General features: G+C 42.2%; 6 protein-coding genes across 9 annotated transcripts in view; 3 read left to right on the top strand and 3 right to left on the bottom strand.

The window, feature by feature from the left end:
• The first annotated feature begins 2,199 nt into the window (after nt 1–2,199).
• cart3 (cocaine- and amphetamine-regulated transcript 3) lies at nt 2,200–3,786 on the top strand. The gene is made up of 3 exons (XM_080760209.1): nt 2,200–2,387; nt 2,548–2,631; nt 3,285–3,786. The coding sequence occupies exons 1-3, from the start codon at nt 2,223–2,225 to the stop codon at nt 3,390–3,392; spliced, it is 357 nt and encodes a 118-aa protein (XP_080616335.1). The 5' UTR covers nt 2,200–2,222; the 3' UTR covers nt 3,393–3,786.
• A 4,870-nt stretch (nt 3,787–8,656) lies between these two features.
• On the bottom strand, nt 8,657–14,655 carry cdkn2aip (CDKN2A interacting protein). The gene is made up of 4 exons (XM_080783705.1): nt 14,375–14,655; nt 13,214–13,466; nt 12,531–12,652; nt 8,657–10,404 (listed from the first exon to the last, which is right to left on the bottom strand). The coding sequence occupies exons 2-4, from the start codon at nt 13,462–13,464 to the stop codon at nt 9,863–9,865; spliced, it is 915 nt and encodes a 304-aa protein (XP_080639831.1). The 5' UTR covers nt 13,465–13,466; nt 14,375–14,655; the 3' UTR covers nt 8,657–9,862.
• A 352-nt stretch (nt 14,656–15,007) lies between these two features.
• On the top strand, nt 15,008–24,194 carry tubgcp4 (tubulin gamma complex component 4). 2 transcript variants are annotated; one of them, XM_080763899.1, is made up of 18 exons: nt 15,008–15,321; nt 16,604–16,732; nt 17,075–17,197; nt 17,573–17,626; nt 17,771–17,827; nt 17,957–18,036; nt 18,422–18,623; nt 18,843–19,008; nt 19,517–19,641; nt 19,733–19,783; nt 20,060–20,165; nt 20,548–20,655; nt 20,912–21,056; nt 21,526–21,703; nt 22,492–22,626; nt 22,718–22,834; nt 23,178–23,317; nt 24,010–24,194. In XM_080763899.1, the coding sequence occupies exons 1-18, from the start codon at nt 15,244–15,246 to the stop codon at nt 24,014–24,016; spliced, it is 2,001 nt and encodes a 666-aa protein (XP_080620025.1). In that variant the 5' UTR covers nt 15,008–15,243; the 3' UTR covers nt 24,017–24,194. The 2 variants fall into 2 exon arrangements, with proteins under 2 accessions (XP_080620025.1, XP_080620026.1); XM_080763900.1 differs by lacking the exon at nt 22,718–22,834.
• A 24-nt stretch (nt 24,195–24,218) lies between these two features.
• On the bottom strand, nt 24,219–56,169 carry tp53bp1 (tumor protein p53 binding protein, 1). 3 transcript variants are annotated; one of them, XM_080763875.1, is made up of 29 exons: nt 55,637–56,169; nt 53,882–53,969; nt 53,722–53,797; nt 53,297–53,364; nt 53,038–53,169; nt 52,839–52,893; nt 52,057–52,223; nt 49,227–49,338; nt 47,144–47,226; nt 46,832–47,019; nt 45,004–46,144; nt 44,554–44,673; nt 43,853–44,023; nt 42,946–43,012; nt 42,198–42,287; nt 39,018–39,128; nt 36,990–37,575; nt 36,529–36,597; nt 36,020–36,175; nt 35,322–35,482; nt 32,676–32,738; nt 30,355–30,758; nt 29,792–29,983; nt 28,642–28,836; nt 27,062–27,253; nt 26,272–26,366; nt 25,820–26,016; nt 24,883–25,019; nt 24,219–24,525 (listed from the first exon to the last, which is right to left on the bottom strand). In XM_080763875.1, exons 1-29 carry the CDS (start codon nt 55,826–55,828, stop codon nt 24,341–24,343), a joined length of 5,493 nt encoding a protein of 1,830 aa, XP_080620001.1. In that variant the 5' UTR covers nt 55,829–56,169; the 3' UTR covers nt 24,219–24,340. The 3 variants fall into 3 exon arrangements, with proteins under 3 accessions (XP_080620001.1, XP_080620002.1, XP_080620003.1); XM_080763876.1 differs by having other exon boundaries at nt 32,676–32,735; XM_080763877.1 differs by lacking the exon at nt 39,018–39,128.
• A 43,932-nt stretch (nt 56,170–100,101) lies between these two features.
• On the top strand, nt 100,102–109,290 carry map1aa (microtubule-associated protein 1Aa; the record flags this gene model as incomplete). The annotated part of the gene is made up of 4 exons (XM_080770374.1): nt 100,102–104,250; nt 104,371–106,921; nt 107,572–107,798; nt 109,135–109,290. The coding sequence occupies exons 1-4, from the start codon at nt 100,117–100,119 to the stop codon at nt 109,288–109,290; spliced, it is 7,068 nt and encodes a 2,355-aa protein (XP_080626500.1). The 5' UTR covers nt 100,102–100,116.
• An 8,490-nt stretch (nt 109,291–117,780) lies between these two features.
• Nucleotides 117,781–121,896, bottom strand: part of LOC308318175 (tryptophan 5-hydroxylase 1-like) — a gene marked incomplete at both ends in the record, with an annotated part of 14,426 nt that continues 10,310 nt past the window's right edge. Inside the window, 6 exons of the mRNA XM_080767606.1 lie at nt 117,781–117,955; nt 118,451–118,584; nt 118,773–118,868; nt 119,175–119,301; nt 120,476–120,611; nt 121,680–121,876. Of these exons, the coding sequence (XP_080623732.1) occupies nt 117,781–117,955; nt 118,451–118,584; nt 118,773–118,868; nt 119,175–119,301; nt 120,476–120,611; nt 121,680–121,876 (865 nt within the window). The remainder of the gene's footprint in view (nt 117,956–118,450; nt 118,585–118,772; nt 118,869–119,174; nt 119,302–120,475; nt 120,612–121,679; nt 121,877–121,896) is intronic.

Here is a 121,896-nt window from a genome sequence, read left to right as displayed (position 1 = left end):
GCTGGGTTGGTGGTACATTAGGAATGCAGAAGAGATGGTTGGGGGGGATTTAAATACTGTAGGTGTGACAAAGGGACACACACAGATGAGACTTCAACAGTAGAAAACAGTTGATTCTGTTATCTGTAATCTGGTATTGACTATGGCGATGTTATTTACATGCATTCTGCCCCGTCCTCCCTTAAACCACTGGATGCAATCTATCACTCTGCCCTCCGGTTTATAACCGGAGATGGGTTTCTCACTCATCACCGGCAGGCACATTACTTTACCCTTACCGGCTTATCCCTCTGCCTTCATATGCCAGGGGTGAGGGGAGTGTTTTGTGTGTATATATATACACACCAGCTGACCAATAAGTAGGCCTACAAACTATATTCACAACTCATAATGTCAAACATGGATGAAATGCAGCCACCAAACATGCACAGCTGAGTCACTGGAGTTTATCCAAGTGTAAAAGAAACAAAATACAAGTATTGTGGAAAACAGCAACCACTGATGGTTGATCCATGGGGGACATTTTGCATGGTATAGTGTCATCCTTGGCCTTCTTCCCAGCATGCACTGTTGCACAGAAACGTAGGTACTTTTTTATTTGATTTGCACTGATATGCAATATCAGTATCAATATGCACATATTTGCAAGATAATCTCACAGACAGACAGACAGACAGACAGACAGAGACTCCCTTTGAATGGTTGTTGCAAATAAATGTAAAAATTGTGAGTTCAAGTCATTAAAATTTGAAGACAGAGAAATGAGTCACACTGTCTTCAGTCCCTGCTGGTATAGAACGTAGAACAGAAGCAGCCAGGCAACCAGTAAACGTCTGGGTTTCCGAGGCTAGGCAACCAGTGGTGGAAAGTAACTACCGGTACATTTACTTAAGTACAATTTTGAGGTATTTGTACTTTACTTGAGTATGTCAAATGTTCAGTACTTTTACATACCCCACTACATCTCAGAGGCTAATATTGTACTTTTACTCGACTACAATTATTTGACAACTTATAGTATAGTTAATAGTTACTTTGTCGATTTTCATTATTATTACAAAAGATCAATTAAGCACTTCGGCCCTACACATTTCGGCTATTTTGAAAATAGCGGATCTACAAGCTTACAATGCTTCTCATCGCAACACATTGTGAGCTTGTAGATCTGCTATTTTCTAAATATTTTATAATGTGTAAACATGAAATGGGCCATTCTGCATAAAACTACTTTCTACTTTTGACATTTTGACAAAGTATATTTTTAATATCAGACTCTTACTTATAACAGTATTAGTACTAGTACTTTTACTTATAAGTAAAACATGTGAGTACCTACTTTTTCCATGCACCAGTGAAGGCAACAGACAACAGTAAAATAATTGAGCGTTGGCCCATGGTCTCAGCCGGCAGGATCACTAGAGAGGCAACTGTCTCAAACACATGATTAAAGGATACAATATACATTGTTTATTTAGAATAGCCTTTAATGCCTCATGATTTATCACCTGGCTTTGGGCAGTGGAAGAAGTCATGGTTGCTTCAGATCATGTAGAATCGCATTAGCTCGTGGTTGGAGGTGCATGCAGATGAGATGAGGCTGTCTGTGTGCCTGTTATTTCAAATGTAAAAGACAAAAATATTGTTAGGTGTAAATTGTAAACACACTATAGGCTATAATTAACGTTATAACATCCATGGTCGTGGTCCAGCATGATTAGCAATAGATTAGTCTATGTCGGCTGCTAAACTATAGGCTATACTTCAGTCAGTATTCCTATTTCAACCCATATACTTAGTTTTCAATTACAACAGGATGATGATGATATTATTATTATTATTATTACAAAACATATAGGCTATACAGAAAATAAATTGCCTGTGTTCAGCCATGAATGTATGTGGCCTCTACAACGGCCAAATACACATTCCATTTACTTTTGTAAAACATCGTGATTTTGTCACTACTGCACTGAAAATGTCGCCTTGTTGCAGCCTATTTTTCAGTGCCAACAAGTTTTGGAAAATTTGCCCAGCAACTTCAGCGCAGCAATGACTCACCCACGACATCTGTTACGCAGGACAACAATCAATGGATAAGGTGGAGCAAGTAGTCAACGAGTAGCGAAGAGCAGTGAATCACATAAAAAGGTGTTTGGAGCGTGTACTCCGAACATTTCTCAGACAGCGGGACTGCAGGAAGGAAGGCGAGGTGCGTCAGAACCATGGACAGCTCCAGAATGTGGGCGACAGTGGTTGTGTGCGCGGTGCTTCTGTCCGTCGTGCTTGGATCAGAGCTTTACGACTCCGAATCAGAACTAGATGTCGACTCCAGAGCCTTGCGAGACTTTTACCCCAAGGATCCAAATCTGACCAATGAAAAGGAGCTGGTAAGATAGTTTTTTCCATGCATGGTACATCGGTGATTAACGCGACATAGTCCAATTTTTCTGATTATTACTGAGCAACAATAACTTTTGTTGTTAGTTCATGCCTGTTACACATATTTGCGAATCAATTATGTATATGTCTCGTTTATCTTTTCAACAGCTTGGAGCTCTCCAAGAAGTTCTTGAAAAGCTGCAGAAAAAACGATTACCACTATGGGAAAAGAAATTCGGGCAAGTTCCTACGGTAAATATTATAGCCCTATTAACTATGAGTCGATGTTATGTTACATTTACAGTAGGCTAACAGCTTTCAAGTTTTTATACTGGGGGGAATTTATTCATTCAATAATAGGCTACTCACTAAAAAGTACAACTAAATGCATGAATGCATATAGGCTACTGTCGTTTTTAACTTTACTGGATATTTACAGTTTTCAGTATAGGCCTACTTCTACTCCACTAAAACAACTTTATTTATTATAGGCTACATTGTAGATTTTATGTGAGCTTGTAGATTTGCTATTTTCAAAAGATTGATTGACGGACTGATTGTTTGAACATTTTATTGACAGAATGGATACAGTTCAAACGAAAGTGCAGGTCAATAAAGAAAAGTCAGCTACGAGGATAAAACCAGAAACACTTGTTTACATCAGGGTCCTGCAATTTCAATTCATCATAAGATGAAAAAATGTTTTGTAAATTTGAAAACTTCTGAAATGGGACATTCCTACTATACTTATAGTGCCAATACGTTTGTATACTTTTACGCAAGTAGGCCTACCTTTTGAATTTGGGAATGAGTATTTCTACATTGCAGTATAGCCTAAAGAAATTGAAAAAAATAATTCACTGTTTAACAAATGTAGCATACATGTGTTGTCATCCTTCTATCAGTGTGACATCGGAGAGCAGTGCGCGATACGGAAGGGCTCGAGGATCGGAAAGAAGTGCGACTGTCCCCGGAGAGCATTCTGTAACTTCTTCCTGCTTAAATGCTTATGAGCTCAACATTATTAACAAGATCTGAATTTGTGGGAGCTGGTGGTTCGAAGGGAAGCGGTGGATACATTAGACAACGGTCATATATTATGTAATATTTATTATATTAATATTTTTTATTATACAACGATAATGCTTTATTGAGAAGCAACAGCTGTGGGGTGGCGCACTTTGAATGACTTTGTCTATGACTTTGTTGATTTGTGTTTTAACTGAATGTTTATGTATAATGACTTGAGTCACAATAAACACTATCACATCTTGTTTCGTAAAGCATTGGAGTGGCTGTGGTAGTTCCTATTAGTCCAAATGTTCCTCTTTAGTTGAAGTTCATTGACATGGTCTCCACTCTGGGTGGAACCAATCGGCCAAATAAAGGGGGGGAACGGGTGGACAGCGCCCTCTGCTGTTTGTTTCCTTTGAACGTGTTGGTCTGATTCTAATTCACCCTTTGTCAAGTCCTGCCGCGGCCGTGGTTGTTCCCGGTTGTGCCCCTCTTCGCACCCATTGGTTGCCTTGCCGTTTCCTGGTTGGACAAAAATCCTCTCTCTCCAACCACTACCATTGAAATAACATGTTTTTCAGTTGCTTCATATTGATATTCTGTGCACTCAATTCTTATTTTAAACTTGGTGTCAGTAAAAAGGAACATCACAGATGCAGCATGGTTGACTGGGCATATCATGTTTGTTTTGAGTTTTATTTCAAAAAAATATGTTTTAGCAAATTCAATAAAGGTGGAGCAGAATATAGTTAATTGGCTATAGCAGTGGTTTTCAACGTTATTGTCTCCACCAGCCCGAAGGCATGGGGAGAGAGTATGTTTTGCACGTCCGTGTATGTGTGTGTGTCTGTGTGTCCGTCCGTCCCTGTACAGCTAATCTCCGGCACCATTAACCCGGTCGATGCCACATTTTGCACACACACTCCCTGGATGCCAACGATGAACCTCTGCCCCAAATTTTCCAGAACGGCCTGTATTGGAAGCGCTCGTTGATGAATCACTCAACAGCCCTGCCGTACCACCTGTTTTGAATTTGCACATAATGCAGGAGGAAGCAGGATGTTGCGTTACTTGGAAAAAAAATCACCTGCAAGGAATTTCCTGACATAAAGTATAGCTCATAACATGTCTATGGTGGATTTTTATGAAACAAACACTTTGCAGATAGAAAGAGCATCATTCAAGCTTTTCGTACAGCTGCAATTTTAGTGAGTTTGACATAATTTGATACAATTAGATAGGACTTTGTCTGTTTAGATGTATGGGCAGTCATTGGCAAATTGCGGCTATAGTTACTTTCCACCCTGCCATTAACTTGTGGAAAGATGACCGCAGTGTGCATATGCATGGTCTATTGAGTATTCAAACATGAGTATTCTGAACATTTCAGGAAATCTCTCAGGAAATCTGTCGCACAAAGTTTAGAAGATAGAGCCATGTTTGAAGTAGCTGTCTGGTGTGGTCATTTCCGGGTATTTTGCCCCGGATAGAGAATTTTTCAGTTCCCACGTTGTTCGCAGCTGTCATATTAGCCAAGAACAGTTGAGATATTCTCCGCTAAATGAAGCTTTATTAAGATTAATTTGTGCGACTGTCACATGAAAACGTTTGAGAACCACTGGGTTATATACAACAACCACAACAACAAATTGCTAATTCACCATATCAAAGCGGTCCTAAATTAATATGCCCTTATTCATGTAGGCCTATATCCAATCAATGTTGTCAATTTGCTCCTATAAATGGGACATCCATCTTTAGAAAAGAAGAGGGATGTTGGGGAAAGTTGGCCCACTTATAACTGGAGTTCTGGCAGAGTGCAATTGAAAACGTGTAATTATTAGACTTTAACAACCGTGGAAACATTTTACCACGTTCCACCTTTCTCAACACAAACTTGAATATACAACAGGTGTCAAAATCATGGATAATTATGTGCTTTGGATTTAATAATTTAAAATGCAGGTTGACTCTCTCTCTCTGTGTATGTGGAGAGAGAGAGAGAGAGAGAGAGAGAGAGAGAGAGAGAGAGAGGGAGACTGGATGGTAAGACTATTATTTGCAATAATAAAAACGTTTGTTAAACACAATAGTTGTATTGTTGTTGTATATAATGTATCCAGTCTGCATGGTCTCCATTTTGATTTAATCTCTGCTCTATCATGTCCCTAATCTTTGATTAATGCACACACACACACACACACACACACACAAAAACAAGCTCAAAACAAACGCCAGCAACCCACTTTCCTTTCTGATGTATTACTGCCACCAAGGAATACTAATACCAATCCAATGCATAGCTGGAAGGGCACGTGCAACAACACCTGCTGCTCTCCACGATACATCAATACTGCTCAGACCATTCCACCAATAATACATTATTGATGTAACTGAAAGCAGTGGTGTAAAAAGTACTAAAATGTTTTACTTAAGCAAAAGTATCAATACTGCAATGCAGAAATACTCCATCACAAATAAAAGTCTTGGCATCAAAATGTACTTAAGGTACAAAAATGTTTACAAATCTTTTGATAATAGCAGATCGCTCACAATGTGTTACATCACAACGCTTTGGGAGCTTGTAGATCAGCTACTTTCAAAGGGCTGAAATGTATATAGGGCTGAAGTGGTTGTAACAATAATCAAAATCTACAAAGTAATTATTAATTATAGGTTTTTAAATAAATGTAGTGGAAATACTCAAGTAAAGTACAAATACCTCAAAATTGTACTTAAGTACAGTACTTAAGTAAATGTACTTAGTTACTTTCCACCACTGACTGTAAGTGACTGCAGTGAGTCACTCGCTCACTGCTCTTATTACAGCAGTTCAACTCTAATTGTGTTTTGGGTCAAGCAAAGTAGTTTTCAAAGTAGCAAATCAATAAAACAGCAATTACAATTCTCTAAAAGACTTTTAGTGCATGATCTGTCACCAATGCCCTTGAGTTATTATTTATATAGTCTATCCATATCAAGTGAGCCAGAGACTGGAACCCCACTACATATTGTATAGAGAGAGAGAGAGAGAGAGAGAGAGAGAGAGAGAGAGATTTATTTTTTCATGTCATTGATATTATGTTGTTATGTTGTTGTTTGTAATATCTGTGATTGTGCTTTGGCAACACTTGTAAAACGTCATGCCAATAAAGCCTGTTGAATTGAAAAAAAAAAAAAAAATTGAATTGAGAGAGAGAGAGAGAGAGAGAGAGAGAGAGAGATGAAGCAGGGACCCCCTATTGTAAACACACAATCCACGTTATGTCTGGCAAAAACCTGCAGGCTAGTTTTGAAGGCTAGGATTGTACTACTGTGCATATCTTTTGTGTTTGGTGGTCATGTGGGTGTCACTGTCTGCATATGGGCATGTGCATGGGTGCTCAAGTGCATGCGCGCGCGTGCGTGTGTGTGTGTGTGTGTGTGTGTGCAATTAGTGTCTGTATGATTAAGAGACATGGACTATAGGGGCATGGAAAATAGAACAAATGAAAACAAATGGAGATCATGTGAAATAAATGAAGATAAATACACTGTCTGGGAGACAAGTGACACCTCGGGTGTCTGAGGATCAAAAGAGTGTGACAGAAAGTGAGACAGATGAGACAGAGAAAGTTCTACATTGTCCATTTGTACACTCAATGCCCAACTGAAATGTGTTCGAACTTCCTCACTCTGAAGGCCTCAGGGCCGAAACGTCCAATGTTTGTTGCTGCTGGTGGAAAACTTGAAATAATAAAACAGGAATCCTATTGGATATAAAGTGAGTGCTGGTATTCTTTTCTGACTTTTAATAATTAAGTGACAAATCCTTGCATAATGTTTAATTACGAAATGTGCGGTCCAGAGGCGAGGCGAAAAGGTTTAAAGAAAGTAAAAACATTACTGATAACTGATTTACAAGCTCATAAGACGTGATGCAAAGCCTTGTGAGCTTGTAGATCTACCGTTTTAATTTTTTTTTCACGACGCTGTTGTATGACCAAGTATAAAAAAGTGGTTGGAAGGGCACGTGCAACAACTATTTTATAAAGAATATTTTAAAAAGCACTGTTATTTGATTCATCGATGAATAATCAACAGTCACAGCTTTACAGTGAGGCCGAAAGGCATCCTGATGTCACAAGACTAGTTGATTCTGAGGAAGGCCAACAGGCCGAAACATCCCTCAAATGACATGACATGACAAAACACAGTGATGATTTAGGCCATGTTATCTGCTATGGTGTTGATCCACTGACAACTGTAGAGTACATTGTGCTTCAATATGTTGACAAGCTTCATGGAGATGCTAATTTTCCTTTCCAGCTCAATTTGGCACCTGCCCTTCAGAGCCAAAACTACTAGTAACTGGTGTACCGACCATGGTATTACTGTGCTTAACGGACCATCAACTGGCCTGACCTGAACCCCACAGAGAATCTAGGTTGTATTGTCAAGAGGAAGGTGTGAGACATAAGACTGAACAATACAAATTATCCCAGATCAAGTATTAACTGCATACATTAATATACTTTTCAGATTGTCGACATTTCTCGCTTAAAGATATTTTTTTGTGGTTTCGTTAAATATTCTAATTCATTGATAGGATTTTTTGATTTTCATGAGCTGTACAACTATGCACAACTAATTGAGAATATATGAAAGTTTCACTTTTTGAATTATATTACGGAAGAAAATGAACTTTTACAAAATATTCTAATTCATTGAGATGGACCTGTATATTCAAAGATTTGAGGCACATTCTCCCGATTTATCAAAAATAGCAGATCTACAAGCTAGTAGCACGTCATTCGGTGCAGCGCTATGAGCTTGTAGATCTGCTATTTTTCAATAGCTAAAGTATAACATGACGCTTAAAACACCAAAAGGGGTTCCCGTCCAGAATGGGTTAACTGCACAAAACAAAACATATTTTCCGTACACTACATTTCGTACTGCAACTCTAATTGTACCAACAATTTAATGAGATGCAATGTTGACCTGCTAATGCCCCATCAACGGTTGACGGTTGTGTGGAATAGGGGGAAAGGTGCCCTTTTTCCCACTGAATTGGCCATATTTCCAAAAGGAATTTACAGTGTGGCAGATATATGCAGACATTGGCGAAATAATTCTCCAAAGACTATTACTTGAGAAGAACAAAAAGTACCTGGTACTCCTTAGTTATACAGTACATACTGCTTACAGTTTATATCATGAGCTTGTCATGAATTTAATTTATTTAAGCAAATTATTATTATTAAAACATCCACTACTTTAAATTATCTTTATTTACGAAAATATATAGAAACAGGACCAAGAATGCAAACATACAATATCAGGATCAGTGTGGCTTTCTTCAAAGCAATAGCTCACTTCACAATCATTCACTTTAGTCATCCCTGAATAACAATAGTCATACACACACAAAACACGTCGCCTATGAACTGTGTTGAAGGGAACAGTCTAAATTAGGATAACCCTACATCTTTGACATTCTATGGAACCAAGCGGTATTTATTCAAAGACGGTCTTTAAAACAAAAGACGGAGGTTGCAGTACTTCTTACTATGTCTAAGGAATTACAAAAAAGGGCATATCTGTGAAGTACACCTCCATGTCACTCTGCAAAGCATATGCTGAATTTAAACACGCAGCTGGGACTTTCAAACTCACTAGAAGATTCCACTGAATTTGAAAGCATGAATTAATAGTTACATCACTTTTGATGGAGGACATACACACCTGTTATTATGATGTATAGGATGATACAGCAGCCCATTTGTCACGAGAACAGGACTTTAATTTAATTTCATATTAATTAAATTACCTGTTGTTAGACTCAAGCTCTAAATGAAATCAGTTGAGAATGGTCTGACGAAAGTAGATAAGATTGAATGAATCCTACAAAATTACCCTTAACATGGCCTAATGGCCAAATCAGAACATTGCACAGCAGAGATTTAAATGAAGCAATAACAGATTTGATGTTACGAATTTATGACGCTCAAAGCAAAGCCATCAGCATGTGGCTCCATCATCTGTGATCACACGGCTAAGAGCCCATTCTGTATCGTTGTCCTAACAAACACACCACCTCTACATGTTGCAATGGGCTAGGGATGAGACGATATGCAAATTACAGGTTACTTACGAGTGGCAAAATTAGTTGCGATTAAGGATATTTTCATGATAATCAAAATGGCACGTTTGTTTACTACTTGAACACCCAGCATCCTATTTTGGGGAGGAACGTTCGCCAAGCTTATAGATTTGTGTAGAGTGAAATAAGAGCGTACCAAATGTTTAAGTGGTACCAAATTCGCAGCTCAACAAAAGCAAATTCCTAGTGTGTGACGGGGGATAATTTCACTTTAAATTAAAATCTCCACGATACGATTATTGTGGGTGATTTTTTAATAATGATAAACAATAATAACGATTATCGTCCCATCCCTACTGAGGTTTCCTTCCCGGGTCCTTGTTGCTACAACGACGCGCCTACCGGATGCTCAACCTGGAAGGGGTAACTGAGAGCCGGGGGAAAGCCCTGAGTCCTTGGCTGCTCGTCCAGTAACATCACGTCCTCCACGTCTTTCCCTTTGAACCGCCGCCTGCAGATCTTTACGATCACCTTCCGCCCCTGGAAAGCCTTCAAGGCTTCCTTGGAGGCCATGGCTCTGGCGGCTGGCTCGTCGCGCCCGTACCCTGTGCCCAGGTAGACAGTCTGACAGCGCAGCTCACACACCTGGCCCTCCTTCTGCGTGCGGCCCGCGGGCAAGTCCGGAATGTCCTTCAGCGGCACGATCACACAGCTGAGACTCTGCTTGAAGGACTCCACGCAGCTGCGGAGGATCTCAAAATGGTCCAGGTTTGGCCCGAAGCCACCGGCCGACACCAGCTTCCAGGCCACGGCCTTGTATAGGCGGTTGAAGAACGGCTGATGCTCGGCCGCGGCCTGCGGGGGCGGTCCTGATTTCAGAATGACTGTCCCGGTAGTCTTTTTTACACAGTGGTCAGTGTCAGCCCCTGTAAATGGCAACGCAATAGGCGGTAAAGTGGGTGTTTCTGCTTTACAGCAAACCATTTAAAGGGAAAGCACATCGAAAATAATTGATGGGTTGTGTTTTTCAACCCTTTTCATATCAAGGTCCATTATTTCTTCAGCATTTGAGCCACGGACCACCAGTTCATGAGACATATCCTCTCAGACCCAAGACTTATTAGAAGATAATTTTTATATTTTGTCCACAATTCCATGCTATATTGATGTGGTACCATTAGGATACGATTTTGTCCACAATACCATGCTATATTGATGTGGTACCATTAGGAGAGTCAGAGTGCCTCATTAATGCCAGTGTATTTTTTTTTTTTAATACCGGTAAATGAATCACTGTGGAGCAGAGCTATGTGCAGACTTCTATCTTTGAAACTGTATCTACCTATTGTCCAGCACCAGTGAGGATGTGCACAACCCACCTGTTTTTAAACCAGCTGGCGGTTCAATCTGTGGCCCTGGACAACCGGGTCTACATATATGCCTATATGGGAACGGGATGCACACGCAGATCCGACCACCAAAGGTCCGACATGCGGAAACAGCAGTCGGAATAGTGGTCGAACAATTGCTGCTCCATGCTTGCGGTTAGGTTTCTGGTTTACGGGCTCAAGTACAGAACAAAGAATGTTTGGTTTCGCCATCTTTGTTGAAGAGTCTGGGAAATTAATGTTTTTTTTGTTTATGTCTGAGTCATAGTGACCAGCCTATATATGGATGTATAAGGTTTGTTTATGGTTATTGTTTATATGTCAGAGGTCTACCGGCCTTTCCATTAGCCAATTTTAGTATAGGATTAAATATGGATCATGAGGAGCTCATGCGTGTGCATAAAACCCCCAGAACCGAGAGCTGAAGTGCAATGGACATGCTGGCCGATCATAGGTACTGCACAGCGTATTATGGCTGGGGCCTGACACATGATCGAGCGAAAATTGTTTCGTCCAATGGGCTCGACTCACGAGCTTGCACACGGGAAAAAAACGCTAGTAAACAATCCCAGCATTTGTTGCGAACGCAGTGAGCACTTACTATGAGACCTAGCAGATCATGTCTGTCCGTGTGTCTGTCCCGCTATCCAAATATGGAGTGTGTTGCATCAGCAATCACTCAGCTCCATATATGGGCACAAAAGGGGCCAGGTACCCCAGCTCCATATATGGGCACAAAAGGGGCCAGTGATTTGTTTGTTGTGGACCTGGCCCCTTTTGTGCCCATATATGGAGCTGAGCGTTCGCTTCCCGCGTTCGCGCGTCTTACTCGTTATTGAGTCGACATAAAAACCACTTCCTTGATCCGGGTCACAGACAAAGAGCAAAGCGAGCCAAGATTGTCTCTACCCCAGGGGGGCAGTGAAGCCAATAGTAGTGTCTGAAGCCAGTTCATATAATGGCCTGTTGTGGTGCTGTCAAAACCCCATAGAGGTCCATGTATTTGGGCCCAACTTCACCTAGACTGTATTACCTTAATAAACATGGTCATGAATACTTTCTGCTTCCAGTCACTAGTTTAAAGTCTAATTTCTCATAATATTCTTTTTGGAAAATGATGGTCCCATTTATTAAATAAATGACCATAAAGTCGAGTATGTTCTGAGGGGCGTGGCTACCTTTACAGTCTATGTTCGGGATCCACTCCCCGCTCGAGTCAAAATAAAAACCAACGAAGAAGAAGGGGGGAAGTCCCGCCTCGTTGTCTGGGCCAGCCAATGGTCAGCTGGGCCCAAACGGATCTAGAAAGATGGCGATTTACAATTCAAGGACTGAAAGGCTTCATCTTACGTCCATATCAGACCCGGAGAACGCTTTGTCCATATTTTTTGTACAGTCTATGCTCTACCCCCTCTTTCACTTGCAATGGCCTCAATTTCCCAGAAGCCCTAGCAGCCCAGAGCATGGGTTGATTTCCGGTTTCGTCATCATAACGTGACGGCCTCGTCATCAGGTCCGCGACAAAGCCGCAGTTTCTTTTTAACTATTAAAATACGGCTAATTAAACACATAAAACAAATAGTGGGTTTAGCGTATTAAGCAGAGTTGATCATTTGATTAAACACTTTAAAGCCCTCAAAGTGTTAAAATTGAAAATCCATTACCAGCCGCAGCACCCCTCTTTCCTTTGGCGATGATTTCATCTCTTGTTGTTCGAACTGGAACATCACAGATAACTATTCCTTCACCCATCTCCTTGATCTTGTCCATTACTGGCATTGGGTATCTGAGGAATTAAGAAAACACCAAACCGCTACTGTACATCCGTCCATACCTGTAATTGGTTTTACACTACACCAGTGGTTTTCAATTTCAACCCTTTTCATATCACGGTTCATTATATGAGATTTATTCTCTCAGACCCAAGATTTAAGAATATTTTGTTATCACTCGATAAGATTTAGTCCACAATTCTATGCTGTATTGATGTGGTACCATAGGAGAGATAACAGGCAAACGATCAAAACGACAATTCTTCATTCTCTAATTGTGCAGAGTCTACACAATTAGAGAATGAAGAATTGTCATTTTCTACACTGTAGACATCTTACATTAAACGTTTTAACTCTTGAGTGTAAAATTTAACTGGTGGACCCTTACGGGACCATTTGGTTTCATTGTACCCTCTCAAGAGTTAAATCTGTATCTCTATCTAGTAAGGGTCCATTTGGTTACCAACTTTCCATCATTTAGCTGGGGACCACCTGGAAGTGACCTCCTCAAGGACCACTGGGTTGAGAACCACTGTACTACATGATTTATTGCATGTTCCGCCAATAAACTGTACCTGCAGCCGAGGAAAATGTGATTGGCCCAAACCATGGACAGAGACAACAATCTGTCAAGATCCGGACTGGGGACCCCTCTCTCCAAGGTGGGGAAAGCTTCCATGTTTCGCAGGATGAACTCTCTCCTGGCACACCACTGCTTGTTGGTTTCACAGATACCCCGGAAAGAGTCCACCCATGGGACCAGTTCAGGGTTCTGACGCAGGAACTCTGTAACGATGTTCTCAACAGCACCGCTCTCCTCCGCCATCACTATAGTCAACACACAAGTGGTGGAAAATGTATTGGATTAAGTAGTAGAAGTAAAAGTATCATTACTGTAATGTAGATCTACTGTTACAATTAAGTAGCAGTAGTACAAAAGGTATTGATACAAACATGTACTTGAAGTACCAACATTAGGAAGTAGCCTACTCATTGTGCAGAATGTCCCATTTCACAACTTGTTTTATCAAAAATATTTTGTGGCCGAAATGTAAATATGGCTTAAGTAAGTTGTTTGGTAACGACCAAAATCAAAATAAAGTTTTCAAATAATTTTAGTGGAGTAAAAGTACATTTGCCTCTGAGATCATGTGAGATGTACTGGAGTAGAAGTAAAAGACTACAGTAAAGTAAAAAATAAAATACCTCACGGTACCACTGCAGTCAACACACGATGATATGAATTATTACAACACTGTATATTATAGCTCTATATAATATGGTATATGTTATCTAGAAATAAAGTTTTGTTTGACATGCGGCCTTCCGTTAGTCTAATAAGTCTATCAACCACTAAAGCTCAAGTCACATTTATATTAAAAAGGGAGATGCGCATATGTTGCGCTATGCTCCAAATGGTTAAACGTGGTATAAAAGTTTTCGCTTTGAACTTTGTTTACACGTTATAGACGCGATACAAGGTTCAAGGTAGACGTTAAAGAGATTTATTGTTTATTTTCAACGCTGTTAGCAAGCATATGGTTTTACCCAGAGAGCCGAACCTTGACAACAAACCAGCACACTTTTAACAAGTTGTCGCCGCTAGCTACACAAACACACTTTGTAACAGCCAAATTAAGTCATAAAAGTATATTATGATTTAGTTCACGATACAAAACACACACATATTGTTATCAATGGTTATGTTGACATAGTTTAGCGTCTGACACACTAACCTTTGCAAGGTATTTCCGTTGCAAACTGTAGCTAGCTAGTAGCTAACGTTAGCTACATGACCCAATGACTGGAGGCTGCCTAGTTGGAACTACACTTCCCAAACACACACGCTAAATGTGGCTAATGGCTATAGCTTCTTCTTCTAGTCCGTACATATAAGTCGGTTCTCAAAATGTAATAAACGACTTTAAATAGAGAATATAACTCTGTTATGTTTATGGTTATATCATTGTTGTTATGTCAGCGACAATAACAACATTCTCTCAACTGATATAGTGAGAGTGAGTCTGAGACTCTGAGTGACCCGGCCCCGCCCGCCCCTCAATGAATTCATTCAGTGTTGCCAGGTTTAATATTTTGCGAGAGAAACAAGCTACCAGGGGCCCGTTTCACAATACGGCACTTTGAACGGGCATAACTCTTGTCTCGTCTGTCTGTCACTATGTTTGGGTATGAACAGCTGCAATACCAATGGGTGACCCAAAGTGGCACTGTTGAGCAGTAACTGCAGCCAGGTGTTGTTGAGCACTTTACAGGAAAAACATGCCCAACGTTACTTGTAATAAACCGACATGGCATCACTTCTGTCTTCGATTGCAGCAGACGTCATCACACTGCGACGATACGCGCGGTTTGTTGTTCTGATTATACAGTTATATATAAGGTTCTGAACTGATCTGATCTATGTATCTGATGGATGAATGAATGTCCAAACCAGATCTATAGCAGTTTGTTGTTGTTCTGATCTGATGTATCTGATGGATATAATGTCCAAACCAGTTCAGTTTGTTGTGGTTCTGAGTGATCTGATGGATGAATGAATGTCCAAACCAGATCTATAGCAGTTTCAGCATAACGGCAATCAACGATGATTCATGAGCTTTTGTTGGCATTAAGCGGATACCCTGGGACTATATTCACATGGAACAAGCGAACAGGCTTACAGGTGACGCACGCACACACTCTCTCTCTCTCTCTCTCTCTCTCTCTCTCTCTCTCACACACACACACACACACACACACACACACACACACACACACACACACAATGTTTTATTTGCTGGAGGGGGGGGGGGGTCCTAGCAAATAAAACATCTGGGAACCTCCAGTACTAGTTGGACTCCTAATGTGCCATTCATAGTGTCATAGTAAATCAGTGTCGGATATACAGAGAACCTAGCCTAAGCTTTAGACTCTCGTAGAGGTATTTTTGAGTGGCGCAACCACTCCCTTACGGAGCTATGTGTGTGTGTGTGTGTGTGTGCGTGGCTGGCTGGCTGGGTGGGTGGCTGGGTATGAGCATGAAAACAGCATGCCCCCCCCCACAGACACACACACACACACACACAGAGAGTTGCACCACTCACTTCACACGGGTGTGAGAACCTGGAGACTTGACATTCAGTAATTGGGTCTTAACTCTTAACCCATTCTGGGCGGGGACCCCTTTTGGGGTAAGATAGTGACTATGGTGTGTAAAAGAAATCTCAAATGTACATACATTTCATATCTGGAATACATTCAATGTGTGTAATGTCACAGCCATTCTAGGGCTAACTTAATAGTATCCCTAACCACATGGGTTTATTGCAAATTTTGCAATATAACTGACACATATCCCTTCTTCTTCCACAGGTATCAATATTACTGACACATATCCCTTCTTCTTCCACAGGTATCAATATTACTGACACGTATCCCTTCTTCTTCCACAGGTATCAATATTACTGACGCGTATCAATATTACTGACACGTATCCCTTCTTCTTCCACACGTATCAATATTACTGACACGTATCAATATTACTGACACGTATCCCTTCTTCCACAGGTATCAATATTACTGACACGTATCAATATTACTGACACATATCCCTTCTTCTTTCACAGGTATCAATATTACTGACACGTATCCCTTCTTCTTCCACAGGTATCAATATTACTGACACGTAGCCCTTCTTCCACAGGTATCAATATTACTGACACGTAGCCCTTCTTCTTCCACAGGTATCAATATTACTGACACGTAGCCCTTCTTCTTCCACAGGTATCAATATTACTGACCCGTAGCCCTTCTTCCACAGGTATCAATATTACTGACCCGTAGCCCTTCTTCCACAGGTATCAATATTACTGACACGTAGCCCTTCTTCCACAGGTATCAATATTACTGACACGTAGCCCTTCCACAGGTATCAATATTACTGACACATAGCCCTTCTTCCACAGGTATCCCAAGAACTGCCCTTTCTTCACCCCAGTGAGACCAATGTACTGAACCGCCTCTGTAAACTGGGAAGCGATTACCTTCGCTTTACAGAGTTCATAGAGCAACACACGGGCCATGTCCACCAACAAGTAAGTAACCCCAGAGTTGGGAGGGAAAAAAAAGTATGACTGTATTTATTTTAAATGTTCCTTTTTTGTTTGAGTGTATAAGCAGTGGCTAATTCACAGAACGAGTACTCTTCTGCAGGCTTTGCATTTCACTGAGTGGATTTCTCTGTGTCTAGATGATGGCCATGAACTGGGAAAAGGGAAATGAAAGAAGTTGACAATTTGCAGTACAGTCAAAAAACAAACAAACAATAACAAGATTGAGAATTAAGATGGATTTAGGTGTCCGTTTTTGATAGGGAATGCAAATAAATGAAATGAAAAGGTGTATTTGCCCCTCAAATTAACTTAACTTTTTTCTAGGAGCATCACACAAACCAGTCTAGTCAGGCTGGACTTAATGGGATTTACCTGCGAGCTTTCTGCACTGGTCTGGATTCCATGCTCCAGCCATACCGACAAGCTCTGCTGGACCTTGAACAGGAGGTAAGATATTTATGACATGGTAACTTGGTGTTTATGGCAGTGGTTTACGAATATTTTCATGTCAAAGAAGGTTCCCCCAAATTGATATGTATTTAGCAGCAGACCCTCATCTTGAAGATATTTTGTGCCAGGGACCTCCATAAGATGAGATTTCTGTCAAATGTTTTGGAAATTATTCAAAATCTTTCAAAAATTAAAAAGTTTAAAGGCTCATCTACAAGCACATTGTGATGCGTTGTGAGGATTGTAGAGTGGCTATTTTTGAATATTTATTTTGGCTATTTTTGAATATCTTTGAATAGTAATCGAATTGAAATTGTAATGCCTATTACATAACATACGATAATCTTACAACAAAACATTGCCTTTTTTCAGTTCCTCTGCGACCCACACCTGACAATATCCCACGTGAATTATGTACTGGATCAGGTAACAAATCTTAATTAATTACTAGTGTTAACTAGTGTTAATTACAAGTGGATACAAAAAAACGGTTGGAAAAACCTCCACTGGGATCTAAAAAGATTTATTGAAACCGATCAATTTGACTAAAACACATTTTATTCTTTGAAGTTCCAGCTGCTCTTTCCCTCTGTGATGGTGGTCGTAGAGACAATCAAATCCCAGAAGGTAAGCATTGTTGAGATGGACTCTTCCCCGAATCCCCGTTCTACACATTTCACTGTTCATTGGTGGGATAAATATTATGTTTTTTGAGGGAAAAGTGCATCTGCTCTTTGTCATGTCTGTCGTAATCAGATCCATGGCTGTCAGATCCTGGAGACGGTGTACAAACACAGTTGTGGAGGCCTTCCCCCTGTGCGCATGGCTTTGGAGAAGTAAGTCACCTTACTGTGGCGGGGGTCTACTTAGCATTAGTTAGTTTCACATTAGAGGTGAAACGATGAATCTATTGGCAATCAATGAATTAATTGAATAATCGGTTTAGTGATGTATCGTGCCGGAATGTCCAATGCACTTGTCCAATGCTGATAGCACTTTTTACTTGCGCAAGCAGAGCGCGCAAGTAATCATTTCGCTTGGTCTCTTCAAAGTGAAGCCAAGTTTTTTTTCAACCGTAAGTCTGTGCCTGGTTTGCTGGGACCAGTTACAACATTACGTCATCGCTGAGAACTGGGACCAGTTCTCAGGTCTAAATGGGTTAAATAATCATTACTTACAGGTAGGCCTACTTTATATACATGTATTGTTTGTCCACTGCAGAGTCCTGGCCGTTTGCCATGGTGTGATGTACAAGCAGCTAGCTGCATGGATGCTGCACGGCCTGCTTCTGGACCAGAGTGAGGAGTTCTTCATCAAGCAGGGTCCCAGTGCAGGAGGCACTGCTAACAACCCAGAGGAGGAGGAGGAGGACCTGGGGATAGGAGGGCTGAGCGGGAAACAGCTCAGGGAACTGCAGGACCTGGTGAGAGAGATCACTGTTGATTTTGTTGACTAAAACCGTGACGGAAAATGGCCGTCGAGTTCGACAACCTTTTTTTTTCCGCAGACAAACTAAATAAAAACCAGGTGGTCCCCAGCTAAATGATGTAGAGTTAGATATTTAACTATTGGGAGTTTAAGAAGAAATCTCAAAAGAAAATCTCATCAAATGGTGGTCCACTATATTATGACTTTTGTGCAGAGGCTGATTGAGGAGGAGAACATGCTGGCTCCCTCCCTGCAGCAGTTCTCCCTGCGAACAGAGATGCTGCCGTCATACATCCCCGTCCGCGTAGCAGAGAAGATCCTTTTTGTGGGAGAGTCCGTCCAGATGTTTGAGAACCACAACCACAGTCCATCCAGAGCTGGTAGGGTCCAAGGCGTTTATTGTCCTGTGATTGCAATACAGCGCTGCACCACTTGTCACTTCAGGAAAAAAGTACATTAAAAAAGTACGTTAAATATGTAAATGAATGTTTAGAAATGTTTGTTAGAGCCAATAATATAATGTATACGCATACACACACATTTCTTTTTTAAACCTATCGCATTCCACGGGGGGAACTTCAGTTTTCACCTTCACCAAGCTGAATGCTGCCCACAGAGGAGCAGTTATGGGTTTAAGCGTCTTGCTCAGCGGCATTTCGACACAATATTTAGAGCTGGAATCGTACCGAAACCTCCAGAGTAATAGGCGGGCACACTAACCATTCAGCTATGGCCGGCCGATATACTGTATGTAGGTACATGCAAATAAATACATCAGTCCCAATAAGTGGTCACAGTAATGCACATCATGTGCCAGATATTTGCTATGATCCGTATTACTATGAGTCAATGTAACAATGCATCTTTCTGTGGTTAACGCTACCCAAGGCTCCATACTGAAGCACCAGGAGGACTTGTTTGCTGCCGAGCTGCACAGACTGAAACAGCAGCCCTTATTCAGCCTGGTGGACTTTGAGAATCTGATTGATGGCATCAGGAGCACCGTGGCAGAGGTGAGAGCATAAGGACTAGTTCTGTTCATTGTCTCCATGTTGGTATGCTCAAACCTAAGCTGTAATAATACTGTAATCCATTAATTTGCAGCATCTGTGGACATTGATGGTGGAGGAGTCAGATCTATTGGGACAGCTAAAGGTTTGAACCAGAGTTCTTATACTGTAGATATTTACTTTGTCACTTGATTTCAGTTTAGTTAGTTTGTTTTACAAGTGCATTAGTTTTAGTAATTGACTAGTTTTGGATTAATTTAAGTTTTAAAATAATTATGAGACATAAATAGCAGCCCCTGTTCAGTCTGGTGGACTTTTTAGTTTTAGTGTTGGTTTGTACTGGAAATATATAGTATTGGGATTGTATAATTTTGTATTTTTTGAATAATTTGTTTAGATTGAACCTCCTTCTTTCTTGCAGATAATTAAGGACTTTTACTTACTGGGTCGTGGCGAACTCTACCAGGTGTTTATTGACCATGCTCAGCACATGCTGAAGACCCCACCGACAGCTGTCACAGAACACGGTAGCCTACATTTAGTCATGCTTTTCCTCATTGGTTCCCACTGAAGATTTGGGTTTGCTTGGGATAAATCAAGCAAATACGTTTTTTCTTTAGCAAACAGATGCCTATAATATTCACACGTTTTGTTCAACAAGATTTTCTCCACAATGGCACAAAGGAACACAATTATTTCAACCACATGAAAAAAAACGTGAGCTTTAATGAGCCAGATAAAAAAAATCTATGGGGTAAAAAAACACTGGCTATCTGATGAGAGAAGATGTGGCCCTAACTAATTTCTAGGTTTCAGGACTGAAACCAAATACATTATCACTGTATTCGTTCACCGGTAACGATGACATTTTGTATGAGAAATGCCTTCACTGCATTTTGTTTTCTACAGATGTAAACGTGGCGTTTCAGCAGGCTGCTCATAAGGTGTTACTGGACGATGACAACCTGCTGCCTCTGCTGCACCTGACTATAGACTACCAAGGCAAAGAGAGTAAAGGTAGGTTAACCTGACTATAGACTCACCAATGCAACTCCTTACACATGTCATTGGGAATAATGGTTGCAAGTAGTTGCATGTTGCATGGCTACCCTTAGGTGGTTAGGGCTTAAATTTGATGTGTTCAGTTCGGTTCTTCCAGGAGCTAAATTGGCAATATTTAACCATGACCCTAAATTATACTTCTTTGCTTGGACGTATGTTAATTTTGGCGACAGACTAGTTGTGGTCACAGTGGTTATGCATGTATTCTCAGAGTCAACGGGCACCAGAGATGGAGCCACGCCTCCACAGGACACGTCCCCCCGTGAGGTCCCTCCTACGGGCTGGGCTGCTCTAGGCTTGGCCTACAAGGTCCAATGGCCTCTCCACATCCTCTTCACTCCTGCTGTTCTGGAGAAGTTAGCATTCACATTCTATTTCATCTCTTTGGACATTGATTTTATATTTATTTTTAAGTAGAGCTCATATAATCCTTTTTATTTTGGATATTGATTTAGTTTTAAAGTCATAGTACTTGTCATGACTGTTTTTACACTTTGTTGCATGCTGAAAATATCTACAAGCTCAACACGTTGCAGCACAACGCATCGTGAGCTTGTAGATCTATTTTCAGAACGCTGAATCTGAGCGTAATCAAACATAAAATGACATGTCTTTTAGTTCTACTGGATCTCTTCTCTACTAGTCCCTCCCTAACATTTTAGTCTAGTTTTTATTTGTAAACGGTATTGTCAATTTATTTAGTCTTAGTTATAGTCATGGTTTGTCAGTGAAATAAAAGTTGGTCGAACATTTATCACCATAGCGTTGGTCAAAGAAATTAACACCACTCTGTTCCATTTGCTTACCTTCTGCTCTCCTGCTCAGGTACAACGTGGTGTTCAGGTATCTGGTCAGTGTGCGGAGGGTGCAGTCAGAGCTGCAGCACTGCTGGGCGCTGCAAATGCAGAGGAAACATCTCAAGTCCAACCAGACGGATGCTGTTAAATGGAGACTGCGCAACCACATGGCTTTCCTGGTGGACAACCTGCAGTACTACTTACAGGTAACCATAGGAGCACACACCGGATATACACACTTGGCGTTGTGAGTGCTGGTGACTTAACAGCCTACATTTGTATCATCAGTAACACAATGTATGTGCAAAGAGATTCTAGATTAGAACAATTCCGTGATTTCTTTTGGATCACCACTAGATGGCGCATCACTCCAAGATGGTGGCAGTGCTTTCTATGTAACACCTCAAGTAAACATGCATGTCCCGCACACAGATGCACCCCGACATTCAGAATGAACATAATTATTAATTTCTGCTTTGATCAGTTCATAAATGAGTAGCATAGAATAAAAAAAAAGTACAGCATGACTTTTTAAGTAACCAGAAGTTATGGCGGAGGCACTGTTTATTACTATGGGACTTTCGTCTCTTGCTCAGAATCTCTTTGGTATGTGCATAGACCCCATTATGGGTAGTCCTGGGCCGTGGAGACCACTTCCTTCTAGTCTGTTGCATTTACACCCTGTGTGATTGGCCAATTAAAAAATATATACATATGTAAACCATTGCATCCAGTCACCCCTCAAACTCAGTCACCAGAGCTTCCCCATATTCCCGTAAGCGTAAGGAGATAATTTTTTATGTTTGCTGTTCAATCTGTGGAGGGGTGGGGGAAACCCCTTTAACAAAAAAAAGGAAATGTAAAAGAGAACAAAAAAGTGAACAGGTCCTACACCCGTTCACTTTTTGTGTAGTTAAGATTGAAAGGGCCTGAAGTGGACCCTTTGAGACCGAAGCACTAACCAGCTCAATATATATTCTTTTGTGTGCCCCAGGTGGATGTGCTGGAGTCTCAGTTCTCTCAACTGCTTCAGCAGATCAATTCCACCAGAGACTTTGAGAGCATCAGACTCGCCCACGATCATTTCCTGAGCAACCTGCTAGCCCAGTCCTTCATTCTGCTGAAGCCGGTTAGTATCACAATCCCATTTCAGATTTAGACAGATCTGATATAGTTTTGCCTCCAAGTAATACATTCAAAATCCTCCTGTCCCGACCCAGGTATTCCATTGTCTAAATGAGATCCTAGAGCTGTGCCACAACTTCTGCTCGCTGGTCAGTCTAAACGTGGCTCCATTAGATGAGAGGGGTACAGCACAACTGGATATCCTGGTGAAGGTGAGGTTGCATTGCTGGTTCACTGGCTATCTTATCCTGATGAAGGCAACACTCTGGTTCTCAAAATAGTCATGTGAAAATCCAATTAAGATATGGTTTACTGCACAATTTAATTTGCCATGAAAAAGATTAGTCAAATGTGTGTGCATGTGTGGAAATTTAACACAGTCACCGGATAGTTACTGACTCATAATGTAAACCTGTTATTGCTGTAATCTCACCAATGCTCTGAAATTATGAATGTGCAATCTTTAATCACATCTCACAATTTAGCATGTCACACCTGACGATTCCACAAATATCTTCTCGAATGCCAACCGTGTACGATGTGTTCACCGTTCAGGGTTTCAGCCGCCAGTCCTTCCTGCTCTTCAAAATCCTGTCTGGTGTTCGCAACCACCAGATCAACTCTGACCTGGCCCAGCTGCTGCTCAGGCTGGACTACAACAAGTACTACACCCAGTCAGGAGGTACTCTGGGCAGGTAGGTGGTACTGTCTGCAACAAGTATTACACCCAGCCAGGAGGTACTCTGGGCAGGTAGGTGGTACTGTCTGCAACAAGTATTACACCCAGCCAGGAGGTACTCTGGGCAGGTAGGTGGTACTGCAACAAGTATTACACACATTCAGGAGGTACTCTGGGCAGGTAGGTGGTACTGCAACAAGTATTACACACATTCAGGAGGTACTCTGGGCAGGTAGGTGGTACTGCAACAAGTATTACACACATTCAGGAGGTACTCTGGGCAGGTAGGTGGTACTGCAACAAGTATTACACACATTCAGGAGGTACTCTGGGCAGGTAGGTGGTACTGCAACAAGTATTACACACATTCAGGAGGTACTCTGGGCAGGTAGGTGGTACTGCAACAAGTATTACACACATTCAGGAGGTACTGCAACAAGTATTACACACATTCAGGAGGTACTCTGGGCAGGTAGGTGGTACTGCAACAAGTATTACACACATTCAGGAGGTACTCTGGGCAGGTAGGTGGTACTGCAACAAGTATTACACACATTCAGGAGGTACTCTGGGCAGGTAGGTGGTACTACAACAAGTATTACACACATTCAGGTGGTGGAATCCACACACCCCGTAGCCAAAAGGAAAGCTCGCTGTACGTTTTAAATGTGCCCAACTGACAAACAATCTACCTTTGCTTCATTTCAGCTTTTAAACACCAGTGGATGAAGAGCTCTAACGTGCTGTAATTCTGTCAGTGGACGTCATCCTATGATATTGTCATCAAGATTTCCTGTAACAGTATAAAAATATGTAATTCCTAAATCAATTCTCATGTATAAAGTGTATATATTCAAGCCTTGCTCTGTGTGTGCCCTTTTCTACAAGACAAAAATAAAATAAACATTGAAATGAGGACAACTGTCACAGTTTTATTCCATAAAAACAAACTTGATAAATTATATACAACAGAAGCATGCAGTAGAACTAATACTGGACATCTAACATAATCCGAAGGCCTTTAGGACGGTGTCAAGATTTATGACAAATGGTCATGGCTATACTGTGGTTTACTTTGATAGCCCTGACGTTCCCCGCAGATCAGACTCTGGATCAGCCACTCTGCAGACAGCAGTGGAAGTTTCTGGGACATCACACTCTTCTGGATGGACGGTGGACAGGCACGATCTGTGATCACCAGGTCAAACTTGCCCGTAGGAATATCTGACAATGGAAGAAACATACAAGATTTTTTACCAACAAATATATATTTGAGTGCAGTGGTTCTCAACATTTTATGGATCAGAACCCACAACCCACCAATTCAGCTTTTGCCTGCTATTCTATTCTGCTAGTCTATTGGATCAATAAAACAAACATACTTTGTATGTATCAGTATTACAATGAAAACTCATTTATCAAGGTTAAGCCTTAGACCCAAGGTCAAATCTAAAAACGCCTTATAATTCCTGTTTGAAAAACCCATTAAAAAAAGTATGTTACTGTGCATTGCAACAACAATCCCCAAAAGGGGTTTCTGTAATTGAAAGCTATAGTTACGTAGTGTAGTGCGTTTCCTACCAGGAGCATCCTTGTCTGCTTGGTAATGTTTCACAGAGGACGCTCCACTCAGGGTAAGCAACTGTGACCATAGCTCCGCTGGCTCCTCGAACACCAACAGGACCCGCAGGGCCTTGAATGGGGTTGCACGGGGATGCCTGTTTAAAAAGAAAAGTTGCACAGTACTAAGAACTTTATAACATTGATAAAGGGTTTAAGTAAGCAGCCATGCCAGCTGATGTAACGTCTCAGTGAACACAAATATCGTCAATTAAGCAATAGAACAGGACTGTCTTATAGTAGATGACATCACAGGTATGAGGTTCAAAGCTATGATATTTAAGTTAATTATATAGGTTATGCTGTACTGTAGGTTCATCGCAAAATACATATTTTGGGGATCCTTTGCACAAAAAGCTTTTGAGAACCACTGACTTAGAAGGCATTTGTATTATCGGCCTCGGGTCTCAAAGGGTTAAGTGGTTGATCATTTTAACGATGTGACATTCAATGACAGTCACACAGGCAGGCAATGCAAGGTGTTTCTGTTTGCTTTCAAATCCGCAGTGGCGCCAATAGCAAATGATTCGCACCGAGCCAATCGTACTGCTCAAACAGACTGCTGTAAAGATCTTAAAAAAGATGATTGAGGCCTGGGCCGTGGCTCAGAGGTCCAGGCACCTTGGCCGGTAGTCAGAATTTGGTCAGAATCTATTGAAAGGATAGCCCCTTGAGATGCAGCATTTCAAGTCTGGCAGTGTGATCCCGACGGCCTTTACTGCATGTCACCCCCCATCTCTCGACCCATTTCCTGTCAGCCTACTGTCTGTCCCTCTATAAAAAATATAAAATAAAGGTGAAAGCCAAACAAAAAAACATAAATAAAAAAAAGATGATTGGAGGAGCATTGCACCATTCTACTATAAAGACCATGAAGATGATTGGAGGATCATCATACCATTCTACTATGCTGTCGTCGGGGCCAACGCCAGCGGGCAGCAGGTAGTTCCTGTAGTTGAGCAGCTTGTTGTCCTTGCAGCAGTCTCGCACCCACATGTGGGACACACAGGGCACGCCGCTGGCCACACACTGCAAGTACTTACTGGTACGACAGTGCTGGTCGGCGATGAGCAGGCTCTGATACGCTGCCTTGCACTGGAAGGGAACGGCGTTGACAGGGATCAGTTCAGTGTCAGAAAAACAATACACATTTTACACCTGAATTTACTTGTCCTCAAACTTGAGCTGATGTAGCAATCATGCCATAGAACACAGAGTGAAGCCTCATTTTATACTACTCAATGATGATTTTTATTTAAAAAAAAAAGTAGTGTTGGATAAATTAATCATGCTAATACACCTGATTTGCATGCCTTAGAATGTAGTCCGGTTCCACACGGCAGCACCTACCTGCTCTTCGTTGAAGTCCGACAGGATGAATCCTCCTCCAGCCTGCAGCTGGGACTCTGTGTAGCCTCTGTGGTATGGAGCGGTCTCCACGTATTCTAGTGAACGATATACAATGTCAGAAGATCAGTGGTATGGAGCCATCTCCACGTATTCTAGTGAAGGATACGTCATAAGTGGAGGAGCTGCACCAGGTGAATGCTAAATGGATCACCGCAGTCCAACGTAGTTTACGCATCCTGCCTGGGTCGCGTCCTCCCAATTCTGAATTTCCATAGACCTTTAGGTTTTTTCTACAGTGTTCCAAAAATGAATGATCCCGGTGGTTTGACTTGTATGGATTAAGAATCAACTGACGGCACGAAAACGCTAACGTTACTTCCGCTGAATTATTAAATGTTTTGCCAGAAACAGACTGGAGTGACCAACGGCGCCACCTCCTGGACAATATCACAGGGACAGTTTATATTTGGATCAAAACGATTCTATGACCCAATATTATTCTCCATAGAGAAAAACCTCCACGACCCAGGGGATGAACGAGTGATATCAGAACTTGGGTACTCTGTATCAAAGAAGCCCCCAGCCTTCAAAACCGCCCTCTTAAATATTGCTTTTCCCAGCCAACTGCACACCCCCATTTTACTATTCCAATGTTTTTATTGATTTGAATCTGTAGACATAAGCTTTTGTTTCGTTTTTCACATAAAGCATCTTTGGGTGGGGTGAGGTGAGGCTATATATTATCATTATAATCACATCAACCCTTCGAGCCAAAGTGTTTCCTTCTTACCTTCGTCATCATCGCTAGTCAGCTTGTTGGACAGCCGGTCACACTCGGAAGACGCGGTCAGCATGAAGGCAAACCCCATGAAAAGAGATGTATTTTGTGGCAGCGGACCGTGGGTCTGTGCCAGCAGGTCAGTGGACTGTCCAGGGATCTCTGGGGCACTATCAGACGTGTTAACCACACCCACACGTTGAGCTGAGGACAGGGAACACACACGTAAGCTAAAGCAGAAAACCTCGAGCAGTAAGAAATCTGGTGGGGATTGAGGGCATTGAGTGAGTCATTTAACATAGTGAGTGGTTCAAAGCCAAGTACACCAGTGTAGAAAAACACCTCCATCATCTTGGCACACGTGGACCAACACCAGAAGAATACTAGTAACTGATTAGTAGTTACCAGGTCAGTAGAAAACGGAACCAGCAGCACAGGATGGACACAAGCATATATATGGAGGTCAAATGTAATGTCAAAATTACATCTATAAAAAAAATTAGTAGTATACCAGTTCATCACACACAAATAAAATGATCAAACCTGGTTACAAACACCTGAATTAAAATGACAAAATGCAAGGTTGGAATATTGTTATAATCTTTTAATATAAATAAACTGATTTGAAGATCTGTTCAAATGTATAATGGAGTTCATGGTAGACCTGTTAAAATGTATGGTGGAGTTCATGGTTAAAACAAGTCCATTCACAATGTTGCATAATAATGGCATGTATGTCACTTTTAGCCAAGTACCGTTTTAAAAGGAGCTTAACATTTAAGATGTAGCAAAATGCACTCATTTGGGGCTGCAGGCATGTGTTCCTACATACCAAAGAGCCGCAACGCATGTCGGGAGAAACGGGTCATTTGCGCATGTCAGACTTTTGGTATGTCGGATAAACGTCTGCACCCCCCCATTTGTCAAACATGGCTGGCATGGGAAAACTTTAAAACAGCTGAAACTTTTTTAAAGAAAATATACACACTGGAAAAGATTTTTAAGATAGAATAAAATAATAAAATCTCATACATCTAAAATCAAGTATATAATTAAAATGCAGCCCGATTAAAAGCCTTCGTTCTAACCAGGCTGGGGTAAACAGTTCAGCTCAGTGTGAAATTAAAAATACAAATAGTGAACTATGCGGGGTACGCCGGTAGTCGACTGGATAGTGCATCGATATTCGATAACATATTTGCACCGTCCCAGGTTGTATACTGGCTGGACAGCTGCAGTTATCTCTCCAGCTGACAGGGTAAGCCAAATTCCAATACCCCAAATCTCGGCCACTCGCTCACTCACACTCAGTCACTCCAGCATGGCGGTCTTACGGTGAAATTGGTGACCTGCTGAAATATGTGACAATCGTGTAGTCAATCACATGTGGTATTTAGGCCCACATGTAACATGATGTCAGTTATGTGAAGTGCACAAGATCGTCACCAATTTCACTGTGACACCGCCATGCTGGAGTGACCAGGAGTTTGGGTATTGAATTTGGCTTCAGTCTACTCTTCGGTCTCTATCCTATCTAAATATAGCAAAAAAAGATCACAGTTTAGGTGAGTCAGTCGGAAGGGAAGGCATACCGGCTCTAGAGCCCGGCCCCCTGCGGCCTCTCTTTGCCGGTGTGGTCCTCCTCCCGTCGTCCTCAGAGCTCATGAGCTTCCTCTTCCCAGAAGGCCCCGGGGTACGGGGGCTGCCCAACGAGTTGGAGCTATGGTTGGGAGTGGACTGGCCTCCTGGGGTTCCTGTACGCCTCCTCTTCCCCTCCACCAGGTTGTCTGGAGAAAAAACAAAAATCACAGCATTATAGGCTGGCACATTCTTAGTCCATTTATACATTTTCTGTTTATTATGGTCTTGAGTGATTTGTAAATATGGTGATAACAATATGCTTTTCATTTGATTAAACAGTGTCTATGGATGTGACCAACTAAAGCAAAGGGCAACTAGAGGTCGCTGTTCACCATATATTTTACAATGGCTGAGAGACTAGTGAGGCACAACAAAGAGTGCCAAAGCCTATTCGGTATTTAAGTCAGACGTCATTTTGTAGTCCTAGTCCGAGTCCAAGTGGCACTAGCTCCCATCCGCTTCTCATTGTAAATAGCAATATCTAAACGTGTGAATCTTTTTACAATAACGTTATTTTTCAGAAAAAAAGCCATTTAGTTAAAATGGGTCTTAATGCTTCAAACTCGAGAATTATTAATGTTCTGTACAAGTGTCCATGACAAATAAAATATATGATGTGGAGAAATCATATAAAAGACATAAATAAAGACTATTATCATTATTATTGAAGTGGTAACAGTCCATTTGATCAGTACAATATTTCGGGGGCATATTGAGAATGTGTGCACTGTGCAGGGTTGAGTATGTTGAATCTAGTTTGCATCAATACGATCTCTAATGGAGGATTTAGTTGACACAATTCAATAAAATGGCAATAGTATTCATTGTGGGGCAGACAGCCTGTCACAGACAGATTTGGAAGACCAGCAGCTTTGTTGTTGCAAGGAAAGTGGTAAAATGAGACTTTAGTGGTTGTTTTAGACTCAGATTTTGTCCGACGGAGGGACACAGTATAACTCTATGGGGACACAAAATCGAGAAACAGTAGGACCCGGAAGTATCTCTGGAGGGGGGCGCTTACGTCACGGCTAAAATACGGCTCGTACTTACCCAGGCTGATGTCAGAAGCCTTGGCCAGGGGAGTGGAGGGCTCGTACTTACCCAGGCTGATGTCAGAAGCCTTGGCCAGGGGAGTGGAGGGCTCGTACGGCCCCAGACTGTGCTGCTCCCTCAGCTTGTTCCCCTGCTCCAAAGACAGGATGATGGTGCTTCTGTTGTGCCACTGTTTGTTCCCCTCCCTCTCCACACAGTAGAACAGCTCGTGGTCCTCCGTCTTGTGGCCCTTCACGGTGCCTACACACAAATCACCAACAATATTCAAGATACACTCAGCGATTCAGTATCTTGGAACGTAAATGATCAACATAACCTTTCATCCTACTCCTCCCGCCCAACACTCCCCGCTGACAGGTGCCGCCCCAGCCCGTAGGAGTACATGCAATGACAATTATCTCCCTGTCTGTCCGGCTTCCCTCCCTCGAACACGGGCCAATTGTGTTCATGTAGACAGCCGACAAAGCCAGTTGGGCAAACCGCACCACGGTGGATTCGAACCCACAACCTCTGTGGTGGTGGGCAGAGACTTTACCACTACGCCACCCAAACCAATTTCAAACCAGACACTAGCCACAAACTCGCCAAATTAAGATTGTGTTGCTCCTCACCTATGCTGAAGTACTCGCCCTCCAGCAAGGCGGTGACCTCCGTCTCCAGGGGAATGGGGTCACACAAGAGGATGTCCTTGCCCAGCACCTCGCACTCGTAGCCATCGTCAAAGCGCAGGCGGAACCTGCCCTCGCCCACGTCTCTGGTGATGCGGCCAGAGTAGAAGTAGTGGTTGGATGACCACTTGGCCACCACGCGCAGCCCCACCAGGCTGCTGCGGCCAGCCGAGCCCCCCTCCTCCGGAGAGGAGCGGAGGGAGTCGGACTGGCTGGGGAGCTGGGCGTCCATGGGGCTGTCCGGGAGCCCCGGGGGACTCACCAGGCGGGTGTAGGGCTCGTCCTCGGACGAGGACTGGGGCAGGCCAGGGGTACCGACCCCCCGCATTCCGCTAGTCCCACCTCCCCTTATTTACAGAGAACAGAATGGGATGAAAGTTTAACTTCACACTGAAAGCTTAAAAAAAAAAAAACATTAAATGCAGATGGAAAGTAATAGTTTTACTACTACTCAAGAAGAGATGATTAGTGAAAAGAGGGAAAACCCTGAAAGTGTTTTGCCTAAAAAAAGAAAAAAAGGAATAGTATTGTTTACAAATAGGCCTGTCACAATTAGAGATAATCGTAATAATTCTTTGTATAATCGTCATTATCGTTTCCATGTTGGAAATGTAAATAAAATAAATACATATGAAAAATAGTGGAAATTATAAATAGCAGTTATATAAGTTCAAAACGCATCGTGACGAGTTTTAAACTTGTAGATCTGTCATTTCCACAATTCATGTTTATTTTTTATAAACAACATAGTATAAAGTAATTAAATATGTCATTTGAATTCATAAATGTTCCAATAAATTGCAATTGTTTGAGCGACAATGGTCTAGTAGTGAAATGTCCTAATGGTGACAGGCCTAGTAAGTACAAAGCGAGGCCCCAGAAAGGACTCACCTGGACGGGGAGGATCGGGACGGAGGTCTACCCCTCCTGGCCCTTCCTCTGCCGGTCTGAGGGACGAGGGCCCCCCGGGACGGCGGGCTTCCAAAACCCCTGTCCTTAGTGACCGCTGACCTTGCCCTTTGCCCCCTGTGCCCCCTCTGTTGATGCCCACCCCCCCTCCTGGGGATGCAGACACACAGAGGGCACAAATGGAGCCAGTCAGGTTGCCCAGAGACACTGATCTAGGGTCACGTACACATTGAAAGCCCCCCCACACAGCCCAGACGAGCTATGAGGGGTGCCCTTTTGACCCTAGACGTGTGCCTGGGGGCAACGTGTAACCGAGGCAGGCAGCATTCAGTTAATCAGAGACTATGTATTAAGGAACTGAGATATTAGTAGGGATGGGTATCGTGAGAATCTTTATAATAATACCGCTCATCGATACTATTACAAGTTCTCTGTTTGGGATAAGGGATCTCTACACCAGTCGTGCTCAAACGTTTTTATGTCAAGGAACCTTACATTTATATGCACTTATTTATTTATTAAATACCGATTGAAGCACCATTTGTCCAGGAGCTAATCTGTATATCAGCTCTGACTAATCAGGAAACGGTACCCATCTCTAGAAATTAGAAAGTTGTAAAAGAGTGTTCTACGTATCAGCATGCAACCAGTGGACAGAGACAAAGCAGAATAGCAAGAGTGAAAGTTTACCACACACACAATCCTATAATTCAGTGGTTTTCAACCCTTTTCATATAAAAAGGTCCATTATTGATTCTGCATTTGAGCCACAGACCACCATTTGATGAGATGTGGCCTCTCAGACCCAAAACGTACGAGTCGTTGGAGAAGATTTTGTCCACAATTCCATGCTGTATTGATGTGGTATCATTAGGAGAGATAACAGGCAAATGTTGAGCAAAATAACAATTCTTCTACATTCTCCAATGGTAATTCTGGTAAATTAAGTAATGCAGATGTTTAACAATAATTGAACCCCTTCAATGACCACTGGTTGAGAACCACTGCTATAAACGAATCATATAGATCATAGCGGTGGCGGCCATTTTCTGGTTCCATCGTTCCAGACCCCATTCATTTTCCCCATAGACATTTCCAAAAATATTCATAGCAATTATTTTAAGCCTAGAATCAATCCAACCAGGATCCTGAATCCTGAATCATGACCATAAAACATTAGATTCTGTGAACTGGGTGGCTTAATTCTAGCTAAAAATCAAAATATTTTTGCAAATGTCTATGGGGGAAATGAATGATGGTCTGCACCAATGGCACCAGAAAATGTCCGGCACTGCTATGCCCCATGCGTGTCAGATGGCGGTCCTAGGGCGAGGTAGAACCAGGTGGTACAGTACCTGGTCCCTCGGCTGGTGGATGGCATGGCGAAGTCGGCTCTAAGATGGCCGCCGGTGGTGCTGCTGGTGCAAAGTTATTGTAGTTAACGAAATAACGAAAACTAAAATGGAACATTTTTGTTAACGGAACTAAAAACAAACGATAACTAACTCAAACTGTATTGTGCGTTTACAAAACTTACAAACACCAACTGAAATTATAGAGATAATATCCTTAGTTTTCGTTTTTGGATGGTTCATCTGTAACCGAATACATTTTATTTTGCTAGTTAATACCTACCTTTTTAATCCTGCACCTAACGAACTAAAACTATTAGCATTTTCAAAAATAAAACTAATAATATCCAGCAAATCCGCTCTCAAAACTAACTGAATTATGGGGCTTCCTCTACTTAGTAATGCACAGATTTGGTTTTTGCGATGGTTTTATACAACGCATTCAAGCACTCTATTCCTCCCCTACAGCAAGGATAAAAATAAATGGTAGTCTTTCCGATCCCATAGCTCTGGAACGTGGGTGCCGTCAGGGCTGCCCAAGCAGCCCGAGCCTCTTCAATCTTTTCATCGAGCCCCTGGCCCAAGCAGTTAGAGAGGAAATAAGATTAAAGGGGATATCCATAGGCGGAGAAGAATATAAGATCGGACTTTACGCGGATGATGTCCTTGTCACAATCATGGACCCAGGTTCGGGGCTACCTACACTGATGGAAATATTGGAAACATATGGTTCTTACTCAGGGTATGCCCTTAATGTAAACAAAACCCAGGTATTGACATTCAATTACAACCCTACACAAGAATACATAACAAAATACAAATTTAATTGGTATTCATCCCATATTAAATATCTAGGTGTGAATTTGCCCAATGACTTGTCACAGCTGTTTGATGTAAATTACAAAGGTGCAACGGAGAAGATGTATGATGATCTTGGCAGGTGGAGCGTGCTTCCTCTCGATTTAGGTGGCAGAATAAGAGCAGTCAAAATGGTAATTTTGCCCAGATTATTATACCTTTTTTTTGTCACTGCCAGTAGAAATACCTTTAAAACAATTCAGGGAATGGAATAAACATATCTCACGTTTTATTTGGGATAAAAAAAGGCCAAGGGTGAAATTTTCTACCCTACAACTGCCCCGAGAGAGAGGAGGCATGTCTCTCCCATCTTTAAGGGACTATTATCTAGCAGCTCAGCTAAGACCCTTGGTATATTGGTGTAACCGACCCTACATTGCAAAATGGAAAAGCATAGAGTTATCCCTGATGGATGTACCAATACAGTCACTATTAGGTTGCACTGACGGAGAGAAAGGAATGTTTCAGACAAGGAGTCAGTGGGTAAATTTGTCGTTCAAAATATGGCTGGAAGTTGTTAAACGCTTCCAGCTTCAGAGGGAGGCAAAACTTTTAAATTGGCCGGCATATGACCCTGACTTCATACCAGCAGTATTAGACAATAGGTATAAACAATGGCACCACAATGGCATCACTTCTATATGTACTATGATTAAAAATGGAAATATTGACAGTTTTGAAAACCTAAAGCAGAAATATGGGTTGGCTAACCAGGACTTTTTCAGATACTTGCAAGTAAGGGATTATTTTAGTAAAAAAGTAAAAGGGTCTACCCCAGGTATTACAACAAGCCTAATCACTGTATTTATAAATGCCTATGGCTCAGGAAGCAACAGGGGTCTTGTGAGTAAACTATATAATGGGCTTATGTCGTTGAAAAAGGACTCTACAATATATGTGAAAGAGCGATGGGAAAAAGAGTTGGGAATTGATATAAGTGATGAAGCATGGATGAATATATGGGAAACGCAATCAACGACCACTAATTCCTTGACTTGGAGAGACTTTTGTTGGAAAAACCAGATTCGCTTCTTTATTACTCCAAAACAGAAGTCCAAACAGACTGGCAACCATATGGACTGTTGGAGAGAATGTGGAGATACAGTGGTTGATCATGCACATGTCTTTTGGTCTTGTCCTGTAATTCAGCCATTTTGGAAAGAAGTGACAACACTTATCTCAAACATTATGGGTTTTAGAATAGATGATTCATTCATATCTTTGTACCTGGGACAACTCCCAGACGGGTTAAACCGGGATGACTCATACTTACTTAAGATCCTACTTGTAGCAAGCAAAAAAGCTATTACAAGAAATTGGTTACAAAAGAATTGTCCTACTGCCGATCTATTTCTCAACATTGTGAAACAACTTCATCACCTAGAACAGATGACCTATTCTTTAAGACTGCAAAAAGAGCTGGGTGAAAGAAGATGGGAGAAATGGACAGAGTACTTAGCTGGGGGGGTGGATGTGGAGTGAATATGGGCGGTGTCTTTCCAGTTGTCATTTAATGTAAAAAATTAAAAAAGGAAAAAAAAAAAAAATCTGTAATATGTATTGTTGTTGTACATCCCATGACCTCTTGTTTTGTTTTGTTTTGTTTTTTGTCTTTTGTTTTTTATTCAGTTTTCTTTTACTGCCGATGTTTTTGTCATATTGTATGTCTTGTTTGTCTTTGGTGTCTATCTTGCCTATTCAAAAATTCAAAAATAAAGAGTTTAAAAAAAAAAAACTAACTGAATTAGACAAAAATATATTCAAAACGAACAAAAACTGATGTGTTCTAACCTGGTGCTGGTGCCGCTGGAGCTGCGCTGCAGACTGGACGTCTTGGATGACGACAGAGAGCTGACGTCTGCCAGGTCACCAGAGGTCAGCGAGCTGACCGTACGGCATGGGGACACGTCACTGTCCATCACATGGCAGTCCACCACGGGCTCCTCGCTTTCCTGGACGTTCCACACACCATTTATTTACTTAGTTTCAATCTTTAGAATTAATTTTAATTTCAGTCGGATAACTCACAAATAGATTTAACTAATATTTATTATAGAATGAATACAAGTGTGCATATAATATTTTATCTTGGGCGTTCGGCTCGGCTACATTTTTCTCCCTGCTCGGCACATCATCATTAAACATTCAAAACCGAGATAGATATACAATAACAGCCCCCCCCCCGCCCCTTGGGGCCTTGATGGCGTTGTAATGGTTGATTTTACACTTGGTCGTGAGCTTGTCAATCTGCTATTTTCAGAGCACAACCAAACATAAAATGACTTGTCTTTTAGTTCAATATATTATGTTTAGTTTTAGTCACCATAGCTTAGTTTTTATCTAGTTTTCATAGGTGACAAAGGTTGTCTAACATTTTTCGTCTTAGTTTTAGTCCCCCCCGTCCCCCCCAAGTGGATTACTCTCCAACATTGGGGTGCACTGTGTGTGTGTGTGTGTGTGTGTGTGTGTGTGTGTGTGTGTGTCATTACCTCAGTGACCTTACGGTCCACCTCTTTACCGTCCTCGTAGTACACGTCCGTTATGATTCGTGTAACGGTGGTCCGCACTTCCTGGATGGTGCGCACGTGCCTGCGGTGGGCGGGGCCACTTCCTGTTCTTCTGAAGGAAGGCGTCTCTGCTTCACCCTGTCAGTCAAACAGTGTTTAAACGATGCAAAATAAAGCTCCCATATATAATCCTATAGTAAAATTGGCCAATGGGAGGACAGGTCGGCCGGATGGCGGACGAACCACATAGTCGCGCTCATGTCACTATGACTCGGCCGTAACCATATGGAGGAGTTCACAATGCAGGTACGCCCAAATATGGAGTGTGTTGTCTAACAGTCAATGTATCGTCATGGCAGCAAGCACAAATACAGCCTGCTCCATATATGGAACTTGGCAAGGGCTGTAAAGTGGCCCAAAGTCTAGACAAAAGTCTAGATGCGAGCAACCCGAACCTCTAGTGTGAAATATCTGCACAAAGTTCTCCATACCTTGCTGCTTGGGGATCGGAAGCCTTGGGCATCAAGGCCAGGCGGCTGTGAGGCTGCCTTCTGACAGCGCTGGAAGAGAGACCCACATAGACCACAGAGGAATCAAAAACACGTGTCATATTTTTGCCAATAGCTTAAAGAAATCGACCTAATCTCGATGTATCCACGTGAACATCAAAAACAACAGCCTTTCTCCTCTCTGCCACTAGGGGAATTCTCAAGGATAACCGCTGACTGGGTGAGATCAGACGGCAAGTGCCACATCCAGAATGGGACAGACAAGAATTGAGTTTTTGAACTTGATGTAAGTTGACTAAAGATCCACAAATATGACAGTCAACTGTTATTCCTTAAAATAATATATATTATACACACACCGTGTCTGTGCTATAATACCATAGATGTAATATTATTTGTGATGTGCATCACCTGAACGTCATAACGTAGCATCTCTTATTTACCTTGCTGGGTGGACTGAGGATGATGGTGTCGTTGCTGTTCTCAAAGCTGGTCTGATGGGACTCTGGCCTCTGTCCAACATCCGCCCTGGTCGGAGTGGACGGTTCGAGGCTTCCACGCACCTCTCTGTCCCCAGCCTGGGGACCAGGTGTCCTGGTCGGAGTGGACTGTTCGAGGCTTCTCACCCCAGCGGCAGCGGCCTGGGGACCAGGTGTTCTGGTCGGAGTGGACTGTTCTGGGCTTCTCACCCCAGCGGCAGCGGCCTGGGGACCAGGTGTTCTGGTCGGAGTGGACTGTTCGAGGCTTCTCACCCCAGCGGCAGCGGCCTGGGGACCAGGTGTTCTGGTCGGAGTGGACTGTTCGAGGCTTCTCACCCCAGCGGCAGCGGCCTGGGGACCAGGTGTCCTGGTCGGAGTGAGGGACGGTTCGAGGCTTCCACGCACCTCTCTCCCGCCAGCGGCAGCAGCCTGTGAACCCGACGTGGACGGCTCCCTTCGTGGCGCCGGTGACGGCTCCCGATGTGGGCTGGCGAGGACATCCTTCTGGCTGCCGGGAAGGCTGTTGCATCCCAGTGAAGATCTCTGAGAACTGTGGGGGTGAAACCATTCATCCATTATTAAGATTGATGGAAAAATTGTGGTCTGTTTATTCTTTTAATGTTTATTTATTAGGGAACATTGATTTACAGTATACACACTTTTTTAAGACAGACAAGTTATAAATCACCTACATTCAATTCAACAATAAAGCAAGTACGAAACAGGCTAGCAAAAACAGACAAACAATAGACAGACAAATACAATTTGTATATAAAGTAAATAAGAAAATAAGAAAAAATAAATTGGTTATTATTAGTTCATCAGAACAGTTCATCGGCTATAGCAAGACGCATCAAGCATTCCCTTGGGTTTGTTCGAGGCACTTAACCAGCTATACAGAGACATATGCAGCATTTCCTTGCATTGGTTCAGATTAATAAGCAGCTTTACATAGACCCGTCATGCCTTCCCTTGCAATGGTTCAAAACATCTATATAGAGACACATTAGTTAATTCTCTCCATGGGTAAAATGTTATATGTCCCGGTACCACTGTGCAACTGCTGGTGGTTTGTCCATAATCCAATTGAAAAGGATACATATTCTAGCGAGAACTAGTAGTGTTCTGGTTTTTGGATTTTCGAGAAAGCCATTGGCTCCAGTAAATTTCTGTAAGCTAAGCAGTATGAAAATAAACTTGCGGTGATTTGAAACTTTTGAATATTCTGAAGAAATGGCAGATCTGGTTTAGAGATCAGAGCAAAATAATTTCGCAAGACCACATTGGAAACAAGCGTTTGATGTGTTCTCCTTTTTAAGGTTTGAGTTGTATTGTGATTTTGTTCACATTAATAACAAGAACATTGTCAATGTGGATGACCCAGTGAGGAATGATTTGCATACTTTTGGCATTGTTGCCCTGATAGCCACAGCAGAAGGATTACTGGAGCCGAGTAAGAGGATCTCTGGGGGGACGTTTGGAGGAGAGCAGGCCACGGCCACCGCCCTGTCTGAGTCCAAGGTCAGCAGAGCAGATGTACAGTGTGAGGCCGGTTGGAGGATGTGAGGTGCCGTGGAAAGAGAGTGTGGGTGTTGGTAGAGGACGGCACAATTACAGTAGATGCTTTATGCCTCATGGCCAAGGAAATCAGCAGGTTGGAGAAGCAAGGCCTCTTGGTAGTTGGTACTGTCTTTTGGTACTGTCAAAGGAGTAAGTGTCATACAGGCTAGAGAGATGGAGTCTGCGCAGGAAAGCGTACTCATGCCGCTATTAACAAATGGAAAACTTAAATGCTGTGGAACCGACACAAGATGGTGCTGAAGGAACAGGAGAACTTAAATGCTGTGGAACAGACACAAGATGGTGCTGAAGGAACAGGAGGAGTAGGAAAGGCCTGGTAGAGAGGGGGGAGGCCACGAGTACCCGTACCTGAAAAAGAGGCAGATGGCCACGAGTACCCATACATGAAACAGAGAGGCGGAGGGCCCGTACCTAAAAGAGCTGCACAACGTAATGAAGGAGCTGGAGACACCCTGGTCTTTGCCCGAAGTCCTCATACCCTCACCCTTGGCCCCAGAAGAAGGGAGTCCCTGGGAAGGTCTCCTAGAGAAGGGGGGTCCCAAAATAATAGTTCAATGAATGAGTATCACAAATTATGAAATACTAAGGTGCATTGGTTTGATTAATCTTCAATTTGTTTTGATAATCACATGTTTTGCATTGATGATGTAGTTATTTTGGGGAGGGTCAACCAATGAGTGAAGATGTGTGGAACATAATTAAGTAGTGTGCACCCTGGGAAAGACCTACGGTGAAAAGATTATCATCAGAAGTTGCGGGATTTTAGCGGCAGTATCGCCCAAGGAAATGACGTTGATGCTTTATAAATCAGTTTACATTCTCTGCGAATGAAGCGTGTTGTGATTGGTCGGGAAAATATCGTATCCGGGGGAAATACAGCTGACAGATATTCCGGAGGATACATCCGCCGATAGCTTCTCTGCGTTGTGACCAGGATTTTCTTTTCGCAGTAAGGCTGGGACTCAGGCTAAGTAGTGTGGCACTAATATGTTAAAGTTAGGGTTTAGTGTTATGTTCTTTTGTGTTAGCATTACGTTGTGGATGAGGAGAGGGTGTGCTGTGACAATTAAAGATAAGTGCATATGAGACAGAGAACAACTATCCTATAGGACAAAAGCGTTTGATTTCTAGTATCTTGAGACAATTCTATTTAAAGGTTAGTATTGTTTTGAGATTCAGGAGGAACCATAACACACCATAACAAATGTGGCTGTAGCAGTCTCAGCAAATGTCGGTTATATTCTATAAAGAAAATCAATGAGGTGTATTGATTTTGAGTATTTACTACTACACAGTACACAGAGGACCCAAAATGGGAATTATGTGTTGGATAACAGAGAAACAATTAAATCAAAGATATGTTCATACTATTTGACCAAAGATATTACACCGAGATTCCGAGAAGCACAATGAGCAAAAGGTGTTTTATAACATCGGCAAGATTAATTGTGATGAATAATTGTGATTACAATATTCAGCAAATGGCCTGCTCCGAACGACCATGGCCCGAATGGGCACTGTGCTAGTCTTGTGAGCATTTAGTTACATCATTTGCACCTTATTTTATCGTAATTTTATAGTTAATCGATAATCACACACAGTTTAATCGTATAACTGTAATGACAATCAACTTGGAGCCTTACTGAGAACCATTGCTGTAGGAGATATCAGTGAAGTAGGAGATATCAGGTTAAAACAAAAAACAAAGCATTTGCCCTAAAACTAATATATTTACCAACATTTAAGCAGTCTTCCTTCTCATAGCAAAGCTCTAGTGGAGAAAATAAAAATGTAGTCCTATTTTTATCAAATGACCCAATAACTAATGGTCTCCACGTGAACATTAAAATAAAATGGTATTCGTGTCTCTAATTAAGGTCACCATTAGCAATACAGCAGTGTAGCTCTAATGAGCAGAGAGAGAGCTGGGCAGTCTTCAACGCCAATGCACACACCTGGTATGCACGACCTTGTCATATTATAATGGGAGGGGGCGAATAATGTAGTTTCTCCTATCTCAAGGGTTTACAAGATTCCAAAAATAACTCCCCAACCCACCCATAGAATGAAAAGTAGGTCACACACACACACACACACACACACACACACACACACACACACACACACACACACACACACACTTTAGTTGAACAACACTGGTTCCAGTAACATCTATATCAGAAGTTAGCTGCATGTGACAGTAACAGCAAAGCAGTATGAGCCCATCTGGTCCCGGTAGACAGTGTTGTACCCGAACGTGTTCAAAGAACGATCGTTCACGAACTCGTTCATATTTAGGGTGAAAGTGAACTGAACGTACTGTATTTCTGTTTGATGAACGTCATTGTGAACGCGTTCATTTCTGGCGTGTGAACGTCACTTTTTCACGTTCAACTTCGTTCAAGAGTGAGTATTTCAATAGAGCCTTCCAGGCGAAATCCCGGGCACTAAAACACACCCTAAACATGCCTTAATAGCTAGCGGAAAACCCACCAATAAGTCCCTAACCGACACAAATTAACTAATCTTTCTCAGCCGTCACTGGAGCACGCTTCTAGCTATTGCATGATGATCATGCACGCTGACAGACAGCAGACACTGTCCCAACTCCTAACACAAACACTGAGGAAACTTGTTGTTTGATTAAACATAATGTGCCACGAAAAATAGCTTCCAATAGCTTAGTTGGTTATTATCACGTCAAGGAGGTACGTGTCCATAATATCGCCACGAATGGCCAACAAAAGACATCTCTCTTCCACAGTGAATGAAGCGCAGTGATGCCTGATTTATTCTTCGTCGTACAATCATGTGTTCCGTGCTGAAAATAGCTGATATACAAGCTCACAACGCGTCGCGTCCGGACTCGTTGTGAGCTTGTAGATCAGATATTTTCAGCATGCGGAGATGCAGGCTCTGAGAACATTCAGAAAATTTTGCCTTCACAATAATAGCATGCAAAAGCATGCAGCTTTCACAAGTGTGCCCATGTAGAGAAGGAAAATAATTAAGAATTCAGTGGCATTTCACATTGCAAAAGAGCAATTTTTGCAAAATGTAAAAAAATATATAAAAATTATAAGGAATTAATTTGGATAATGGTAATAGGGATATTGTAAACGTTGTCACTTTATTAATCCCAAAGGACTTCATTTGGAATAAAGTCTGCGGTTTTATATGGCTATGGGCTGTGGCAATAATAATAATAACATTTTAAAAAAGAACGAAAAATAACTATAATAGTTTTTGGAACGATGAACTTTAGTTCAACATTTTGAATGATGAACTATGAACGGAAGTAGTTAATTTTTTAATTTTTGAACTGTGAACTGAACTAGTTCCTAAAAAAAAAAAAACTTTCCCAACACTGCCGGTAGACACAGAGAGCTCCAGACAAACAAAAAAAAAAGCCAACAGAAAACACTGCTGCTCTACAACTCCATCCCAGGGGAAAAACACTGGCTACATTATGCTGGCGAGTGGAAACTAATAATAAGGCACAACAACGAGGTGTGGAAATCACCCGACTCAATCGTGAGTATAAACGCAGCCCTAGTGTGTGTGTGTGTGTGTGTGTGTTTGTGCATTTACCCCACAGGCGAAGGTGTGACATCATGCTGGTTCTCCTCCTCCACCTCCAGCTGTCTGTGGACCTGTCTCACACGACTGAACACAGACGGACTGCCAAGGACACACAAGAGTACTGCATCAGCATCTCCCTACCGATAATAACTGTGTACAGGCTTAGTTGATGTAACCTTCATAATATCAAGTCAGTGCTGCCAGCTCAGAATACAAGGTTCACTTCATAAATAATGTGTCGTATAGCTGCTTTGTGCAGAGGGATCATAATGAATACCGAAATACATACACTGTACATGGGCAGACAGGATTCACATGACAATGGACTACTAGACATTATCCCATTTAGAGTTTTAGACCCGAAGCAGATTCCAAAACTACCTTCTAAACCTACAGTATTCAAACATTACTAAATAAATATATGATATAGCAACAACTAGTCCGAAAGGGGTTCCCGTCTTGAAAGGTAAAAAACAAAACAAAACAAAAGGAGTTCACATCCTTAATGTTTTTTTAATTTGACTTGCTTTTGGCTAGAAGCACACTTATCCTTGAAAAACAAGCCAAATCAATTTGCATTTAGTGAAGCACTTATGTAGAAATGCAAAATACTCCAATATGAAACAACTCCATCTTGAATGCTGCGAGGGCAAAATAAATTCAAAGCCTGATATTCAACATCCATTTTGGAAATGGCAGGAGGAAGGGTAAAAAATAAAAACAGGCAGTTGTGCATATAGAAATAGCTGCAGGTTACCTGGTTACAGCCTTGGCAACAGCGGTAACCTTGACAACAGATCCTTCCTCGTCTGACAGCGTTGGCTCTGGGAGGAAGATGTTATATTAGTGATCTGATTCTGAAATATTTTAATCGCTCTCGGCCAGAAAGAAACCTTGCCATCTCCACATTTAATCTTTTTCCTACATTAATGACCAATTTTATATTTCGCTTTGGCGTTATAGAAAATAATTGGGAAAATCGAGTAAGAACTAGAAGCTCACAACATGTCACAATGAAACGCATTGTGAACTTGATTGAGTCAGACAGATATACTGAACTACATATTTTATTTCGAAACTGCTGTGTAATCAATCACTCTCCTGTCCATTAAATACAATAACATATATAAATGGTACAGGCTATATTCGATTATGGCTAATCACGATGCATTGCTGAATCGATTATTTTGTCCATTTCACTGAAATGGAAAGGTTTTGGACATACAAGGTTTCCACCTGACAACAGACAAATAGGTAAATGATAAACTACTAGAGGTTGCAATGGATGTCATTGTGACACTTTTCAAAGAACATGAAAGCTGGTCAAAGCTGGTCATGATCAGGGGTCATCAATGTGTCTGTAAAGCCAAATTCCAAAACCCAAAATCTCGGCCACTCACTTTTGATCATAAGACCCAATTCATGCGAAGTCTCCATGTTTTCTTCAGAATATGTATGACACTAGACTCGATAGTTGATGTCACTGGTGGACGGTTTTCTGAACTTCCCACAGCCCTCTTATGACACACAGACTGAGTAAAACAAAAATGTGGTGAGGTGGTCCTTTAAGGGCTCTCTTGTGTGTTTCTGGACATATTATTGTCCACTCATTTTGTATGCCCCCTGCCCCTGGTCATGATGAGCATTTAGTGAAAGGTTCCTACTTTGCAGGCAGAAATGCTCCGAGCTGCCCTCCTCCACCGGAGTCACCAGTTTCATCCGTAGGCTCAGCTTTCCCTTCTCTGCCGTGTCCTCCCCAGAGCTCTCTGCAGTCACCATGTCGCAGGTCGCCACTGTAGTCGCCGCTGACACATCACCCACAGCTGCTGGCTTGTCTGGGATATTTAATCCAACAATGAAACGGCAAATGAAACATGGGTTTAACACATTGAAACGTTGGCTATTCAAATTGAAACGTTGGCTAGGCAAATGAAACATGGGTTTAACACATTGAAACGTTGGCTATTCAAACATATCAGATGTACTCGCACAGCGAGCTTGTAAATCTGTTATTTTGGAAAAATCTTATGTGAATAATATACACAAATCTTCTCTTCTGGGGGTCTACTGATTTAGAAGGCATTTGGCGAATCAGCCTCAGGACTCAATGGGTAGTATATAGTACTTATAAATAGTATTTACAAGGCAAGGCAGACAGAACCGCTGTGGCTATACAAGCGATGAGGATGCCATGAGGCAGAGAGTAGGACTGAGACTTGGAGCCAGAGTCAGAGTGAAGGGAGATGGTAGAATTTCAGCACAGTGTGATACTCCACATCAGGTGACCAGGTTTGTTGCGGTCTACGAGGGAAGGACAACAGAATTTACTAATCTGTGCTGCTGTGTGCTGTAAAACAGAACTCACCAATGGGAGTGCTGCTGTGTCTTGGTGTCTGCTTTAACTGGTTGATCAAAGGGGGCGTGGCATTCACAGCTGGCCCAATCAGCTCCCCTTCTTTAGGAAGGGTGAAGTGGAAGGGGACTTCTGCACAAGGCAAACGGGACAGTGTCAGTGTCTCAGCAAACTGAAAGTAGCTTTATTATTCTGTTGTGAACCTTGATATTTTAACCACTATTACACCCCATCTTTTAAAAAAAGTAATCAATAGAATAATCACCAGGATTGATAGTTGCAGCCCTAGTGCTGACCTAACACCTAACCTCACACAAACTCCTCTGGCTTTAAACATTTCTAAATGAGTCTCTATACTGCTATAGTAGTACTTGACCCAAAGGACCCAGAATGCATCACACTAATCTCCCCTTATGGGAAAAAACAAACAAACTGCAGTGACTGTGAGCACGACAATCTTACCTCCAGAGCTGTCACTGAGGCTCTTGTCTTTGACTCCCTTTGTTTCAGGCCCCTTCCTCTCAGCCTGGGAGAGGCTATTGGGAGCAACCCGTACCCCTTTAGACTGAGCCTGGGAACCGTGGCCGTTGGTGGACACAGACACTTTGCTTCCCGCTGCCTGAGAAGAACCGCTCCTCCTCTGCTGGCTCGTTGACAACGCGTCCCCTTTCTCAAGCAGCCCGTGGCTCCTCTCACTCTCCGACACCTCCTCCCTCCCTTCCATCTCCTCCTCCTCCATGGGCTCAGGGGACAGCGCCTGGCTCTGTGAGAGAGCCAGGCCCAGAGCCGAGCTCTCTGGCCCCAGCGTGCTCTCTCCTTCCGTGATCATCCCCTCCTCCTCTTCTTCCTCTTCTCCAGCCTCGTCTCCCAGTCCCTCATCCATCACGTCTCGGTCTAGTGACAGCAGCTGACTGGGAGCAGAAGAGGATGGTCCACGCTTCAGTAGCGACTGAGTGTTCCCTGTGACGTTAACAGAAGCCCTGCCTGACGTCTGAGAGAACACAGGCTGGGACATCGAGGTGAGACTGCCACGCACTGCGGTGGGGGGGGTCCGCTGCACACGGCTGCTGGCCAGAGCGTCTACTTTGTCCGCCCGGCTGCCCATCGGGCTCCCGCCACTGGCGCGCTGACTTACATTCACATTTGTTACATTCCTAGCCGTCGGTGTAGATTCCTGCACTTGGGACCTCTGTGACGGAGCACGGCCCTCCATCCCGGCACCTTCGCCACTGTGTTTTAACAAGTCTGAGGCGGAGACGGTTTTGGCCGCAGTTTTCGGGGAGGAGGCGACGCCGTTGCGCTCGCTCCTCTGACTGCAGCGTGACATCATCACAGAGTCACTGGTGTCGATGCCGAGTGCTTCGTCCAGACCCTCTATCTGCGTGGCCTGGCTGTCGTCCTGGGACTGCTCAGAGGCCAGCAGGGCCACGGCGCTGCTCTCCGTGTTCACAGTCAACCGCAAGGACAGAGCGGACGGACTCGACTCAACGGGGGACCTCGGCTTCTCGTCACGCAACAATGCCGTCACCGGCTTCCTTTGTGCGTCTCGTGTAGCCACGCTGCTGCTCGCAGCTTCCTGGCTCTGTGTTGCGACAAACACATCCTGGGGGACACACAAGACACACACACACACAGTGTTGACTTAACGACTTCATCGAGTAAAACTACAGTATGACAAAAACAATGCTGACTACCTTTTTTTCACTGACAAAAACTATATAAAAAAAACGAAGCTATGATGAGGGATGACTAAAAGTAAGACAATTCATTTGTTGTTTGGTTGTGTGTGCAGGTGTCACACTCTGAAAATAGCTGATCTACAAGATTTAAAAACAAATCAACCCTGAACAGCAGATATTAATGAAGCCAAACAAAGCTATGATGAGGGTTCTTGTTGTGGCATTAATGGGAAACGTAGTGTATTCTTTAACCACTTAAAACCAGTGGTGTCAAACTCATGTTACGTAATGCAGCATACTGCGCAAAATGTGACTTAATGAAGCCCACACCACATTGTTTCATGTCTCAGTCTCTGCTGTAACTAAACAATGTTTCACTAAATCCCTCAACAAATGTTGTTTTAAGATTACATAGTTAACAAGCAATTACTCCCTCTCTCACGCACTGTATTTTTGGACAGCTCATAAAAGGCTATTTCCATGCTATCAGCACAGAAAAACTAAATGAAACACAACCACAATTTGCATTATGACCACCAGCTGCATTTAGAACGATAGGATATATTAAAGTTGCCCTTTAACAATCCTATGGTATAAAGTAATGTTCATACATGAGAGAACTCGGGCTGGGAGGGCAGAGAGAGCGACTTTTCCAGAACAAAACCAGGCGAATTCTGGGACACCGGAGTGGATGCGGTTGGGCGGGGTTTGGATACAGCAGCGGTTTCCATTGGCCCTTCTGCTTTTGACCCCGATTTGTTGCCTGTGGGCAGTGACGTGTCCATTGGTTCATCAGGACCTGATGAATAATAAAAATTAAAAAATATTCGTATATATTCTATTCTCCAAATAATCACATCCAGCACTGTCAAAGTCAGCAGTTATTGAAGCTTAAGGTAGAAGGTGAACAGGTTGTTACATACCTCCTTCAGTGGGTGAATTGGGGACAATAAAAGGTGTTTGGCTCAAGAAGTCCTGGGTAGGGGCCACATAGTCAGTAGAACACCTGTGGGGAGGTGGCATCAATGATTAGGATTACTCTAATCTATACTCTATGGTTGTGGTGGTTTCAAAGAAGGAAACCGGTATAACATGATGTGCAGTGTTTCTCAAACAATGGTCCGGGGACCACCAGTGGTCCTTGAGAGGGTTCCAGGTGACCCCCAGCTAAATCTATAAAATGCACCAAGTCTCTGTGTGTGTGTGTGTGTGTTAGGGCTGCCGTAATTGTCCAAAAATTGGATTCGGATATTCGTTTTAAAAACCCAAGTGGATTCGAACAATTCGGATTTCGGATTTCAATTTGAGCCAATCGGATTTTTTTATAATTATATTTACACCAATACAACCTGAGACATAACATTTAAGATCGCATTGCTGGCGCAACTCTCTCTTTCTCTCCGCGCATTGGTGTTGCTGAAAACTGAGATGGAACACAACGCGCATACATTCTCCCTTCTCCAGTAAAACATTTTTCTTAAATGAGCAATCCTACCACACAGCCTTATCAAAACGAGGCACGGAGGCAGTATTAATTTACAGAACAGAACACTGCATTGCTGGCGCTGCTGCTGCTGCCGGGGCACCACATTTCATCCTTACGCATTTTATTTATCTTTTTATAATTTCCTGAAGGATAAAGTCGCTTCATGATTGAAGATTGATGAGTGATAGATCTGTGTGTTGTCCAACAAGCCCAAATTTATTAAATCAATTAATTACCAGCAGCCAGCTGCATTATTATTATCTGTGGACTGTGGGTCTGCTGCCGACGTTATGAAACTTTTTAGCTGGCTAGCTTCTCCGCTGTTATGCTCAAATTAGTGACCCTAAAGAATTCTGAGGCAACATGGCTGGAGACGAGGCAGCCAATCAGAACTGCGCTGCGCTGCGCTGCGCTGCGCTGCGCTGCGCTGTATTCTGTGTTTAGGAAGAGTGCGATGCAGTTGATTTATTCTTCAATGTATGCCGTTGTCGGCGTGTCGCGTGGCAAATATAACTAATCTACAAGCTCACAAGTCACAACGCTTACCCATGGCACCGAAAACTAATAATAATAATAAATAAAAATATATTTTTTATTATTATTTTTTATTCAAACCTTAATTTTATATATTCGGTTATTTTTTTATTCGAATCTATATTCGGATATAGAATATTCGTTGGCAGCACTAGTGTGTGTGTGTGTGTGTAATCCACGTAGGTCGAGAACTGTTCGCTCCACAGACAAATTCAACACGCGCATTCCACACCACTGCAGGGGGTGCAGTGGCCGGTGTCGAGTCGGTTGGACCCACAGTTGTCCAGAACCACCCCAAAAAGGCCTTTGCCTGGGCTCTGGAAAGGGGCCTGTTCTGACATCATTCTGAGGTCTGCATAGTCTCCATATTTGGGCATGCCTGACAAAGAACTCCATATATGGGCATAAAAGGGACACAGACATAATATCTGGTTGGGGCATGAATTTCCAACTTGCATCGTTCCAAGTAGGCCAGTGCCCAACGGGCACCGCTGTAGGGGCTCCAACGCATAATATCTGGGTGGAGCATGCATTTCCAAATTGCAACGTTCCAAGTAGGCCAGTGCCCAACGGCACCGCTGTAGAGGCCCTACGGGCACCGCTCTAGTTATGTAAAGTTGGTAACCGAGTGCACACTTATTAGATCATGTTTAACTCTTGAGTTTAAATAAACCAAATAGACCTGCAAGGGTCTATTTGGTTTAATTTACGCTCTCAAGAGTACAATTATTGCATTACTTAATTTACTACTATTGTCTACACAATGAGATAATGTAGAATAATTGCCTGTTATCTCAGGTACAGTACAAACATCATTACAGCATGGAGAAAGTCTTATCCAACAACAAGAATATATTCTAAATCTAAGGTCTGAGAGGTTAAGTATCATCAAATGGTGGTCCGTGGCTCAAATGCTGAATAAATAATGGACCTCAATATGAAAAGGGTTGAAAGAAAACCATTGTAATAGTGCTCCTGTGGCTTACTGGGAAAGACTTTGCTGCACCAGAGTGCCCTGTCCAGACAGATGCAGCAGACTGAGGGTGTGGGCCGGGGTCAGTGGGTGCAGCTCTGACACGGTGCTGTCCACACCAGCACCTGAGAAAGACCAGAGGAAAAGATTAGGAACCCACTGGCCTTCAGTCAACAGAGTTAGTATTGAAACCACTGGCCTTCAGTCAACAGAGTTAGTATTGAAACCACTGGCCTTCAGTCAACAGAGTTAGTATTGAAACCACTGGCCTTCAGTCAACAGTGTTAGTATTGATTAGGAAACCACTGGCCTTCAGTCAACAGTGTTAGTATTGATTAGGAAACCACTGGCCTTCAGTCAACAGAGTTAGTATTGATTAGGAAACCACTGGCCTTCAGTCAACAGAGTTAGTATTGAAACCACTGGCCTTCAGTCAACAGAGTTAGTATTGAAACCACTGGCCTTCAGTCAACAGAGTTAGTATTGAAACCACTGGCCTTCAGTCAACAGTGTTAGTATTGATTAGGAAACCACTGGCCTTCAGTCAACAGAGTTAGTATTGATTAGGAAACCACTGGCCTTCAGTCAACAGTGTTAGTATTGATTAGGAAACCACTGGCCTTCAGTCAACAGAGTTAGTATTGATTAGGAAACCACTGGCCTTCAGTCAACAGAGTTAGTATTGATTAGGAAACCACTGGCCTTCAGTCAACAGTGTTAGTATTGATTAGGAAACCACTGGCCTTCAGTCAACAGAGTTAGTATTGATTAGGAAACCACTGGCCTTCAGTCAACAGTGTTAGTATTGATTAGGAAACCACTGGCCTTCAGTCAACAGAGTTAGTATTGATTAGGAAACCACTGGCCTTCAGTCAACAGTGTTAGTATTGATTAGGAAACCACTGGCCTTCAGTCAACAGTGTTAGTATTGATTAGGAAACCACTGGCCTTCAGTCAACAGAGTTAGTATTGAAACCACTGGCCTTCAGTCAACAGAGTTAGTATTGAAACCACTGGCCTTCAGTCAACAGTGTTAGTATTGATTAGGAAACCACTGGCCTTCAGTCAACAGAGTTAGTATTGAAACCACTGGCCTTCAGTCAACAGAGTTAGTATTGAAACCACTGGCCTTCAGTCAACAGAGTTAGTATTGAAACCACTGGCCTTCAGTCAACAGAGTTAGTATTGATTAGGAAACCACTGGCCTTCAGTCAACAGAGTTAGTATTGCGCTCTTCGTCAACGCTCTAGGTTGCTATGAGACCGATAAAGCCCGAAGTGAAAACTCCTCTCTGTCGTCAGAAAAAACAGAATGCATTTATCTCGGATTAATTAACCCAGATTGCGTATTCAACGGCCCATAACAAAAGATGGTCGCGGTTACAAAATGTATTTTCCGGGTGAAAGAACAGACCGTTCTCATCCGTCGGCACCGGATTCCTCCTCCCATCCACTTGCATTAAGTTGCTCAAAAGCGCATGAGGCGATTTCACTCCTCATTCCGGGTAGGAACAGAGTGCATTCTGGGATGGATTGCCCCAATAACATGAATGCTCTTGTCGTTGACTATTATTGCGCCGTTTGCACACGTTCACGTATGAAACATTCGTTCACGTGTCATGGGCCCAGTAACATGAACGTGCGCAATGATAGTCAACAGGCTCGAGCTGCAATGACAAATTCGGCCACTATGTCCATTTCGCCTCAGGGTTTCCTCCGGGTGCCGTCTCTATTCATATATAGACGAATCCAGGAACAGGTCTCAGCTTACGTATTTCCTGTAGGCGGACTCGACGTAGCTGCGGGGTTTAAACCCTCACCAGGCGCACCTCTTCTACTATAGTGAACGGCAGAGTGACTGATGTTAGTCTGCCTCAAACGTTACTCTTTTACCTGCTTTTTACTAACACTAACATTACAAAGATGCCCAGAACATCAAGATGAACCTGTGTAGTTTATGGCTGCTCCAACAGTAGTGGCAACATAAAAAAATGTCAAAATATTTTATACCTCATACTAAGCATTTTAAGTATGAGGTATAAAGTACAGCAGCCGTGTGTTCATAAAACAGAAAGATTGGGTATTGGGTAAGACTGACGTTATGTATCTTTCACTGCTTTGTCTCAACCATTACTCTACGGCTCTGGTCTCAGCCACCGCGGTGGATATTTTGACATTACGTTTTTTTACGTTGACACTACTGTTGGAGCAGCCATAAACTACACAGGTTCATCTCGATGTTCTGGGCATCTTTGTAATGTTAGTGTTTAGTAAAAAGCAGGTAAAAGAGTAACGTTTGAGGCAGACTAACATCAGTCACTCTGCCGTTCACTACAGTAGAAGACGTGTGCCTGGTGAGGGTTTAAACCCCGCAGCTACTGTACGTCGAGTCCGCCTACAGGAAATACGTAAGCTGTGACCATGAGACCCGTTCCTGGATTTGTCTATACTACAAGGTCACTCTACATGGCATTTGTTTACTTCCGGGTCACATCTCGAGACCTGTGGGCCTTCAAAATAAGATTCTTCACTGAAATAACAGTGGCAGAATAATTAATTAATTAATACCTGGCAGTAAATGTGTTAATTATTGTTCATCAGGAGGAGAACACAATTGTTAAGCACATTTTCTCAAACAACACACGAGTAAGAGTATAAAGAAATATAAGATAATGAGCTGCAGGCCCATCTGCGCTGCGGCTTTCCTCATTATAGAATATAGACTCAAACGATGAGAAGGGATAACTTTTTAAAGCTGCCAAGCAAAAAGAACAACTGGCAAAGCAGCACTGATTAGCTCAGCTGTGCACAAGGCGCTGCTGCTGTGCTACACCAATGAACCACCTGTCTTATCGGCAGCATCAAACAGGTCCTCCTGTGAAGACAGAACCTCAGAATCCTGATGGTCCTCAGTGGTGTGACGACCCTGGGAGTGAAGCAGAGCCTGGACCCTCATTTCTCTGACTGACTGGAGCAGAGGCTCAGAGGAACTACTGGACGTCACCTCGGATCTGGAGTAAACACATTTTTAAATATTTGTATGCAACTTCAGCTTGTAAAATATGTTTTCCATTCTCACTGAGGAAGCTCTTAGTACTATAGAGCGTCGCAGTCCCGCCCCCTTTCATGAGAACGCCAGGCCCAGGAAATGAATCCCAATGTATTTTTCCCATAGACATTTCAAAACGTATTTACTTAAAGACCTTTTAATTAAGCATGTACGAAGCCAACTCTTGTCGTGACAAATCATGACAACACACACAATATTTTGGACCAAACAAATAATTACAAAGAAGAAAAACAACAAAAAAGTGGTGTAACCTGCCGTTTTTTCTACTTTCTAATTATTTGTTTGGCTCGAAATATTGTGTTTGTTGTCATGATTTGTCACGACAAGAGTGTCCGCTGCGTAAACGTCTTTAAATAAATACTTTTTTGAAAATCTATGTGGAAAATGAACGGGGATTTCTTTTCCGGGTCTCTCTCGGGGGGCGGGACTGCGACGCTCTATAGCTTTGCTGTATGAAATGTTGCTACAGCTGTGTACATTAGTAAGTGTACATGAAAATATAATGCACTGAAACACACAGAGCACAAAACGACTAACAAAGTTCTGTGTAGTGTACCTTGTTGATTTGTTATCTCGTCTCCCTGAAGCATCGATGCCGACCCTTTGCTCAACTGTTTAGGTACAAAACAGGTGTAAATCACATTAGTCTGTGTGCAATCCGTGAACATTGACAAAAACATTTGTACGCTCTCAAGAGTTATGGCGGTCTTAAAATTAATCTAGTCTAGATCATCTCAAAGCTAACTCATGGTCACCTGGCTTGCTGTGCCTCTCACTGTCTGTCTGAGGAACTATAACGTCTCCTTCCACTTCTGGGATGTCCTCCACCTCACCACCGAGACCCTGGCTCTCCGAAAGCTCAAGGAAACCAAACTGAGATGTTCCCTCTGAAAAGCAGTGGAATTAAGAAAACAGAAATAACAAGCACACACAGAACACCATCCATTACATTCTGGAAAAAGGAGAACAACTGGAAAAAATGTCTCTCACTGCACATGAAGAATGGATTTTTACCTTCAGACTGAACACAATGCGTTGTGGAATCTGCTCTAGAATCCATACTGCTGTACTCTGCTGCGCCGCTAAAAGCAAAACAGAATCAGAGAACTTCAGCATTTAACCAAATCCTCGCCATCAGGCAGTTTATCTGCCATTAACAAATATGAAAATGGTCACATATAATGTCATGGCTAAAATAGGGACAGATTTTTGCAAGTGGTCTGTCTGTGGGGTTATCTATATATATATTTAATTAATACAGAGCTTGAAAGTAAATAACAGTAGCTACATTTAACCAATTTTGGAACACAGGTTATTTTGCCAATATCCTGAAAAATTGCGGTTTTGAACTGTTTTGGACATACAAGGTTTCCATCGACAGCGATGAAATGCATCATTCATCACCACTAGCTATCAGAAAACAACTGGAAGCGACATACCTTTTCTTCTTTGGAAGTGGGCAGATGCTTATCACTTGACTTTCCTCCTCGCATGCTGGACCGACATTAGTTGGCCCTGCAACGGTATGTTGTTTTTTAGTATGTTGGATTGACATACGATTCAAACAGAACCTCGTACAGGGAAATTAAAATTGCAGACCTGGTCCAGACTGGCTGCAGCTCTGGGACCTCTCCAGTTGGCTGTCTATCTGAGAGGATCTACTCCCAGCTGGTGATGATATCAGTTCCTAAGAGACAAAAAGGTTGACACAACGACAAATATTGTTCAACAAAATGGAAAAATGCTGTGAATACACATTCCACCTTGTTATGTTTATGAGAGCTGCCTGCTGCCCAATTGTCAGATCAGATGATAGCATAGCAATGTAATATTTAAATGCCTTAAAGCTGTACTTGTTTACAAAATGCCAAACTACATGTAATATGACTGCATAAACTATACAGGATCTCCTCACTGGTCAACAAAAACACCTTGAAGACTTTAACAAGGAGCCCTCGTACAAAGTTTCTTCGACTACGCTTGGCACCTCCTGGTACCACAGCACCTCTAAGGCCCTTAAAACAAGGCTCCAGACTTCCCAAAACAAACTGGTCAGGCTACTTCTTGGCCTCACTCCCAGAACCCACCTCACCCCTGCCCACTTTGACAGGCTGGAATGGCTTAGGGTTGACAACAGATTCACAAGATTCGCTACACCACCAAGATACCCAGGCCATGTACCTGTCTAAATACTTCCTTAATGTCAACAAAGTCCACACCCACAACACCAGAGAGAGTTCAACAAACCATGTGCAACCCAGATTCGGCACAAACAAGGGACTAAATTAATTTCGCTCCTATGCCACCAAAATGTGGAACGCCCTACCAACAGTCATTAAGACATGCAAATCCCTTGACTCCTTCAAAACTGCTCTCAAAGGGCACAGGTCTACGGACGGCTGCAATTCGAAACGGGACCCTGTAAAATCTGAATCCCCGACCCACCCCTGTTTCCCCTCACTGTATATGTTTCTTTTCCCTTTTTACCTCCTATGATTATTTCTTTTTTACTATATAGTTGTGTATATTCGTAAATGTTTTGATGAATTGAAAATGGTGGGCCCTATTGTAAACAAGTGTAATGCTTTATGGTGTCGTCCACTAACTGTTAACTGTTTTTTTATCGAGTTGTAGGCCTACTTTAGCTCTGATCCATAGCCTTCTACTAGAGCTAGGCCTACTTGAAATGTACTGTAATTCTGCAAACTGTTAATAAATCAATCAATCAAACCATGAATAATTTAAATAAAGTATATGTAAAAATGAAAAACACGGGACAAGCGGACAAACACACAAGCTCGTTTAGCCCTCCATAACAACAAGCAGGAGGAACAGACAACAGACCCTAGAAAGAGTATTACACACACACTCTTTGATGTCGCCGCGACGCGATCACGTGGTGCATGATGGGCGTGCTTCGTCACAACAACGGATTCAACATTGGAAATAAATGGAACTACAGCAACAGCAGCATGGAACTAGAAACTAGTTAACAGAAGGAAGGAGTTCTCTCCTCCTAAACGCTATGAACAGAGGTAGAAATGGTGTGGGACTATTGGTCGCCCGAGGGCAAACATTATTCACTTCCGCATTGTTGTTGTGCTCTGAGCACACAGTAACAAATTGCACATAAATTGATGATTGAATTGAATATTGAATGAATATTCATCGTAACGAAGACATGCCTCTCCAAAGGACAATTAATCTAAAGCCAGATAAATGTGTCTTTTATCGAAAGTTTTCTTTGCGAAGTTGTGCAATCGATAGCCTACAATTTAGCAACAGCGAAAACAACATTCCAGATAGTTCTCATGCAGAAGTTACAACGCCGTAATCAATGACCACACTACTCACCAACACGGGGCTGTGGGATGTGGGCTGCAGGCTGGACAGGCGTCTGGACAGCAGCGCGCGGTAGCTGCTCTCCGGGTCGTCCTGATCCATGAGGGCGACCACACTATCCGGCTGGGAGTCCTCCACGATCAGACACGGGTTGTCCGGCTGGGGCAGGCTGGAGTCCAGCTCACTTCCGCCGGGATGATCCATGAGGTCTGGTCAGGTATAGCAGCAGGCAGGCAGCCAGACACAGGCAGGGCCACAGGAGAACCAAACGGAGCGTGCAGATGAGATAACGGTTGTATTAACGGTCGATGGGGATCGATATCAGTCTGCACGATCAACATGCATTTATCCCCAACCACAACACATCAACTGCCATTGATTTGCACTTGTGTGCTGTTTAAAGGCTAGTCGGAGCTAGCATGTTAGCTCAACAATGTTGTCCACTTTTCTTTCACACAATGCACTGCATAAGCATGCTCCGCCCTCCAGATCAACCCGTTTCCAATCGGTTTGTATACAGAATGTATACGTCTATCCTCATGGTATGTACTCCGTGCATGCAGTACACTGACTGCAGTGATATATGACTGAACTAATCGACTCCTCTCCACTGCATTCTCTCCATCGAACCAACCAGGAATGTATATCATTATCTTAATATGATAATATCTACTTCACACAGGCCCCTAACAAATGGGTGGATGGATCCGCCCACCCGTTTATCATCACACAAACAGTTTAACATATTGCGCGGCAAAACTGTCTGGAAGGGATTTGATTGGTCCAACAGCAACAAGACGTCACACGTCAGTCAACATGAAACATGACCACGCTGTCTTTTTTTGGCCCATGCCCACCATACAGATTCATCTTAAAATGATCTTGAATCCCAACTAATCATTTCTGCAGTAGTGCAGCTAAAGAAACATATATAAACTTTAGGACAATAGGAAATGTTTTTTTGTGTCTTTTTATTTAAGATTTTTGGTTGCAAATGCATTCTAATGTTCTCATATTTTAAAAGAAAACCCACACACCACCAGTGTAATAAAAAGCAGCAATATGTTTCAGTGCCCATAGGACCATTGAGTCATGGGCCAATTATCCCAGCCTCCATCCATCTCTATGGAGACAGTGTCTATTTCACATGGTAGTCTAACTACAAAGGCAGTGGTTCTCAAACCTTTTTGGCTCAGGGAACACCTGGCCTGTAAATAGATTTTTCATCCATGGCACTCTTGAATTAGGCCTATAGCACCTACATCTATATAGCCTATGGTATGTAAATATGTAAATCTTTCCCCATAAGATACAGTACGTCAGGAAGAAAACTTGAGACAATATCCGTTTCCATTATAGGCCAGATAGAAATTAACTAAGTAGGGCCAACCACTTGAAATCTATGCAGCATCCCTATTCTGGGGGAACTATCACCAAAAACAACAGATTGAAAAAGAATGCAGCTCAGGTCTGAGGAATTCCACATATTATATTAAGTATTCTGTGGCACGCACCCCTGGATTTGCGTCAGTACACGACACCCTAGGCGTTTTCAAATAATTGTAGTAAATAATATTTTGAGTATATTTGCCTCTGAGTGGAGTATAAGTAAAAGTATTGAAATTGGAAAAACTCACTTAAATAAAAATGCCTCAAAATTGTACTTAAGTGGTAGGCTACTTGAGCAAATGTATTTAGTTATAGGCTACTTTACAGCACTGGGCATCAGTGCTGCAACAACTAATAGGACATTTAGAGGACTTTATATTATTGTATCCTAATGTAACATGGAAATCACATATTTTAACAAACAAATTGACAATATTGTAATATAAGTATAATACCATTAAATACTTTTGTATTCCAGGCTTTTACTTAACAAAGTACAGTATTTCTACATGGCAGTATTGATACTTTTACTTAAAGGACAACTTTAGTTATTTTCAACCAAGGTTCAGGTTGTAGATTGTTATTAGACAAAGTAAAAGGTGAGTGTCATTTTTTTTCTTCCATTTGCTATGCTTTCTTTCGTTTTTTCGTTTTAGCCGGGGCGCCTGATGGAGGGGAAAGGAATTGGGGTTGGAATAACGTGTTCCTTCCACGCGCTACGTCCAACCAGGGAAACTCCCCCCTGTCAGGTGTAAAGGAGCAACTTGGACACTCAGGCATGAAGGAAGCATGAGTTCAAGTCCGTTGCTCTCCCCTTGTCCCCCATATATGGGGACTAGGTTGGTGGAGGGTGTGTAGAGCCCAGGATCACATTAGATGATTGACACAGGGGTGAAAAATGGGTTACAAAATCGTGGGATAAAAAAATATATATAAAAAAAAAGTTTAGTTTATTTCGATCAAGTCAACAGTGTAACATAAATCATACATTAAATATTCACACTCTCTTATAGTTGATCGAAAAGGCATAAGCCGAAGCTCAAAGCTTATTAATGCCTATCCTTTGTACATGACATTTTTTCTCTAACATATTTTAAACTCACATAATGATTGATCCCACTATATAATTCTACAATTTTTACATTCGCATTCCTTCCATTGTTCATTAAAACGAACACTCAACATTATTCAGTATTTGCCTTCGAAACTTAATTCTTATACCTCCAATCACAGTATTATTTCCCTACATATATTATCAAACATACATGCATGCATGCATATGTACCGGTATACACCATACACATATATGTGTGTGTGTGTGTGTGTGTGTGTGTGTGTGTGTGTGTGTGTGTATATATACACAGATAAATCCATCACTTATCATACCTGTATTTCTCCACATCTCCACAAAAGCCACATCTTGTACTTATCTTTTCTTATAGAATTAAATTATTGCACTGCTGGACATTAGCTAAAATCGTTAAAACGAACGAAAGCTCAAATGAAAAACAATTAACACTCATCTTTTACGTTCTGTAATAACAACCTAAAACATGAACCTTGGTTGAAAAAGAATGCTTTTTCCACCACTGTGATACCTGTGAACAATTCAAAAGTAGTAGGCCTATATCCAAGGTTATCAGCTTTCAACTTCTCAGAAGAGGTGGTGCTTGACCAAAGATTATGGGTTAAACAAGGCAGGCATGCAAGTGTCCCATGTTTCAGAATGATTAGAGATCTGGAGTCAATTTAAACTAATATTCGTATTGGATAAATTACTTGCGCAAGCAGAGCGAGCAAGTAGGGCTGCGTATGTATGGTATGTAGGCCTGGCCTCGGTGGTCGCTGATTGGCTGTTGATGGTGACGTAAATTAAGATATGTTTGGGTGCATGGGTAAAAGCCAAAGTACTGCGTGATCGGTGCAGTGAGATCAGCGATCGTACTGCGGTCGGCTGGGTATGTAGGCGTGTCTTCGCTGGTCCCTTATTGGTTGTTGATGTTGATGTTGATGTTGACGTAACTTTATAGGTTTCAATTTGGGAGGGTAAAAGGTACTGCGATCGGCCAGTTCGGTGTTGTTCACAAGGTTACAAGTTGGTTTAAGGTCGGTAGAGGGTATGTAAGTGTATGTCGGGATTGTTGTTGTTTTCGTCTTTGTCTTTTATAGAGGGGCTGAGAGTACGTTTGTAGAAGTTGGCAGTACTTGCGTGCTTTGCTTGCGCACAAGTAGGCCATTTACTTGTGTGCATGGCGCAAGTTGGCAGCTCAATAGAGTGCATTTCTAGTTATAATTAATATCAGTTTTAACATCCAACTCGGTGTGGATGCGATTGTGATTGATTGATTGATTGATTGATTGATTGATTGATTGAATATAGGCTACTGGCAGTTTGCAAAAAAGAGCACAGGGATGTAGGCTACAGCTGCAAGAGCTGCTATAACAGGATTATAAATCCAATAAATATATGGCTTAATTGTTTCCATCGGGGTCCTCCGTGGACCCCAATTGTTTGGGGTGCAAGTGCAAGTAAGTGATATCTCTGGGGCTCATCTGCTTGCAGTCAACAAACATCGACCAACACAACACCAACTAGGCCAAGCCTTAGTGAGTATAGGCTACTCTGGAAGAAGCTGTCAACGCCACAACTGTGGTACGCCAGTAACGCCAATAGCCTATAGTGATAGCCTATCAGGTATCCTGATCTGCTCTTGACCAAAATAAGATTGACATGAAAGGACACTGAAGATCAAATGGATGCCGGTAGGCGTAGGCCCAATAATACACTCACGAAAAACGAATTCAAATCATTCAAATGCAGGGGACAACCATATAAGCAACGATCGTTGTTAAAGCCTATTTATTTAGTCGTGCCCAAAACTAAAGTCAAGCTTCCAGCATGCAGTAGGATATGGATAAACGTTTTCTATACAGGTAACAGAGCAAGTTTATCCTTGTACGGTAATAGGCTATAGCGTTACGCCCGGGAGGTCGGACTGGCACAGAAATTTAGAAATGCGCAACCACTGCCCAAAATGTCTAATCTCAGCCGACCCTCTTGAGCTATAGGCATGCACGAACACAGAGATAATAGCAATTTACGACAATCGTTGTTATCGCTAGGCTACTCCAATACACAACATAAACAGCTTCAGCCTACCTTAGCAATTAATATTTTTTTGCTCGTGGATTTTAAAATTTCTCTCCAATGTCCCCTTGGCTGTAGCCTAATTGTGACGCGTCCAACATCACTTCTAGCTTGCTTCTGTCTCGCTGAGAGCCAGGGGTGTTGGATAGCTATAGCTACACGCATGGCACGTACAGATGCAATGGCATTTTTATGCCAATTAAGCTAGGCTATATATATTTATATATATTGTGTGAAATATAGCCTAATCAACGTGTGTGTGTATGTATGTGTGTGTGTGTGTGTGTGTGTGTGTGTGTGTGTGTTTGCGTGCGTGTGTGTGCGCGCGCGCGTGTGTGGTGCGCGCGTATAAAGTGAACATTTAATGCATGCATCCAGTGAATAGAATATCCAGCTGGCAATAGGTCCATATGTGAATATTATTGACCTTCCCTGCTGTCATGATGGATGGAGTTTCGTTCTGCTCCACTATATTGCGTGAAAACAATAGTGTTTTGAATGCATGTTCCTTGCATTCAAAACGCACACTGAATTACTTTCCTGCAACATTGCAGTTGCAGGCAGACTTGGAATAGGAAAAGAGAAGATAGAGAAGAAAGGAACAAGTAAAATAACTGTAATTTCAGCTGAATATAAGGCTTCCTACTCAGTGTAACTGTCCGAGCTGCTCTAGTGGCAATCCCTTAACATAACAGGAACTTCAGGAAGTCCTGTCAAATCAAGTCCAGTATACATAAGGTCCATGATTTAAAAATAAAATAACAATGGATAAATTACATTATGGAAGGCAGAAACCAATGTCAAATGGCTACCTTCTGCACCTACCAATTATGTCCAGCAGATGCCAGTAGACACTCTCAGACTGCACTGTGAGAGTGGAGAATGCTGACTCATTGGCAGTTGCAGACATGCATGGATTCTATTAGAATAGAATCTGATCAAGTTGCAACAAAGTAATCAACAAAGTTCTAAACATACAGTATACACAGTTAAATTGTGCTTATGGATTGCTATACCAACTCCGCCCAGTGATCCATCACAGCGTGCTTCCTCCCAGGTAAACATGCCCCATGTATCAATAATACCACTCCACCAAAGGTGACCAACCTAAAAGGGAGAGAAATATAGCTTTCTGGGAACAGAGGGAAGGCAGGGTTCTTTCTCAGCTACCAAAGCAAGCAGGCAGCAAGCATTAATAGAGTTACATAGGCCTACACAAACATTTTAAACTCAAATGAGACGTGTCAATATCTGGTAACCTTATGTTACACAAAATCTATCCAAAAGTCAAAGATATTGTACAGCTGCATTCTGGGACCTTACCATTAGCTTTAGAAACGGGTAGATTCATACAGAATGTGTTTAGTGTGTGATTTGGAAGAAATTTAAATTTAAATTTATTTTTAGTTTTACTGCCCATTATATGATGAATTAAGACACTTATTGTTTTAAAGTTAAATTAAACTATATCTATTTTGTTTTAGGAAAGGTATTTCTAACGTAAAGCTTGGGGAAAAGGGCAAAATGTTTTGTTTGTGTGAAAGGGATTTCGAAAAAACTGTTTTCATTTTATGGTACACTTGTGCTATATTGGCTAGGCATTTTTTGTATAGCTGGTTATATCAAACTGTTATTTATCATATAGTATATGCTGTTTCCCAGAGGTTGGAATGTACTAGCTGTGTTATTTTGGATAGAAGTTATTCTCAAAGATTGATTGCCACATTTTCAGTATAAATAAAAATGCCCAAAAATAATCCCAGCATTATTCAGGAAGGATTTTTTAAACATTATTATTATTATTATTGTTATCAACAACAGAAAAACAAAAATATATAATACAGAAATACAAAGAGGAGAGCTAAAGAAGAAGATAGTAGATATTATGTTTTATATTTTCTTAGTACAGTTGAAGTGACCAATCAAAAGCTGTAAACATGCTGTCTTCCTTAATCTAGATTCATAACTCCATTTCTAGACCAGTATTTAATATACTATTATAATAGTCCCCCTAAACATGTAGGCCTCACTCACACTGTTGCAACAAAGAAGAGATAGCAAAACTGTTTCCTAATGTTTGAGGAACCACCTTTTTTTCCAACCATATCTCCATAATGATATCAGTCCTCACAAATGCTCACAAAAGGACGCAACCATTTCAGTTCACTCTCTCTAGGGGCGGTCTGCTAAAAAATGTACCTGCCAATGACGTAATCAGCAGAGATGTAAAACCTTATTTCTTATATTGATGCACATGGCTCTCGCCCCCTGTTTTATTTCAAAGAAACAAACATTTCTTAATACAACAGGGTTTTCAATGCTGCCAAGAGAATTGCACCAATGTGAAACAGATAAGGTGTCATGTATGCACAATGCATAGTTACATGTAGTGTATAGTACGTTGTACGTTGACAGTACAACAAAACTCTCAACAATCTGTTACATAATCTGCAGATCCTAAGCATGCAGGTATAAAAAATGGTTTCTTCCCAGCCTCTCAACCTCCCCCTACTTCTGACCTATGTTGGATTGATGCCCAGACTGGACTGATTGCTGCAGTGCAGGTTCTTGACCGTTCAGGAAAATGATCTGTTTTGTGTCACTGAATGACAGTCAGTCAGCCCAAAACGTAAATGCCCCAACAGTATATGTTGCACGATGAAGATTAAAACTTCATCGTTGATAACGGGATATTGTGCCAACTTACCCTGCCTATTATAATGCAGTGACTTAAGGGCAGTCCATACTGTCTCCGACCATCGAACTTTTCGTCGGAAAGCTCCGGTACAACTACAACATGACGTCACTCGCAACTTCTGAAACGCATTCCTCTGAATTTTTGTTCTGAAAGCTGCACTCCCAGATGTTGTGACTCGCCGAACTCTACTTCGGAGAAAAAAAATAAGTCTGATCTTTCCGACGAAAAGTTCGGTGGTCGGAGACAGTATGGACTGCCCTTAAGAACTGTCTGCAGCCTGAGATGAAAGAAAAAACCACGGCAACACCATTATTCTCTGTCTTCATCACAGTCTCCCTGTGAGTGCATTGTTTCAATAAAATAATAAAATACCAAGGAACGAAGTCCATATCCATATGTTATACATTAAGGTGATGACACCAACATGTGATATTTATCTTTATCATAACCTCACACAAATGTCCTGTTAAAAGTAGCACTGAGTTCATTATACGCTCAATGTCATGCATGTCAACTTGGGAGAATGAATCATTGCCAGGTTTTACAAGGTCTCGTTCAAATGTGTTATGCTTAAATTAGCATTTATTTATTTTTATAATGCCAACTGAAGGTCCTCGTTGTCACTGTCCCTGTTTTTTCACAGATGAAGCATTGTTTGCTTCACAATGGGAACAGAGACGTATCAGCCTGGTTCTGGCTGATATAAAGAGAACCTTTATCTGTCTCAGATGTCTCAGCTTCAGCCTTTGCTGTTATGCTAGGGATTACAGATCCTGAATACTATAGGATAGAATAAGGGGGGCTATAGGGGCTCTTTGCAAAAAAATATAATGCAGGTAGCTTTTATTTAACATTAATAAGCACTGGCTGGCAAAGAGCATGTTTAACGTAACCTATAGTATAAGCATAGTGTGACAACCCTGGTGATCAACACGTTTTCTTTCTTAATCTTCATCTTCATCACATGTCCTATGCCTGTCAGCCTCAGCAGTCCCATCATAAAATGAAATATGGTTAACAATAAAAAAATTCCATATCCCTCTTTTCCAACCGTCCAATGGTGAGCCGTGACATCATATAGTCACATAAGCCGAGATCCAATCAGGCGTTCACCTCTCACAGAGCCACGCCCCCTGGTCCTCTCGACTCATCGTGCACCGTCATGGTGCCTGTTGCGGATGCAGTTGTCATGGAGATGGAGAGGGGCTCAGCGTCCGCTAGTGGCACTGTTACCATGGAAATCCCAGTCGCAGCACCTTTCTCGGCGGAGCGAGGAGAACCGGAGGAGCAGCACCATACCTTGGAGGTTCAGCACCCTGGACAGCGCCACACCGAGCAGCCGTTTCAACACGGACACTATCGCATGCTGATAGCGATAGGAGATATATCGACCAGCCACCAACTTGCGTGCGCCAAGAATCAGATCAAACAGGGTGAGTGTGTGTGTGTGTGTGTGTGTGTGCTAACACATTAACACAAGTCTGTGCATCGCTATATGAGCACTGCATGCATGGCAATAACTTACTATACTTACTATACAAAACTTAAACAAATAAAATTGTTGATACAGTTATTGTCTAAAACTGATGATCCGTTTTCATGGCAGTTAAAAATGAAGTCATATTAGCTAATGTGGTTGAACCAGTTTTTCTCATAGTTTTCTTTTTCATTTGTTTTATGTATTCATTTGCAACACCTATATGCATATCTTATCATCAGGAAATGTATTATATTATTCATTTGTAAAGCAACAACCAACAACATTTGCCCTCCTGATCCTCCAAAACAATGGAAGACAGTTCCGCTATCTTGTACTGATGATGCTATACATACATAGGTTAATTCACCATGGAAATGTGACGGTGATCTGAGACCTAAGAACAGGAAGGAAATTAATCTATGTTCTCAACAGGGTTCATTGCCATGCTGTCTTGTGGTGGACACTTGGTCAAAATTCCATTTTTGTGTCACAGATATTCTGACGAAAACCTGGAGAACTGACATTCAGTAATTGGGTCTTATGATCAAAATATGAACATTAATGGTGTGTAAAGCAGAAAAGCTAAACATTTTGCCACAGACATGACCAAGTCTTTGCCACGGACACATTTGTCCGTGTACAGATATATAATGATGACCCCGCGATTCTTAATGATGTGATGTTTTACTAGGTTTGTCTTGCTGGGATATTGATCTGACCGTGTGCAATCTGAACAAGGAACTTCAGCTGTTTGAGACCAAACACTCTGCCCAGTTTTCTTCAAAGGTCAAAGGTCAGTCCCAACAACAATCAACAACAATCGATGGGGGGAGGGGGCAATCAAACACAAGTGTTTGTTCAAACCACGTGACTTCCATTGGAAAAGCATGGCCATGAAACACAGACGGACCTGTGTATAGACTCACATGTGTTTTGTCTGTGTTTCATGGCCGCCTCAATGTATTTCCAATGGAAGTCACATTGGTCAAACCATTTGACTCCCATTGGGAAAGCATTGAGGTGGCCATCAAACACAGACAGAGCACAGAACATGTGTTTGATATGTGTGTATGAGGCATTGCCATCAATTGGGTGGTTCAGTCGTGTAACTTTCCCAACATTAAGCTGTGTTCAACAACACAGCCATGCAAAATAACACATATCACAGCTGAGCTAGTGGGATTTCATAATTTGCTGCAGTATTCTTATCTGTATTTTCTGCCCTGCAGCTGTGACTGAGGAAGGACACACAGGAGATCAGATTGTGTTGAGTCTGGTCTTTCAGAGCCAGACAAAGACAGGCCCTGTCCCCTATCTGCTTTAGTCCTCTGAGCTCTACTGTATGTCATCCCGCAGCTACAAAACAACATGCCACCCCTTTCTTTGTAGATGTGGGTTGAGGGATGCAGCAGGGATGGTGCCTTGGAGGGGGGGGGGGGGGGGGGGGTATAGCCCGTATATTGATCAGGGTCTCATGTGAAGGCCACATGTCAAGCCATGAATCAATGGCTGTAATGTGAGCAAGAACATTAACTGTTGGGTGAAAATAAAATCTGCAGTAAGTAAAGCGAGCCTACCGTGCATTGTATTGTAACGTGGTTCTTACTGGCAGAGGTGTGCTATGCTGTATGCTGCAGGGCGGTGGTGGCTCAGGGGTAGAGGCTGGATGGTAACCGCAAGGTTGCCTGTTCAAACCCGGGCTATCCCCAGAGTTAGTGTCAAAGTGTCCTTGAGCAAGACACTGAACCCCAAATTGCTCCTGATGTGCTGGCTAGTGCCTTGCATGGTTTTAATGTGTTTAATGTGTATTAATGTGTGTGTGAATGGGTGAATTGATGCACAATCTATGTAAAGCGCCTTGGATAAAGGCGCTATATGTATGCACCATTTATGCCTATATGCTCTGTCTGGATCACTGCATTAGTAGTTACAAGAACCAGTTGTGACATCCATGATCCAATTTCCAAAGCCATAGTTTGTCATCCGGATTCATACACCTGAAAGAATCTGTACAGCTTGCACAAATGAATTCTGGTTCAACTAGAAAAAGAAAAGTAAATACACTTAGATCTCAACCTACAGTCCTCCCACGCATTTCACGAGCTGATTTTTATTAGATCAGTGCATTGTTCTGTTTATGGCACACCAGGGAGAGTAACTATTTAACAATCAATTCTAATCCAATACAATCCATTATATGGTCACACCTCGTGACATCACGCCTCCATCTCCATATATGGACATCTAGACAGGCCCGCCCAAAGTTCTTAGTGCAGCTGCACCCGGCGAAAACTAGAGTTTTAGAGACCTGAAACGTAATCAAACCCTGTACACTCAAGACACTGCCACCCTTAGATCTCCATATATGAAGCTGACCTGTTCTGATATTCCTTATGTTGATCTGAACTCATCAAACACTGTACACTCAAGACACGCCCTATCTATGGCCAGTACAGAATTCATTCCATATGTTCATCTGACACCCCATGCCAAAGCGCCAGCTTTGACGTGTGCCGTCACCCAGGTGTATGCATGCATGCTTCTCGCCCTCATGTGTCTTACTGGTATTTAAAATGCAGAGAATATTTGACATGAGTAAGCATGGCACGTCCTCGGGACATTAATATGACTGTGTCGTATTCTATGTCAGGTCTAAGAGGCCTGACAAAACAGTGGGCAATTTTCTGTTTGATGTGAGGACTAATGTTTGATTTTCACAGCTCTGCATAATCTCACATCAAGTTACTGTCTCATTATCCAAATCAAGTGGACGACGATGATGCTGCACACAGTGCCACACACACATTCACATCATGAACCCAATAGTTTCAATTTGGATTCCGTTCTTGTCTCCTTCCTCCATATTCTTGGAATGCTTCCACATTTTGCCTCTGCTGCATTTCGTCTGTCCTTGTGTCAGCATCATGAATAATGCAACAGTCTTCACTGATGCTTCTCTAACTACTGCCCTGCAGACAGTCATCACCCCTTATATTGACACTTGTCTCGGCTGCAACAGATTAATGTCCTTTATTCCGCCCCTTCTTTCCACCTCTCCTGTACTGCTGCCCCACAAAGTGTGTCACAGGGGAGTACAGATTTATTAAGCGAAGGAATGGGTGTGCTTTTATGTGTGTGACGATGAGACGTCAGGCTCTGTTGGCACTGTTCGTCACGCCATCATATGACAGAGTATAATTTAGGCATAACATGTTTTTGGGGGGAGGGGGGGCTTTTTGTTTTTATTGATAGGTTGACAGGAAATGGGGAGAGAGATGGAGGGGAAGACACGCAGAAAAGGTCTTCGAGATCGGGACTCGAACCCGCGACACGCTGTCAGGCTGGATTACCAGCCTAGGTGGCCAGACCGCTAGGCTGGGCCAGGCCATGCATTGACACTTTGATCACATTGATTACTTTTGATTGATTGATTGAAATATTTATTAACAGTTTGTAGAATTACAGTACATTTCAAGCACAAACTCAATACAAAGACTGTTAACTGTGAGTGGACGACCCAATTAAGCATTTCACTTGTTTACAACAGGGTCCACATTGTTCAATTCATCAAATACTTCTACTTGCTCATTGATCATCAGACTAAAACGAGGGCATGTAGCCAAAGTGATGTGATCTGCAGTGATCATCTATAGATGATGCCATGGTTACAGAAAATATTTTTTATTTTTTGGACAATTTGATCAGCAACTGTGTAGTCTAGATATCAACAGCCCAATTTAACAAGTATTGCACAGGCTCACAACAGTATCCAGTTAAACGCTACATACGTAGTTGTTGATAATAGATATGATATTTTCAGCTGAGGAGAATAATAGCCAACCAGAGCCCGGGGGAACTCCGGTAAATGAGATACAGTATAAAGCCAGGGTTTAAATGTTTATAAGAGCCAGGGTGAGTTGTTGTGATGCACTAAGCATCCAGCAGGTGGCAGGGTAGAGCCCATGATTCCTTGAAGCAGGTTTACTGTATTGGAATTATGATATCAACTGTGATAAGCTGTATGTGGGGAAAGTGAATATAGTCTACAGTCCATAACCATATGAACCCTATAGCGTCCCTATTCTGGGGCGAACATTCACCAAACACGCCCTGTAGTGCACTTGTAGATCGACTAGAGATTTCGTGGAGATGGAAAAAGTGAGCCGACCTAGTATAGAGCCCTGGAGGACCCCCGTCCCCGGTCAATACTTTTACTCCACTACACCTCAGAGGAAAATATTGTACCTTTACTCCACTACAATTACTGGTAGTGGTATAGTTCTTTTGTAGATTAGGATTATTATACATTAACCACTTCAACCCTATACATTTCGGCCATTAAAAAATATATAGCTATTTTCAAAGGATCTTTGATTCTTTATACATTTCTTTACTTTTACTTATTTTTATTTGTTTACTTTGAACAGGTAGAACATTGTGCATAATGAGTAGGCCTATTTTATACTTTTGGTACTTTAAGTATAGCCTAATACGTAGCCTACATTTTGATACAATACTTTTACATTTTTAATTCCGGAGTTTTACTTGTAACACTGCAGTATAGTGGCTACAAAGGGCACATACCAGCAGGGAACTTGTTGTACTTAAAGTTACAGTACATAAAACGACATTGCTGTAAAAAAAATTGTTTTAAAAGGGTACAAAGGGTCAGCAAATCTTCACAGACAGGGTTGAATATATATGGTTTAAAAGGCTGTCAACTTGGTGTCCCTGCATGTTGATGAGAAGGCAGATGCTAGTATACAATTTACAATTAAGGCATTTAGCAGACGCTCTTAATCCAGAGCGATTTACATTAAGCATGGCAAATAATACATAGTATGTTCATGTTGTTGCATCTCTCTTATTATATCTGAGGGCAGTAAAGATCAGGAATCGGAGATGGGATCATGAAAAATAAGACAAAGACACAAAGATAGATTGAAGCAAGAGAATGACACTGAAAGTGTGCCTCTAAGGTCAGACTATGAACCTCCATCCCATCACCATTTCACTGAACCTCTGACAGTGAACAGATTCCTATAAGGCCATGCTCAAATGGCATATAGCCTATATACAGTATAGGCTAGCTAGAACTTAAAAAAGGATAGCATCAAGAGAAAATCTCACAAATCTCACAGCTCCAGTCCTCTCACTCAATGTTATGGAACACAGAACTGGTTGTATGTCTACGGAACTTGATATTTTCACACCCCTTGTTAAATCCGAAATCCCCCATACATTGCAGTGCAATGCATATAAACAGAAAGATGTTATAACTGCAGCATCGCACGCACCCTACAGTGAAGTGGTGTTTGAAGGAGTAAAATGTGTCTTTTATGGTGTTGGCTTTATATATTGTGTCTATATTGGTATTGGGTTTATTAAGCCCACTGAGTGAGCATTTTATGTCACCACTCAGCTGGAACGGTGTGATGTGAGTCAATATGATGAGGTCCAATGACTCTCACTGGAACAGTAAGGTCACTTCATCACACACGGGCTGCAACTAGGAAATACAATCATTCAAAATGCCTCTTCAAGAGTCTTTAATGCTAAGAGCATCTGTATGAGGTTTAGAATGAATGAATGAATGTATTCACGGTCCTCTCGGACCTTCCAATAAAATGTACAATACAAAACAAAATTATACTACATTTTTATTTCACTGAGATCACACATTTGGCCGATTTGATCTTCTTCATACAACCCAACATAACGACCTGTTTCAATACACCGGTTGTGAAAACCCCCTGCTAGAAATGTGTTGCTGGACTTGTGCCTGCCACGCATGCTGTTACTCCTCTGGCTCTGAGGCTAGAATACTAATACAGAGCTGCTGCTGGTGGACTGCACCGTCATCATGGCTGACATGCACTCTCAGGCACACACAGAACACTAGTGTTGTAGTCGAGTCCACCTAAAGCAAGTCCAACTCAAGACCAAGTGTGGGAGGGGGTCGAGTCCAACTCAAGACCAAGTGTGGGAGGGGGTCGAGTCCAACTCAAGACCAAGTGTGGGAGGGGGGTCGAGTCCAACTCAAGACCAAGTGTGGGAGGGGGTCGAGTCCAACTCAAGACCAAGTGTGGGAGGGGGGTCGAGTCCAACTCAAGACCGAGTGTGGGAGGGGGTCGAGTCCGAGTCGAGACCGACGGGAGGCGAGATCGACAATAGCCGATCTACAAGCTCACAATGTGTTGCGATGTGGCACATTGTGAGCTTGTAGATCTGCTATTTTCAGATTATTTTGAATGCATTTGAAAACTTGAAATGGGACATTCTGCATAATGAGTAGGCTACTTTCTACTTTTGGTACCTTAAGTAAAAGTATTTTCTTTTACAAGTACATTTTTAATTCCGGACTATTTCATACATTACATACATTGCAATATAGGCCTATTGATACTTTTACTGAGATAGCAGAAGAGATTCCTCAGTAAACAGAGTAAAACAGATTTAGATCCAGGTCAAACTAGAATTATATAGAACACACTGTCCAAGTAGCCTATTCATGTTATTGCTTCTTCTTGGAAAGCCATTTGATTGATTGATTGAATACTTTATTGGCAGAAATGTAATCAGTACAGGGTACAGTCAAACAAATGTAATCGGTACAAGGTATACAGTACAGTCAAACACACCTCCAATGGGCTCACCAGAAACAAGCGGTCTTGCGGTCTTGTTTCCATTCAGGTCCTGGGTATTCAATTCATAATCATGACATGAAAAATAACTAAATTCAAATCATCGTAAAAGGTAAAAATAACAAAAATATGTACAGGTCGGGGAACAAAGAAGGGGGTTATAAGAAGGTGGGGGTAGTCACTAGACTAAGGTAGTAATGCATACATTACAGCCGGCACACCCTGTCCCTTTCTGCCACACAAGGGTGAGCAGGAGAGGACAGCTCTGACCTCCCAGATGGATGGCATAATGTCCTGGACAGCCGGTGTCCTTCAGCCATAAAACCTTGTATTAACATTTTGATTGTCCCTGCCTGCATGAGACCAGTATGCAGCTACACATGCGTATATACAGATATGTAAATGCAAGCATATTCATGACTGCACATAATGTTGTACACACACGTGCAGAGAGACAGGACAGAGAGAGAGAGACTGCAGGGGAGCAGAGAGACAGGGTATGAGGTAGCTGCTGACATGGGGCTGTCAGTGTTGTGATGAGGAGATGCATGTAGTACTGACAGCCAGTCTAGTACAGGGGCTAATGATGCACTGTTCACACTTCCCTCAGACCATTATCTTTTGACCTTTTATCTATATTTTCCACACAAAACTGGACTGAACAAATTAGTTTGCAGCATCTTGACTCGGCTCAAATGCCGAATAATGGACCCTGATACTAAAAGGTTTGAAAACCAGTGCTAACCCATCAGCCTCCAGTACACATTCTCCGTACCCTGAGGTTGAGTTCTCCTCTTCCATTGATTCCATTGACGAAGACAGTCTGGCAACATGACAGATCACCTTTCAATCCCAGGAGAGCAGGAGGAGGGGTTCAGTGGTCAGCTATCTGTCGCCCACATTGAGCAATTCATATTCATGGCATGGAACTGCTCGTCGGGCCGATGGCGAATCAACAGCCCTGCTACCACACCCATAATATGGCTTCAGTCGTTAATCCATCCTATATCTGTCCATTCATCCACATACTGCATCTATAGACTATACATAGATACATAAACAAACATGCACGCGAAAACGTGCACACACACACACACACACACACACACACACACACACACACACACACACACACACACACACACACACACACACACACACACACACACACACACACACACACACACACACACACACACACACACACACACACACACACACCCAGGAAAAGGCTGACTGGGAGTTCTTGGACTGTGACGGACATAATAGCTGCTTGACTCTGACAGGGAGAGAGATATGATTGATGGCCGTCCAAAGAGCTGAGCTTCCAATATGAAAGATCCTCTTCAGACAAATATGCTCTCTCCCCCTCTCTCTCTGACCCTCTCTCTCTCTCTCTGTGTGTGTGTGTGTGTGTGTGTGTGTGTGTGTGTGTGTGTGTGTGTGTGTGTGTGTGTGTTTGTGTGTGTCTCTCTCTCTCTCTCTCTCTCTCTCTCTCTCTCTCTCTCTCTCTCTCTCTCTCTCTCTCTCTCTCTCTCTCTCTCTCTCTCTGTCTCTCTCTGTCTTTCTATCTGTCTTTCTCTATCTCTCTTGCTCCATCTTTATTTATGTTGGCCCATCTGTCTTCTGCTCTCTTCCTCTCTCTCTCGCACACACACACACACACACACACACACACACACACACACACACACACACACACACACACACACACACACACACACACACACACACACACACACACACACACACAGATATGCTTGTAAGGGCGGGACGATTCACTTACCTCCCGATTCGATTGGATCTCCATATAGTGCAATCCAATAATTGTTGCGTAAACATAAAAATAAATAAAACAATAATGAAAATAATAATAATAAACGATTCTGAACTGTCAGAGCCAACCAACAGTGACAGAAGCAGAATATTAGGCAATAATTGACAATGTCAACAAAGCATTCCTCTGTTCTACTCTGCTATGACAACTGTATTATTCCCTATATACTGTATTACACGTGTAATATCTATCAATTCTCCTTTCTCTTCAATCTTCTATATGGTTTTCCCTCTCCTGGGTATGCTGACCCTGAGCAGCTATAAATGTGATGTATTTCCATGGATGTTAGCGCATGGCTGGCTTACAATGATCCCTTCTTTAGATCTATTTCCTTCTCAGACATCCTCAGTGCTGCAGTCTGCATGGTCACATATATGACTTACTTACAGCACACATCCTCAGTGCAGTCTGCATGGTCACATATATGACTTACTTACAGCACACATCCTCAGTGCAGTCTGCATGGTCACATATATGACTTACTTACAGCACACATCCTCAGTGCAGTCTGCATGGTCACATATATGACTTACTTACAGCACACATCCTCAGTGCAGTCTGCATGGTCACATATATGACTTACTTACAGCACACATCCTCAGTGCAGTCTGCATGGTCACATATATGACTTACTTACAGCACACATCCTCAGTGCAGTCTGCATGGTCACATATATGACTTACTTACAGCACACATCCTCAGTGCAGTCTGCATGGTCACATATATGACTTACTTACAGCACACATCCTCAGTGCAGTCTGCATGGTCACATATATGACTTACTTACAGCACACATCCTCAGTGCAGTCTGCATGGTCTTATATGACTTACTTACAGCACACATCCTCAGTGCAGTCTGCATGGTCACATATATGACTTACTTACAGCACACATCCTCAGTGCAGTCTGCATGGTCACATATATGACTTACTTACAGCACACATCCTCAGTGCAGTCTGCATGGTCATATATGACTTACTTACAGCACACATCCTCAGTGCAGTCTGCATGGTCACATATATGACTTACTTACAGCACACATCCTCAGTGCAGTCTGCATGGTCATATATGACTTACTTACAGCACACATCCTCAGTGCAGTCTGCATGGTCACATATATGACTTACTTACAGCACACATCCTCAGTGCAGTCTGCATGGTCACATATATGACTTACTTACAGCACACATCCTCAGTGCAGTCTGCATGGTCATATATGACTTACTTACAGCACACATCCTCAGTGCAGTCTGCATGGTCACATATATGACTTACTTACAGCACACATCCTCAGTGCAGTCTGCATGGTCACATATATGACTTACTTACAGCACACATCCTCAGTGCAGTCTGCATGGTCATATATGACTTATAGCACACATCCTCAGTGCAGTCTGCATGGTCATATATGACTTACTTACAGCACACATCCTCAGTGCAGTCTGCATGGTCATATATGACTTATAGCACACATCCTCAGTGCAGTCTGCATGGTCAAATATATTCGTTATACCTTTGTACACTCTCATGGGTTAAATTATAACACTGAGGATTAATATACGGTCTCAGTTTCTGTCAAATATACAATAACTGGATAGGAGGGAATACATCCTAAATGTCTTCAAATCCCAGCCATGGAGATTGTGCTGGTCTGGAATCTGGATAGGGTTTGGGCGACGGTGTCATGCATCCTCAGGACTGATAAATAATTCAGCATGCTGTTATTGATCTGGCTGTGGCGTGTGTTTCGCTGCAGTGGTCACGTGACAACTGAGAGCGACTATAGCTTCCTGTCCCTGTCCCCTTCATCCAAGGGCTGGGTGTGTCACACAGTCCCACACACACACACATTTAACATATTTATTTGCGTTCACATTTAACAAGATATTCTTGAACATTAGTAGACTATATGCACAATCTTTGGAAACTCAACAAGTATTTCAGGATACAGATCACGGGTACAGGAAGCATCGCCATATGCCGACTGCCAATTATCACAGACACTTTATTTATAAAGCACCTTTCAAAACAATGTTACATAGTGCTGTACAATGGACAGCAATACAGGCCTACTGTAACACAATAAAGTTAAAACAAGGCACATAAGAACAATAAAGCACCGAAGTCCTGACGTCACTGTCAGTAGAGGGCGCCAGTCCACAGGTTCCTGTACTTTCTATTTGCATTGAATTCCCCATAGGGGGATTTTAGATCTCTTCATACTTCGAACTGTGTTTGAAAAATAAACCGATCATCCCAGCCTTTTCACTCATGGATATGAAGCATCGACTGAAGGTGGGAATGTACAAATATACCCAAAGAGTAACAAAATAAGCGCTAGAAACCAGTCAAACAATCCAGAGACTACATTTCCGGGTAGGCAGGGTGGCTGCCACAACATAAACTGACATATTAATTACGTTCTTTAAAAAAAAAATATATATTTAATGTTTGTTTGAGTCGAGTCACCGACAGCTGAGCTTACGTCAACGAGGAATCTCAGGAAGGCAATGTGTTGACAGCTGGGCGCAAATTGTTGTGTCTCAGCATTTTATATCGCGTAGGCTATAGGAGCAACCACTGCAAAGGCCCAGTCACCCTTAGTTTTAAAGGTCCTATACACCATTAATTTCAACCTTTCCCATATGTGTCGTCTATTGCCACAAATACCCAATTCATCATCATATGGGATTTTATTGAAATTTGTCTCAGAACAGGCCCAATTGATGTGGTACCAGATATGTCATATCTATTGCCCTACTTGGTATAATTCCTGCCCCTCTGGCCTCTTCAGTTCCAAACTAGAAATGCACTCTGTCGAGCTGCCAACTTGTGCTACATGGCCACACAGGTAGGCCATGTAGGCTATAGCCTACTTGTATAGCACGCCATGAGATACGTTCATGGCGCAATGGCATTAACCAATGTCTACTACAATTGCTGTTCTAAATGTTTTACACCCTTTGCATACAACGTTACGTCACCAAGAATGGTGGCCCCCTATTGGCCTGGTGGAGGACACCAACATACATACATACATACCCAGCCGATACATATACCCTCTATTGACCTTTATACCAATTTTGAAACGTACTTTAGTTACGTCATCAAGAACAGTGGTACCTGACACGGAATATACCGCCGGTGGAGGACACCAACATACCCATTGGTCGGTGGACAACACCAACATACATTACCCAGCCGATCGCAGTAGGCTATACTTGCGTGCTCTGCTTGGGCAAGTAATTAGCATTTCCTCTTTGTTTACAATGTAAGCCAGTGTTGATTTTCACTCGCTGGACGTGGTAATATCACATCATATAAATATATGGACTGAAATATAAGTAGTGGTGGCTAAATATTGACACCAGCCACATCAGGACAATGTGGTACTGCAACTGCTTTAGAAGCCAGACAGAAATGACTGGAAAGTTGCATGGTTATCTCAGAGTGGTGATTTAGGCTCAAACCATTAGAAATACATTTGAGGGACATAAACAATATAATAATTAAATAGTTTTTAAAATGCATGGTGTAGTTCCTTTAAATTTGGTCGCAGGTATGTCCAGAAGGCCTTTGTCAGAGGACCTGAGAGGTCTCACATGGGGCTTTGAGTGTAGTAAGTGATATAAAATTGGGCCAGCCCATGCAATGCTTTATAGGTGATTACAAGGATTTTAAAATAAATTTTTGGACGACTGCACATTGGATGTGCACATAGACGGGCCTGGACTCCATATTTGGGCACGCCTCACAGAAGGGCATAAGCGGGACACAGATACATAGATGGGTACATAAATTAATATAATAATAATAGAAAATGGGGTATACTGCATAACTGGGTGGGATGCATTCCCAAACTGCACCGTTCCCCATTTGCGTGGTCTCTGAGTAGGACTGTCCAGTACGTGTGTGTGTGTGTGTGTGTGTGTGTGTGTGTGTGTGTGTGTGTGTGTGTGTGTGCGTGCGTGTACTGTACTGTACTGTACTGTACTGTACTGTACTGTACTGCGTGCGTGCGTGCATGCGTGCGTTGGTCGTGCGTGCGTGCGTGCATGCGTGAGTGCGTGCGTGTGCATGAGAAACAGAGTTATATTACAAGGACTGGAGGAAACAATATAAGAATGGAGGAACCTCAGAGATATTCAGGGGAGAGATGAGCAGCATGTCTGGACATAAGGGCGTGGTACACTGTGAATGTATGTGGGCTATCTGCAAAGTAAAATCTACATGAGTGAATGTTTGTGGGCTATCTGCAAAGTCAAATCTACATGAGTGAATTATGTGGGCTATCTGCAATGTAAAATCTACATGAGTGAATGTATGTGGGCTATCTGCAATGTAAAATCTACATGAGTGAATGTATGTGGGCTATCTGCAAAGTCAAATCTACATGAGTGAATTATGTGGGCTATCTGCAATGTAAAATCTACATGAGTGAATGTATGTGGGCTATCTGCAATGTAAAATCTACATGAGTGAATTATGTGGGCTATCTGCAATGTAAAATCTACATGAGTGAATGTATGTGGGCTATCTGCAGTGTAAAATCTACATGAGTGAATGTATGTGGGCTATCTGCAATGTAAAATCTACATGAGTGAATGTATGTGGGCTATCTGCAATGTAAAATCTACATGAGTGAATGTATGTGGGCTATCTGCAATGTAAAATCTACATGAGTGAATGTATGTGGGCTATCTGCAATGTAAAATCTACATGAGTGAATGTATGTGGGCTATCTGCAATGTAAAATCTACATGAGTGAATGTATGTGGGCTATCTGCAATGTAAAATCTACATGAGTGAATGTATGTGGGCTATCTGCAATGTAAAATCTACATGAGTGAATGTATGTGGGCACTCCCACAGTGAAACATTGCAGAAGGGAAAGTGGAAGAGAGGATAACCTCATCATAACGATGATTGGTCAACATAGGGTAACATTCCAGGGTTAGGGTTCGATTCAGGGTTAGGCTTAGTAATAGTCGGACAACGCGACCAACGCCACGTCGGACAATGGCTTAATGTCTGCAGAGTAGAGCCTACTGGCTCCATTAAATGGGCTTGATAAGTATCCTACTGGTTAATATGGGTTGATAACACTCAAATCCTCTAGTACAATTATTGATACTCAGGATTTCATGTAAAAATGGGTCAATTTCTACTCTTTTCTTACGGTTCCATTTAATCACTCAGTTAAATGGATGCTGAGGATTTTACAGTAATGGGTGGTGGAGACTTTCTTTTTGTCATGGGTGATCCTGATTCTTTTGGATAAGTAAGAAATATGTGCTATGACAGCCAAGCACCTTTTTACAACACCAATTTACTATAATGCTAAACTGATCCATGACCATGAGCAGCATGTATTTGGGGAATTGTATTGTTACTTGTTTTTGGATAACAGAAAGGTGACACGAAGGGTTCATTTTCACCAAAATTATTTTTAACTTTGTGAATTGTTTTGTCTGCCTGTCTTTTGGAACTATTTTTGTATCAAAGAAAACAGGTTCAGAGGGAGATAGACAGTGATTCTCTTAGTAAAGATAATTAAGTGTCTAGTGTAGACTGTCACTCAACTAACTGGGACACCTAAAGTATCTGATTTATCACACACAAACACATGCACGCACGCACACACACGCACACACACACACACACACACACACACACACACACACACACACACACACACACACACACACACACACACACACACACACACACACACACACACACACACACACACACACACACACACACACACACACACACACACACGTATATGGCCCACCTAATCTCTTTGCCAAAGAATATCCGATCTGCAAGTAATGGTATAGGCAGGGCTCATAGTTCAGACATTGAGCTGGGTAGACACAGCTCATATAGTTGGGACATCATATTGAGCTGGGTAGACACAGCTCATATAGTTCAGACATCTCTTTTCCCAGTGTTTCTCCCAGACATACAGGGTTTTGAGGTTAGATTTAGATTAGATATTTTCAGTGAGGTTAGGGTTAGGCATGGAGTAGTGTTTGTGAGGTTATGGGGTTAAGAATAAGATTAGGTTACTGTGTTTGTGAGGTTAGGATATGGGTTTAGGCATAGAAGCTCATAGTTTGGACATCACATTGAGCTGGGTATAGGCATTGGCAGAGCGTTCTATTTCAGTTTGTCTGTCCCTCACAACAGCTGCTGGTTTTGACTGAGTCACAGCTGTTTGAAAAGTCCCTTTTCCAGAACAGATGACCCACTCCCTCCCCATATAATAATAGCAACTATAAGCATAGCAATTAAAAAACATTTATATATTATCCAGTCCATCTTCTTAAGCAAATTGCTAAGAACTTCCCATAAAACAATCCTGGACCAATCTATATGGCTGCTGCTGAACGGAGCAAGGTGTTTGTACTGCCACACTTAGCATCATTATCTTACCAGAATAGAATGTGAATCATTGATAAGGGGTCACCCATCAACCGGTCACACTGTGTGCTCAATGACTGCCCGTCTACAATAAACACCATCCCCCAATAACAGAGGAGGGATAGCAGGTCACTGAAATGGTCCTCCAGGGGATAATTGAAGCATCGTCTTTATGTGATGGGACTGATGGGAGGAGGGCATCCTGGCAGAAGCATTTATCACCAGGCAGATGTGGGAAAAACACGGTTACATTACATAGGAGACACAGACATTATAAATGTTCTTATATGGCTTGTCTTGTGTCGTTGTTTTAAGACCCCTGTTTTGATATACAGTAATATGCATAATGGCCATTTGTTGCAACATAATGCAACAGGGTGTTTGTTGTTGCATGATTAAGTAAGCAGCAGAGAGAGAGAGAGAGAGAGAGAGAGAGAGAGAGAGAGAGAGAGAGAGAGAGAGAGAGAGAGAGAGAGAGAGAGTTAAATGATGTTACACCATATGACACAGCAGGCCTTGTGAGCTAAGGAGCTTTCACACATCAAATCATGTATCTGATCCCATAGCCCGGTTGCGCATACTGTACTGTGATATGCTATATGGTTGTCACTGGCAACCAAAGTGACTCATTTATTTTCTATCAATAAATTACACACCCCATGAAGACTTTAATTCATGGAGACATATTTTGAGCTTGTAGATCGCTATCTGCTATTTTCAAATGGCTGAAATTATATGAAGTGGTTAATGTATGTGTTGTAATAATAATTGTAGTGAAGTAAAAGCACAATATTTGTCTCTTAGTCTGTAAAATGTATAGTGAAGTAAAAGTAGCCTACTTCATGTTTTTTTTTTTATATATATATATATATATATATATATATATATATATTCTTCTAGTAGCCTACAGTTGTAATGCTTCTCACCAAACATTTATTTTTAATGCATGCTTAATGCATGCTTAAAAGTCCCTGACTTTATTGTCCCCCAGATGCAAATCCACCTATAAATGACTATTTCTCTAGCCACATGACTTCAGAAAGTAGCATATAATTATGTTTGATAGGAAAGTAGGAAACTTTTTGTTTTGCCTTTTTGAGTTACTGATGTGGTAAAGCAAAATTTAAACAAAACAAACAACCAAAGGAACAAGGGTGCTCTCCTGCGGCCGCCCCTGCAGCCTGTGGAGAAATGCAGATCTGTAGTGCTGTGAGAGCAGGTGTCTTAAATAGTGTTTGGGGAGGACACTGGTCAGGTGTCTCCCCTTCCACTCATCATCTCTGGCTCCGCCCTCCAATCCAGCACTGCAATGGAACTGTTAAAGGCACAGCCACACATACACACACAGAACCCCATATAGTAGCCCAGGGGGCCGTCACACCTGTTACACTTAATTGTAGAGGAAATGTATACATTTTCTGAAAATATGGTTCATGAATATATTTACATTCTTACTCAGTGTTCACAATGTGCTATAACATATCTCATTACATGAGAATAATGGCCATATATATATATATATATATATATATATATATATATATATATATATATACTTTTTTTTGATTGGTTATATTTGTAACTGAAGCTGAACAAACATGGGGGACATGGCATTTTTATCCCATGATTTGGAACCCAGGACCATCTAGCTGTGTGAGGCGACAGCACTACTGACTGTGCCAACGTGCTCCTCCATTTTCTCTATTTTATATTAATTTCACTCAGATTACTTTTATGTGGTAGGGCCTAGAAAAGCTTTAATAGTAGGCCTATAAAATAAGCTTTTTGGAATTAGTATTTTTGCTTATTTTACACAAGATATGCTGTAAGTAAAGAAGATACCTCAAAATTGTACTTATAAGTACAGTAGGGCGAGTAGGCTACAGTAAGGCTACTTGAGTTATAGTTCAATTAATACTTTTTTACAGTACACCACTGGTTGCTGCTCTTGCGACCAACCAACCAATCACCGCGCGATCGTCCTCGCGGACTATGGGATTCACAGAGAGTACTGTTTCCATCCGTATCCCACCGCCAAAGCAGCATCCATCCATTCCTGCCCCTCCCACTTTCCTCCTGGCTGCCAGCCTCTGGTGGTCCATCAGTAGGCTACAGTACACCGTGCGTTGCTCCGAAGTCCTCTCACACACAACGGTAAGCTGAACGGTTCTCTAGAATATGTTGGCTTCTATTTAATTTGTACCTGTAATGGCGTCCATCTGGCCAAACAAGAAGCAGTCGGCTGCCCTCTCTCTCTCTGTCTCTCTCGATCTCTAGTGCATTACGTTTGCTTTTAAACAGGCAACGACGGTCGGTGTGAAGAGAGAGACAGTTTTAGCATGTTATTATGTCACTGCATGCATGCTCATTGCTGGCTGTCGTTGCATGGCATGGGATTTTTTTTCTCCAGCCCATGCGAAATGTATCTATGGATTGAAAATGTATTTAGGGCGAGTATTTGTTTTCTAAATCAGCGATCACGTTGGGTGTTGTATAAATAATACATAGACTAATTTAAATCACCGGCGCATTTAAAAGAGCACAGTCAGTGCATGTGATTGGAATTTGGCCTGCCCTGATGTGTTAATTCACTGCATCCAACTGTGAGAATGCGCATCAGGCACCTTTTCTTGAAAGCCATAATTATCTGCTATAGAAAATGCGAGGAAAAAAAATACTGAGGCATATATGTAAGCAAGCATTAACAGAAGGAATACAAACATAAGAGTTACCGTATCGAGTTGAAGGTGTCTGTGATGGGATGGCTGATGGGTAAGGCGGCGGCCTAGCCTGTGATATAGTCAGAATAGTGCCCTGTCACTGGCTGCCCTAATGGCTCAGTGTAGGCATGTAGTCTACTCAAGTCTTCTTTACAGAAGTTCTTTACTCATTTGACTGTAAAGACCGAACATGGGAATGAGCATCACAGCCTAACCTCACATGCAGGATACGCTCATTAATTCTGTTACAGAAACATAGATATTCCCATTGATTGATTGATTGGTTTGTTTGTTTGATTGATTGATTGATTGATTGATTGATTGAATACTTTATTAACAGTTTGCAAAGACAAGCTAGGGCAGACCACAGTTTGTGAAGAGGATTTTAAACCCAAGAAAGCCTATGGCTTGTTCCCATGGCTGCATGCTCAAATAGGATGTTTGGTATGATTTAGTTTCAGACTTATGTAACTTGCTAACAAAACAATCTAGGACTTTTCTATAAAATTGCAAAACCAAGGTGAGGAATTTAGACTTATTAACTTCAACTTTAGGCTATAATAATAATATGAATAACTAGAAAATACTGAAGAAACAGTATGTTCTACTGCTCGAGTAGCATGCTATGATGATGATGTATTGACCCACATTACAGGAGGCCGAATAAATAGGCTAATAACAATAATAATAATAATAATAACATAGTTGGCTCGGTACTCAAGCCCATCAATAATAATAATGGAATTTATTTATAATACACTTTACATTAGTGAAATCTCAAAGTGCTAGTGCTATTATCAGTGCAGTGCCTTGTTCTGGCAAATCTTGGTAAGATTAGTTAAGACTAAAGTCACGAAAAAACTAAAGGGTATTTATTTATAGCCAGGTTCTGTTTTGACTTTTCATAATCAATTGGATTGGAGTGCAAAAAGTAGCCTATTCACATTTCTAAAGTAAAAGTATCAATAGTGCAATATAGAAATACTTACAAGTTAAAGTCCGGAATTCAACATTTACTTGAGTAAAAGTACAAAAGTATTCGTATCAAAATGTACTAAAAGTAGAAAGTACTCATTATGCAGAATGTCCCATTTCACAAGTTTTAAAATGTATACAAATCTTTTTTAAATAACAGTTCTACAAGCACACAATGCGTCACATCGCGATGCATGACCTATTGTGAGCTTGTAGATCGGCCGAAATTTATACAGAGCTGAAGTGGTTAATGTATGTTTTGTAATATTGATTAAAATCTACAAAGTAACTAGTAACTAAAGTTTTTAAATAATTGTAATGGAGTTAAAGTATAGTATTTATCTCTGAGATGTAGTGGAGTAGACACAAAAGTAATGGAAATTGGAAATACTCCAGTAAAGTAAAAAATACTTCAAAATTGTACTTGAGTAAATGTACTTAGTTACTTTACACCACTGCAGACACGTGTCTTAAAATCCCACATGACACAGTAGGCTTGGGTGTTTGATGCTGACATCAGCAGTATAGAATGGGATACTGTATAAGCCTACTGGAAGCTCAGCTACACTGACTGTTCAGTTGTGAGCTTGTAGATCTTATTTTTTATGTTTTATGTAGGATATATTTGTTTTAATAATCAAATAAATCGATTCATTCGATGAAATGTTGCCAGCCACATGCAGTGGGCCTGTAGAATGTGCTTCTCTGGAGCTTTGCATCATCTCCTTCAGAGAACCACTGCATCCTTGTTAGAGGTAAAATTAAGGACACTTTTTGTATTATCATTCAAGTTGGTCTCTTTCTTTTGACATGGCATATTGACGACAGAAACTAAATTGTCAGAGATAATTTCATTGTGTGAAGACTTTTCTCCAGGGTCAGATTCTTTTGTGCCCATGGAGCTGAGTGATTGCTGATGCAACACACTCCATATTTGGATAGCGGGACAGACACACACACACACACACACACACACACACACACACACACACACACACACACACACACAGACAGACAGACAGACAGACATGATCTGCTAGGTCTCATAGTAAGTGCTCACTGCGTTCGCAACAACTCTATAAAGCACCTGACAATAAAAGGGATATGTGAAATTCAAATCATCTCAATGCCACTCTCTAGGACATGCACTGTAATACATTTTATTTAATAGCCTCCTCTGCCACTCTCTAGGACATGCACTACCATGTAATACATTTTTATTTAATAGCCTCCTCCCTGTTCCTTTGACTCATGATTCATTCTACTACTGCAATCTCTTCCTTTTGCACTATAGAGCACATCTGACATAGTTTACTCATCCTACCTGGCTAGCGTTTTTTTCCCTTCTGAATTCACATACTTTTTATATTGTATCAAATAAGAACTGTGTTCCAAAATGATAAACAAATGATCCCGGTAGTTTGACTCATATGTATATGAAGAATCAACTGACAGTGAGAAAATATCAAAGTTACTGCTGAGGGGTGCCCACCTGCCCCTGGCAGGTAAATAAACTTTAGGGCAGGTGGAGTTTGCTTTCAGGTTGCGCAAGTGCTCATTTGAGAGTGGACACAATTCCGTCCATAAACGCAACACAAAATATCTGTCTAAACACCTGAATACCTACACCTATGTCTGGAAAACCCTCAATTGTATTTGTATTGTAAATATGATTGGGTAAAAAAATTCACCCACCTTTACTTACTTACTGAAACTGCGATATTCTGAACGTGGCCAAAGCGCTCTGTCTTATGGTCTGTGGAATGTAAAAGAAGAACACTGTTTACCTATAAGCTATAATGTGTGAACCCATAGTCATATTCATAGCTATGTATTGGTATTTTTTTATCGCACAGCCCCATAAAGTAAAAATGTAACGCTAATTCAAATTTGACCTATCATTTTATAATGGACGATTTCGTTTTTTGTTCAAGTAAGCATGACCTTTGGGCAAGTATACGGGCCCGACAGGCAAGTGCCTCAGGAGGCCGGCTTAGTGTCAACCCCTGTGCTGTTTAATTAGTTACATTTCCACCGGCTGTATCAAATATAAGTGACTATTGTAAACGAAAAACGATACAGAGCCACCTCCCCGACAATATTGCAGAGACAGTGTTTATTTTTGGACCACTATTCTTATATGAGACGATTCTAAGATGATAGGATGGTGGATGAGTAAAACAACATTCATTCTAATGTTTGGAGGAAGAGTGAAACATCTGCCTCGGTAAGGCCGTGTCCACTGAGGCTTCTTCTCTGGGCTGAAAACCCCAAAGCTGAAAAAAGGTTCTACGTCACGCCCCACGGCTGGGGTTTCCAAAAACATTGTAAACAATTCAAATCATACGCTGCACTCAGAACAGTGGGGGCATTTATTTTGGCAAGCCATAAGACTTGTCTAGGTCCGGTTGCAAATTGCAGGTGCTCTTTCATGGTGGTTTTGAAGGGGGGTGCTAGTAGGAAGTCATAGTGGAGATCTCAAGCACCCAGAAAGGCTGGCCAACATTGAAGTGCTTGGCCCTACTGGTTAGAGCTGGGACGGCAGGTGGGCCCGTGCTAAAGGAAAGAAACCCCTTACAGCTGGGGTTTAACATTGAGCACGTCCACATTTTGGGCACACATTTTGGTGCCCAAATTGAAAAAATGCGGAAGTTCTTTCTGGTGCTTCAAAACGCCACTGAGCAACTTCCATCGAAATGAATAGCAGGGGGCCGGGCAGTCCGCCCTCTATCCTTTGTAACTAATGTGCCTAATGCACAATGCCAGGAGCTCTCTCTGGAATTGTGCCCGTCATTCTTAAGAAGTATTTGACATGTACATTGACACTGGTTCATTGAATATCCTGAAAACCAGGCCCATTGCAAGTTGCTGTGCCCTGTCGTCTGCCCTGAGCCATCCCACCCATAAGGAGAGTAGTAAAATTTTAGTCGACTAAATCTGCAGTTGATTTTGTCGACTATTTTGGCAGGCCTTGATGTCGTAATGGCTGATTTTACACTTAGTTGCATGCTGAAAATACCCCCCCCCCTCTTTTTCTTCTAGACCAAATATCTTTGGCAAATATAGCTGATCTACAAGCTCAAAATGCATCATTGCGACGTGCCGTGAGTTGATACAGTAGATCGCTTGTAGACCTGCTATTTTGGGGGAAAGTTCAACCCATGGATGCTAGGCCTCATCACGTGGTTAAAGTAGTTTCAGCTATAAGTACTTTAAACTAACTAAGTACAGTAGTTTCATTTGTAAAAAGTCTACCTGCATGCGAAAGTTAACCAACAGGTTTGATTGGTTCTCATTTCATCCCATCTGTGACGTGATGTATAGCCACACCTCCAGTGTAGCATGAATGAACTGATGGTAATGATTGACTTGACTTGACCATATATATATATCCTATGGACTATATCCATATTAATTTACTAATGATGCCAGCTGGGACAGTACTTGCCCTCTCATGGCCAATGAGAATACAAATAAGTCATTATCAGTTCTGCTGTCAGACTCATAACGCGTTCGTCATAAGAATAATTATGGGCATATGAAGTTAAATACGCACATTAGACAGTACCACAATCAAAACCAGTATTGATTCAGTATACAGTTAATTCACCAATATCTTTCATGGAAACAAACAAGAGAAAAAATATTTAGAATATCCAAAAATATTGATTAGATTAAAGGTCCTTGAAAATTGAAAGGTCCTTGAAAACATGAAATTCAACGTTTCCATTTTTTACGCCACAAATGCTCAATTTTGAACAATCAGGCTTTCTCATCACATAGGGGCTTTTATGGAAATTGCTCTCAGGAACAGCTCAACTGATTTGGTACGTGTGATGTCATCAGTATCAACCTACTTTGTATAATCCCCCCCCTCCCCCTCTTCAGTCTTCAGTTCCAAATTTACATTTCCACTTTGTTTACAATGTCCGCAATTGTTGATTTTCCAAGCTGGCATGGATTGGAAACAAGCTTGCAGTATTATAATGACTCAAAGATAAAATAGTTTGCATATCGGTGCCCCCACCACCTGACAGATCATATTGCTTCAGAAGCCAGAAAGAAATGACATGGACTCGTTATATCAGAGTGGTGATTTAGGCTCAAACCATTAGAAATACGTTTGAGGCAACAATACAATATTAAATGTTAAAAACAGTTTTGAAATGTTGTAGTTCCTTTAATGTAGAATATCAAAATAGCCATGTACATTTTTTAATGGATTAATATTCAGCTTCAGATTCAGCTTCAGATTCAACTACACTGTCAGGTTAATTTAAAAATGATCGACCGTCCTCATTCACAATCACCTCAGGCCCCGTTTGTGTCAGATGATCCATTCCAAGTGTGTTTATAGACTAGCCAGAGAGTTATGCCCTGTGTGTGGAGTCACAAAGAGTGATATAAGGGGTGTGGACTATAGTTTATCCACAGGCAAGCACGCACGCACACGCGCACGCACACGCACACGCACACACACACACACACACACACACACACACACACACACACACACACACACACACACACACACACACACACACACACACACACACACACACACACACACACACACACACAGCTTACATCTCACATGGCCTCTCAGGTGCCATAAGTAGGTGTAGTAAGTAGGTGACTGACGGGCAGCTGTAGAGGGTATGCGCGTGACATCCTCATCAAACCAGAAAGTTATGCAGGAATGCCTACTGAGTGTCAAAAAACCTACTTTCTGGCCTTGACAGCCCATACATCCACACAGAAAATTCCTATCTGATTGATTGCATTAAACAACATTAAACAATCTTAAACTCACTTTGCATGTTGCTTTGCCACTCGATGTGCCATTCACTTTAAGCATGCGCATACCCTCTATAGGTTGCCCGTCACTCACTAGAACAGTGGTTCTCAAACCATGTTGGCTCAGGTCACTCGTGCATCTGTTTTATCCACGGCACCCCTGAATAAAGTGAGTGGCAAATCGAGTTTTTGCCACTCAGTCTATTGTAGCACCTAGCTTACATTCATGTCATACATTATGTCATTTACTTAAATAGGTCAATCTTTCCCCCAAAGATACACAAAGAAAACTTTTTGTTTTAAACACTTGAGCCCCAGCAAACCCCCAGCAAAAATAAAAATATAGCAATACCACAATGTAGTTTAACTACAGTTAAACTACGCGACACATTGTGAGCTTGTCAATCAGCTATTTTATAATAGTTGATCATTATATAAAGTATAAAATAGGGGTAACCGCAACGCTCATCCCAAAATACGCAGTTTTACTGAGTTAAAGGTTAGGAATAGTTTTAGGGTTATATAGTCATAGTTTAACTGAGGTTACGTTTAGGAATTATGTTAGGTCTAGGCATGCAGTATATTGCAGGTTACGTTTGGGAATAAAGTTAGGTTATAGCATAGTTTTACTCAGGTTACGTTTAGGAATAAGGTTGGGTTATGGCATAGTTTTACTGAGGTTACGTTAAGGAATAAAGTTAGGTTATAGCATAGTTTTACTGAGGTTACGTTAAGGAATAAAGTTAGGTTATAGCATAGTTTTACTGAGGTTACGTTAAGGAATAAGGTTAGGTTTAGGCATAGTTTTACTGAGGTTACGTTAAGGAATAAGGTTAGGTTTAGGCATAGTTTTACTGAGGTTACGTTAAGGAATAAGGTTAGGTTTAGGCATAGTTTTACTGAGGTTACGTTAAGGAATAAGGTTAGGTTTAGGCATAGTTTTACTGAGGTTACGTTAAGGAATAAGGTTAGGTTTAGGCATAGTTTTACTGAGGTTACGTTAAGGAATAAGGTTAGGTTTAGGCATAGTTTTACTGAGGTTACGTTAAGGAATAAGGTTAGGTTTAGGCATAGTTTTACTGAGGTTACGTTAAGGAATAAGGTTAGGTTTAGGCATAGTTTTACTTTAAGATTAGCAATACCTGGTATTGACTGTACCGATGTCGCCTGATTTGACCCGGGGTGAGCGTGTTTTGGGGCAGGCGTTCTTGTATTCAAGTAAAAGTAGTACCTAAAAATGTACTGCAGTACTTGAGTACTTAGTGTACTGTTTTACTTTCCACCATGGGCTCTCTTCCTGTGCATTGTATTACTCCTTAAAGCCATGAACACCCACTCACTCTTCAACTGCTCTGTTTCATTTCAAAAGGCTGTGTGTGTCTTTTGTTGAACGCTTCGTGTTGTACAGCAGTGAAACTAGGCAAAGAGAACATGCTCTCAAAGAATGTGCTTATTGGCAAGTATAAGGCTTTATTGTTTCTAAGGATTGTACCGGTGGGCTGCCATGGTAAAGGTAACTTTCCTCTTCTACCCCGAATTTGAACCCTGTTTCCTGTGCAAGTGCTGAACTTTTTACCATTGAGATAGAGCCTGACCTGCTTGCTCTATGAATACATTGTATCTTGACCATCATGTCAGAATTCACGTCAGATCCTGTCTAGGTGAGACATGACCTTTGACATGATGATAGTCGACGTTACTGTTGAAGTTTGTTTATAGTTTTTTGGAAGCTGCTGGTTTCCATTATTTCAATATTTTGTGAAAATGAACTTTAGAATAAATTAATTTTAGATAAGTAAATGTAAACCAGTACCTGATTAATACATTACTCAAGGCACAATATACTTTGGAGGATAGTTGCCAGCCCCTTTAAATCACAAGAATAAATATGTAGGCCTATTTATTATGGACCTACTTATTATGTATATATTTGATATTAAAAATGGAAACTTTTGGCCAGGCACCTTGGCCGGCAGCCTGAGTCTGGCAGTGTGCTGCGGGTTCGACTCCCGATCCCGACGGCCTTTACTGCATGTCACTCCCCCATCTCTCTCCCCCATTTCCTGTCAGCCTACTGTCTGTCCCTCTATAAAAAATATAAAATAAAGGCGAAAGCCACAAAGAAAAACCACCAAAAAAAAAAGTTAACTTTTTGGGTGTAGGAGAGGCTGCTCCACTGAACTCTAGTCTACACACACTGTCCCCAGTCCAGCCCTGTGTCTCAGTAGCGTTGTTGTTGTGTCAAATGTGCATGTGAAACCATGGATTGATGATTGTTGGTGTCGTGGTAACCCTATAGGGTCTCGTGTCGCCAAATCCAGAGGTGCCGTATAGAATACTTTGATAATATTTGGGGAATTTATCCATATCACTTCATTTTAAACACTTAAATACATATATACTTAGTAAGATGGACCACCGAACCTCCTCGCCAGAAATAGCCGATCTACAGTACAAGCTCACAATGCGTCACGTTGTGAGCTTGTAGATCAGCTATCTTTGGTGAATGTTGGGGTTCAAGTGGTAAAAACGTATTTTCAAACTGTCGTAATGGAAACCACTATTCTCTCAAGTTGTCCTCGTGAGTCGACTCGTGACACATCTTCGGAGAAAAGATGTACATATTTACTTACCATAATATGACATAAAATGTAAGGTTCTATAAAGTGATTGATTGATTTATAGATTGGTTGATTGATTGATTGATTGGTTGATTGATTGATTGATTGATTGATTGAATACTTTATTAACAGTTTGCAAAGACAAGCAGTTCAATACGTGTTTTTAGATTTAGACCCAAGAAAGCACTATGGCTTGGAAACAATTCATCAAAACATTTAATGACAGAGACAAGAAGAAGAACCAGTGAACCAGTGAAATATGGACTTACCTCTAAATCTCATGTCGTACAGTACAGTACAGTACAGTACAGTACAGTACAGTACAGTACAGTACAGTACAGTACAGTACAGTACAGTACAGTACAGTACAGTACAGTACAGTACAGTACAGTGTATTAACACATAACACCTATTAACGTCTCTATCGTTATCTCTGCCAGGCTAGACAGCCTAAAGGCAGATATTATGTTTTCGGCCCCTGTCTGCCCCTTGTGTCTGTTTGTTTTTGTTGTAGGGCTGTATACAGTTAATCGCAGACTCCCAATAGAGTAGGCCAAGGAAGAACCGCCACCTCAAATCCTTCCAATCGGCCTCATGGTGGCGCTATAAGAGGTTGCTTCAAGTTTCTTTCCTATAACTCTTGAGCTGTACATTGTACAATCAAAAAATATTTTCCCCCGGATTCCTTGGATGTTTCCACAACTCCCCATAAAGCCCCCATCCATTTGCACTTATCTACATTTTCCGCCATTTTGTGTTTATTTAAAACAACTCTCGATTTACTGTCAATTGTCAATTTGACCAAATCGCACACAAATTGCTTCACACATTATCTGGTGTACCGTGTGTCAGATTTGTCATATTTATTCCATATTCCATTGGCTATATGACTGACTTCCAAAGTTTGAGTGGCTTGGGTAGCCATCCCATCCTGGTGGAGATCTGTTTGGAGCTCCCTTTTTCCCCACTTTGTCTAGTAATTTTGTTTTGTCTAGTCATTTTGTTGTTACAGTATACTGTCTAAAATGTGCACACGCACGCACGCACATACGCACGCACGCACGCACGCACGCACGCACGCACGCACGCACGCACGCACGCACGCACGCACGCACGCACGCACGCACGCACGCACGCACACACACACACACACACACACACACACACACACACACACACACACACACACACACACACACACACACACACACACACACACACACAAACACGTTTTTCAATCATACTGCAACATAATACAGTAGAGTAGATCAGTGCAAGATGGAATGGAAGCACCTGGAACATATTGCCAGGAAGATAATATTAATCTGTTGTGGGAATTATCAGAGGATAAAAGATTCAAGATTAATTATTTGAGGTTATTGTTTTGTAGAGGCTATTTTTTATCACATAACAAACAGGATGGCACATGCTTGGATTATGCCAACCTGACGCCAAATGCATCACACAGTGAAGCATAAATTCTTCATGTCTGTCTTCAGAAATGTATAGCGGTTGCTTGAGGTTCTGTAGCATGAGATATAATTAATTTACATTTCGCCACATATTTCCATTATTTTTCCATAAGTGCAATCTTTCCGCTGTGCCTTTCTTTGAGTGACGTCGGCTACTGTATGTAATGTTATTACATAGCATATTATTCTCTGACATGAAGGAAATGAAGGTCGTAGGAGAGACATTTCCTGATTCTCCTTTTGATTGTGCAACACAGACATGCTGTTTTATCTGTACTACTCTCAAGCGACGTCAATTCACTCAATTTGACGAAACCTTTGGCATGGGGACAGGTCTCTGGATGATGTCATGGCACTTAGAGGGTACTAAAAGAGATGAGAAATATGATTGTAGTTCCATAATTTGAGGCACATGGCTATCTGGTCACCCTTCCTGTCATAAGGTATATGTGGAATGTAAATATTGGCATTTGCTGTTGTTATATTGTTACTCCTAATTCCCCTGTGCAACAATTTCCACTCTATTTACTTGCTTGGCAGCTGAACAAATTCAAACAGTTAACCTATTTCAGAAGACACTGTGACATCAAGAGTACAATTTGTACAGTACGTCTCTAAACCATTCCGTGGTGGCTTTATTCAGCCCTACTACTACTATGCATATGCCTCTGATATAAGTTTAGACATTTTGTGTGAACAAAGTGGCTTATCGTTCCCGGGCTCTCTCTCAGCTGACACATTTTCTCACAGAGAGATGCTGTGAAAGCTATTAGAATGTCAAACATCACCGTTGGCAGTTGCCTTGTTGCATCTGCCCTATTAGCGTAAGTAAGGGACATCTAATGAGCTTACACAATGCAACCTCTGGGTGTTAAGGCATATGTAATTTAGGGGTCAGTTCTGGTCATTTATTTTTATCATTCCTTCAATAGCGAAGAGTAAGGGAAAGAAAACGGACTGCTGTATCCTCTGTCTCAAATGTTTGAGTTGGGGATGGGCTCGTGAGCTCATTTGTGCTAAATGTAGATTCCAGGGCGTAACACCTGCATGCTTGTTATGTTACTGCTGCCGTGGCACTTGTCGTAACCTCCCGTGTTCTGTGCTACGTGCATTCTATCCTGCAGCACGCGGGTCCACGCTCTCTCTCTCCCACTCCCCTCCCTCTCAGAAATGCTGCAATGCGTCTCCCTCAGCCAAAGACTGGGTCAGTGTAACGCGACTATAGCGGCAGTACAGCCATATAAGCATTCCCATGGCAACAGCCAAAATGCTGAGGGGTTTTTTGCGTTATTGTTGTGAATGATCGTGTTGGAACAGAGTGCATTCATATCGGGATAAAACTCATTGCAGGACATTCGTTATATAGAGAAATAAGACTCAAATTGAGCTGGCAGAGTGAGGGGGCGGGGTGAGATAAGCCTCTCACACAGTGTAATTGTTGTTTGTCGAATGCTAGAAGACAGCTTGTTTGCAGTGGTGGAAAAAGTACTCACATTTTGTACTTGAGTATCAATACTGTGTTGTAAAAAATTGTTGCAAGTAAAGGTCCGGAATTCAAAATGTACTTGAATAAAAGTACAAAAGCATTTGCATCAAAATGTACTTAAAGTGCCAAAAATATCATTATGCAGAATGTCTCATTATAAGTTAAGTGCAGTTAGAAAATAGCAGATCTACAAGCTCACAATGTGACACATTGTGAGCTTGTAAATCGGCTATTTTCAAATGGCCGAAGGGCCGAAGTGGTTACTGTATGTTTTCTAATAATAATTTAAATCTACAAAATTACTAGTAACTAAAGCTATCAAATAAATATATTGGAGGAAAAGTACAATATTTGGATCTGAGATGTAGTGGAGTAGAAGTACAAATATTGGAAATAGTACAAATACTTTCCACCCCTGGTTAACAGTGTCTGTGCATCATTGCTTTCTGTGAATTGGCATTTCTAAAGCCAGCATCACACACATCCGTGTCAGGCGTGCCATACGTGCCAGCTTCCCTGTTCACTGTTATTATACGGGAGAAAAGAGGCGGAGCATTGAAGCATGTGAAGTCCAACCTCTGTGAAGCATCGGGTTCAACTCTTATGAATGGACCAGCCAATAAGACAGAATATGAATGAACCCTGACCCCGTGCCAGCCAATAGGACAGAAGATGAATGAACCCTGACAGCGTGCCAGCCAATAGGACAGAATATGAATGAACCCTGACCGCGTGCCAGCCAATAGGACAGAAGATGAATGAACCCTGACCGCGTGCCAGCCAATAGGACAGAAGATGAATGAACCCTGACCGCGTGCCAGCCAATTGGACAGAAGCGCTGCTGTATGTTGGCTGCACTTGTCAGCCATTTAGCTTGTGGTTTTATTTTCTTGAGCCAGCACTCCAACGCTACAACTAAGTGCATAGTGTGCGCTGTCACAATGTTTTAATTTTACAACATGTACATGCTAAAAATATCACTACGCCCAAGCTACGCCGTCACTGCCTATAGCTCCGCAAGATAACATGGGAAATGGATGCGTCTGTGTTGACTATGACATGCGCATCTGATGCTAATTAAACTTTAAAGAGACCTCTGCCAAGAATGCCACTGCCATATCATCCTTTCCCAGACATGTTAGCGAATACATAGGTTAGGTTAGGACTACAGTACCATGTTTCATTTATGGTTGCCCTGTGGAAATGTAATTATTTTTCAATCATGGATTATGGGACTGCACAAACTGTTGCCTGCATCGTAACAAGGGGTCCAAACGTGATTGGTACATTGTGTTAAAACTACAAAGGACTACGGTTTGTGGTTCTCCTCCTATCTGCACCGAACATGACATCATTGATGTTTGATTATGTTGTTATGTGTGTGTCTTCCACACAGGCCAGCGGATCCTGCAGTATCAGAGTGATGTGCTAGAGACCGTGGTACTGGTGAACCCATCAGAAGAGACCATCACATCAGAGGTAAATCACACCAGAGATAACCATATGTTCTGATTTGTGCAGGAGCGTTTGGAATTTTGACCGTTTTGAGCTGTTTATCAGTCACCAAAAGAGAATGTCAAGCATTTCTTTTGAGGGGCGCTGTTTCTTTTGTGTTCCGCCCGTGACGTCATGTGTGTGGCCATGCAAGTCTATGGACCTTTATGACGAATTTTGTTCCGTACAAACTTTCAGCCAGTGCCAGGCTCCAGGCAGAAATCAGCAGGGGGGCATATTTTCTACCAATGGGGGTACTTTATTTTTCAAATCTATTAAATCTATAACTATTCAATTACTTTGAACATTTATATATTTATAATAATCATGACAAACTTATAGATTTAACATTTGTAAATATTACATTAAAATATTGGTAGGGTAGGGTACTACTGGCCAATATGGATTGCATTGCCCCCCAATGCACCCCTGTAAAGGTGCTTTCAGGCCTAGTCAATGGCAAATTTTTGATTTTTGATTTGATTTGATTTGATTATCTTTATTTTGAAACCTTCAGGTAAAACAGTCAAATAAGATAATAATAAAAAAACAATATATATATAACCACAATGCATGTATATTTATTTTTTGAATGAAATAAGAAAATTATAATGACAACAATCATTGATTGATCATTGATTGAAGACGTCTTTGTGTGACCTCGAGGTCGTGTGCACGCATCCACCTCGTTGACAGCAGACTGCTGGGTGAGCACTGGCGCTTTGGCATGGGGGTCAGATCAACATGGAATGAATTATGTACTGGCCATATAAGGAGCATGTCTTGAGTGTACAGGGTTTGTTGAGGTCAGATCAACATATGGAATGTCAGAACATCTACGTAAGTCAGCTCCATATATGGAGATCTAAGGGTGGTAGCGGGGACATTCTCTTGAGTGTACAGTGTTTGATGAGGGCCAGGCCTTAATTTTCCTGTTGAGAAGTGGAACTCTAGTTTTCGCCGGCTGCCGGGCGCGGCTGCACTAATAACTTTGGGGCAGGCCCATCTAGAGTTTGAATGGACAGGTATCAGTCAAAAGGGAGACATCGAAGAGGAAGGATGGATGGGGAAGGATGGATGTCAGAACAGGTTCTGACATATATCCATATATGGAGATCTAAGGGTTTGAGGTTTGAGGTCAGATGTGGAGTTGCTTCCAATATTGATGACATCAGGGATCTCCATATATGGGCTTAATTGCGACAGCAGATCGCATTTACTATGACATCAGATGTCATAGCGATGTCACGAGACCTGGGCACCATATATGGAGGCTTTCCCATGTATGGGGATTTTGAGTGACACACTGACTGACTGACTGACGGGAATTGCACGTTTTCATATGATATAGTAAATGCGACCTGTGGTCGCAATAAATAAAAGGTGCCCCTCACTTCACACGAGTGTGATTTAGTGTGCATTCAAAAGTGAGTTGCGAGCCCTCTCTTTTTTTCAAGCATTTTTACAAAACCACGTGAAGTTCTCGAATCTTATGTCATATTACGCAACGTAAATATGCAAATCTTTCCCCCTAAGACACAGTATGTCATGGAGGAATATTTCCATTAGCACAGACTGAAAATAACTTTATACTTGACGTTTAACTACTTGGACACCAGCATCCCTATTCTGGGGGGAACATTCACCAAAAATAGCACATCTGCTAGATCTGAAGAGAGTTGGGGTAGATGGAAGAAGAACTCATCACTCACCACTATGCTTTACTAAAGCATAGTGGTCTAAGTGGTTGGTTCCTACCTAAATAAATAACTGAAAAATACTGCGCTGACTGACACAGAGGCAGTTACATTAGTGTTAAAGCTTTGTAACATGATGGGTAATTATTTGTATATGCAGGTGTGATTAATTGGCGTGGGTGTACATAGGCTATAGCTGTTGGGATTTATATTTAAGTGTATGATGAAGGAGGAATATGCATTCAACAGGGTACTGTAGATGTGCGCATTTGTGCACATTTGTATACATACCGACAGACCGTCGAGGTTCACAGCGACAACCACAAACGGCTATAGCCTATGTCCAAAACGGTTGAGAAATGACAGAGTTACCGTGTGGGGGTCCCTCTACTGTACCCTCAGTCTACTGTACTGTACTGTCACTGTACGGCACACCCGGAATCATCATATGTGACTAAATTTGACTGAGGGACTGCCATTGGATTTATTTGAATTTTCGTTTTTTCCATCTCATATGAAAGCAGGGAATGACATCAAATTGACATATTGGTTGTTCAGTTTGACCCACCAGTTTTGGAGATATGGCTTATATAGAGTAATGTCTTGCAGAAAACGAGTTGAGAAAACAGGCTTGAAAGGTTCACTTTTGTGGTCTCTAACATTACACCTAGTTACATGTTTGGGCATTTATTTCATATTTACATTTCAGATGTCAGCTCTGACACTTATTTCAGACATGCTCTAGTATGTGAAGAGTCTGCCTGTGCTATTAACTCATGGTGAAAAGCTGTAATTTGCGTGATGGCAGTCTCTCAGTCAAATCTGGTCACATATATACAGTTAATTTGTGCGTGTGCATTTGTGTGTGTGTTAGGTTGCGCACAGGTGGTGAAAAACAACCATGCTGTTTTCGTGCTCAGACCCAGCCACCCACCCAGCCAACCAACCACAAATAGCTCCGTAAGGGAGACTCAAAAATAAGTCTTTCCCATGGACACATTTGACATTTGTCCGTGTGCAGGCATATTGATGACCCATGCTGACTTTGCACAAACTGTAAATTGATTGCTTTTTATGACCAGCCGTTGTTTGTTTGTTTCTTGTCCTGTCCTCCTTACAGGTCAGTTCTCTGGTCACTGACAAGGCGAGGCACAAGTTACTAGTGCTAAGCGGCCAGAGCTCTGAACAAGGTGGTGACATACTCCTGCAAGGTGGAGCATTCACTTGGAAACACCTTTATGACACTGTCTTCCATCCTCAAGTAAGCCACAGTAACAAGTGATTTCTGTATATGTAAACATTCACTCACTTACGGGCTGACTGCTGATGCTGATTAGTTGATTCGTTTTTGCATGATTCGACTTAGAGATTGGCCTATTATGTTATACTAATTTACAAATATATATTAAAAAAGGTTATGTATTACGATTTATCAGGATAAACCAACCAAGTATATCTTAAATCAGACATTAAGCACATGTAGCAAGTGGCTCAATGGGTGAGATTGACTGCGTGTAAAGTAAACCAGGTTCGGAAAAGGAGCTCAATGTGTGTATGAAAACCAAGGAAATAAGGGAGGCAGAAACTGGAGTTAAAGTGTAACTGAGATATTATTATTATTCAAAAACAACTGTGAACATTATAGAAAATAATAAACCAAAAAAATGGGGGCCCTTTAAATGTGGTGACTGTCCAGGTTCCTAGCTAGGGAAATTCAGTCTCTTTCTCCAGGGGGGGAGAATTGGATTTACCACATGTGTGGAGGGAGGGGGGCGTCGAAGTCCGGGTCGGCTCGCCAGGTTCCGTACCAGCCGGTACGAGAACCATCCAAGTGGGTTTCCTTTTGATGAAACAAAAAACCTGACCGCAGAGTATTCCAAGATTGTCACAGTGAATCTGCCATGCTGCTGCCAAACAATTCGGCCATCTTGTATAGGTGGAAGTGGGAGTGGGGAGTGTAGGACCTGATGTCACTTTTATACTGCCTTGATTGACAGTTGACATGGGTTGCCATTCGTGGGTTGCCATGTTGGCCACAACCCAAATGGAATGATTCCCTGTTGCAGGGTTCCTCAATTAGTTTTCCCCAAGGGCCCAGTTATGTCTAGGGTGACATGCTGAGTGCCACGGAAATGTGATTTTATTAGTTCGAATAGATGTAGAAGACCTATTTGACAGTTGCAGAAACACAATTGCCTTCCTTGATGCATTAACGAGTGTCAACGAGCTGGACACAGACACACCTCTCCTCTGCAGTAAAGTGACTGAAGTTTCATTTCTCTCCAAAAGCCCTTGAATATATGATGAAATATGATTAAGGATCACCGTGGTTAAGGTAAACTAAGCTCACATTTAATATCACACACACCATGCCTGTAACTTTCACCAGCCCCCCCCCCCTCCCCTCCCCTCCACAGGCCCCAAATTGGCTCTGATAACCAGTTATTCAACACAGAGTACACTAGCCAACAACAGAATAAAAAGGAATTTTGAGAACCGAACGGACGATCTTCTAAAAGATTATAAAATTATATCGGCCTACAGAAAAAATAAAAACCTTAAAGATTATCTAGTACACAGCAAGCTAAAAGAAATCAACACACCAGCACGCCAGGGACCAGAATACTTCAAACCCAAACAATTAGTAAAAAATAGAACCACAAAACGCGTTTTAGAGATTAAACAACAAATAACAGCCAGAACCAGCAACTGCATTTATTTAATCACATGTGAAAAATGTGGTTTACAATATGTCGGAGAGACAGGTAAAACAATAGGTACTAGGCTGGGACGACACAGATACAATATTAACAATGCCAAAAAGACAACCACAAGATTGGTGCAACATTTCATGGCACACGGCATTGAAGCTCTAAAATGCGCTGGACTTCAACACAATCCTAACTGGACAGTAGGACAAAGACGTTTTAATGAAAAACAGTGGATTAAGAACCTCAACACGGATTTTCCTGGAGGCTTAAACATGCCTAAAATCAGATCTTGAACACTACAAAACTTAAACTCAGGATTAAACTGGAGAAATCTAAAAGTGATTGGATCAGACTTCCTACGGATACATGGCGAATGCATTTATTCCTTGCATTGTGCCTACACATGTTGCGACCTGCGGTCGCAACATGTGTAGGCACAATGCACTGAAGTCTTTTAATTCCCCCCCAGCCTAGTCGACTAATAGTTGTCTATAGATAATCCATAGTTGAATCCTAGTCAACTATAAAAATCCTTAGTCGGGGGCAGCCCTGCTTACAGGATACTTCTGTCTGCCGTCTGTTTCATATACAAAAGTAGAAAAACTAGCTGAGACTAAACAATAACCACATTGGAATCCATTGAGAACATTATGGTTCTTCTTTTTTCACCCGACAGTGACGTTATGAGGATTTCATGAACCTCTTTCTTACTGTGCCTGTGTCCCCGTGCAGGTAACTGAGATCCTATCCAGGGCATCTTTAGACCAGCGTCCCCGGCTAACGCTTTCCTGTCTGGGGGACGGAGGCTGGAGCTCCTTGAGTCACAGCGAGGACCAGCAGCCACTCCAGAACCTCCTGGAATACCGCCTGAACCCCGACTCAATACTCCCTAACATGGAGGGAGTCAAAGAGTTCACGGATTACGTCTCAGAGACGGTGGACATTCCGTCGTCCTTTGACCTTCTGGAGGCCCCTACTTCTGGCGGTTTTCTGAAGCTGTCCAAACCTTGCTGCTACATCTTCCCCGGTGGTAGGGGTGACTCTGCTCTGTTCGCCGTGAATGGATTCAACATCCTAGTGGACGGTGGGTCCGAGCGAAAGTCCTGCTTCTGGAAACTGGTGCGACACCTGGACAGGATAGACGCTGTCCTGCTTACCCACATCGGGGCAGACAACCTCCCTGGCATCAACGGGTTGTTCCAGAGGAAGATTGCTGAACGGGAGGAGGAGCAGTCCCAGGGGTCCAATGCCTACGGTGACTGGACGAAGAACCTAATTTCCCCCGAGCTCGGGGTTGTGTTCTTCAATGTCCCCGAGAAGCTACGGATGCCAGAGTCCACACTGAAAGTGAAGCGAAGCATAGAAGAGGCATCCCTAACCTTGCAGTACCTCAGCAAACTTGGCATCACGCCAGAGCCTCTTCACAGGGTAGTCAGTAACACCATTGAACCCATCACACTTTTCCATAAACTTGGGGTCGGAAAATTAGACATGTATGTTCTGAACCCTGTTAAAGAAAGCAAAGAGATGCAATTTCTAATGCAGAAATGGTCTGGGAACAGCAAAGCCAAGACGGGAATAACGATGTCCAATGGAAAAGAAGGAGAGATATCCGTCCCTTATTTGACATCAGTTACAGCCCTCATTGTTTGGATTCCTCACAGTCGCACGGAGAAGATAGTGAGGGTGTTATTCCCGGGAAATGCACCGCAGAACAAAATCTTTGAAGGGCTTGAGAAGCTGAGGCACTTGGACTTCTTGCGATACCCAGTGGCCTCCCAGAAAGACATCTCCTCTGGAGCACCGCCTCCTATCATAAAACAAACAAAGATGAGATCAAGAACCGACAGCAAAGAGAGCCTCAAATCTTCACCTAAACCGCACTCTAAAACGAGCAAGAAAGAGACCACTGGGCAGGAAGATGAGTCTAAAGGTGATTTGATTAAAGAGAACAAAATAGAAAAGAAAGAAGAGAAGAAACCCAAGATCGAAAGTGCAAAAGCCACCAAACAGCAGAAAAACAGTGAGGTGGCGCCTGCAGCGGCCAAACTAGAGAAGAAGAAAGTGTCCAAAGACAAAAATGCCAAGAAGGAAAAAACACCCAAGATGGATGAGAAGAAGGACAAAGAGAAGAAAGAAATCAAGAAAGAGAAACGTGAAGTAAAGAAAGAGGATGTTAAAAAAGAAGAAAAAGGCAAAGCTAAGGAGGATAAAAAGAAGGATCCAAACAAACCAGAGCTCAGGAAAATCACCAAACCCGACATGAAGCCGCTCACCCCTGAGGTGAGGAAAACGCTGCACAAGGCCAAGGCTCAGGCCAAACCCAAGACGGACAAAAACAAACCGGCAAAAGAGCAGGTGGATCAGAAAAGGCCAGTCCCAAAGAAGGCCCATGAAGAGGCAGCAGCCGCAGCCCTGGCAGACAGGTCCATTGTGTCATCTCCAGAGGATCTCACAGAGGACTTTGAGGCTTTGAAACAACAGGGGCTCAGCAAGCCTAGGAGCGAGCCCATTCAAAATGATGTGATTTCTGGGCATCCAGGTTACGCAGATACTAAGCTTCCTTCCATGATTCACCCTGAGAGAAAGATCACATCCACTCACCCTGAGGTCAAGTCTCCCTTGGCTAAATCCCCAATAGAACTAGAAAGTGAGCGCAAGGACAAGGCTGTATCAGAACAGGTTATGGATGTGAAAAGAAAGGAAGGAAGTAGTCATTTTGACAGGAAGCATGAAGAGAAAATGGAGAAATTTGACCAATACTCCCCCAAATTCGACAAAAAAGACAAATCTAAAAAGAGTGACAGCTCAGAGGAGGAAGACGAAGTCATTGAAAAGGCTGATCTAGAGGGAACGGAAGACGACGAGGAGTTAAAATACAGACCACAGGAGACTAAAAAGGAGAAATCTGACAACAAGCCAGCTGAACACAAACCGCCCTCTGGCTCAGCAGCTGCAGCGCCGTCTGTCTCCGAACAGTTCTCCTTCATCCAGGACGAGACCATCCCTGGTTATTCTGAGACTGAGCAGACCATCTCCGATGAGGAGATCCACGAAGAGACAGAGGACAGGATCCCGCAGCTACACTATGACGTGGGCTCCTATGACATCTCTGTCCCCGATGTCCCGGGCTCCTTTGACTCCATGCATGGTATAAAAGGGATGAGGCCCTCGGCTGTAACGGACATGGCTGATGTCAAACCCAGAGGTTTCACTGGAGGTCATGACCCCGTGCTTGCAGCGTATCCCACCATCATTGCTGCTCCTCTGGCAGAAGAAGAGCACATCTCCTCAGCCACCTCCATCACAGAGTATGACAAGCTATCTTCGTTTGCCACTTCCATGGCAGAAGACCAGTCCATGACGTCCGTGACAGCACAAGAGACCGGGAGAAGTTCTCTGCTGCTGGACCCGGTGAACAGCATCCCCTCCCGTACTGAGGCTACACATGGGAAGGATTACCTCCACTCTGCGGGGACCATCTCTCCCACTTCCTCCCTGGAGGAGGACAAATGCTTCAAGTCTCCTCCATCTGAGGAGTACCAGCCCATCGTCCCTGAGATGAAAACCGGTAAAAAGACCAAACCCGTCCACGAAGAAGAAGACGACGAAGAAGACGAAGACGAGGACCAGACTCCTAATGTTGACATCCCACTGGGAAAACTACAAGAGGGCTATGAACTTGCTGCCTCCATGATGCGTCAGGGAAAAGATACATTTCCCCCTGCCACGATATCTTCACTTCCCTTCCCTCCCACACAATATTCTGCTACACAGGCAGAAAAACACGAAAAACAAGCTCTGTTTGGGTTTGAGTCCTGTTCAATGCCAGAAAGTGAGGAAAGATGTCTAAGTCCAGATGACAGCACCATGAAGCTGGCATCGCCCACACAGTCTGCTCCTACTAGCAGTGCATACTCTCCCACTAAGGAAAGGTCCTGCAAGACAGAGCAAAAAGATAATTCAACCATCAAGCTGAAACCTGATACACATATGACCGCTGGCCAGGAAACATTTGAAGAATCTGATGAAGAAGAGGATGAGGAGGAAGACGATTATTATGTGAAAACAGATCTAAAGCCCACCATTAAGGCAAAGCTTATGGAACAGAAAGAGGGGTGCTTCCTGGATGATGATTACAATGGCCAAAAGTCTCCTAAGGAAGATAAAGACAAAGAAATGTCTATCCAGGATATACAAACCAAAGCGTCAGATGTCACTCAGGTCTCTAGTAGCACACACGGGAAACCCAAAACCCAAATGATGTATTCAGATGAGGAAGATGATGATGACGAAAATGATTTCCAAAGCAGTGTAGGATCTAAGCCCCTAGCAGAAGATAATAAAATAGACTCTAAAGACAATGGCAAGCAGAAAACAGAAAATGTAGAATTCAAAGATGCAGAGAAAAGTGTTCAATTCAGCCTCAATAATTTCCCAGAGAGGGAAGGCCAAGAAAGGGTACCAGGGAGAGACATGAGACAAGACACTCCTTATGTACATGGCAAGACATTTTCTTACAGTGACATTTATGACAGTAAAATGAGCTCTGTGGACTCGGATTCTTATAAGCTGCACTCGGATAAGATGGGAAAAGATGGTGCAAAGAGTCAAACGGATTCGCAGAAATGTGACTCCATGTCTCCGTTGACAGTCAAAGGTAAGATGGCAGAGAAAGAGGAATTTGCCAGCTCTTATGGCAAAGATTTCTCCACCTCGTCGTCGTGGACCACCTCTGCTACATCTCCTTCTGACAGCGCCAAGAAAGAAAGGGAGGCATTTGAATACAGCAGAGAGAGCCGGTTCCCTTCCGTGGCCGACAGGCCAGAGGCCTCATCCACTACCTTGTCATCGGGCCACACTGATAACAAGGTGTCCTCTCCATATTCCTCAATGGCTGCTTTTGATCGAGGAAAACCAGCTGCCACAAGTTTCCAGGAGAGAGGATTGGAGGTTGATATGCGAAAACTAACAGCAAGGGATGAGGAAGACTATGATGATGATGTTGTTGTTGATGATGACGACGACGACGATGATGATGAAGATGATGAGGATGATGTGGAAGGTGCCACTGATGAAAAAGGGGACAAAGACCAATCTGAGAAGGAAGTAAAAAGTACATTCAGTGAAATATTTGATCCTAACAAGCCTGAATTCATGATTTCTATGGCTGGTTATGGTTACAACAGCCAGGGGAAAATTCCACTCAGTGAAACAATTGATTCTAACAAGCCTGAATTCATGATTTCTATGGCTGGCTATGGTTACAACAGCCAGGGGAAAATTCCACTTGGTGAAACAATTGATTCTAACAAGCCTGAATTCATGATTTCTATGGCTGGCTATGGTTATAACAGCCAGGGGAAACCAAGTACCACAAAAAGCAGCTGCTGTCCAGATACAAAGGCTCAAGGGGAGATGAAAGACGGCTCATCCTCATTATACAGCTGGAAGCCCACAGCCACCGACATATCCGGCAAGAGCAGTTCTACTGTGCCTCCTTACAATGTAGGAGAAAAAGAAAAGGAGGCATTCCATTACAGCACAGATACACGGTTACCGTCCACAGCCGATAAGTCAGAGACCTCACATATCTCTGAATACTCATATGGAAGCGGAGCGAGAGGCTCTTTTCATTCCAGTCAAATCACAGACAAAGGCAAAGACGAGTTCTCGACAGAGGACAGATATTACCAGAGCGAGAGGGCTGATTCTGAGTTTGAGAAACAGAAGAAAACGCTGGACACAAGCTTCCAGTACACCACCACAGCTACGCCAGCTTACTCCTCTTCTTCCGCCTACAGCTATTCCTCCTCAACCTCAGGCTCTCTCTCCACCAGTCGTCAGTTTGGAGAGGAACTGGAGACCCCTGCCACTGCAGAGCCACTCTTTGAATACTCTTCCTTTAAAGAGGAACACTCTCTAGCCATGGACTCTCCTTTCTCCAGCTCCGGAGGGGTAAAGGATGAATATCTGGAAGTGTCTGAGAAACAGATCACCACACCAGCTGCCCCCGCCACCACCAAAGCTGAGTCTACCTCCAGCTTAGCCACCTCTCGCTTCTCACCCAGCAGTCCCTTCGAGGAGGTCAAGCCTTTTTCGCCACTCTCTTCTGCCTTCTTGACTACGGACAAGAAGGGTCAGATGGATACCTCGTGTGGAGCGATTGATAAAGGCCCTAAGTCAGACTGCTTCTACAAGCCAGCATGGTCAGAAGGTTCTAAGCTGGAGACGCCCGGTGCTTTAGGGGCACAGCTGGCCAAGGACAAAGAGTCTGCCAATGCAGCTCTCATTGGTGTCACCTCCTCGCCACGGCCAGACGTAGTGGCCAAGCATTACTTTGAGGAGACAGATAGCAGTGAAGAAGAGGACGACGATGAAGGTTACATGCGAGAACTTACCCAGAGGTCTCCATCCAGTGCTCTGACCAGTAGTCTCTCGCCTGACAAACCTGGCGCTCCCGCAGTCAGCAGCAAGGCAGACGGCACGCTCTCGAACATTCTTAGTGCTTACATACCGTCGTCTCTCCAGCCGAGCAAGCCAGAAACTGCCAATGGCCTCACGGATGGCAGTGCGAGGTCTCCTATTCCTCCAAGTAGTGCAGCCACAGGCCCAGCCAAGACCGAAAGGGAGGGACCTGGTTTCAGGAGCGCCTATTTATGGGACGTACCCAAGCCCCAGATGGGGATGGTTCCCGGGGACTCGCCTCCTCATTACCGCCACGACGAGGAGTTCGAAGAAGAATGTGAAACTGAACCCGAGCGTCCTGCCCGTCCTCTATCTCTGTCTTCCACCGATCAGTCATTCCGCGCCCCCTTCTTTACAGAGGAGTGTAGCCAAGGAGGGAGAGATGATGATGATGATGATGATGACGACGACGACAGTGACCAGGCCGTTACTGCACAAGCTGCCTCCTCTTACCCCAGCCGCTCCTCCCCGGGTTATTCCTCCTCCGAGTACAGGCAGCGCAAAGGGGATCTGTCTCCCTCCTTCATCAACCCTTGCATACAACAAGTGTCCAGTGACGAGGACGACGAGCAGCAGGCGTGCCGGAGTGACCAGTCACAGGAGGGTGATGAGCACGACCTGTCGGTGAAGAGGAGAGCCCATAAACAGCCCGCCCAGCCTCCGCTGGTGCAGGGCTCTCTTAGCAACCCAGCGGGGCTCCGTCTTGCCACCGAGGATACTCCACCGACCTCTGTCAGTGAGTCTCTGGGCTCTCAGTCGGACTCAGACTCGGACGAGGATGCCGACTATATGCCCGTAGATAAATCCTCCGCTATGGGAGGAGGCAGCCATCGTTCTTCCTCCGGGAGGAGCCACGATCCTCCCCCTGCGCCACTCATGGACCCCTGCCCACAACCCCCTCACCCGGACGTCTGCATGGTGGACCCCGACTCCCTGGCCAACGAGCACACACGGGTGCTGGAGGGTCCCATGAAGAAAGAGCCCAAAACCAAAGGCCTGAAGAAGGCCTCTGGTAAGCCCAAATCAGGGTCCCCGGCTCGACGCAAGCGCTCTCCCATGCCACTCAAGCAGATGCCATCCCCACGCAGCGCTTCGCTGAAGAGGAAGGATGCGGACAAGAGCTCCAGGATGTCTCGTCTGTCGGACGGACAAGGTTCAAAAGAGGATGACATCTCCAGGTCCAGCTTCAACCCCAGCAGAGGGCTGACCAATGGCGTGAAGACCAGCTCTGGTAAGCATGACATACATACATTTAATTTCAATGTTCATTTTGTTGAGTAAAACTATGGCGAAAAATATTCGTCTTAATCGTACTGTATAAATCAGGCATTACGACTCCATCACTGCTCGCCAAAATATATTTTAGTCGACTAATATGACTAATATGAATATATCCTTGAATCTTCAAGGAATAGTATAATAATAATAATAATAATTCAAATTTGAAATGTAAACATCTTAAGAATTAACTGGTGGGATGTACCGATGTATCAGCCACATATCGGTATCCGCCAATATTTGCTCTAATCATTAGCCGATGGCAGTAGCCAATATTTATCTGTTATTGATAAGCATACATTTTGCATTGGTTATGTTGGTGTGTTGGTTAGCTGCAGCCTGTAGATTCTGAACATTTATTTCTTGTAGAGGAAGGAGAAGATGCTGTTGCAGCTCTGCCAGTTTAAACCTTTTATTCAGGTGCTAGTATAAATAGTACTGACTGACGTTTTGATCTTGTGATCTTCCTCAGAGTCCTGAACAAAAGCTAAATAAACATATAGCGGTATCGGCAAAGTATTTCCATATCGGTGCATCCCACTGCTTGTACAGAATGGGGTTTGGTGACACTATGGCCTCTTCTCTCCTCTCTCTCACCTTTAGGCTCTCAGAAGTCTGGCTCAACAACTCCCTCGGGTCTTCCCATCTATGTGGACTTGGCCTACATACCCAACCACTGCAGTGCCAAGAACGTGGACCAGGAGTTCTTCAAGCGCGTTCGCTCTGCATACTACGTGGTGAGCGGGAACGACACGGGCAGCACTGAACCCAGCCGAGCAGTCCTGGATGCCCTGCTGGAAGGCAAGGCTCAGTGGGGGTCCAACCTGCAGGTAAACATTTCCCCATCTTTTTTTTTTTTTTTTTTTTTATTAAATTAAATTAAATTAAATTAAATTCAATTCAATTCTTGGCATGACAAAACATTTGCATTGCCAAAGCAAGGAGGAGGTAGCCTACAGCATTGTGTAAACAGAGCTATGTTACATTGTATCCATATATTCACAAGTTATAGGGCATAGTAGTGGGCATGGTTTTCTTTACGGAAAAATTGGCCATTCAATCTTCCCATAGACATTTACATTTACAAAATAGAATCAAACGTTTTATGGTCATGAATCACCAGGATCCTGGATGGCTTAATTGTAGGCTTAAAATAATTGATATAAATATTTGTGTATATCTCTATGGGAAAAATGAATGGCAGATGTTTCAGTGGCGTCCAAAAAAATCACATCTATCCCATATATTACCTTATAAGGTTTTTTAAACAAATAGCAGTAATCTCTTGCAGTAATTTTGGAACAAAAGCCTCAGATTGAAAATAGGTTTAAAGGTAGCAGCTCTGTTTACATGTGCAGTAGGTCTAGAGGTCTACTCTGTTTTTCATGTTAAATGTGTACTATGTACTGTATGGTACTAACAGGTATCTGTTTTGTGAAGCCATTTATTTTTCCACCTGGTTTTACACCCATTCTGATCTAAAAGCATTTTCATATACTCCTCAGACTTTGCTTTTCAAGCCATTTTCAGCAGTATAAGACCCAAAAGCTGAAGAGGCCGCACGTGGGGAAGGAGTCTTTGAAGAAAACAAACACTTTTAATTAAATTAGGAAGACAAAATGCAGGGATACAGGAAGACAACAGGCAGACAGCCATCTGAAATAACAGGAAAGAATAGAGCAGGCTTATGAAAAGTAAATAAAAATCGGACAACTGGGCTTTTATATACGGTACTAAAGAGCTAACAGAACAAAAATTAATACAATTAACAATTAACTCATTAACTGCCTGGAGTTTGCAGCCCTTGCCAGTGTTTTTGAGTGTTTTTACAAATCTTTCAAGACCCACAGAATATTTTGTGAACACCAAATATCTCAAAAGAAAGAAGAGAGTACTTCTATGTTCCGTTCTTTAGTAATTGGCAGTTGAGTTAGCTGTCTGGTAACAGAGAGCAGAGAAAATATATTTTGTATACATCCGGATTGGTTTTGCTTTTCCATTTGTCCTCTGATCCGAAAGCTGTAGATTAACTCACAGGTTGCGGAAGAGCGCCCTCTATCGTAAACACTGAAAACACTAAATGATGTAGACAGAAGAAGCATGCAGGCACAGCCTCTTTTCTTTTTTTGTATGTATTACTTTTCCCTTTGATATCTCCTTCCTCAGGTAACACTGATCCCCACCCATGACACCGAGGTGACCCGTGAGTGGTACCAGCAGACACACGAGAAACAGCAGGAACTGAACATCATGGTCCTGGCCTCCAGCAGCACCGTGGTCATGCAGGACGAGTCCTTCCCCGCCTGCAAGATAGAGTTCTAAAGAGTAGAGGTTTTTTCACACACCCCTGTCACCATGACAGGACATCCAGCATCGCTGCTGTAGATCTGTTTTTAATTGCTCTTTTCTATAGCCTGATACCGCAAGTCTGTCTCCGCTTTGGTCTCTGACTCGGGTGTCAGTGTGTTTGGTCTAAAGCTGAGACAGATTTGGCTAGCAGTCTACTCTAAAACTTTTCTAGATTTTTTTTAATATTCACAGAACAGCTATCACAACCATTTGTATTACAACAATGGTGCTTTTCTGGTCACAGAAACATCCTTCACTTCAGTATGGGATTATATGACTCTATCCTGGGAGAATGGATATTCTGTATAAAACATTGTTTCTAACCCTTTAGTAGAATAATTTCTGTATCTATCGTCCGACACTACTGTTTTCTGAGGTGGCATCAGTCAGGAAAAAAAAGCTACATTTTGATTATTGGTTCACTATGATAGGTCATATACTCTACTAAATAGCCTAAATTAAAAGCACAAATTTGCCCTCTGTTTTTACTTCCAGGCCAGCGACGTATTACATTGTTTTTCCCCCCTGATGCCCAGAAGCCTTTATATGATACAATTTGATCACATTAAGTATGCTATTGCTAAGTTATGATCAGCTAAATATGGTGATTCAGACGGTTTACTCTGTTGTAGGATGATGTTAATTGACGGAAATAGCAGATCTACAAACTCTTTTTTTCGTTTTTGTTTTTGTGAGCGACACATCATACGACAAAGTATAATAAATCAGGCTTTATTCAGACCTTATCTCTGTACCAGTCATCTAAAACAATTCTTAGTCCTGTTGTTGAACTTTGTGCCTACTACTGACATAGTGATACCATAGATAACATAGGTAATGTTCCAAGTAGATTCCCATGTATCTTTCAGTAGCCATATTTGCTGTCACTTTTTAGGGTAGCTCATATTCAACAAGTTGTGTTCATGCTTAATGCTCTATCCATAACTATCTCAAAGTAAAAATCCACTAAGACTCAGTGTCCGTAGACTGTAGCTGTATCTTTCAATATAGTTACTGCAGGGGACTTTTTATGTGGTGAAGGATGGAACACAGGTTTGCATTAAAGATTTAGTGACAAGACAAACAAAACAAATAAACAAACAAACAAACAAACAAACAAACAAATATATTGATTATAACCACTCATATCATTACATATATAGAACACGTTGTGCGTAGTACACAAAGACTGGTTGTGAGCTGTTGGTAGACAGGCTTTTTATTTGGTAAACTTCATAATTATAAAAGCTGTAATAGAACTTAAGAATGTAATTCCACTACAGCAATAGAGACATGTGGCAAGTGTGAGGAGACAGATCAGGCCATGTGTTCGTTTGGCTGTAAAGGTGTGAAGGTCGTTTTAGATTATATTGATGAACACGATGTAGGGTGGATTGGTGTGATAGGTGGTAGAGGTACATGTGCCTTTCTGTCTTGGTGTATGGAAGGTATAACCATTAACCACATACATATATAGAAAATGTTTTGTGCCAGAGTCATATATATATATAGTCTACTGTATATCCAGGTACACCTATGGTGAACTGGTGTGACCATCAGTACTCTTTGCACATAATATGCATATAATAAAATGGCACTTTTTTGGCACCAGTTCAGTGTTTCAGTCATGGGGTCTTACTATAATACCCTGTAGCTTTTATTTCTCAAAAAGCACAAGTTACAAAACATCCAATATAACCCAACGGGCCAATAGTCCAATCTAAAACATTTACATACCTGCCAGTATCAAATCAAATCAAAATCTTGTGATTATTGTTTGCCATTACTTATATATTTATAGTGAAATGCAAGTTTAATTTTATTATTATTATTACCCTTATTATTATTATTATTATTCAAAGATAAGTTTTCAACATGTCTGCTTTATTTCAATAGAGACAGTGAAAACAGAGACAGGAAAGCTATGAGAGAGAGGGGGTGACATGCAGTGACAAAGCTATGAGAGAGAGGGTGTGACATGCAGTGACAAAGCTATGAGAGAGAGGGGGTGACATGCAGTGACAAAGCTATGAGAGAGAGGGGGTGACATGCAGTGACAAAGCTATGAGAGAGAGGGGGTGACATGCAGTGACAAAGCTATGAGAGAGAGGGGGTGACATGCAGTGACAAAGCTATGAGAGAGAGGGGGTGACATGCAGTGACAAAGCTATGAGAGAGAGGGGGTGACATGCAGTGACAAAGCTATGAGAGAGAGGGGGTGACATGCAGTGACAAAGCTATGAGAGAGAGGGGGTGACATGCAGTGACAAAGCTATGAGAGAGAGGGGGTGACATGCAGTGACAAAGCTATGAGAGAGAGGGGGTGACATGCAGTGACAAAGTTTTACCTCTCTTTCGCTCTTGCTTGTGCAGCAGCAGAAAAAGGCCACTGTAGAGCCAAAAAACAGCAACTAGTGACGACAGGCAGTTTCAGGAAGTAACATTAGAGTAAAGTGCTTTTGCTATTCTGATATTAAGCCTGGCCCTTTTTCTGCTTCTACACTTTTTACTTATTGTTTAGTTGATGTTATTGTTTAGTTTACGTCATTAAAAAAGAAAAAAATAATAATTTATATGGATTAGTGGGTTTTAAGATGTTAACTTTGGGACCAGAATCCACAGTCCACAGGATATCCCATCATATCAACTCTATGTTTTATTTCTTTATTTTTTGTTAGGCTACAGTATTTTATTTGGTGTTTTCATTATCAATGTTTTTCATCTGAACTCAAATGGTTCTTATGGAAAGTTCTCCCTATTATCATACTATTATGTGTCTTCTAATTTGATATTGATGCTTTTATATTTTTGACGTCTTTTGTGTATTGGAATAGATTTCTAACAACGCTCAATTACAACTTTCTAGAAACATAAAATACAGGACCAACAAACCAATCTTCAGCAATCTTAACATTTTGCTGCATATTATTGTGTTTCTTCAACACTTTTAAATGCTATACGCCTGTAAATAACAGCACTAAGATTTAACAGCAGAAAGACTTGCACATGTTTCCGGTAAAAACATGCTTTTGAATGCTGCAATGTTTTGTTCTATGCTCCTTGTTCAAATGTACAAAAAGCATGATGAGGTTTGGGGCTGGACTCGGCGTGGTTGTGTCTGATTGTAATGTGAAGAAGCAGATAACCTTTATGTTCTCAGTGGACTACTTTCCACGTCTTTGTTTCCTTGGCTACTGTGTGCATTTCACATGACACATTCTGTTTATTTACCCGCAGACTATAACACGTCACAGCGTTTAAATCCGTCTGCACAGCTTAACTGTTAATCTAACCACCATAACTGTGTTCTTTATGTATGAAGTAAAAGGCAATTATGGCAGTCAATGTTTCACAAATAAATGAACACTGACATATGTCTGTAAGAGGAAGATTATAATAACCAAGTGAGCTGAAAGGGATTTTGAGATGATGAAGTATTATAGTGTCATCATTGATGGATTAATTGGATTTGGTAAAGCAGGATCAGCTTTTATTTTTCTGAGAGAGCAGGAGTGCATAATAGACAGCTACAGTGTATTGACACTGGTCACTAATGCTTCATTCTAAAGGCTAGTGATATTATTATTATTATTGAACCAAACTGTGAGCTAGAGGAACCCTGTTTGCTCCTTCAGTACATTTTTACGTAGAGAAAATACATATTTACATCCAATCTTCCCCAGACACAACGATACAAAAACAGAAAAACAGCATTTTTTTTTGTATTGTGTGACAAAAGATCAAATTAATCGTATTACTTAAAACACCTCTGAATGCCAATCACAATAAAGACTGTTGGTTTCCAGTGAGCCCTGCTTGTATGTGCATGTGTAATTTTGAGTCCTACTGTATTGTAATAGTTAATGAGAAACTTCAATAGAAATGCTAAAAAAAAAAGTGTGGTATTGAGAAGGCACATGTTGTAACCTAAGCAGTGCTAACGCCACAAAGAAAGCCTTGTGATCCCTTCCTCCTTTTTGCTTCACGGCTCTGCTTTCCTCTCTTGTTTTAGGCGCAATATTATTCTCCATCTTTAAAGCTTGAAAAATAGAATTCAAATTTATTGTAAAATGGTAAAGTGTGGTTAACACCAATAAAACACATTTATTGAGAAACATGATTTTTGCCTTTTTGTTTGGCCTAAGTAAGTAAGATTTAGCTCACTGCATGCAATTATCATTTGATGACATTTTTTAAAAGCATATTAATACCCATATTGTCATAGGTGTCCAGTCTCCACAAATCTCCTGATGTATTGATTGTGTGTGTGTGTGTGTGTGTGTGTGTGTGTGTGTGTGTGTGTGTGTGTGTGTGTGTGTGTGTGTGTGTGTGTGTGTGCGTGCGTGCGTGCGTGCGTGTGTGTGCGTGCTTGTGTGTGCGAGCAAGTGGGAGTCAAGCGCTGGCACCTTGGTTACATGATCACCAGAGGGCAGTACTTCCCTCATCTATTCAATCATGACTGATGAGCCACCACCTGCGTCTCCACTCCACCCAGTATAAAATTATCTGTTCACCCTCATTCTGCAGACTCTCCCCTTTGATAATGAATAGCCAGTTTTGAGTTTTTGTGTAAACACAAACATTGTGTAAAAACAAACATTGAAGACGAAGGTGAGGACACAAATTCTAATTGGCCGGAATGAGATGATGTATGGTGAATCTGTACCATGATAAGATCGCCACTCACTTCACACGGGTGTGATGTTTTATTATACACTTTTATTTGCAGTTTGACAATTACAATGAAACCATGACGTGACGTGAGCTCAGCTGCAGTTCCTGCCACATGAAGGCCTTTGTTTCTTCAGTGAGTCTTGGTGAGACACAGCCGTCGCTGTGGAACCTCATGGATAGTCCTCTCCTCAACTGAGTCATCATAGGGAATGTGCCATGTGTTGTGTCCAGTCTGTATTATGGTGTCATGACCATGCAGGGACACTCTGGAAGTGGACCCTGCTGTTGGGTTGTAGCACCGCAGCTGATATGTCCTCTCTGCCATTTGAAGAAGAGGCGTCTGGAGCCTCCGTCTGGCAGGCACGCCTTGTGGTCCACTGGTCCCTCATCAGGTCACGACTCACCAACCGACAGTGTTTCCCAGAATGCAGCGTAGCATACAGGAGGAAGGGGTGTCATAGAAATTTAGATGTAAACATTTAATAATACCCCTTTATAAAGAGTATCTCCACTAAAGTTAGAGTCTGATATTATCTCATCTGTCACACCTGTTTGTTTTACTCTTGTTACTGTCCCATTTGTTGAACTGGCTCAAGTCTTGAGGCTATGTTGGGGGTTGGCTGTTGTGGGAGTGAATTGAAAGCTATAAAGGCTGTGACCCTATGTTACTCTGGGAGTCAGACTGGGGTTTAGTACCTTGTAATAACCAAGAGTACTATAGTACTAACCTAATTGTTTGCATGTTACCATGTCAAATGTCTGATACAGCTGGCAAAAAAACAATAGGAGACCTTGAGTTTAAAAAAGACCTGACCATGGAGCCTTGGTAAGGTGTGTGATAACAACACAGCTAAATAACACTAAAAGAAGAGGAGCGTTGTTTCATCGCATACTATTTGTCACTGATAATTTGTCCTATACTCTGGCACTAGTTGTTGCCGATGGGACGGCCAGAGATTAAGGTTCAGACGTGTGCTCAAGAACTGATGTCCAAAACGTTTCCATGTTCGTAATACATTATAATTTATTCTCTGTCCAAAGTCCTTTGCAAAATACAAAGTATACAAAATACATAAACATGAATGTCCCGATCAAGTTTTTTTTCCGATCATTTCGATCATTTGACGTGCAGGAGGAATTAACAATGGAAATATAATGACACTCTTTAGAAATGGAGGGGGGGGGGGTGTCCCTCTATTTTTTATTCCATGGTCTGTCTCGCCCTCAAGTGGCCAAAATCAAAATGGGGTTAGATTGACTGTCCTATTGGTGACAGCACTACCCGTCAGTGGGGAGTGTTGGCTGATGAATGAATATCAACATCCTAATACTGGGGGGTCAAATTATGACAGGCAATTCCTGTCATAATCACACCTTTCCAAGGTGTGATTTGGGGTCCTAAGGATGAGTATAGGCCTACAAAATTAATATCAACATTTTAAAACCAAAATATTGAATTGTGGGTTTGAGCTCACATGCCCTGTGAGGAGTAGGACTAAGGCCCTATACGTAAATAATACTGGCCAAAACAACATTCCAATAAAACAAAACAAACACGTGAAAAACTATATACAATCAAGAGACAAGCAGCTGGTACAGGCTTTTCCCTGGCTGGCAGTTCTCCCCTGTTGTCTTTTACCTAGCCTCAAGTGAGACTGAACTGCCTCCACCTGCAGCAATCCTGCTCTTAAACAGGTAGGGCAAACCATCCTCTAATGAAGTAAGTGATCATTAGTTAACTCGCCACACGGCTAACTATTTGAGTAAATTGAGTAATAGCTTGCACCGAAATGTGGAACGCCCTATCAACAGTCATTAAGACATGCAAATCCCTTGGCTCTTAATTCTTAAAGGGCACCTACAGACGGCTGCAATTCGAAACTGGCCCCCTCACTGTATATGTTTTTTCCCCCTTTTTACCTCCTCTATGATGATTTCCTGTTTTTGGCTATATAGCGTCGCAGTCCCTCCCCCTTTCAGAACAACGAGTGGCCCAGGAAATGAATCACAATGCATTTTGACCATAGGCATCTCTTAAATTATTAATTTAAAGACCTTTTAAGCGTTGTACGAAGCCAACTCTTGTCGTGACAAATCATGACAACACACACAATATTTTGGACCAAACAAAGAATTAGAAAGTAGAAAAAAAACGGCAGGTTACAACACTTTCTTTTGTTGTTTTTCTTCTTTGTAATTATTTGTTTGGTCCAAAATATTGTGTGTGTTGTCATGATTTGTCACGACAAGAGTTGGCTTCGTACATGCTTAAAAGGTCTTTAAATAAATAATTTAAGAAATGCCTATGGTCAAAATGCATTGCGATTCATTTCCTGGGCCACTCGTTGTTCTGAAAGGGGGAGGGACTGCGACGCTATATAGTAGTGTATATTTGTACGTCTCTAAATGTTATGATGAATTGAACATGGTGGACCCTATTGTAAACACGTGTAATGCTTTATGGTGTCGTCCACAGTTTTGTATTGAGTTGTGCTTGAAATGTACTGTAATTCTCCAATCTGTTAATAAATACTTCAATCAATCAATCAATCAATCAATCAAAGTTGTAACTGACATTTTGTGTTTGTTTACATGGCTGTCAGGCTGTAAGGCAGGTGCTCTGAGAGAGCTCACGGTCTCAGAAATAACACACCGCTGAAGAGTCGAGCAGTGTAAATATTATACAGAACACAAGCAGGGTCTTGGATACTATTGATATTGTGTTTCATTCAATTTTTATTAAACACACAAAAAAACACGACATGACAAATAACTACTTCAAAAACCACATCCCAAGCAACGGGTTACAATAAGGAACCGATAAGGAGCGTGTGCGTGCATGCGTGTGTGTATGTGTGTGCATGCGCGTGCATGCACACGTGTGTGTGTGTGTGTGTGTGTGTTTACTTGTATATCTGAGATAGACGCCACAGGATAAGACACATACATGTAGACGTTACTACAGTACATTATACACAGTAATACTTGTGCACACTACACAGTATGATGATGCTTTACATGAGTTACTAACATAAGATCAGACCAGTGGGAGGACACCAGGCTAACCTAACCAGCTCATTTTGGTCCAGAACCAGGGTTGCCAAGTGTGCTTATTTCTCGCAACTTTTGACTTGTTTATTTTCCAAGAGTTTCCCAGTCTTAGGTTGTGGTTTTTGGGGCTTGTTTTAAAACTTCCGTGGCTTGAATCGTCTGGTGCCTGTACTTATTAAGCCCTAGCTAAAGTAGGTGTGTACCGTAATAGTAAAATAGTACACGACCAAAACATTCATTATAATAGACATACATAGTATTTTAATGGATTCTCTTTTGGGGTGGAATTCTTTGAAAACCTTTTGAAATAATAATTCAAAACAAAACGTAGTAAACAAATAAATAAATAAATTGGTATTTACTGACAACCCATGAAAATTGGTCGACGACCCACATATGGGTCCCGACACACAGTTTAAGAAACAGTGGTTTAGTTCTTCCAACCCAAACCCGGACTAAGATATTTCACATCTTTACCAAGTTCCAGCCTTGTTTAATCTAACCTAGAGCTGAACTGGAACCTACCAATGAAGCAGGGACCCCCCCCCCCCCCCCAAACACACATCCAGCCCGATCTCACCCAAACACGTATAGTGAAATAACACAGATTGGCAATTCCGTACATACACTACTAGAAAAACCCCAAATCTGTACATATTACGCTACTACTGTTTTGACTCCCTGAACCCCCTCCTCAAGCTCTCTCTGTCTCTCTCTCTCTCTCTCTCTCTCTGTCTCTCAGACCCCCAGGCTTTTGTTGAGGCGGTTGAGGGCGTCTCCGACGATGTCCAGCTCGTGCCGCAGGTCCTCCACCATGTTGGTGATGCTGCTGGTGTCCTTCAGAACGTCCACACTCTGGGTGTACGGGTTGTAACGCACCGTGAACGGCCGGCGGATGGTCTTGGCGAACTCCCTGACAGAGAGAGAGAGAGAGAGAGAGAGAGAGAGAGAGAGAGAGAGAGAGAGAGAGAGAGAGAGAGAGAGAGACGTGGAATCCATGCAGTGTTGAGTTCCTCAACTGAAACGGAAACTAAATAAAATCCAGTGATGGAAAGTAGGTATAACTACATTTACTTAAAGTGCTGTATTAAAGTACAATTTTGAGGTATTTGTACTAGTAATTGCAATTTCCAATGCTTTACCTCTACTCCATTACATCTCAGAGACAAATATTAAACCCTTACGTCACTACAATTATTTGAAAACTTTAGTTACTAGTTACAATTTAGATTTAGATTATTGTTAGAAAACATTCTTTAACCACTTCAGCCCTTGATACATCTCAGCCATTTGAACATAGCCGATGCAATCCGACGCATTGTGAGCTTATAGAGCTGCCATTTTCAAAAGATTGTCATACATTTGAAAACGTCCCGCTTTAGGGTTCTGGTGATCTACTCACACTGACCTCATCTTGACCTTGGCCTCCTCGAAGCTGTCAGACACAAAGTAGACGTCCTGGAAGGTGGTGATGATGCACTCCTGGTTGCACGTCACCGCCGGGTCGAATGCTCGGATGTGGGCGTTCCCCGAGAGGGCATGCTGGGAGGGACAGACAGACAGACAGACAGACAGACAGACAGACAGACAGACAGACAGAACTGTGTACATGAGTCCTGATCACACTATGAGAGGAGAGGAGAGGAGAGGAGAGGAGAGGAGAGGAGAGGAGAGGAGAGGAGAGGAGAGGAGAGGAGAGGAGAGGAGAGGAGAGGAGAGGAGACTGATACCTTCAGTTCACTGATAGAGGACAGCAGACCCGCTCCGTAGGCGCGAATCCTTCCTTCCTGTTTACACAGACCAAACTCCACTGTGAAGAAATAACACTGTAGAAAAAAAACATAATATAGCATTATTACACTACAACTTAACTCAAAGGAAAGAGCTAGGTCTCTGCTTTCACACAGATGATCCCATTCATTAGTGTCTCCTCACTATAGCCAGTATTGTGTATTGTGTACACTGTACAGACTACAGTGTGTGTGTGTGTGTGTGTGTGTGTGTGTGTGTGTGTGTGTGTGTGTGTGTGTGTGTGTGTGTGTGTGTGTGTGTGTGCACATGTGTGTGTGTGTGTGTGTGCACATGTGTGTGTGCGTGCGTGTGCGCACGTGTGTGTATGTGTGTGTCCTCACCGTAGCCAGTTTTTGAACAGAGTCATCGGAGGCTCCCAGTGAAGCCAGGCCGATCTCCTGAGAGAACTGAGCGAAGCTGGGCTCCGCCAGCAGGGGCACGTGACCCAGGAGCTCATGGCATGTGTCTCTGGAACACACACACACACACACACACACGCACACGCACACGCACACGCACACGCACATGCACATGCACATGCACATGCACATGCACATGCACATGCACACAATTTAGCCAACAAGTGTAATTGCCCCAGAGAGGCCTGCAGCATCCAAATGAAGAAATGATTGAAGATGATCTTATTCCAGAACCACTGAGGAAGGTCTGGCGCCTCCAAGATGCTGCAGGCTTTATAAACGTTTCCTAAATGTTTCTAAATGTTCTGCTCTGACCTTATGGAGCCAATACGCAGGACATGTACCACCAAGATGTAGGTTCAGGAGTAGAGACCACCCTCTGCTTATCCAATCCACTCGCTTCCCTATCTACCACTCATGCCCTCACTCATTAGCCACGCCCCATTCACAATCACTGTATCCACTACACCTATCCTCCACTCACCACAGCCAATCCTTGCTGCAATCACCACAGTATAAATACACCTGTGATATCTCGGCCGGCTTGTCTGTTCTGCTTCACAACAGACCAAACATGCAGGTCGTGAGTACTGCTCTTGTAGACCGCCTATTTCTGCCATTCACTGCTTTCAAAATCATCGTCGTCCTCCACCCCAACCTCCTCCTTCCTCCTCCATTATCGCCAGGTGGGGCAATGACGGAACAGAGACGACCGACCGCTCCTCGAGTAGAGCAACGATGGCTGTCAGCTCCTGAGACTTCGCCCCCACCCAGAGTCTTGCCCTAACCTTAGACTTCCTCATCCTATTCAACATTAATTTCATTTCGTTTCAATAAACTGTCGAGGTGTGGTCTCTTACTAGTGAATGACTCCTTGGCATATTTATCGTAGTTTTACGTGTGTTCATGATCGTGATCAGAATGATGCGTCACAACAAGCTGCCCTATTTTGTCATGTTCACGCTAATGAAAAACTAAGCAGGATTATTATTTCATGTCAACATCAGAAGATGTAACCCAGGTAATGTATAGGCTAATGTGTCACTTTGCAAGTTTAAACTAACATTTTCCACCTGCACTAAGCCTGTAGCCCTGCACTCCTACAGACATAACCATTATAATCACCCATATACTTGCTGTTATTACACCATTTAAGTGTGTGTGTGTGTGTGTGTGTGTGTGTGTGTGTGTGTGTGTGTGTGTGTGTGTGTGTGTGTACTTACGGTTCGGGGGTGTACAGCGGGTCAGAACTATGTCTCACATACTGGGTACAGTTGAACACTCTGAAGGCCAGACCTGCTAAGAAGTCTCTGGGAGACAAATACCCTGCTACTGGTCTGATGATGAAACCTGAGCGCTCTGCGCGCACGCACACACACACACACACACACACACACACACACACACACACACACACACACACACACACACACACACACACACACACCCACACGGGTGCATGCACCCATGCACAATTTGGTTTTTATAAATACCTGGGCATGATATGTAATTTGTACATCATCTGTTACAATTCATAATTTAGTTACATGGCAAGATAATCAATTATCAGATGACTTATAATGAGGTAAACACATCCATAGAATGCAGAGAGACATGTGTAGTAGTGCCTTAGTAAACTAAGATCACAGGTAAACAATGTACCCATGTAGCATCAGTCTAAAAACAATATGCAAAGTTTTAACTTTTACGTCCGCACGGCGCATACCCCGTCCAGGACATGCTATACACACACCTCCTCAGGAGAGGTGTTTGGACTCCGTTGGGACCGCAAGCCCTTGCTGACGTTGACCCCAGTCAAACCAACAACCTTCCGCATGAAAGGCATGCTCTAACCACTACACTAGGGTGGCCCCTATCTGTTTATACTAGATAATAATCTGTACATTAAGCTATAGAAAGTATAGGATACCAAGTAAACAATGAGCCTGTCTAAATAATCAACCAAGTAACAAAAACATGAAAACAGAAAACAGACCGAAACGGTCACCTTCAAACCAACTCGCCTGTATGTAGTTTTTTCTCAGAACGCTCACCACAAGACATAGGCATAGTTTTAGGTTATATGTTTAGGAATAAGGTTATGTTTAGGTAGTGGTGGAAAAAGTACCCAAATGTTTTACTTAAGCTGAATACCCCACCCACCCCTTTTCCCCCTCACTGTATATGTTTTCTTTTCCCTTTTTACCCCGTTTATGATGATGATTTCCTGTTTTATGGCTATAGATTGGGTCGTCCACTCACAGTTAACAGTTTTTTGTATTGAGTTGTGCTTGAAATGTAGGCTACTGTAATTCTGCAAACTGTACTTCAATCAATCAATGACCAAGGTAAATCTGTCACACACACAAACACATCACGTTAATTGTCATTAAAGTATTAGGGTCCCTCTGGCGCCCCCTCTCTCACCCCTGAGGAAGCGCGAGACGTCCTCCAGCTGTGGGATGTTGTCCTCCCTGTAGTTGCAGTGTTTGGACAGCAGGGGAAGGTTCTTCAGGTACTCTCTGCAGGCGTGCGTGGGGTACAGCTTGTTGAGTTCCCTGAACACCACCCCCCATGTCCGCACCTCCTCCTCTGTGAAGTCTATGTGGCATATAGTCTCTCCACTGAGGAATAAACATACATA

Source organism: Protomyctophum bolini (assembly GCF_963924005.1).
Source record: "Protomyctophum bolini genome assembly, chromosome: 1".
Lineage (NCBI taxonomy): Eukaryota > Metazoa > Chordata > Actinopteri > Myctophiformes > Myctophidae > Protomyctophum > Protomyctophum bolini.
The sequence above is the reverse complement of the archived record's forward strand: the minus strand, read 5'-3'. Positions and strand labels throughout refer to the sequence as shown.

What these genes read in the sequence shown, in the direction of transcription:
- cart3 (XM_080760209.1), top strand. Translation starts at nt 2,223, where the DNA reads ATGGACAGCTCCAGAATGTGGGCGACAGTGGTTGTGTGCGCGGTGCTT. An exon ending in TGACCAATGAAAAGGAGCTG is followed by an intron (nt 2,388 to 2,547) that starts GTAAGATAGTTT and finishes TCTTTTCAACAG; the next exon opens with CTTGGAGCTCTCCAAGAAGT. An exon ending in AATTCGGGCAAGTTCCTACG is followed by an intron (nt 2,632 to 3,284) that starts GTAAATATTATA and finishes TCCTTCTATCAG; the next exon opens with TGTGACATCGGAGAGCAGTG.
- cdkn2aip (XM_080783705.1), bottom strand. Translation starts at nt 13,464, where the DNA reads ATGGCGGAGGAGAGCGGTGCTGTTGAGAACATCGTTACAGAGTTCCTG. An exon ending in CACATTTTCCTCGGCTGCAG is followed by an intron (nt 12,653 to 13,213) that starts GTACAGTTTATT and finishes TTAATTCCTCAG; the next exon opens with ATACCCAATGCCAGTAATGG. An exon ending in AAAGAGGGGTGCTGCGGCTG is followed by an intron (nt 10,405 to 12,530) that starts GTAATGGATTTT and finishes TGCCATTTACAG; the next exon opens with GGGCTGACACTGACCACTGT.
- tubgcp4 (XM_080763899.1), top strand. Translation starts at nt 15,244, where the DNA reads ATGATTCATGAGCTTTTGTTGGCATTAAGCGGATACCCTGGGACTATA. An exon ending in ATCTATTGGGACAGCTAAAG is followed by an intron (nt 19,784 to 20,059) that starts GTTTGAACCAGA and finishes TCTTTCTTGCAG; the next exon opens with ATAATTAAGGACTTTTACTT. An exon ending in CCAAGGCAAAGAGAGTAAAG is followed by an intron (nt 20,656 to 20,911) that starts GTAGGTTAACCT and finishes ATGTATTCTCAG; the next exon opens with AGTCAACGGGCACCAGAGAT.
- tp53bp1 (XM_080763875.1), bottom strand. Translation starts at nt 55,828, where the DNA reads ATGGATCATCCCGGCGGAAGTGAGCTGGACTCCAGCCTGCCCCAGCCG. An exon ending in CCTCAGTGACAGCTCTGGAG is followed by an intron (nt 44,674 to 45,003) that starts GTAAGATTGTCG and finishes TGCCTTGTGCAG; the next exon opens with AAGTCCCCTTCCACTTCACC. An exon ending in GGGGCCGGGCTCTAGAGCCG is followed by an intron (nt 27,254 to 28,641) that starts GTATGCCTTCCC and finishes CCCTGTCCTCAG; the next exon opens with CTCAACGTGTGGGTGTGGTT.